This window comes from Panthera onca, chromosome F2 (assembly GCF_046562875.1).
Source record: "Panthera onca isolate mPanOnc1 chromosome F2, mPanOnc1 haplotype 2, whole genome shotgun sequence".
NCBI lineage: Eukaryota > Metazoa > Chordata > Mammalia > Carnivora > Felidae > Panthera > Panthera onca.
Window position 1 is genome coordinate 54,465,889 of NC_138356.1, and position 122,918 is coordinate 54,588,806.

General features: G+C 36.1%; 2 protein-coding genes across 3 annotated transcripts; one reads left to right on the top strand and one right to left on the bottom strand.

Moving 5' to 3' along the window:
* Nucleotides 1-26,313: 26,313 nt before the first annotated feature.
* NUDCD1 (NudC domain containing 1) lies at nt 26,314-101,965 on the bottom strand. The gene is made up of 10 exons (XM_060611162.3): nt 101,675-101,965; nt 88,400-88,554; nt 74,232-74,417; nt 70,479-70,659; nt 66,838-67,020; nt 63,236-63,437; nt 57,578-57,722; nt 52,718-52,843; nt 28,836-28,995; nt 26,314-26,931 (listed from the first exon to the last, which is right to left on the bottom strand). Exons 1-10 carry the CDS (start codon nt 101,790-101,792, stop codon nt 26,639-26,641), a joined length of 1,749 nt encoding a protein of 582 aa, XP_060467145.1. The 5' UTR covers nt 101,793-101,965; the 3' UTR covers nt 26,314-26,638.
* A 116-nt stretch (nt 101,966-102,081) lies between these two features.
* ENY2 (ENY2 transcription and export complex 2 subunit) lies at nt 102,082-112,192 on the top strand. 2 transcript variants are annotated; one of them, XM_060611164.2, is made up of 5 exons: nt 102,082-102,185; nt 103,635-103,711; nt 107,730-107,800; nt 109,138-109,212; nt 111,931-112,192. In XM_060611164.2, exons 2-5 carry the CDS (start codon nt 103,644-103,646, stop codon nt 112,005-112,007), a joined length of 291 nt encoding a protein of 96 aa, XP_060467147.1. In that variant the 5' UTR covers nt 102,082-102,185; nt 103,635-103,643; the 3' UTR covers nt 112,008-112,192. The 2 variants fall into 2 exon arrangements, with proteins under 2 accessions (XP_060467147.1, XP_060467146.1); XM_060611163.2 differs by having other exon boundaries at nt 102,103-102,257.
* Nucleotides 112,193-122,918: the final 10,726 nt, after the last annotated feature.

Consider the following 122,918-nt stretch of genomic DNA (forward strand, 5'->3'; position numbering starts at 1 on the left):
TGTATCACTCCATGAACAAACCCCAGCACATGACAGCCTCTTCTGTCAACAACCTCTCTAAAAATCACATTTGTGAGTTTAGAAGACTGCACTACAGGTTTGATGAAGGCTGTGTCCTGAGGCACAGCCATGTTGCATATCTCATTGCCTTTTAACATCATTTCATTCTCTCCCATCTCCTACCCTTTTCTTTCTCCTTTTTCCCTTTCTCATTAGTAATACTAAGAAAATTAAATCCATTTCCCTGTACATGGAGATTTATTAATCACAATCTGTTGCCTTTACATCTCACTTATTCAACTTCACTTTGAATGTCTTTTTTTTTTTAAATAAAACATGAACAAAACTTTATAACCCATAACAAGGGGATCTGGTGGTATAGTGTCAACATTCATTCATTTGTACATTTTTATTACTAATTTAATGTATACCAGACAATGGTAAAAAATTTCAGTGGTTCCTGTTGTCTGTTAGATCTGTGGTTTTCAACTGTAATTGATTCACCTAGAAACCTGTATTTGTCTTCCAAGATTTTATTTAAAGTTAGTTAACGTGATGTAGTATTGGTTTTTATGGATAGAATTTAGTGATTCTTCACTTACATGTAACACCCAGTGCTCCTCACAAGTGCCCTCCTTAATACCCATCAACCATTCAGCCCATCCCCACCCACCTCCTCCCAGCAATCCTCAGTTTGTTCTCTATAGTTGAGCCTCTTATGGTTTGCCTCCCTTTCTGTTTTTATCTTATTTTTCTTCCCTTCCCCTATGTTCATCTTAGTGAACATATGAGTAACATCATATGTAGTTGTCTTTCTCTGACTTATGTTGCTTAGCATAATATACTCTATTTCTGTCCATGTCATTGCAAATGACAAGATTTCATTCTTTTTGATGACTGAGCGATATTCCATCTTACATACATATCACATCTTATTTATCCATTCATCAGTCAGTGAACATTTGGGTTCTTTCCACAGTTTGGTTATTGTTGATAGTGCAGATAAAGAAGATCAGGGTACATGTGTCCCATCAAAACAGTATTTTTGTAACCTTTGGATAAATACCTAGTAGTGCAATTGCTGGGTGGTGGGGTAGTCCTATTTTTAACTTTTTGAGAAAAACTCCATACTGTTTTCCAGAGGGGCTGCACCAGTTTGCACTCCCACCAACAGTGCAAGAAGATTCCTGTTTCTGCATTCTCACCAACATTTGTTGTTTCCTGAGTTGTTAATTTTAGCCATTCTGACGGGGGTGAGGTGGTATCTCACTGTGGTTTTGATTTGTATTTCCATGATGGTGAGTGATGTTGAGCATTTTTTCATGGTGTCTGTTAGCCATTTGTATGTCTTCTTTGGAGAAATGTCTGTTTATTTCTTCTGCCCATTTCTTAACCAGATTATTTATTTTTGTGGTGTTGAGTTTAATAAGTTATTTATAGATTTTGGACACTAACCCTTATGCAATATGCCATTTGCAAATATCTTCTGTCAGTTGCCTTTTAGAGCTGTTGATTGTCTCCTTCACTGTGGAGAAGTTTTTTATCTTGATGAAGTCCCAGTCATTCATTTTTGCTTTTGTTTCCCTTGCTTCAGGAGATGTGTCTAGTAAGAAGTTTCTCCAACTGAGGTCAGAGAATTTTTGCCTGCTTTCTCCTCTAGGATTTTCATGGTTTCCTGTCTCACCTTTAGGTCTTTCATCCATTTTCAATTTATTTTTGTGCATGGTGTAAGAAAGTTGTCCAGTTTCATTCTTATGCATGTTGGTGTACAGTTTTCCCAATATTTGCTGAGGAGACTGTCTTTTTTCCATTGGATATTCTTTTCTGTTTTGTTGAAGATTAGTTGGCCATACATTTGTGGGTCCAATGCTGGGTTCTCTATTCTATTCCATTGATCTATATGCCTGTTTTTATGCCAGTACCATAGTTTGTAATACAGCTTGAAGTCCAGAATTATAAGGACTCCTACTTTGCTTTTCCTTTTCAACATTACTTTGGCAATTTGGGGTCTTTTCTGGTTTCATACAAATTTTAGAATTATTTGTTCTAGCTCCATGAAAACTGCTGGTGTTTCCAAATGTCTTATTAGGATAACTTCCTAATAAAATTCTCTTTCAAAGTCTGATGGTAGCTAGGATTTTAACATATTGTATAACATTTTCTGCTAATTTCTTTTTAAAAAGTAAAGTTTTGGATATTTGAGGTAATAAATCATACCCAATTTCATATTCTACCTTATTCACCTCACTTTAGACCATAAGCATTTTCCCATGTGAATAAAAGTTCTTCATAATAATATTTAATATCTTCATAGTATTTTATTGTATGAATATATGCTAGTGTACTTACAAAATTATTATTTCCATCTGAGTGAAGGTAAAAGCATAATAATGATATCAATATATAATTGTTTTTAAAATATGATTTTCAATATAATTCTTAGAGAAAATTAAGGAGTACAGTTGCCAAAGCCTCTCTTTAAACCACTTATAATGCTTATGGTAATGTTGAATTTTCTTATTTATTAAAAGTTACATTTCCAACTCAACCCTTATATTTGGTTTTTGATGACAATGAACTGACTGCAGTTTCTAATTTCACATCAGTTTAAAAAGTTAGTATGCTTGCCTTCAGACCTAGGATCAATACTGGTTAACATCAAAGTGAGAACACTTGCTAAGGGACAGATGAGTTGTACTGCTTTCTTTAGCTACCTACAATGAGTCAATTCTTAGGAGTCATCATTCCAGAGTCCTACCAGGAATGCTGTAGAAACCACTAGTTAAATTGCTACAAAGAAGTTCACTCCTTTCAAAAATCTGTCACTGCATCCGACTCTGCAGTGGGCAGATTTGACAAATAGATCAACAGGCTCTCCTGCTTTCTTAATGACTCATGGATGCTGGGTAAATCTGGGGGCTTAGGTGGCTGCTATCTTTGTAAAACATGGTCTTTGGGTAATTAAATAAGTACCTTTAGCCCAGTATTCAACATAGATTGAAATTATTCCTTGAGAACTAAAATACTCAAGGTTAAAATAGGGGGGAGACGGGGAGCCAAAACCTGGAGAAAAGAGAATAAAAAAACTATGCAAGAAGGATTGCTTAATGAAGGTTGTTCAGAAGCAGTTGGATAGTAGTTTTTCTTCTCATCATCCCAAACTTTAATGACCCTGTTAGGCCTCATTAGAATTATCATACGGCTGGGGCTGGCCATTTGTCAGATCACTGGGGAAACCATTAAAAAGCATGCACCTGGAAGAAATTCAAAAACAATGGTATGGAAACCACAATTGAAATTATCTAGACCCACTGCAACAAGCATGGGGTGAAATCATGAATTTCTAAAATCGTAAACCAAATTTTCTCATTGATTAAACATTTTTAATTTATTTTTTGACTTAAATATGTTTAATTACTCACTTTCCCAAAGCCTCTGTATCTGAAGATATTGAATACAGATAACCCCAAGAAAAGTTAACCAAGCAATAAAATAAAAGCAATAATTGAGAAATATAATTATGTCCAAAATTCCATCTGTTTAAAATCCTAGAGACTTGGGACATATATGACAAGAATCACCACCACCACCACCATCATCAAGAAGTATGTGGACAATTCACTACCTGTGCATGTAAAGCAGATTTAAAAAGTGGTTAAGAGCTCCCTAGAGTCCGTACTGCCTTGGTTCAAATCCAGGCTCTGCCACTTACTGCTATATAACTAAGGCAGGTTACTTAAATTCCATGTCCTAGTTTCCTCTTTAGTAGAATAATAGGATTGTTATGAGAAAAGAGTTAATATGTAAAGTACTAGAACAATGGCTGGTACATAGTAGGTGCTATTTACATATTAGCTGTAATATTGTTATTACCTTTAAGAAATAGATTTTTGAAATGCTTGTGGCTCCTATGTACTTTAAGGCAAAGATTCCAACCTGTAATTTAGATGAATGTTTATTTTTTTTTTAAGATTTTTTTTTTTAATGTTTATTTATTTTTGAGACAGAGAGAGACACAGCATGAATGGGGGAGGGGCAGAGAGAGAGGGAGACACAGAATCGGAAGCAGGCTCCAGGCTCTGAGCCATCAGCCCAGAGCCCGACGCGGGGCTCGAACTCACGGACCGCGAGATCGTGACCTGAGCCGAAGTCGGCCGCTTAACCGACTGAGCCACCCAGGCGCCCCTAGATGAATGTTTAAATTTAACATAGTGTTGTTAGTCTATCTTCTATTTCAATATCCCAAGGGGTTTATTTGTTGTTTTTGAAAGAATTTTCTGTCCTTAACTTACAGAAAGTTTTCAAAGAAGTTTAAAAGGTTGGACCTCTAGCACAGGATGTCCCAACTTAAAGACGATGTATTCCTTCTACAACTTGCCCCTAATCCTGAGTGTATGAATCTAAGCAGTCTGGTTGCAGTAGCCAGGTGCTGAATCACTATATCATGATCTATTGCTGCTATTACTAACGTGCAAATATCTAGCCAACTTCATTCCATCTCCCCTCATCCCTGAGACTTTCAGAATCAAGCTTTCTGGTTTTACCAGTTGCCCCTGTGAGATAGTCTACCTTACTTCCATATAACTGCACCCACTTTGCAGCTGCTCTCAGATATAGTGCTTCAGTGTCACGTACTGTGTCTGTCCTTGGAGAATCTCTGGCTTCCAATCTCACTGATTCTCTTTGCTCCTAACACTAGTGCCTACAGCCATGAAGAGAACCTTTCTCCATGCTTCTTAGGCATCAGGAGCTCAGTTCAGGGTTCTTGTCCCTTTTCCTCACTGGTATCCCACCACTAAATCATCTGTCTACACTGCTCTTTACCCTGTTCCAGTAGCAAAGGACAGGTGGAAAACCCTGATAGCTAAGCAGAAATCTGACTAGAAAACAAATGCAATTATTCTTCTTTGATACCTCCAAGCTTTACAAGGAATTCTCAGCATCTCCTTAGGGAGGAAAACTTGTCAGGAATTCTCTCTCTCTCCCTTCTCCAACTGGGAAATTTCTCTCTCCATCTAAGTTCTCTAAAATTACCTAGAGGTAGTAGGAGTATGAATGCTGGTAGTATAGGTTCTGGGAACACTGGCCTCTCAGCAAGCCTTGGTGCCCTCAACAGCTGGTTCCTCAAGGCTACAAGTAACCTGCTTAACAATCTTTATTCTCTTTCTGTGAGCTTAGAAGCCAATTATAGGGGAAAAAACTTATCTAACATCCAATATCATGCTGTTGCAATTATTTCTTATTTATCAGTTGTGTATTCTTTAAGACACTATAAAGCCTTTTGAGGAAACCAGCATATATGGATAATTAGGCACTCTATATAATCTATAATCCTTACAACTCTGTGGGGAATGTATTATTGTCCCCATTTTACAGAGTAGGTATTGGAGAAAAGCCAACTCCCTAAATCATGTTTATTTTACTAAACAAAACTTGAAGATCTGTGTTCACATTTTGATATCTTTGACACTTAGCAAAGTTACTCAAAAACATAGCATATTTTCAAAGTTCATACATGCTGTAGTATGTATGCCTTTTTGTTGCCCAATGATATCCCACTGTATGGATCTATCACATATTTATCCATCCATCCATTTGTTATACTTTTGGCTATTATGAGTAATGCTACTATGAATATTTATGTACTAGTTTTTATTTCTTTTGGGTTTATACCCAGGCTTGGGATTGGTGGGTCCTATGGTAATTCTATGCTTAACCTTTTAAGGAACTGCCAGGCTGTTTTCCTTTTAGCTTTCCATTTTGTTTGCCATTCTTGATTTCTCAGTTGTTTTTCCTCCTATCTGGTTCCAACTGGGTTCCCGAAGTACCAGTAAAATCTATTATACCAACATTAGAGGATACACTTCATACTTTTATTACCTTGTACTTCCATTAAGATATCCTCATTCTTTTTTCCTTTAGCAAGGTATGTATTTGCAGACAGAGAAAAACACTGAAAATATATGTGCTATTGAGTAAAGGACCAGAGAAGAATAACATTTATTTCAGAGTTGTTCATTTCATAATTTCAGTGACTGAATTAACATTACATGCCAAACCATATTTTTCCTGGGGGAAATACACATGGCAGGTAAAAGAGCAATATTTGTTTTAATGTCAAGAATATATTCAGTCTTCTTCAATATTCCCCTGGTACCATTTTTCCAGAAATAAATACCTTTAACGGATATTTTAGCAAGCATTGAAATGAATTTCAAATTAAAAAAAATAATTATAGAAAACATTTAAATGGCTTAAAAATACAATATTCTACAGATTTTTCTCCCATTTAGAGTAAATTTGTAGTGTGGGCACATGGAAAAAATGGCAAAGTCAGAAAATATAGTTTCAGAATTGAAGGATCTCATAAATCTTTTATCTTCCCTCCCTGGTACCAAATAAGTTGTTTTCTAAATTTATTTTCATAAATATACATTTTTGAGGAGAGTAGCAGAACTATTTTGACATGGAAAAAAATTTCCCCTTCTCAAAAGCACTTGTAATTTATTTACATACCCATATTTACTGCTGCTGTTGATAAAAACATAATTTAACTATCATCCATAAACTCAGATGTAAAAATCTAGAATAAAATCTCAATGTGAAGAGCATAGTTACATATTAAAAGAATTTCTCATCTTGGAATCAGGCTTCTTTTGACCAAAAGTCTTAGGCAAAAAGATAACTTATGACTCACATTACCCAAACATCCAAGAATAGATCTAGCTTTATACACTACTAGGTACACTAGATGATATAATCAGGGTCTATTTTCTCTCACACAGCCTCTTAGCTCCATCCCTCTGTTGGTCCCATATTTTGAGACATTCTCAACTTACTATAGTGACAAATTTGGTTCTGTTTATATCGCTTCATTCTCCTATCCAGCAGCATGTCTTTGTGCCAGAAGTTACAGTAAATGCTCATTGTGAATCATTGGTTCTGAATGAATCAGATGTCCTTTTATGAGCCAATCATCATAACCAGTGCATGACAAAGTACTGATTAGTTTAGCTTTAAGTAATGGTGCCAAGAATGGAGCCAGTGACATACAAGCACATGGTTTCAGAAAGAAATTATGGGATAGCTACCAAAATAAAGGGGCATGGATACTGATGCCCAAAATATAGGAAACGTGTACTAAAATGCTATTGCAATACAAGTTATTAATAAAAGAATAGAGTAAAAAACATGATTATACCAATAGAATGACATTTTGATAAAATTCAAAACCTAATCCTTAAAATTTTAATAGCATTATGGACATAATTCATTGATATAAACTGCACATTTATTTTTTTTTAATTTTTTTTTAACGTTTATTTATTTTTGAGACAGAAGAGACAGAGCATGAATGGGGGAGGGGCAGAGACAGAGGGAGACACAGAATCGGAAGCAGGCTCCAGGCTCTGAGCTATCAGCCCAGAGCCCAACGCGGGGCTCGAACTCACTGACCGTGAGATCATGACCTGAGCTGAAGTCGGACGCTTAACCAACTGAGCCACCCAGGCGCCCCTAAACTGCACATTTAAAGCATACTCTTGAATAAAGTTTGACTTACATATTCCCTCATAAAATTATCACAATTAAGACAACACATCTACTACCTCAAAATGTTTCCTTATGACCCTTTATAATCTTCCTTTGACCCCTCCCACTTAGCAACCTCTTATCTGTTTCTTATCAATATAAATTTGTTGGCACTTTATAGAATTTTATACAAATTAAGTAATTTAGTATATACTTTGGCTTGTTTTACTCAGCATAATTATTTTCTGATTCATCCATGTTAATTATATCAATAGTTTATTTTTTATTACCATGTCACAGTCTATTGCATAGATATCTCACAGTGAATTTATTCATCTGTGATGGACATTTGGTTTATTCTCAGGTTTGACTATTACAAATGATTTGGCCATGTATAAGTCTTTGCATGGGAATATACTTTCATTTCTCTTGGGTAAGAGAATGGGTAAGTGAAATGGTTCAACCATGAGGTAGATAATGTTTAACATTCTAGAAAATTGCCTATTTTCCAAAGTGATTTTCCATTTCACAATTCCAGTCAGCAGTGTATGAGAATTCCAGTTACTCCTTGCCAATGCTAGATATGGTCAGTCTTAAATTTGAGGCATTTCAATAGCTATGTAGTCATATCTTATTACGTTTTCATTTTGCAATTTTCTAACAAGTAATAATGTTGAGCATCTTTTCATTTGCATATTTACTACTCCTATATCTCCTTTGACGTGATGTCTGTTTAATACTTTGGCCCATTTAAAAACATTTATTCATTTGATTATTTTTTTTAAGTTTATGTATTTATTTTTGAGAGAGACAGAGCAAGTGGGGGAGAGGCAGATAGAGAGGGAGAGAATCCCAAGCAGGCTCTGTGTCAGCTGACTTGGGGCTCCAACCCACGAAATCGTGAGACCATGGCCTGAGATAAAACCAAGAGTTGGACACTTAACAGACTGAGCCACCCAGGTGCTCCTCATTTGATTATTTTCTTACCGATTTTTGATGAGTTTGAGTGAGTTATTTATAACTTTGGATACTAGTCCTTTATTAGATAAGTGATTTACAAAAGTTTCTCCCAGTCTGTGGCTTGTCTTTCATTCTAAATCTTACAAAGAACATAATTTCTTAAAGTTCAATTAATCAATTTTCTCTTCAATGGATCTTCCTTTTTGGTGTCCTAAGCAAGAAATCTTTGCCTAGCCTCATGTTACAAAGATTTTCTTTTATTTTCTAGAAGTTACAAAGTTAAAATGTAAATTTTAAATCTATGACCCATTTTAATTTTGGTACAAGGCTGTTTCTTATGACCACTATAATAAATTACCACAAAATTGGTGACTTAAAATTATAGAAACATATACTCTCATAGATCTGAGGTCAGAAATTAAAAATCAACATGTCAGGAAGGCCATACTCTCTTTGCATGATCTGGAGGAGAATCCATTATTTGCCTCTTCTAGCTTCTGGTGGCTGTCAGAATACTTACCTTGTGGACATCACTCCAATTTTGGTGTGCATCTTCACATAACCTCTTCTCTGTGTTTATAATCTCCCTCTATCTCTTTCTTATAAAGGCACTGTCATTGGATTTAGGGTCCACCTAGATATCCAGGATAATCTCTCCATGTAAAATCTTTAACATCATCATTTTTTCTTTATATGGTAATATTTATAGGTTTCAGGGATTATTACCTGATATCTTTGGGTAACCATTATTCACTCTAATAAAAAGGTGAAAATAGATATCCAATTGTTCCAACACCAATTTGGGAGATGAAATTATCCTTTCTCCAGTGAATTGCCTTCATATTTTTGTCTAAATTCAATTGATCATGTATGTCCATATATCTACATCTGTACTTGGACTCTCCATTTTATCAATCACTTCATCTGTTTTGATGCCAATACCATGTTGTCCATTGTCTTGATTACTATAGCTTTATAATAAACCTTAAAATCTGGTGGTTTAAGACTTTTTTATTCTTTTTGGTATTCTAGGTCCTTTGTACCATATTTTACCTAAAAAGAAAAAAGCATGTTAGGACTGTTTGATTGATTGAATCAAGTCTATAGATAAACCTGTGGAAACATCTCACCACAACTAACTGTGCTACCGTTTTTACATCAGTTTCTGATTGTTGGTTGGTAGGATATGGAAATAGTTGAGTTTTGTATATTGATATTGTTTCCTGCAACTTTAATAAACTAACAGTTGTAGTAGTTTGTTTTTATTTTGTATTTATTTATAAATTCCAAAGGATTTTCAACACAAATGATCATGTTACATGTGGAGAAAGACAGCTTTACTTCTTTTCAAATCTGGATGTCTTTTATTTTTCTTGCCTGAGTGTACAAATTAGAACCTGGTAGTACAATTTTGAATAGAAGTGGTGAGAGCAGACATTCTTACCCTGTTTCTGATCTTGGTGGGAAGGATAGGGGAGTGCAGCAGTGGGGAAAGCGCTAAGTCTTTCACCATTAAGTATTATGTTACCTGTATCAGGTTGAAGAATTTCCCTTTCATTTCCAGTTTGCTGTAAGTTTTTCACGAGAATGTTAGATTTTATCCAAAACTTTTTAAATACCTACAGATAAGATCTTATGTTTGTTAGTTTTTTTAGTCCATTGATATGGTAAATTTCATTGAGGTGTATTTAAAATCTAAACCAAACTTTCATTGCTCAGATAATCTCTACCTGGCCATAATGTATTATCCTTTTTATATCCTTTACATAATCCTTTAAGTTGCTAAAATTGTGATAAGAATTGTTGCATTCATGTTCATGAAGGATATTAGCATATAGTTTTCTTTTATTGTATTGTCTCTGCTGGGTTTTGGTATCAGGATAATGCTGGATTTTTTAAATAGATGGGGAATATTCCCTCTTTTTCAATTTTCTAAAAGTTTGTGTAGAATTGATATTATTTCTTCAAATACTTGGTAGAATTCACTTGTGGTGCCATCTGGTCTGTGAGTCTTTGTGGGAAGATTCTTAACTATAAGTTTCATTTTAGACATAGATATAAAGCTTCTTGACTCAGCTTTGGTCACTTGTGTCTTTTAAAGAATTTGTCCATGTTTTCTGAATTGTTCCAATTATTGGAATAAAGTTGTTTATAATATTCTCATATTTTTAAATATCTGTAGAATTTGTAGTAATTTCACTTCTCTCATTCCTTTATATTGGTAATTTTTTAATGAAATTTATTGTTAAATTGGTTTCCATACAACACCCAGTGCTCATCCCAACAAGTGCCCTCCTCAGTGCCCATCAACCACTTTCCCCTCCCTCCCACCCCCCATCAACCCTCAGGTTATTCTCAGTTTTTAAGAGTCTCTTATTGTTTGCCTCCTTCCCTCTCTGTAACTTTTTTCCCCCTTACCCTCCCCCATGGTCTTCTGTTAAGTTTCTCAGGATCCACATAAGAGTGAAAACATAGGGTATCTATCTTTCTCTGTATGACTTATTTCACTTAGCATAACACTCTCAAGTTCCACCCAAGTTGCTCAAAAGGCCAGATTTCATTCTTTCTCATTGCCAAGTAGTGTTCCATTGTATATATAAACCACAACTTCCTTATCCATTCATCAGTTGATGGACAGTTAGGCTCTTCCATAATGTGGCTATTGTTGAGAGTGCTGCTATAAACATTGGGGTACAAGTGCCCCTAGGCATCAGCACTCCTGTATCCCTGGGGTAAATTCCTAGCAGTGCTATTGCTGGGTCATAGGGTAGGTCTATTTTTAATTTTTTGAGGAACGTCCACACTGTTTCCCAGCGTGACTGCACCAGTTTGCATTCCCACCAAGAGTGCAAGAGGGTTCCCATTTCTCCACATCTTCTCCAGCATGTATAGTCTCCTGATTTGTTCATTTTAGCCACTCTGACTGGCATGAGGTGATATCTGAGTGTGGTTTTGATTTGTATTTCCCTGATAAGGAGCGACGTTGAACATCTTTTCATGTGCCTGTTGGCCATCCGGATGTCTTCTTTAGAGAAGTGTCTATTCATGTATTCTGCCCATTTCTTCACTGGGTTATTTGTTTTTCAGGTGTGGAGTTTGGTGAGTTCTTTATAGATTTTGGATACTAGCCCTTGTCTGATATGTCATTTGCAAATATCTTTTCCCATTCTGTTGACTGCCTTTTAATTTTGTTGATTTTTTCCTTTGCAGTGCAGAAGCTTTTTATCTTGATGAGGTCCCAATAGTTCATTTTTGCTTTTAATTCCCTTGCCTTTTAAGATGTGTCAAGTAAGAAATTGCTGTGGTTGAGGTCAGAGAGGTTTTCTCCTGCTTTCTTCTCTAAGGTTTTGATGGTTTCCTGTCTCACATTCAGGTCCTTCATTCGTTTTGAGTTTATTTTTGTGAATGGTATAAAAAAGTGGTCTAGTATCATTCTTCTGCATGTTGCTGTCCAGTTCTCCCAGCACCATTTGCTAAAGAGACTGTCTTTTTTCCATTGGATATTCTTTCTTACTTTGTCAAAGATTAGTTGGCTATACTTTTGTTGGTCCAATTCTGGAGTTGGCAAAAATGGAGTCAAGCTTTCACTTGTTGCAGATGACATATTATACATGGAAAACCCAATAGACTCCACCAAAATCTGCTAGAACAGATACATGAATTCAGCAAAGTCGCAGGATACAAAATTAATGTACAGAAATCAGTTCCATTCTTATACACTAATAATGAAGCAACAGAAAGACAAATAAAGAAACTGATCCCATTCACACTTGCACCGAGAAGCATAAAATACCTAGGAATAAACCTAACCAAAGATGTAAAAGATCTGTATGCTGAAAACTATAGAAGGTTTATGAAGGAAACTGAAGAAGATACAAATAAATGGAAAAACATTCCATGCTCATGGATTGGAAGAATAAATATTGTTAAAATGTCAATACTACCCAAAGCAATCTACACATTCAGTGCAATATCAATCAAAATTGCACCAGCATTCTTCTCGAAGCTAGAACAAGCAATCCTAAAATTTGTATGGAACCACAAAAGACCCTGAACAGCCAAAGTAATATTGAAGAAGACCAAAGTGGGAGGCATCACAATCCCAGACTTTAGCCTTTACAAAGCTGTAATCATCAAAACTTTAGCCTTTACAAAGCTGTAATCATCAAGACAGCATGGTACTGGCACAAAAACAGACACATAGACCAATGGAATAGAATATATTGGTAATTTTTCTCCTCCTTTTTTCTTTTCCTGATGAGCTTAGCTGCAGGTTAATTTTATCAATTCTTACTAAGAACCAAGTTTTGGTTTCATTGATTTTCTTGATTCCTATTTCATTGATTTATAATCTAATAATTACTATTTCTTTTTTGCCACTTACTTTGGGTTGAGCTTCCACTTTTTCTAGTTTTTGAACTTGGAAGCTAAGGTCATTGACTTGAGATCTTTCTTCTTTTCTAACAAAAGCATTCAGTGCTACAAATTGCCTTTAAATACTGCTATAACAACATCACAAATTTTAATAGTTCTCATTTATATTCATTTTGAACACTTTCTGATTACTGTTTGATATTTTTTATTTGAATTATTTACAAGTCTGTATGTAATTTCACAGTATTTGGCGATTTTCTAAAGGGCTTTCTGTTACTGATTTCTAATTTAATTCTATTTTGCTCAGAGGACATGTCTTGATACTTGTTGATTTATCGGGATTTGTTTTATGGTCCAGAACACAGTCTATCTTGATAAATATGATGTTTGCACTTAAGAATGTTTATTAAGATTAAGAATATTACTCGGGGCACCTGGGTGGCTCCATTGGTTAAGCATCTGACTTCGGCTCAGGTCATGATCTCGTGGTTTGTGGGTTCAAGCCTCGCGTCAGGCTCTGTGCTGACAGCTCAGAGCCTGGAGCCTGTTTCGGATTCTCCCCATCTCTCGGCCCCTCCCCTGCTCATGCTCTGCCTCTCTCTGTCTCTGAATAATAAATAAATGCTAAAAATTTTTTTTAAATAAAAAAAGAATATTCTGTTGTTGGATAGTATGTTTTTATAAATTTCAATCAAGTCAACTTGGTTGATAGCATAACTTGAATTTTCTATATCCTTGTTGATTTTCTGCCTGCTTATTTTTATCAATGACCAAAAGAAGTGTATTCCAATCTTCACTGTAATTATTGATTTTTTGTTTATTCCTATAGTTTATTAGTCTTTGCTTTGTGTATCTTTAAGCTTTGTTATTAGATACATAAACTTTAAACATTTTTTTATGTCCTCTTGCATAACTGACTCTTGCTATGAAATGGTCTTCTTTATCCTTGGTATAATTCTTTGGTCTGAAATTGATTTTGTGTGATATTATATAGCCACTCCAGATTTATTTTATAGTGATTATTTCACTAAGTATATACGAATACACATGTAATATACATTACATATTATCACATATGTATAATTTATACCAAAATATATTAAAATGGATCCAATTGTACATGTTAAATAAGCATAATATTGTGTACAAACCATACTTCAGTAAGGTTTAAAATTTCCAGTATAATTAACATGGTGTTGTGTTAGTTTTAGATGTACAATAGAGTGATTCAACAGTTCTGTATATTACTCCATGCTCATCATGGTAAGTGTACTGTTAGTTCCCCTCACCTATTTCACCTATCCCCTCACCCACCTCCCCTGCCAACCACCAGTTTTCTGTTTTTAACAGTCTGTTTTTTTGGTCTGTAACTTTTTTTTCTTTGTTCATTTGTTTCTTAAATTCCACATAAGTAAAATCATATATTTGTCTTTTTATGACTGACTGATTTCGCTTAGCATTATACTGTCCAGATCCATCCATTTTCCATCCAGATTTCATTCTTTTTTATGGCTGAGTAATATTCCATTATATATAATGGTGTGTGTGTGTGTGTGTGTGTGGCACACACACCACTTCTTTCTCCATTTATCTATTGATGGACACTTGGGTTGCTTCCATAGTTTGGTATTGTAAATAATGCTACAGTAAACATAGGGGTGCATATATCTTTGAATTAGTGTTTTGGTATTCTTTGGGTAAATACCCGATAATGGGATTACTAGATTATATGGTAACCTGCTTTTAATTTTTTGAGGAACCTCCATACTATTTTCTACAGTGGCTGCACCAGTTTGCATTCTCACCACCAGGGCACAAAGATTCCTTTTATTCTACACCCTGCCAACATTTGCTTCTTGTGTTTTTGATTCTAGTCATTCTGATAGGTGTGAGGTGATACTTTGTTGTGGTTTTGATTTGCATTTTCCTGATGATTAGTGATGTTGAGCATCTTTTCATGTTGGCCATCTGTGTCATCTTTGGAGAAATATCTGTTCATGTCTTCTTATCATTTTTTATTTTTTATTTTTTAAGTTTATTTATTTTGAGAGAGAAAGTGTGAGTGGGGGAGGGGCAGAGAGAGAGGGAGAGAAAGAGAATCCCAAGCAGGCTCCACACTGTTAGTGCAAAGCCCAATGTGGGGCTTGAACTCACAAACCATGAGATCATGACCTGAGCCAAATTCAGATGCTTAACCAACTGAGCCACCCAGTTGCCCCATCTTCCCATTTTTTAATTGGGTTATTGAGAAGTTTTTGGGTTTTTTTTTCAGTTGAGTTGAGTGTTAGTGGAGTTATACATTTTGGATACTAACCTCTTTTTGAACATGTCGTTTGCAAATATCTTCTATTATTGTTTTGTTGATTGTTTCTTTTGATGCATAGAAACTTTTTCTTTTGATGTAGTCCCAACAGTTTATTTTTGTTTTTGTTTCTCTTGCCTCTGGAGGCATAACTAGAAAAATGGTGCTATGGCTGACGTCATTGAAATTACTACCTGTCTCTCTTGTAGGATTTTTATGGTTTCAGGTATCACATTTAGGTCTTTAATGCATTTTGAGTTTATTTTTGTGTACAGTGTAAGAAAGTGGTCCAGTTTCATTCTTTTGCATATAGCTGTCCAGTTTTCCCAACACCATTTATTAAAGAGATTTCTTTCTTTTGTATATTCTTGCCTCCTTTGTCAAAGATTAATTGACCATATAATTGCGGGTTTCATTCTGGGGTCTTTATTCTGTTCTACTGATCTATGCGTCTACTTTTATGCCAGTACTGTATTGCTTTGATTACTGCAGCTTCGTAGTATATCTTGAAATCAGGGATTATGATACCACGTTTTGTTCTTTTTCAAAATTGCTTTGGTTATTCAGGGTCTTTTGTTGTTCTATACAAGTTTTAGTATTATTTATTCTAGTTCTGTGAAAAATGCTGTTGATATTTTGACAGGAATTGCATTAAATGTGTGGATTCCTTTGGTTAGTGTGGACATTTTAACAATATTTGTTCTTCCAATCCACAGGCATGGAATATCTTTCCATTTGTTTGTGTCATCTTTAATTTCTTTCATTGGTATTTTACAGTTTTCAGAGTACAAGTTTTTCACATCTTTAATTAAGTTTATTCCCAAGTATTTTAATATGTGGTGCAATTGTAAAAGGGATTCTTAATTTCTCTTTTGGTTATTTCATTATTAGTGTATATAAATGCCATGAATTCTATATATGGATTTTGTATCCTGCAACATTACTAAATTCGTTTATCAGTTCTAGTAGGTTTTTGATGGAGTCTTTAGGGTTTTCTATATATGTAGTGTCATGTCATCTGCAAATTGTGAAAGTTTTATTTCTACCGTACCCATTTTTATGCCTTTTATTTATTTATTTTTTTTGTTTGATTGCTGTGGCTAGGACTTCTAGTACCATGGTAAATAGAAGTGGTGAGAATGGACATCCTTGTCTTATTCCTGATCTTAAGAGGAAATCTCTCATTTTTTCACCATAGAGCAAAGTGCTAGCTGTGGGTTTTTCTTATATGGCCTTTATTATGTTGAAGTAGGTTCCCTTTAAACCTAGTTTATTGTGGGTTTTTATCATGAATAGATGTTGTACTTTGTTGAATGTGTTTTCTTTATCATTGAAATGATTATGGTTTTTATCCCTTCTCTTTTGATGTGATGTATAACATTGATTGATTTGCAAATATTGAACCACCTTTGCATCCTAGGAATAAATCCCACTTGAGTATGGTGGATTATTATTTTTTTTAATGTTTGTTGGATTTGGTTTGCTAGCATTTTATTGAGTACTTTTGCATCTGTGTTTATCAGAGTTCTCTGCTTTTTTTTTTTTTTTTTTTTTTGTAATATTTTTATCTAGTTTGGGTATCAGGATAATGCTGACCTCACAGAATGAATTTGGAAGCTTTTCTTCCTCTTCTATTTTTTGGGATGGTTTGAGAAAAATAAGTATTAATTCTTTTTTAAATGGTTGGTAGAATTCACCTGTGAATCACTCTGGTCCTAGACTACTGTTTGTTGCCAATTTTTTTTTATTACTACATCAGTTTTATCCCTAATAATCTATTCAAATTTTCTGTTTCTTCCTGATTTGGTAGGTTATAGGTTTCTAAAAATTTATCCATTTCTTTTGGTTGTCCAATTTGTTGGCATATAATATTTCATAGTATTTTCTTATAATTCTTTATTTCTATGATGTCAGTTGTTATTTCTCCTCTTGCATTCTGATTTTGTTTATATGAGATTGGTCTCTCTCAGTGTCTCTCACTCTCTCTTTGAGTCTGACTAAAGTTTTGTCAATTTTGGTGATCTTTCCTAAGAACCAGCTCTTTGTTTTATTAATCTGTTCTATTTTGTTATTGTTTCTGCCATTTATTTTGGCTCTAATCTTTAATATTTCCTTCCTTCTATTGGTTTTGGGTTTTGTTTGTTCTTTTTCTAGCTCCTGTAGGTGTCAGGTTAGGTTGTTTATGTGAAATTTTTCTTGCTTCTTGAGGTAGACCTGTATTACTATAAATTTCCCTCTTAGAACAGCTTTTTCTGCATTCCAAAGATTTTGGACCATGTGTTTTCATTTTCATTTGTTTCCATTTATTTTTTATTTCTTCTTTGAGTTTTTGGTTTCCTCAGTCATTGCTTCATGTTATTTAACTTCAATGTAGTTGTGTTCTTCCCAGATTTTTTCTTGTGGTTGATTTCTAGGTTTATAGGATTGGGTCAGAAAAGATGCATAGTATGACTTTAATCTTTCTTAATCTGTTGAGACTTGTTTTTTGGACCAATGTATAATCCAGTTTGTTCCATGCGCACTTGAAAAGACTGTGTATTCTGCTGTTTTAGGATGGAGTGTTTTGAATGTATCCATTAAATTCATCTGGCCCAATGTGTCATTCAAAGCCCCTATTTTCTTGTTGATTTTGTTTGGATGATCTATTCATGTAGGTGAGGTGTTAAATTCCCCTACTATTATTTTATTACTATCGATTACTTCCTTTATTTTTGTTATTAGCTACTTTATGTACTTGGGTTCTCTCATATTGGTGGCATAAATATTTACACATATATTTGTATATTATATATAATATATATATTTTATATATAGTTATATTTTTTGTTGGATTGTTTCCTTTATGATTATGTAATGTCCTTCCCTGTCTCTTGTTATAATCTTTGTTTTAAAATCTATTTTGTCTGACATAAGTATTGCTACCCCAGCTTTCTTTTCACTTCCATTTGCATGATAAATGCTTTTCCCACCCTCTTCATTTTAGATCTGCTTGTGTCTTTAGGCCTGAAATGAGTCTTTTCATAGGAAGCATATAGATAGATGGGTCTTGCTTTTTTATCCATTCTATCACCCTCTGTCTTTTGATTGGAACATTTAGTTCATTAACATGCAAAGTAATTATTAATAAGTATGTACTTACCACCATTTTGTTACTTGTTTTATGGTTGTTTTTGTAGTTCTTCCATGTTCTAGTTCTTGCTCTTCTCTCTCATGGTTTGCTGGTTTCCTTCAGTGATCTACTTGGATTCCTTTATCTTTATTTTTTGTGTATCTATTACTGGTTTTTGATTTGTGGTTACCATTATGTTTATATATAACATCTCATACACATAGCAGTCTATATGAATTTGATGGTCACTTAAGTTTGAACCATTCTAAAAGCACTAAACTTTTACTCCTCTTCCCCCAGTATGTAGTGTCATACTCTACATCATTTTATTTTGTGAATCCCTTGATGGATTTTTATAGATATACTTAATTTTCCTGCTTTTGTGCTTTCTAATTTTCTTACTCCTGTTTATGGTCTTTCATTTCCAGAGTCCCCTTTAACATTTCTTGTAAGACTGGTTTAGTGGTGATGAATTACTTCCACTTTTGTTTGTCTGAGAAACCTCTCCTATTCTGAATGATAGCCTTGCTGGATAGAGTATTCTTGGTTGCAGGTTTTTTTCTTTCATAACTTGGAATATATCAGGACAATCCCTTCTGGTCTGCAAATTTTCTGTTGAAATATCAGCTGATATAGCCTTATGGGATTTCCCTTGTATGTAACTTTTTTCTTACTGCTTTTAAAATTCTCTCTTTATCACCATTTTTTGCCATTTTAATTACTATGTGTCTTGGCATGGACCTCCCTGGGTTGATTTTATTGGGGGCTTTCTGTGCCTCTAAGATCGAGATTCCTGTTTCCTTCCCCAGATTGTGAAATTTACAGCTATTATTTCTTAAAATAAATTTTCTGCCCTCTTTTCTCTTTCTTCTTCTGGAATCCCTATAATGGGAAAGTTGCTACGCTTAATGGTGTTGTTGAGATCCCTTAATCTCTTTTCATTTTTTATTCTTTTTTCTCTCTCTTGTTCAGCTGGATAGCTTTCTATTACTCTGCACTCCAGGTTGCTGATCCATTCTTTTTTCTCTAGTACTATTTATTGAGTACTTCATCTCTGATTGGTTCTTTTTTAAGCTTTCTATCTCTTTGTTGAGAGTCTCACTGAAGCCCTCCATTCTTTACTCCAGTCCAGAGAATAGCATTGTGACTATTACTTTAAATTCTTTATCAGGTATATTACTTATATCCATTTCATTTAAGTCTCTTGCTGTGCTTTTTTTTTTTCCTGTTCCCTCATTGGGGACATACTCCTCTGTCTTCTTATTTTGCCTAACTCTGGGTCTATTTCTGTGTGTTAGGAAAATCAGCTATGTCTCCTGCTCTTGAAAGTATTGGACTTACAAAGCAGAGGTCTTGGAGTGTCCTGCACTACAATGTTCCCTGTTTACCAGAACCTGGCAGTTCAGGGTTGTCATCCTGTGTTTTGCATGCACCCTACTCTTGTGGCTGAGTTGCATTTGCCTTTAGTCCAGTCAGCTGCAATGGCTCTCTTTGTCTATTGTGGCAGGGTTTGGTTCCTGTGTTAGTGGGCCAGTATGGGACTGCTTTGGGCTTGAGTAGGGTCAGACCAGGCATTTGCCAGAGCTGCAGCAGCACAGAACTGCAGGGTGCTTCCCTGGTGTTGTCCCTGAGAAGTTGTCATTGTTGGGAGAGGCCTGCAGTCCACTGCTGGGACCACAGGAAGGGTGTGTGGTGGTGGTTATCTTCTCCTCTCCCTGAGCAGGAGTCACTTTGTGGTGGTGCTGACCCATCGGGGCTGCTTGCACACTGCCAAGCTTGTGACACATCTTTGGATGGACTCATACCAAAGGTGTTTTGGAGGGGGCAAGTCCATAGGAGAATGCAGGGCTTGGGGCATGCAGTGTTAGGTTGGTGCTGGTTTGCTGTGGGAGGAATCTGAGATGGGGGCAGATCTGCACAAGTATGCAGGTCCAGGGCATACTGTTAGCAAGCTAACTAGAAAGTGTTCAAGCTATGCTCATTCCCACAGGTGTCCATGTATCTAGGCTGTGGGAGGGGGTGGGGAGTGAGAGGAGAGCCCCCCCCCCCCCCCCCGCCAGCTCCTTTGTTCTTGGAGAACTACCCATCAGCATGGGCCTCAAGATTAGCAAACAAATCTCCCTCCTGTACCCCCAGGAGTCTTTCAATTTGCTGTTTCTGTGCTGTATCTAAGTGGGGCTGTTTGTGGTACTGCCTCTTCAAGGGCAGGGACAGTTTCCTGTCACTCTCTGGCTCTCAGAGCTGACCCCATGATTTGTAAAGTTCCAGGTTTTAAGCCTCACTGTAAGAACTTCAAAAGTTAAGCCCCTCTGGTTTTCAAAGTCAAATGTTAGGGTGTTCATCTTTCCTGTGCAGGTCCCCTGTGCCTGAGGTGCCTGGTGCAGGGCCTGCTCCTTTTGCCTTTTGTGCCCATGGTGTCCCTCCTGTGGACAGTTGCCTGAACACTTTGGCTCTGAACCATGTCTCTGACCTTCCTACCCTCTTCAATATGGCCTTTTCTTTACATTTAGCTGTGGACGGTCTGTTCTGCCAGTCTTTGGGTCACTTTCTGGGTTATTTACACTGATGTGGGTTTTATCTAGGTATGTCCATGGAACAAGGTAAGCCTAGGATCCTCCTATGCTACCATCTTCCCCAGAAGTCAAAAAAGTTCACTTTAAAAGCTGATGCAGGGGCACCTGGGTGACTCAGTCAGTTAAGCGTCCAACTTCAGCTCAGGTCATGATCTCACAGTTCGTGAGTCTGAGCACCACGTCAGGCTCTTTGCTGACATCTCAGAGTCTCGAGCCTTCTTCATATTCTGTGTCTCCCTCTCTCTCTGCCCATCCCCACTTGCGCTCTCTCTCAAAAAATGAATAAACATTAAACAATAAATAAAACAAAAGCTCATGCAATGACATGTATGAACATCTGAAATGGTAATAATTATACATTTTGGATATCAATGACACAGTATAGTTTTCTAAAATAAAAATTTTCAATAATTTTTTTAAAGAAAATTGAGTATAGCCCTTAATTATAAATGACATTCAGAGTATGCACATACCTCTTAGACTTTACATCAGTGTGTTGCAAATAGGTTACAGGTCACCTAGATATTTAATCCCTTGGTCCTTAGATAGCCAAGTCACTTCTGGCCAAGAGCACCCCTAGTGTGCCATAAGTATAATTTTCTGTGTGCCATGAAGTGAGGGGAAAAGGCTAGAAATCTACATTGTTTGGACATAGTATGGGGTACATGTAATAGATTTCAAAAATGGTTCCATTTCCTCGCCTTCCTCATATCTAGGTCCTCTGCCATGGAACTTTGCAGGGTACTCCACTCTAACTCTGGGATAAGCTATGTGATCTGCTTTGGCCAGTATGATATGAGAAAATGTGACACAAGCAGAGGCTTGATAAATACTTGTGTAACTGATCTTGCCAGTCACATTCTGACACAGTCATATTGTGTGCCTGGGTTAGTCTGCTGAAGGAAAGGACAGGTGGAACAGAACCTCAAGATGGATGTGGCTGGTAATGGATCCAACACAAGTGACTTCTCTTGGAACATGGCTTGCCTCCTTTTAAACCCAAAACACTTGTTCAAAGAAAAGTCATGGGGTTGGCTGTTTTTATTTCCTTCCCATGGTAGAAACTTAGGAAACAAGGCAACATACAATCTTAACTTTCCTATTTCCTTTGAGGCACTAAGGGATATTTCCCTCTTTAATATATACATTAACGATTCAAAAAATACGTTTTTATGAACAAAGAAAGAGTTCTCACAGGCATTATCTATCCTTTTGGAAAACACACAGATCCTGTTGTAAATTGCCCAGGTGTTAAAATTTAACTGCATCTTTCTCCTATGAGAAAGCGGAAAAGTATTACTTACATACTGGGTGTCAGGGAGTTTTCAGACCCATAAAGAGGGATGTAACTTCAAGCTTTTAATAAACATTGATATATACTATTCTAATGTAAAAATATTACAATTTAGTTACTTCCCTAAGATGGAAATTTAGATTTCTCCAAATTTTTATTAGAAACATCACCACAATGCATATTCTTATATATACTGCGCTGGGCACATGTTGAGTGTCTTCCAGTATTTCTGGGATTATGGAAAATGCACTATTTATTTGAATACGTATTTATAACTGTCCTTTGGTACCCACTGACACTCCCACCAACAGTGTAGGAGAGTTCCCATTTTCCCCCACCTTGGTCAATATGTCATATTCTAAAAATTTACATTTTTTACCAATTTCCCTGATTACTTGGGAGACTGAGCATCTTTTTAAAAGTAAATTGGCTATTAATATCTTTTATCTGCTTCCCTATTTTGCAGTTTATTATGAAAAAATAGTGTTTTGACATTCTAGATTATTCTAGATTTTAACCCTCCTCTATTATGCATCGACAAGTATCTTCTCTCAGTCTGTTTTCTTTTACCACTGTTATAGAATCAGGTCATAAAGAAATTTTACATTTTATAATCCATTAGTTTCTCTCATATTTTTGTTTTCTGGGTCTGAGATTATACACATTTAAGTAAATAAAAAAATATGTCTATTTACGGATCCAATGATATACCAACTTGTTTACCACTTCATAATATATCTTGGTACCTGATTGGTTACCTTTTATCTTCATTGTTTTTGCTCATAATTCCTTCATACTAATTTGAGAGGGGCTATTTTTCATTTATTATTCCAACATTCTAATATTAGGCATAATTTTTACCAGCTAAATTACATTTACTTGTTTGGTAAGACACCCTTAGTACTAAGATGTAATTAAAATATTCTTCCAGTAATCAGCAATGACTAGTACAATACTAGTTGTATTATATTATTTGCCATACATAAACTTACCATTTATCTCTTTAATCACATTTATAAAATGTTAGAAATGCCTGTGCAATGGTGATTTAATCTGTATAGTAATTTCCTTTGTATGCAGAAATCTGACAATTGTATATTACTTGAAAGCATCAGTTTTTACCATTCTTAATTTTTGAATTCCCTTATCCTCTTTCTCCCCTTCCTATTGGCAACACTTCTGCCTAATTCTTGTATGGGTTCCGGATTTGGTCAGACTTCTTTCTTAGAGAAGCACTACTCCACTTACCCCCTCCCACTTTTTTTTCCTCCAAAGAGAAACTTTACCTGGAAAACTCTGTAAGGTAGACTCTTTGTCTCTTTATACTTAGCAATGCATTATCCTCAACATTGGAAACATGAGGTTATGGTATATAGTTGATGCTTACTAAATGTTGAAATAATGAATTTTTTTTTAAAGAATATAGGGTTTTTAAATTTTTTTTAATTTTTGTTTTATTTTTATTTTTTTCAATATATGAAATTTATTGTCAAATTGGTTTCCGTACAACACCCAGTGCTCATCCCAAAAGGTGCCCTCCTCAATACCCATCACCCACCCTCCCCTCCCTCCCACCCCCCATCAACCCTGTTTGTTCTCAGTTTTTAAGAGTCTCTTATGCTTTGGCTCTCTCCCACTCTAACCTCTTTTTTTTTTTCCTTCCCCTCCCCCATGGGTTCCTGTTAAGTTTCTCAGGATCCACGTAAGAGTGAAAACATATGGTATCTGTCTTTCTCTGTATGGCTTATTTCACTTAGCATAACACCTCCAGTTCCATCCACGTTGCTACAAAGGGCCATATTTCATTCTTTCTCATTGCCACGTAGTACTCCATTGTGTATATAAACCACAATTTATCCCTTCATCAGTTGATAGACATTTAGGCTTTTTCCATAATTTGGCTATTGTTGAGAGTGCTGCTATAAACATTGGGGTACAAGTGCCCCTATGCATCAGTACTCCTGTATCCCTTGGGTAAATTCCTAGCAGTGCTACTGCTGGGTCATAGGGTAGATCTATTTTTAATTTTTTTGAGGAACCTCCACACTGTTTTCCAGAGTGGCTGCACCAATTTGCATTCCCACCAACAGTGCAAGAGGGTTCCCATTTCTCCACATCCTCTCCAGCATCTATAGTCTCCTGATTTGTTCATTTTGGCCACTCTGACTGGCGTGAGGTGATATCTAAGTGTGGTTTTGATTTGTATGAAATAATGAATATTGTTAAGGGACTCTTAATATGAAAAGCACATAAAGTACTACTTTATTACTATCATAAATTCCTGCTCATAATTTATGATAAAAATCGACAAAATACGAGGTAGTTGTATTATGCCATAGACTTATAGCATATGCCTTATTATTTTTTTAAATTTTAGTTAACATACAATATTGGTTTCAGTAGAATTCAGTGATTCATCACTTGCATACAATAGTGCTCATCACAAGTGCCCTCCTTAGTACCCATCACTCATCTAGCCCATCTCTCACCTACCTCCCCCTTTCAACCCATAGTTCTCTATCATTAAGAGACTCTTGTGGTGAGCCTTATTTGTGTGTTTATTTTTTAAAGTGTAGAAAATTGTTTCAGTTGATTTATAGGCTTATGGGATTCTTAAAACATTTCGAGAAATCAGAGCTTAGAATCACTGCTCTGGATGTATTACTCTCTTAAGATAGGTCAAGATGCAAAAATCAGGACTACTTATCCTGATAGTTTCCAATTCAACATTATGTTAAAAATCACATGAAGAAAAAAAAATTTATTACTACCTGGAACTTTGTGTGTATATGCATACATACACACATAGCCATATGGTTAACTAAGGAGCACATTAATCTGCATTTTTCTTATATTTCCTAAGAGGGTACTTATGATCCTTGGGGAAAATTTTAAAGATTTAAATCTCCTGTCACATAATAAAGTTTTTAATAATTCACTGTCTCAATACTCTTTTGTGTCATTAAGTTTTACAGCACAGAAAAGTTCTGGAAATACAGTTTTGTGTCTTGTTTTTCTGTGTTCTGACCCTATGATGCTCGAAACCCAGTCCACCTCAATCCTAAATACTAAGAGCACTGTTAGGACTCTGGCTTTCATTACCAGTTCTCTGGACTTCCCCAATTTTTTTATGTAGCATCCCAATACTTCTCTCTAGGAAACTGCATTTTAAGTGTTTAGAACATGCATGTAATCTCCATCTTTTTCCTCCAAAGTAAACACTTTTCCAGGTAAATGCAAACCCCCAAAAATCTAAGGAAATGAAAAACTACAATTCATGACACAATATATTTAATGTATAAACAAGGTTATTTTTTTTTTTTAATGTTTATTTTGAGAGAGAGAGCATGAGCAGGGGAGAGGCAGAGAGAGAGGGAGACACAGAATCTGACGCAGACTCCAGGTTTCAAGCTGTCAGCACAGAGCCCGACGTGGGACTTGACTCAAGAACTGTGAGATCATGACCTGAGCTCAAGTCGGACACTTGACTGAACCATCCGGGTGCCCCAGGGTTATTTTTTTTAACTGTAGAAGTTTAAGGAGAACTACCAAGATAAATCATAATTTGTATGACAGACTATCACATTAATGGCGCCAATGAATTATACCTCCTGCTGTGTTCCTGTGCAGTCCCTCTCACACGGACTCTAGACTTGACCATGTGACTTGCTTTGTTCAATGGAAGAAGAGCAAATGTGATGGAAACACAGGCTTGATAAGCTCTTGTGTGTCAGTCTTGCCCTCTTGCAATGTCTGCTCTATCACAGGAATAAGACAAGTCTAGCCTACTGGAGCCATGCAGAACAGAGACAGCCACATCAGTGAATCATAGATTTTCAAATAGTCTTGTTTTAATGAGTTTTGAGGTGGTTTGTTGTATAACAATGGATAAGAGCCACACTTTATGGAACTTTATCATCTCTCTTTGTCTATCCCTGTTGGAAGAGCAAATGAATAAAAAATAAATGGAAAAAATTTTTGGATAAAAACCCCAAATCTTAGTATTTCAGCAAACTTTAACAATACTGGACCTGCTGTACTTCTGTTCTATTTCCCCCCTCTACCTCAGCTATTCAGTCCACTTAAATGAGTATTTACAAGAACCAACAGTTTAACTGTAATCCAAAAGTTCTATAGGTACAGAAGGAAGAAACTATCAATGAACAAAGAGTATGTGATAAATATTTTTATTTTTAAACACTGAATTGTACATCTTTCATATAAAAGATGAAATTCCAGACTTTTTAAAAAAATCATTCTAATACTTTACATTTTTTACAGAAGTAAATTTTCTCTAAATTTGCAGCTTCATTCCATAGCTTTTATAGAATCATAATCTCTTGAATATACTTCCAATTTCCTTTAAAAAATAAAAAATTCATATAAGATAGTTTATTTAACATAGTAAAACTTAACAGGTTATAGTATAACTACTAAGCTTTCTGGCTACCACTGAATACTTTTCTCAGTACAGAAAAGCTGACATGTTGGGGTGATCAATTCTCTGTATTTACTTTTATTAAAAACAGGTTTTTGGTAGTGAGAACAAATAATCTCTCATTTGTTGCCTGAAAGCCTAAAATAGGATCATTGGTTTCTAGGCTTGCTACTTGCTGCTTAGCAACCTGCCCTACTTGCCGGCCTTCCTTTCTGTTGTAAAGTACAGTGGACATGGGAGTGGGCTGGCGGTAGATGAACACTCGACGAAGGCACTCACACAGGGCTGCATATGAGTAGTTTGGAGCACAAGCAAAAAATTTTTTGTCTCTCTTTGATGCTTGGACGTAGCCTGTTATGAAACAAATAAAAATCCATATATTAAAAAGAAGGAAAATGTGATTACACATTTAGTATTTCCCAGTTTTTATTATAAATTAAAATGCCTCGATAAAATATACACCATAAATATTCAACAGTGTTTGAATTCTGAACCGTTAATGACTACTTACAATTTCTCCCAATTGGTGCCAAAATAGAGCTTTAATTCTTAAGGAACAAAATAGGTAGGGTATTATCTCTTTAAGAAAAACACAATATAGTTCCTTATTTCTGTGAATAATTAGGACACTAAAAATCTAAAAATCAAAAGGACTAAAAACATGTCAAACTGTCTTTAAATGCCAAATAATTAAGCTCATCAATCACAGATGTGGATTACAGAATCTTTTTTATCAAATAAATGGGAAAATATTTATAGGATACCACCATAAAGTTATTTCAGGAGTGTGTTCATAATATAGCCCCCAAGCCTAAAAATGCTAATGTGACAATGCATTCTCTTATTATTTCTATAATGTTAGTGGTATTTTTATACACCAGTGCCCACAGTGTAACAGGATTTTGTTGTACTTCAGCTCCCAGAAGTAGAACCTTGAGATCACTACAAGTTGGAATGAAAATTTAAGCATCTAATTTTAAAAACTTAATTAAAACATCCCTTGAAAACTAATTAAACTCTGTAAAATCTTATTCTTGTCTTTTAAAAAAATTATCTTTACAGGTTAAAAGGGTATTTATGTTCTGAAGTATAAATTAGTATTTTCAGACTGGGACATGGTTACTGAACGTTATAACATGTGGGATAAAAACAGAACACTAACGTAAAGTGATCTCATCAAATAACGAGCAAAGGAACTCTAGGTAGAGCACAGGAAGATCAATATTGGTTTTATCATTAAACAGGGTTTGAAGAGGAAACAGTGAAGAGGATGTAGATACCTGAGTATTTTAGAATTAGCTCTCTGGGCTAACCTTGAGAAAATTAACAATGTATATAATGTCTCGAGACTACATATCAAATGTAATGTTGATTTAACTTAAGCAGAATTCTAAACAGACTTAGGGATACAAATGGAGAATCTAAGCATATAAAAATTATGTGACAGAGATTTCCTTACTGAAAAAAGAAGATTCAGAATTAAAAAAGAGGAATTATATAGAGGCCAGAAATTTTATATTCAAATTTTTCAATAAAACTCTTTATTTCAGGTCATAAAAATCCATTTGGAGTCTGAATTAACCAGCTTAGCAGCCTACATTATTAACTATAAAGGATAATTGACCAATCTCCTCTATAATTAAGGTTGTATTCAGAATATATAATTTTACTTCCTGTTCCCAGTTTAAAATAATCACTCAATAAAGCAGTAACTGTGCCTAATTTATATTAAAAAAACTTCTCCCATACAATACTAATATAGTTTGACATAAAATGAATTATTGCTTAAGTCTACAATTATGTATCTTACCACTTTTCAAGCCCTAGTTTTAAAATGCATTTCCTTTGAGCAATTCTATGATGTTTTTGATGATTACTCTGAAGAAACATGAATACAAGTTCCATGTAGGGTATTGTCAAACCCACTGTTCATATTCTAATACCGCATAGCTTATTTGGAATAAACAAATGACTGATTAGAAGAATCAAGTGGTGAGATAACCATTTTGATTTCTATTCTGTGCTGATCTTCTGTACAAGCATAAAAATAGATTGGTTCTGTCCCAAAAGTACTAACATTCATCAACTATAGTAAAAGCAACCAAATATAGCACAAATCAATCCAAAGGTAATTAAGACAGCTCAAATTAAAAAAAAAAAGAAAAAGAAAAAGAAAAAGAAGAAATGAACTTAAAAAAAAAACGACCCTAATTTCTGACATAATGGAAAATGCTGTCAAAGAGCTTGCTTTATACCTAAAGCATTGAAAGTTGCAATGTGCTCCCACATATCATCTTGTTTGCTGGAGTGTGGTTGCCAGAGTAGGGCATCAACATCATGGCGTAAACAGAAGCAGGGCATTTCTTTAGGATCCACTATGACAGAGAAAAGGTACTGGTTGCTTCCAAGATTCACCTAAAATAGTGACAAAGAATAATTTACTCAACAAATTAATAATGATAATGATGATGCCAATAACTGACACACAGCTCTATATGTCAGCAAGTTTTCTAAACTGTTTATACAGGCAGTTTGATTACCTCTTCAGAAATGCCCCTGGGAGAAATGTGCTACTGTTATATCCATTTTAAAGTTCAGCAAAGTCACTTGCCCAAGGTCAGCCTGGTAATAAGTTGTGGAGCTAAGACTGAACCCAGCATCTATGTTCCTAACCACTACACTATACTGCCTCTTAATTCTTAGTACCCTAGTTTAAAACACAATATAAAACACTCATTTATAGGCAGAATACTTTTTAAACCACAGAATTACAAATATGAAGTTTACAAATGGGAACTTGTAACAATTACTAAGTACAATGATAGCTAAGATTTATGAGCATGTGCTATATATACAAGGCATGTTATAAATATTAATTTCAACAATCAACACGCTTGTTATTATCTGCACTTAAGAGATAAAAGAACATGGAGAGTTTGAGAACTTGTTCTAGGATACAAAGAAAAACCACAAAGCTGAGATTCAAACTCAAATCTGTTTACAAATTATTTAAGTTGATGTACTGTTTAATTTCAGTATCAATGTCAAGAATGTTTATTATGCTAATAATTTTTATTGCAATACTCATGACTAAAGGAATTCATTTTTAATACAAAACCATCGGACTGAGATTTATATTTGAATTCTACCTATAGGAATACTTCTTTTAATGAAAATAGGTTGAAATGATATTCTGTATAGAAATGTTATCATCAGTTAAAAATGCCTAAATACCACACCAACAAAATAACATCAAATGTAGAAAACATGCATAGTACTTGATAAATATTGAATTGCTTTCATGAGTTTCAGGGAAGACTGGAGAATAAAATGTTGGGTTCCAATGAGAGAGACCTGACCTGTATTCAGTAGGAAAAACTGTGAAGTGGCTCTCCAGGAAGAGGATTTATTGGTACAGCTGAGCAGGCATAGGCTCCTGGTCACAGGAGAATTCTGTGACAGAGCAACCCGATTTCTGTTGCCCCAGCAGTGCCTGGGGATAGAACTTTTGTCTTCCTCAGAAGGGGAAGAGGATGGCAGACAGTGTTCACAGACTATACATGTTTTTTATGTAAATACACCTACAACGATGTTTACTGTAGCTTTGTTTATATAACATTGAAACACTTAAAACTGGTACATTTTTCCTAGGGAAAAAAAAATGGGCCCCCTATTCTGACTTAAATATTTCTTCTCTTCCACTCTCACTTACTTTCTACCTATCTCCATTAGAGTCAAAGTATTACATTTTGTTTATTTTTGGGAGAAAGAGTGAGCACGAGTGGGAGGGAGGGGCAGAGAGAGAGGGAGACAGAATCCCTAGCAGGCTCTGCACTGTCAGTGCAGAGTCTGATGTGGGGCTTGAACCCACCAAACTATGAGATTGTGACCTGAGCTGCAATCAAGAGCTGGACCCTCAACCAAAGAAGCCACCCAGGCATCCCAAAATCCCATTAAAATATTTTTCTTTTGTTTATTTTGAGAGTGAGTGAATGGCGGAGAGGGGTGAGGGTCAGTGGGGGGAGAGAGAGAGAACCCCAAGAAGGCTCAACACTGTCAGCATGGAGCCCAACATGGGGCTTGGACCCATGAACCGTGAGATCATGACCTGAGGCGAAACCAATCAAGAATCGGATGCTTAACCAACTGAGCCAGCTAGGCACCCCCACCCCTGCAAAAGCCCATTTTATAGTAATTATTATTATTTATTTTTAATTGAAGCATAGTTGACATATAATACAATATTAATTTTAGGTATATGACATAGTGACCCAACAATCATATACATTACAAAATGCTCACCATGATTAGTTACAAAAGTCACCAAAGTTGTTATAATTTGATTGACTATATTATTCCCTATGCTGTACTTTTGATCCCTGTGTGTACTTCTTAATCCCCTTCACCTATTTTGTCTATCTTCTAACCCCCATTCCCTCTGTCAATCATCAATTCTCTGTATTTAGGAATCTATTGTTGTTTGTTCATTTGTTTTGTTTTTAGAGATTCCATATATAAGTGAGATCATATATTTGTCTGACTTATTTCACTTAGTATAATGCCATCAAAATGCATCTATGTTGTCACAAATGGCAAGATTTCCTTCTTTTTCATGGATAAAAAGTATCCCATTGTATGTATATACATATTTTTAAAATCCATTGATCCATCAATGTACACATATTGTTCTCCTATGTTGGCTCTTGACTATCATAAATAATGCTACCATAAGCATGGGGGTTAGTGCTTTTTGATTTTGTGTTTTTATTTCCTTTGAATAAATACCCAGAAATGGAATAACTGGATTATGTGGTTATTTCTATTTCTAATTTTTTGAGGAGCCTCCATTCTTGCATTTTGCATAATGGTTTCACCAATGTACATTCCAACAAGGAGTGCACAAGCGTTCCCTTTTCTCCACATCCTCACCAACACTTCTTACTTCTTTTTCATACTGGCCATTCTCACTGGTGTGAGGTGATGATTCCCTGTGGTTTTGATTTGCACAGGGCTCTGAGCTGGCAGCACAGAGCCTGCTTGGGGTTCTCCTCCTCTCTCTGTCCCTCCCCCACTTATGCTGTATCTCAAAATAAATCAATACACTTAAAAAATAAAATAAAATGGGCTTTGGGAGAACATGCTGTGGTGGTGATTAAGAACATGGGTTTGGAAGCACATCTGAACTGAAATCCCAGTTGCCATTTACTAGCTTCCTAACTTAAATCTCTTCACCTCTTAAGTTTGAGCTTCCTCTTCTATAAAATGGGATCGTATTCCTAATTCTTAAGTAGTGAAGCTTAAATAAGGTAGTTGGTAAAATAATAGAAAATATGTAAATATTGTGTTCTGCCTCTGGGTCCTGGCACACAGTTCCTGAAACTCTTATAATTTCCTAAGCGATAAGAACACTAGGAACATCTTTTGTTGTAATATTTGATCTTTGATCCAGGTTCCTGACACATAGCTGCTAACCCCTTGGTATTTGACTCTAAGTTATAGGAGTGTCTTTTGTTCTAACGAGATGACTCTTGGTGGGCTCCAGGATGGCTTCAGGATAGGGGGTGTTTGCCAGAAAGACCACACCATGATTAGGAGCTTGGAACTTTCAGCTCCACCTCCTAACTTTTAGGATAGGATCATGACTGATCATGCCTGTGTGATGAAACCTTCACAAAAGTCCCAAAAGTACAGGCTTCATAGAGCTTCTGAGTTGCTGAACACATGGAAGTACTAGGAAGATGGCATATCTGGTGAGGAAATGGAGGTTTTGTGCACCTTCCTCTATAGTTTGCATCATGCATCTCTTTCATCTGGATGTTCATTATTATCCTTTATTGTATTTTTTATAATAAACTGGTCAATGTGCATTTTGTTAACTGTCTTGGCAAACTATAGAGCCCAAGGAGAGGGTTGTTGAAACCCTGATGTATGGCCAGTCACAGGTATAGATGAACCTGGGATTTGGACTGGCAGCTGAAGTGGGAGTTTGGGAGAGTCTTGTGGGAGTAAGGCCTTAGCCTGTGGGATGTGACACTACCTGCAAGTAGATTGTGTAGGATATCCTACTAGTCTCAGAAAACTACTTGATGTGTGGAAAACCCACACATCTGGTATCAGTAATGTTCTGTGTGGTAGCATTGTGAGAGTAAAGGAGAAACACAGGGAATTGTTTTTCCTTATACAGTTGTAGATGCATATCAACCCAATACTTAATGCATAGTAAGAAAAGTGTAAATTTTAGCAATTCATTCTATGTACAGAATGCTTGAATTTGGAATTCAATAATAGGCTTTGGAATTAAAGTTTCAGGTCATTAACTTTTCAGTCTGGCCTCGTAAAAATACTTTGTTTCTGAACAGACAATCTTTTTCTTGATACTCATTTTTAATTTAATTTGGTAATAGCAGTTATTAGAGGTTCTTTAAATGTCTTTGACATTTAATCTTCAAAAGTCTTTATTTGCTAAGTGTTCTACAAAGAAAAAAAAGTATCAATTGACTACTTGAAATGCATTTCAAAATTTTCTCTAGAGAATATTTTACTAATTGTAGTTTTCACTAGTACTTTAAAGATAAATACGATCTTTTCTTTAATAAACATGAAAATAGAAGGAATGTGGAATTGTATTTTATTGGCCAGTTTATGGGTTTAGGATTTTTTTTAAGGCAATAAATTTGGCATTAGCAAAGAATGAGTTTTCCAAATTAGTAAATTGTCTAGTATAAATGAGTTCTTCTCATTTAAGTGCTAAGACTATGTTTCAAGCCTTTTTTAAATGAAATCTTGCTAAAATTTATTATTTGCACATCTTATATAGAACATTCTGAACAGAAAGTAACATTTTATTGATGGTTCAATGTCATCAGGGTAAACATTAATGTATATGTCTATGATAATACCCTTAGAGACATCTGAAGTGAGTAGAGCTCTTTAACACTACACTAAGTAATCTCAGCCTTCTCCATTTTAAAAACGTATTTTCTGGTTATGCGTGGTTTGTTTTTGTTCCTTCCTTCCACTCCTAATAAGCTATTGGGGGCTACTTCTTTTGTCAGCATTTGCCCAAAGCAGCCATCCTTTCCTTCTTTCTTATTTGCTGTCCCATTTTGGTCTTGGATACCAAATTGTGACCTTGGGCTTTGTGGTACCTGTTCCTGACTATCCAGGGAAACTTAGAGCATCTTACTCTTGACTCTTACAGGTAATTTGCCCATGCCAGGTAAATGGATGTTTCACTTTCCCCGTTTTGTCTGCTTCAAATATTTTTGTTTTTCTGCATTTTCTTATGCTGATGCTTTTTTTTCTATAGGATCATACAAAAGTGCACTTGATTTTAAGTGTACTTTTTTAGTTATCACACTTCATTTTCATTTACTTAATTCACTTAGCAAAACTAGTTACTTTAGTTTGTAATCTTAATACTGATTTGTTTTGCTTTTGGGTAAAATTATGTAGTGTGGATTTTTAGAGTTTGCAGGGAACAGAGAAAACCTCTGGAATTATCTTGAGGTGGATGTTTAACATGAACATATGTCAAGATCATAGGGAACAGTGGAAACAATCAGATCTCATGAAGAACTGGGTCATTCTACAAACAAATGCACTGGCAAGTCAGGTCTCAAGGAGAAGTAGAATGTTGTTTAGAAAATAGTACCTAGTTTTGATGAACATGTAATCTACTTATCTCTTGAGAACCAAATGTCCCTTGTTCTGTACTTCACTGTGGTGTCATTGTGATCATATCACCATCTTCTTTCCTTCTGCTACTCATACCTGTATCCACCTCAGTCACTTACTTTCTACCTCCTACCATGGTTTCTACTTACTTTATTCTCTCTGGGTATGTCTTTTGCCCTTCTGTTGGCTGAATAATTGTGTTTATTGTTCATTTTGGCATTTAGACTTCCCAAACAAGATTATTTTGTTGTTTTGGCCAGCCAGCATCCAGTATGGGAAGCACCTGTTCAAGAAAACACTTTAATCTTGGATAAAAGATGGTTGCCTCTGAGATGCCCACCCTTGATTTTTTTTTTTTAGCATAGGTCAGAGGAATGGAGTTTTACAGTACACAATTTGCCTACTTGTGTATATGGAACCTCTTGTGAATACTGAACCATCACTAATTTACTGATTATAAGTTTAAGTTCTAGGCTTTTTAGGCATGTTATTGATAGTAAGCAAAGGAATTCCAGATTCTGCCTAGGATGAAGAAAGCTGGAAATAATGTCACTCCAAATGTAACAAGAAAAGGCTGGGTAATTTGTAGAATCATTACTTTTAAAAAATTCATCAGAGAGCTGAGGTTACAAGGAAACCAACTAGCTTGAAATCTGAGGAAAACCAGGTGTCACCAAGGAGATGGGCTAGGAGAACTGTTCCATCTGAGCATAGAAAGAAGAAAGAACTGCATAATTGAGAAGTCAACTAACAAATTGCCAAAAGCCTAGTGTGTGACAGCAAGTATAGAATTCTTTAGATTTACAGATTTTCTTATGGTCCTTGACCAGTTCCTAGCAAAAAAGACCAGGAGAAAGGGAGCTGCTCTGATGGTGCCGAGTTTTAGGAAGGAAGTGTATTCCTCTGTGGAAAAATCAGAATGTCCTTCTTGGATTTTTTTCTGTAAGTGTCAAAAGTCTTAAACCGCTGGGAGAGAGCATTAAATCTTAGCATCCCAAAGGCTCAGAAGACGACCTGTTGCAGATGAGGCGAAAAAAAATTAAAATTTTTAAAAACACCATCTCTGTGCCTGGAGGAGAAATTAAATCATCCTGGGCCTAGACTATTACAAATTTTCTAGAGGAAGGGCAGTAGCACTAAAAAGTCCCAAACCCTGAAACCCAAGAACACATGGCCCAGGACTGAGGCTGAGCCAAGAGTCTGAACCCCTCATCCATGCAACACCCTCCACCCCCCAATCAGGCTGGGAAGCACCAAGTAAGTGACAACAGCAGTCTACCACTAGAGAAGGAGTAAGAGCATAGAGAGACTCTCTCTGAGAGGCAGATGTACAGTGAAAGCCCAAAGCTTAGGGCAGAATAGCAGAGTTGGGGAAAATCTTCCATCAACTCAGCCTCCACCAGAGTGTAACTTAACACTAGGGGAATTTGAAGTGAGGGATGCACTGAGGGTAACCATAACAACAAAACTCAAGGTTAGATCAGCCTTTTTACAACCCTCCTGTCATAACTACCCACACTAATGACCTAGCAGAAGTATGTCCACTCTCAGGCATAAATACTATTTACCTCAGTCTCTACTGTTCTCACATCCAGTATTCAATCAAAAATTGTAAGGCACAAAAAAACGAAGAAAGTAAAAACATCCCACTGTCAAGAAACAAAGCAGACCAGGTAACCAGATTCAGATGATCTATATTTTGGAACTACAAGACAAGGAACTTAAAATAACTATGGGATTTTAAAAAGTTTAATGGAAGAGATGGGTTATGTACATAAATAAATGCAGAATTAGAGCAGAGAGAAACTGCAAAGGGTGAAAAAAAAATCCTAGAGGAAAAAAACACAGCAAGAGAAAAAGGCTCCAACAAACTCATCAGTATACTCTATGGAAAAAAGAATTAGTGACCTTGAAAATAGGTTATTAAAAATTAGTAGAACCTAAACCAAAGTGGGGGATGGGGCAGGGATTAAAAACAAAAAACTGAGCATCTAAATGCTGTCAGGCAATATTAAACAGTCTAACACACATCTGATTGGAATCCTAGAAGAGATAGGGAACATTCACCAAAATAGACCATATTCTGTCCTATAAAAAACACATTTAAAAAATAAGAATCATAAACACAATGTTCTCTGAGCATAACAGAATTAAATTAGATATTAGTAGGGGCACTTGGGTGGCTCAGTTGCTTAAGCATCTGACTCTTGATTTTCACTCAGGTCACAATCTCTCAGTTCATGAGTTCAAGCCCCACATCAGACTCTGTACTGACAGTGCAGGGCATGCTTGAGATTCTCTTTCCTTCTCTCTCAGCCCTTCCCCACTCACACATGCTCTCTCAAAATAAATACACATTTTAAAAAATTAGACATTAGTAAAAAAGAAAAATTTGGAAAACCCACAAATAACCTGGAAATTAAACAACATGTTTCTGAATAACCCATGAGTCATAGTGGACCTAACAAAGGAGATTAGGAAATTTTGTACTGAATGAAAATGAAGCATAGTACATGTGAGATGCAACTAAAACAATGTTTAGAGGGAATTTTATAGCATTACAGGTTATATTAGAAAAGAAAAAATGTCTCAATAGTTTAAGCTTCCACCTTAAACTAGGAAAAGAAGAGCAAACAAAATCTAAAGGAGATAGGCAGTACAAAATTTATAAAGGCTAAGAGCAGAAATCAGTGAAATTGAAAATAATTAAGAAAAGCAATGAAACCAAAAGCTGGTCCTTTGAGAAGATCAAGGTAAGTCTCTTGCCAGAATAACCCAAGGAAAAAGAAGACAGAAATTACCAATAGCAGGAATAAAAATGTATATAAAGGTCCAAGACACTAAGTTGTAATAATGAAGTAGTATGAGCAACTCTTTCATATATTTGATAATTTACGTTAAATTCCTTGAAAGACAAGCATTACATTTCACTCAAGGAGAAATAGATAACCTCAGTAGTCCTGTATCTGTTAACAGGATTGAATTTATTGTTAAAAACCTTCCAACAAAGAAATCTCCAGACCTAGAATGCTTCACTGGTGTGTTTTACCAAACAAAGAAACAATATCAAACTGTTCCAGGAAACAAAAGAAAGGAACAACTCTCAACTTATTTTATGAGGCCAGCATTACTCTGAGAGCCAAAGATATGACAAGAAAAGAAAAGAGAAACCATTATTCCTGATGAATGTAATGCAAAAAGTCTCAGTAAAATATTAGTAAATCAAATCCAGTAATAAGTAAAAAGGATAATACATCATGACCAAATATAGTGTATCTTGGGAATTCAGGGCTGATTCAGCACTCAAATTATCAATCAGTGAAATTCAGCATTATCAACAGACCGAAGAAAAATACTTTAGCCTCCATTTATGATAAAAATGCTTGGCAAACTAGAAATTAAAGGCAACTGCCTCCCTGAGGAACCTAGAATTAACACTGTACTTTATGGTAAAAGACCAAATGCTCCTCCCCACTAAGACTGCTAACAGGAAAGGGTATTTGCCCTCATTACTCCTAGTCAGTATCATGCTGGAAATCCAAGCTATTGAAGTAAGGCAAGAAAAAGTAGGAAAAAGCATACAATGGAATATTACTCAGCGATCAAAAAGAATTGAAATGTTGCCATCTGCAACAATGTGGATGGAACTGAGTGTATTATGCTAAGTGAAATAAGTCAATCAGAGAAAGACAAATATATGATTTCACTCATATGTGGAATTTAAGAAACAAAACAAATGAACACAGGGGAAGGGAAGAAAAAATAAAAGAGAGGAAGGCAAACTATAAGAGACTCCTAAATACAGAAAACAAATTGAGGTTGCTAGAGGAATACTGAGTAGGGAGGATGGGCTAAATGGGTGATGGGCATTAGGGAAGGCACTTGGGATGAGCACTGGGTGTTGTATGTAAGTGATGGATCACTAAATTTTTCTCCTAATACAATTATTACACTATATGTTAACTAAATTAGATTTAAATAAAATATTGAAAAGCATAAATAATTATCAAGAGATTCTAATACTATCATGAGAAAGTGAAACCAGACTTTTTTAGGTGTTATCCTAAATCACTGTTTATACACAATTCCTTTAGCTACTCTTAGTTTGCAACCTTTGAATAGAATTATAAGCCTATTTTCCTATCATGGCCACTGACCAACTGAGGGATCAAACATCTTTTAGTGACTTTTTTTTTTTTTTTTTTAGTGGCATGATCTACTTACCTATGGGGAATACTAGGCAGGCTGGAATTTATTAAGTGAATATTATACAATCTCTTACTACACAGAGAAGAATTCTAAATTATTTACTTCATCTAAAGGGTATGTTTTGTCTTACGGTACACTATTATTTGCAGTTAGTATCATCAGACTAGTTAATCTTATTTTCAAACTTCCAGAAACTTGGTTTTGAGTATATTTAAAGCATCCAAAGCTTATTTCAAGAATAACTGGTTCACTTTTTATGGGCAGATCTACAAACTACTGAAATATATGCATTATAGGAAAGTATAAAATTGAAAGTGATGGGCATACAGTTAGAATTATAGATAAAATATAATTTATTTGACAATACAATGACAAACAGAATAATGAATTTTGCATTTCTTATTTTTGAAATGGTGCAAGATTTTAGAAATTTGTCTCTAAATTAAATATGCCAGATTAACACAGAGTCAAGTTTTTTTAATAGCTATTCACAAATTTCTCAGGCATAAAATTTTTTAAATGCTTTATGATTTCCATGAAGATCACTCTAAAGTTGCCGTGTTTTTCCCCATTAATGTTGCTCATTTCATTTGTTTAATTTGGGATGACTATAATATTTAAGGCAGAATGTATAGAAGATGCCTAGAATGGTAATAAAGGATATTTGCATTTACTAAGGTCTTTCTAAGTGCCAACCCCTGTGTAGGTGGCTTGAAATATATTTTACTCATTATAATAATTGTGAAATAAGTACTATTATCATCATCATATTTATAGAATAAGATAGGGGCTAAATATCTTACCCAGAGTCATCTCAAAGAACATAAAAGGAAATGAGGTAAGTTCTACAGGAAAGATGTAAATTATTGATGCATCATTTCTTTTTATTAACACTGGAGAAAGTTCTCTTTGAATATGGCATACAGTACAGCATAGCTCGTTTTATTGTGCTTCACAGATGCAGCTTTTTTTGTTTTCACAACGCAAAGTTTGTGGCAACCCTGTGCTGAGCAAGTCTATTGGCGCCATTTTTCCAACAGCATTTGCTCAGTGTCTCTTAGTCACATTTTGGTAATTCTTAACAATATTTCAAACTTTTTTATTATTGCTGTATTTGTTATCGTCATCTGTGATTGGTGATCTTTGATGTTAACTATTGTAATTGTTTTGGGTGCCACAAACCTCACCCATACAAGATGAACTTAATTAATAGGAAGGCATCTTAAAGGCTGAGAAAGGCCAAAAGCTAGGCCTCTTGCCCCAAGCTGTGAATGCAAAGGAAAAGTTCTTGAAGGAAATTAAAAGTGGTACTCAAGTGAACATACCAGTGATAAGAAAGCAAAGCAACCTTAACTGATAGAAAATTTTAGTGGTATGGATAGAAGATGAAACCGGCCTCAGCATTCCCTGAAGCCAAAGCCTAGGGAGACTCTTAACTCTCTGCAATTCTTTGAAGGCTGAGAGAGGTAAAGAAGCTGTAGAAGAAAAGTCTGAAGGTAGCAGAGCTTGGTTCATGAGGTTGTTTCATAGGTACCTTAGTCGTCTGTGTGCTTTCTTTAGAAAAATGTATGTTCAGGTCCTCTGCCCATTTTTTAAAACATTAGTTTTTTGGTGTTGGGTTCTAGGAGCTCTTTATATATTTTGGATATCAATCCCTTATTGGATATAGCATTTACAAATATCTTCTCCAACTCCGTAAGTGACCTTTCATTTCGCTGATGATTTCCTTTGCCATGCAAAAGATTTTTAGTTTGATGTACTCCCAATTGTTTACTTTTGCTATTGTTTCTCTTGCCTGAGGAGACAGATTGAGAAAAATATTGCTAAGGCTGATACATAGCCTTTACTGCCTATGTTTTCTTTTGGGAATTAAATGGCTTCAGATCTTATATTTACATGTTTAATTCATTTTGAGTTTTTTGTGTATGGTGTAAAAAAAAATGGTCTAGTTTCATTCTTTTACAATGTAGTTTTCCCAGCACCATTTATTAATTTTCCCCATTGTATAGAGAATATACATATTCCCTATTTGTCATATAATTTGTCATGTATTAATTGACAAGATCAGCTTGGGTTTATTTCTGGACTCTCTATTCTGTTGTACTAATTTATGTATCTATTTTTGTGCCAGTACCATACTGTTTTTTTTTTTTTTTTTAACTTTTTTTTTATTTTTTATTTTTGAGACAGAGAGAGACAGAGCATGAACGGGGGAGGGGCAGAGAGAGAGGGAGACACAGAATCGGAAGCAGGCTCCAGGCTCCGAGCCATCAGCCCAGAGCCTGATGCGGGGCTCGAACTCACGGATGGCGAGATCGTGACCTGAGCCGAAGTCGGACGCCCAACCGACTGAGCCACCCAGGCGCCCCAGTACCATACTGTTTTGATTACTATGGCTTTGTGTAGTATAGTTTGAAATCTGGGATTGTGACACCTCTAGCTTTGTTCTTTCTCAAGAATACCTTGGCTATTAGTAGTATTTTGTGAATCATACAAGTTTCAGGATTTTTTTGTTCTAGTTCTGTAAGAAAAATGCTATTGGTACTTTGATAGGCATTTCACTGAATATCTAGATTACTTTGAGTATTATGGACATTTTAACAATCTAAATTCTTCCAATCTATAAGCATGGTGTGTATTTCCATTTCTTTGTGTTTTCTTCCATTTCTTTCATCAGTGTTCTATAGTTTTTAGAGTACAGGTCTTTCACCTCTTTACATTTATTCCTAGGTATTTTATTATTTTGGTGACAGTTTTACCTTTTTTTTTTTTAAATTGAAGTACAGTTTAACATCTAATGTTCTATTAGCTTGAGGTGAACAACATAGTGACTTGACAAGTCTTTATGTTATGCTATGTCTACCACAAGTGTGGCTACCACCTGTCACCATACAGTGTTATTACAATACCATGGACTATACTCCTTATACCTGTACCTTCCATCCCCATGATTTATTCTTTTCATAACTAGACCTGTTTCTTCCACTCCCTTTCACCTATTTTGGCCACCCCTCCCCTTTTCACCAGTTTGTTCTCTGTATTTACAGATCTGGTTTTGCTTTTTCCTTATTATATATTATATATTCTACATATAAACGAAATCGTATGGTATGTTTTTCTCTGTCCGACTTACTTCACATATCCTCTACGAATGTCCATCCACATTGTCAAAAAATGGCAAAATTTCATCCTTTTTCTAAGATTTTTTAAGTTTATTTAGAGAAAGAGCAAGCAAAGGAGTGGTGGCAGAGAGAAGAGGAGAGCGAGAATCCCAAGCAGGCTCCACACTGTCAGTGCAGAGCCTGATGCAGGACTTGAATTCATGAACCATGAAATCATGACCTGAGACAAGGTTGGATGCTCAACTGACCCACCTAGGCACCTTTTTAAAATTTTTTTTTTATTTTAGAGAGAGACCACGAGTGGGGAAAGAGGGGAAAAGGGAGAGGAAGAGAATCTTAAGCAGACTACATGTTCAGCACGAAGTTCAATTTCACAATCTTGGAATCATGACCTGAGCCGAAATCAAGAGGTGGACGCTCAACCAACTGAGCCACTCAGGTACCCCCAAGATTTCAAGATTTCACCCTTTTCTATAGCTGAGAAATATTCCTGTGTGTGTGTGTGTGTGTGTTTGTGTATTCACATACCACATCTTCTTTGCCCATTCTTCTATCAATGGACACTTGGGTTGCTTTCATATGTTGGCTATTGTAAAAAATAATGCAATGAACACAGCGGTGCATTTATCTTTTTGAATTAGTGTTTTTGCTTTCTCTGGGTAAATATCAGTAGCGGAATTACTAACTTTTACTTCTTCCTTATCAATTTAGATGACTTTTTCTTTATTTTTCTTGTCTGACTGATGCAGCTAGAATTCTCAGTACTATGCTGAATAAAAGTGGCAAGAGTGGGCATCCTTGTCTTATTCCTGATCTTAAAGGAAAATTTTCAGTTTGAGTATGTTAGCTGTGGCCCTGTCATATATGACATTTACTCTGTTATGTTCCCTCTATACCTAACTTCATTGAAATTTTTTATCATGAATGGATGCTAAATTTTGTCAACGGCTTTTTCTGCATCTATTAAGATGATCTTATCATTTTTATTCTTCATTTTGTTGATATGGTTTATCTCATGTTGACAGATTTGTAGATAATAAGCCATTCTTGCATTTCTGAAATAAATCCCACTTGATCATGGTGAATGATCCTTTTAAGGCATTGTTCAATTTGATTTGCTAATATTTTGTTGAGGATTTTTGCATCTATATTCATCAGAGATAATGGTCTAATTTTCTTTAAGTGTCTTTGCCTGGTTTTGGTATCAGGGTAATGTTAGCCTTATGGAATGAAATTTGTAAACATTCCTTCCTCTTCTATAACTTGGAAGTTTGCGAAGAGTAGGTATTACTTTTTCTTTAAATTTTTGGTAGATTTTATCTTTTGAAGCCATCCATTCCTGGACTTTGGTTTTTTGGGAGTTTTTTGATTGATTAATGATTCAATTTCGCTACTAGTTATTAGTCTGTTCAGATTTTTTTCTTTCTGATTCAATCTTGGAAGATTGTATATTTCTAAGAATTTACCCATTTGCTAGGTTATTCAATTTGTTGGCAAATAATTTTTTGCCATTGTCTCAGTCCTTTCTATTTCTGTGGTGTCAGTTTTAACTTCTCTTTAATTTCTGATTATTTATTTGAGTCCTCTTTTTTTCCCTTGATGATTTTGGCTAAGGTTTATCAATTTTATCTTTTCAAAGAACGAGCTTTTGGTTTCATTGGTCTTTTTTTTATTCTCTATTTTAATTGTTTCTGCTGTATTCTTTATTACTTTCCTTCTACTAACTTTGGGCTTTTTCTTTTTCTTGTTCTTTCAGTTGTAAGGTGAGATTGTTTGATATTTTTCTTGTTTCTTGAGATAGGCCTGTGTCACTATAAACATCTCCCTTAGAACGGCTTTTCCTGCATCCCAAAGATTTTGAACCATTGTGTTTCTATTTTCATTTCACACAAAGTACTTATTAATTCAAAGGGGAAGATGATAACTTGGGAGCAGGGAAACCAGGTGAATACCACCCAATTAAATTTTATGCCATAATAGTATGGAAAATTGCCATGAAGTTCTCCTTCATGTTAGACACTAAAAAGGAAATGCCATTTATGTGGTATTCCTGGCAAAAATGTAGCCAGTCAATCTGATCTTGAGGAAATATTGGAGATAGTCCATAAAAGGTACAAAATAAAGTCAACAACATAAAGACTGGGTAACTGGACGTTCCAAATTAAAGGAAACTAAAGAGACATCACAACTAAGTGCAATAGGTTTCCAAATCAGGGGAAAAAAATTGCTATGAACTATGTTAGACAAAAGTATTATATCAAAGTTAAATTTCCTGACTTGTATTGTGCTTATATAAGAAAATGCCTTCATCTTCAGTGCACATATGAGATATTAGGGATGAAGGGACATGGCATGTGCAACTGTTCCTAAATATTTTAGCAAAACGGAGGTAGAAAAACAAAGAAAAAATAAATGTGACAAAATGTTAATAAGTGCTAAAATCTAAGTGAAGGATATTTTTATGGGTTAAGCTGTATCCTTCCCAAAGTCATATGTCATACAGTTAAGCTGTATCCTTCCCAAAGTCATATCCTTCCCAAAGTCATAGTCAAAGTCCTAACCCCACAGTACCTCAGAATGTGACATATTTGGAGACAGAACCTTTAAAAGGGTAGTTAAACTGAGTCATTAGGGTGCGTCTTAATCCAATATGACTGGTGTTATAAGATATTAGGAAACAAACACATGCAGGGGGAGGACCATGTGAAGACTAAGGAAGACAGCTATCTACAAGCCCAGGAGAGAGGCTTCAGAACAATCAAGAGGCTTCAGAACAATCAAAACACGCTAACACCAAGATCTCTGACTTCTAGCCTCAGAATTGAGAGACTATAAATTTCCATTGTTTAAGTCACCCAGTCTGTGGTACTTTGTTATGGCGGCCATAGTAGCAAAATTGTATAGCTTAAATTTTTTTGCACTATATCAAATTTGACCAAGTATTAGAAATTGATACCCCAGGGAATGTAAGAACGTAAAGGGACCCTGAGACCAAAAAGCTTGAGAACCATAGGCTTAGATACTTTTTATCTAAATAGTATTTCCTTTCTAAATGTATTTCTAAATACATTCTTTCTAAATGTATTTCCTTCTTCTGAACTTCTGATCTCATCCTTAATATCTTTTGGAAAGAATTAGTGTATCAGATACATGCCTTTTGTACTAGCTTTCATAATGACATTAACTTAAAAGAATTATTTCCTCTTTGCAACTCCTCTGCTTCCAGTCTTGATGGCTTTATTTATCTATAAATTGCAAATACTTTTTTCAGCTATTTAAAAACTGATCTTAGAAACTCACTGTAATTTAATTTTTAAAAATATCCTATCACCTTTTGATTGCTCAAGCCTGTTTAATTTGATCACTACAGATTACTACAAACCACATATGTAATTTTGAATTTTCTAGTAGTCACATTAAAAATAAAAACAGGAAAAAGGAGTCTTAGTAATATATTTATTTAACCAAACATATAAAAACTATTATCTCATAAAAATTCATATAAAAGTATTAACGTATTTTATATTTTTTATTCTAAGACTTCAAGATCTGGTTGTGTATTTCACACTCATAGTACATCTCAATTCAGAGAAGCTACGATTTCAAATGCTCAATAACTACTAGGTGGCCAGGGGCTAATATTTTGTATAGTACAGATCTAGAGAGAAGCAAAAATAACTCATCAACTGTATTTGAATTCTGACTTGAGTTTTACTCAAGTGACCACATCTTCTTACTTTCCTTTCTCAAATTTAAAATTTAGTATTTCTCTTTTATTGTGCTGCTGCATATAGTCATTCACTATTTTATTTTCAAAATGCTAAATTCTAACCCTGATTCCCATTTCTTTCAGGGAACTTCTATTTTGAAAAATCTGTCATTTACAATATAGAGTTCTGACCTTTTTCTTACAGTATTGTTTCCTAAAACTATAAGGACATATACTGACCTTTCCATGTACAGCCAAAGTCATGAAAAATGAAATCAAGAGAGAACTTGGAGTAAACACTGCAGAAAGAAGTACAAATTGTTGATAAAGTACTATTTGATTCCTAGAATGGATGTAGCAGTGAACATCTGAAATATTATAGCCTCCTTTGTTTCCTTCTTCCAATGACAAGCCAACTGGTACCCCCCTGGGTATACCAAGAAACTACACATTTGACCAGGTAGACCTTGATTTTGATACAATACACTCACAAGCCAATTCTGCCTTTACAAAGATGTACTTATTAATTCGTTGGAGCTATTCCATTTATACCCATTCCACTTATACACAAACAGCAATGTTTATACATTTTTACTTCAGACAATCTTTGCATATTTATGCAAAATGTCTAATAACAGAAAACTGTAAAAAGAAACTTTGGTCTCTGGTCTCAAAGACCAAACTTTGGTCTCAAATTTAACCCAACTGAGACGAAGACAAGATATTTAGGAGATTCAGTTCAAGATGGCAACATAGAAAGATCCTGAACTCACCTCCTCACATGGACACACTGAATCTATAGCTATGTATGGAACAATCTCCTCTGGGAAAAAACCCATACCAAAGCAGTCAGACATAATCTCACCATAAACTGTACCCCTGTTATGGTCACCTATAATCAGGAGGGAACCTGAAACACTGAGTTACTCCCTGAGGAATGACGGGTTTAACCCCACATCAGGCACCCCACCTTTTGAGACCTGCACTTGAGAGATGAGCCTCCATAACTTCGATGTTTGAAAGCCAAGGGAGCTTGAATTGAGAAACTGTTAGTAAAGGGCCATGGGGCACAGACTCACCAGTCACAGAGGCAGCTGACTGCAAAGTACCCAGATTTTCTGTAAAAGAGGCTCATTTTAACACTCATCTAGAGACACAATGTAATATTCTCAAGGGACAGACACCAGCGGGTGTCATTCTCCATCTGCCTCACTCCAGAGCACTGGTACCTCTCAGAAAGGAGTTGTACCCTCTTCTGGTGCCCCAATTTTTGTGGCTCCCATCCAGGGGAGACCTCTAGGGCACCTGGCTCTGGCAGCTAGTGGGGGTTTATGCCTGCAGGTCCCATAAGCCCGTACAGGACAAAGAGTTAACTGGCTACCATCCCCAAGGCCAAAGTACAGAGGCAAAAAACTGCAGTATCCAGTCTTTCTGTAAAAAAGGCCCATTAGCTTATCTTCACTGCTGCAGACCAAGGGGGCAGGTTTCTCATTAAACACATCTAAGAGCTGGTTATAACTCTCTAGAGACCTCAGAAGGTGGGTGCTATCTTTGCACTCTCCTTCTGCTGTGCTCCAGGGCACAGCATTTCCAGAAGAAAGCTTGCCCACACATCTCACACCCCAGTGCTTAATCTGGTGGTCTCAGTTTTTATGGCTGCTACCCAGTGGATGTCCCCCCTAATTGCCTATCCAGTGGAGCTTTTATTTCCAGGTCCCACCTGACACCAAAAACTGGAGATAAAGTTCTTGGCCAGCTACCACCATAAGGGCATTGCACTAACAGAATGAAACCTAACCCAAGTCTTTCTGTGAAAAAGGCTTATTTGCTTGGCCTGGAACCTCAGCCCCAGGGACGGACTTTTACTTTAATATACAGGGGCTGAGATACTCTTGGAGACGGAGACCAGCGGGCATTATTGCACTATCCCTCTGCATTCTTCCAGAGTGCCAGGATCCCCCGGAAAGATACTTGTACACTTTCTTGGCACCCTGATTTTTATGGCTGCCACCCAGGGGACACCTCTAGTTTACCTGGTTCTGGCAGACAGTGGGACTTCTGGTTATGACTATATATTTTGCATACCTTAAAAGCTGTTGCCTGAGGCTTCCAATCAGTCTGAATGTAGGTGCTGACTGAGATCCTCCCCTTAGGGACACTGACAGGTCTTGGTACACCCCTAAATGCTAGGAGCCACTAAAAGTAAAATAGCCTGCTTGGAATATCAAAAAAGTTTGAGAGAAAACCGAGAGGTAGGGAAGAGCTGAACAATAAGGTTCACTTCCTACAAGAGACCATTCCTTCAAGACCTGGAAAGCTGGCTGTTTTACCTAAGGCAGAGTAACCAATACAGAGTGAGGAAAATGAAGAAACAGGAATATGTTGCAAAGAGGAAAGAACAAGATAAGACCTCAGAAAGAGATCTTAATGAAATGGAGGTAAGTGGTTTGTTTACCCAATGAAGAGATCAAAACAGCAGTCATAAAGATATTCACTAAGCACAGAAGTATGGATAAACAAAGGGAAAACCTGGGGAAGGAAGGGAAGGTTCAGGAAGCCCAGAAGGTTGGGCTCCAGAAAGTTTGAAGTAATATGAGCTCAAAAAGACCTACACCAAGACATGTCATGTTTAAAATGTCAAAAGTTAAAGACAGGGATAGAATCTTGAAAGCAGGAAAAGAAAAACAACTTGTTATGTATAAGGGACCGCCACCACCCCACCACAACTATCAGCAGTTTTTTTCAGCAGAAACTTTGCAGGCCAGAAGGCTGTAGCATGATACAATCAAAGTGCTGAAGGAAAAAACACCTCCAACCAAGAATACTCTACCTGGCAAAGATATCATTCAGAATGGCAGGAGAAACAGTTTTCCAGAGAAGCAAAAGGTGAAGGAATTCATCAGTCCTAGACTGGCCCTATAAGAAATGTCAAGGGACTTCTTTAAGCTGAACAAAAAGGATGCCAAATAGTAACAGAAAACCATATGGAAATATAAACCTCACTGGTAAAGGTAAATGCACAATAACTTTCAAAATCTAATGTGAAGATAGCAAGTTAATCACCTAGAAAGGTAGCATAAAAGTTAAATGACAAACGTTGCAAAAACGCAACTACAGTAATTTATTATGGGATACACAAGATAAAAAAATATAAATTGTGACATCAAAAACGTAAAATGTTTCAGGGAGTAAAAATGTATAGCTTTAAAATGCATTCAGACTTAAGCTGTTATCAACATAAAACAAATGGTTATAAATCTAAGCTTTTAAATATAAACCTCATTGGGGCACCTGGGTGGCTCAGTTGGTTAGGTGTCTGACTCTTGATTTTGGCTCAGGTCATGATCTCACAGTCATGGGACTGAGCCCCATGTCAGGCTCTGTGCTGAGCATACAGCCTCTCTTGGGATTCTCTCTCTGCCCCTCCCCTGCTCGTGCACATGCTCTCTCCCTCTCAAAATAAATAAACTGAGAAAAAAAAAAAAAATGTAAACCTCATGATAACCATTAAGCAAAAACCTACAGTAGATAGATAAAAGATAAAGGAGTTTAAGCATACCACTATAGAAAATCATCAAATCACAAAGGAAGACAGAGAAGGAATAGAAAAACTACAAAACAGCCAGAAAATTAAGTAGCAAAATGGCAATAAGTACACACCTATCTATAATTAATCTGAATGTAAATAGATTAAATTCTCAATACATAGAGTGACTGAAAGAAAAAAATAAGACCCATCTATATGCTGCCTAGAAGAGACTCCCTTCAGAAGTAGACACACAAAGTTGAAAGTGAAGAGACCGCAAAAGATATTCCATTCAGTGGAAACCAAAAGAAAGCTGGGGTAAGCTATACTTACATCAGACAACAGACTTGAAGACAAAGACTGTAATAAGAGGCAAATCATTAAATAATGATAAAAAGGTCACTCTAACAAGAGAATATAACATTTGTAAATATTTACGACACCAACACAGGAACACCTAAATATATAAAGCAAATATATATGTTTGCTTTACTGCAGGTAAACTGCAGGGATGAGGTTTACTGCAGGGATGCAAGGAGGGCTTAATATCTGAAAATTAATGAGATATTCCACATTAACAAAATTAAGAATAAAAATTGTATGATCATGTCAATACATGCAGAAAAAGCATTTGACAAAATTCAACATTTACAAAAACTCTCAAAAAGTGGGTACAGAGGGAATATAACATAATAAAGGCCATATATGACAAGCCCACAGCTAATATCAAACTCAACAGTGAAAAGCTACAAGCTTTTCCTCTAAGATCATCAACAAGAAAAAGATGCCCACTCTTACCACTTTTATTCAACATAGTATTGGAAGTCCTAAGCAGGGCAATTAGGTAGGAAAAAGAAATAAAAAGGCATCCAAATCAGAAAGGAAGAAGTAAAACTGTCACTATTTGCAGATGATGTGACATTATATAGAAAACCCTAAAGACTCTACCAAAAAAATGATTAAAATTAATAAATTCAGTAAAGTTGCAGGATATAAAGGCAATACACAAAATGCTGTTGTGTTTCTATATATCAGTTACATACATACAGTATACATACATACTGCTGGAAAGAGAAATCAACAAAACAATCTCATTAACAATTTCATCAAACAGAATAAAATAGGGATAAATTTAACCAAGAAGGTGAATAACTTCTAAACTGAAAACTGTTAAAACTCCAATGAAAGAAACTGAAGACAAAAATAAATGGGAAGATATTCCACATTTACTTATTGGAAAAAATTGTTAAAATGTCCATATTACCAAAGCAATCTACAGATTCAATAAAACTATCAAAATTCTAAATGGCACTTTTCCAAGAAACAGAACAAAATCCAAAAATTTGTGTGGAACCAGAAAATATCCCAAATAGCCAAAGCAATCTTAAAAAATGTTTCCTAAGTTCAAACTATACTACAAAGCTATAGTAATCAAAACAGTATGGTACTGGTATAAAAATAGACACAGAGTCCTGGGGCACCTGGGTGGCTCAGACAGTTAAGCATATGACTTTTGATTTTGGCTCAGGTCATGATCTCATGGTTTGTGGGATTGAGCCCTGCATAGTACAGAGCCTGCTTCGGATTCTCTCTCTCCCTCTCTCTCTGCCCCTCCCCTGCTCATTCTCCCCCCCCCCCCCAAAATAAGTAAATATTTAAAAAAGTAAAAAATAAGAAATAGACACAGAGTCCAAAGGAACAGAGAGCCCAGAAGTAAACCTATCCATACATGGTCAATTTATGATAAAGGAGCCAAGAATATACAATGGGGAAAGGACAGTCTTTTCAACAAATGGTTTTGGGAAAACTGGATAGCCACATGCAAAAAAAGAAAACTGGACCACTATCTTTACATCATACACAAAAACACACTCAAATGGATTAAAAAGTTGAACATAAGGCCTGAAATTCCTAGAACAAAACAGAGCCCGTGAGCTTCTTGACCTCAGTCTTGGCAATGATATTCTGGAGCAAAAGCAACAGAAGCAAAAGTAACAAGTGGGACTATTTCAAACTAAAAATCTTAACAGCAAAGGAAATGGTCAACAAAATGAAAACGCAACCTATTGAATGGGAAAAAAATATTTGTAAATTATATATCTGGGTAAGGGCTTAACATCCAAAATTTATAAAGAACTCCTGTAACTAAATAGCAAAAAATAATGCAATTAAAAAAAAATGATTAGAGAAACTAAACAGACCTTTTTCCAAAGAAGACCTAAATATGATCAACTTGCACATATATGAAAAGGTGCTCAACAACAGTAAGCATCAAGAAACGTAAATCAGGGGTTCCTGGGTGGCTCAGCTGGTTAAGCGTACAACTCTTGATTTTGGGTCAGGTCATGATTTCATGGTCATGAGACCGACCCCCATGTTGGGCTCCATGATGGGCACGAAACCTGCTTAAGATTCTCTCTCCCTTCCTCTATATCTCATATCTGATGGTGGCTGGGGGATGGATTAAGGGTGTCAAAGGTATAATCTTCCATTTATTATAAATAAGTATAGGGGATTATAATTTATAGCATGATGACTATTAGTTAATACTGTACTTAATATATGAAATTGTTAACAGAGTAGACCTTAAAAGTTCTCATTATATGAGAAGAATTTATAGGTATGTATGGTGAGAAAATTTAACTAGACTTATTATGGTGGTCATCTTGCAATATATACAAACAGCATATCATTGGTGTCATCTTGCAATATATACAAACAGCAAATCATTGGAGTTAAACCAGCAATTAACACTGAACTGTGACTAAACAGTTTGAGTATGTGCAAAATGCTGGAAATGTTTTATCAAACATTGTCTCTAAAAACTATGGTACAATGAGGGATTATATGTACATTTCTTAACTTTCTGATGACAGAACCTACTTATAAGAGAAATCTATCATGCATGCTCTTTAGGAACACATTTTATGAAGAAGTAAGGTCACACAAGTCAGTCAGAAACACCAAAATAAATAAATGAAAAAATTCTTCACAAAAGAAATAGTCAAAGGTAGTATCATGAAATAGTCAACAGTCAACAGCAAAAAAACCAGACTAAAAATCCTGTATCTTGCACACCAATTAGTAAAGATCAAACATAAAAACGAAAGGACAGGTAAAGATGCAGTGAAATAGGTAATAACTGCAAACATTATTAATGAGAATATACAGTGGAAATTGACTTGTCAGAGTCTTAGTCCAGGACTCATTAATTTGACTTCTGTAACTCTATTCGATAAAACCCCTGAATACAGAAATGGCTTTACATAAAGAAAGGATTCTTAAAAAATAGCATATAAATAATGCAATTGGAAAAAATTTACTGAAGATACATACTATAATCTCTAGGACAACCACTACATATACATACACACATGAACACCAACAATAACATTGTATAGTATTACCTAGCTGTTAAACCAGGTGAGAACATAAAGAAATATGTCATAATTTCAAATGAAAAAATGAGGTTATTATAAATTAGTTGTAACCACATATAAAAACCTAAACAGAAAAAAGCTTACCACAAGATATCAAATATGCAACAGTACCAAAATAAGGCAACAGTGTTTCATTAGGGATGGTGATATAAACTGCCACTTCATGAAGTAATGAGTTTTAGATGATAGCCACCCAACCCCAAACACCAAATATTATAAAACAGTCAACAGTAAAAAACAAACCAAAAACAAAAACAGACTAAAAATCCTGTATCTTGCACACCAATTCGTAAAGATCAAACAAAAAGTTCAAGGGTTTTCTTGTCATTTACTTTGCTGTTCAGCTTTGCAATCAAGCCAGGTTTGCAAATTATATGTGTGGCCAGTTAATTATTATCTCCTATAACTTGTACTTATTCATAAATTTTTAGAAATGTGATGATCAAAAACTTACCACATGAGTAGTTTTTAATGTCATGCCATCGAATCTGCATAAACTGGAGCTCTCTTCAAAGAAAATATCACATTCTTCTAACTCTTGAGCATTACAAGGAGGTTTTTCTTTATCTGGATTTGGATTCTTAGACCAGAAAACAAAATAAACAAACCATCAACAATAAGAGAATGGGTTTCTTCATACTTAAAATATCAAGATTACAATAGTAATTAAAAACTAAATTTCAGACCCATGACTGATAAATCCTAATCAACAAAACCCAGAAATGACAGAATGATGAAATCACCACAAAGACATTAAAACAGTTATTACAAAATCAAGGATGTACAGAAAAATACATATATGTTGAGAGAGGTATGGAAGATATATAAAAAGAACCAAACTGAACTGTAAATATGAGAATATAATATCTGAAGTGGAAAGCAAAAAAAGATGGGATTGACAGCTAATTAGACACGGCAGAAGACCTGTGAGCTTGAAACACAGCAAGAGAGTCTATCTAAAATGAAACACAGAGAGGACAAAAAATAAAAACACAACTGCAATGACCTGTGGAACAAATATCAAATGGTCTAACACATGGGTAACTAGAAGAGGGCACGAAGAATGGAAAAACAAAATTGAAGAAATGGTCATTAAATGATGAAAACTCTAACTCTATAAATTGAAGAAGGTCAAAGAAACATCTAAAAAACCCACTGCAAATCACATTATAATGAAATTGCTGCAAACTACTAATAAAGAGAATATCTTAAAAGTAGTGAGGAGAGGAGAAAACACATTATGAACAGAGGAACAAAGATACAAATGACAGCCAACTTCTCATCAGAAACTATGCAAGCCAGAAAACAATGGAGTATAACAGAAGTTCTGAAAGGGGGAAAAATCCTATCGACAATGACTTATATACTTATCAAAAATATTAAAAAAGGACGACAACCTAAGTATTTTTACAGCAAACAAAAGCTGAGAAAATTTACTCAGTAAACCTACACTACAAGAAATGCTAAAGGACACTGTTCAGCCAGGAAAAAAATGACAACAGATGGAAACATGAATCAACATAAAGAAATGTAGAACAGAGGAAATGTGTAATATGTGGGCCAATGTAAGACCCCCCCCCATATTTTAATCTCTTTAAAAAAGAACTGACTGATTAAAGTTGAAATAATAATGTTATTGAGTTTATAACATGTAAAAATAAAATGTCTGATGAGAATAATAGAAAGGATGAAGAAATGGAAATCTATTGTGAAGCTCTTTAGTTACAGTGAAATGATGTAATAATTTTTGAAGAAAGATGGTGATGAGTTAACGATGTACGGTGTAAACTCTAGAACAACCACTAAATACACACTAATACAAAAACAAAGGTGTAGCTAATAATAAGCCAAAAGTAGAGATAAATGTAAGGAACTTTTAATATGTTCCATTGCTTAAATGCAAGAAGCACTCTCTGGCCTTATACCCTCACAGAGTCCAAGGATCACAATGCTGAAGTGATAAATTGCACATATACATGCATTATGAAATTATGTATACACACGTATGTAACAGAACCATAATTCTACAACTGACCAAATGTCCACACACCTCGTTTGCCAAAATGCAGTCATGTTATTGAAAACTTGAGGAAATGACCTGAGAAAATCTCTGAAACTAAATCTCTGGAGTTATAGAAGTGATAGAAGATGAACCTTGTCCATGTCCACCTGGGATTTGGAGCCACCTAGTTTAGTCAGCCTAAATATCAATGGAAACAAGTCTGGTTGCTATGATTGGCTGGGAAGGCAATATCAGCAATTAGCTGGGGCCATTTTTTCAGCGATTCAAAAATATGTATATGTCCAGTAGCATAGAGAAAGCACCCTCTGCACTCCTCCCTCCTTTCCCTTTTCCATTAACTATATGTTAAAGATAAGAGGACAAAAATGAAAAGTTCAGGACTATCAGGGCGCCTGGATGGTTCAGTTAAGTATCCGACTTCGGCTCAGGTCATGATCTCACGGTTTCTGGGTTCAAGCCCTGTATTAGGCTCTGTGCTGAGAGCTCAGAGCCTGGAGCCTGCTTCAGATTCTGTCTCTGTCTCTCTCTCCCCCTCCCCTGCTGTCTCTCAAAAATAAATAAAATGTTCAAAAAAAAAAGTTCAGTACTATCAAGGCAGCCAGAATTTAACAGGACAAGTTTACAGAGAAAGGGGAACAGCAGAGAAGAGAACCCAAGATTCTGCTACTTGTCTTTAGGCATTTACTGATTTTCAAGCTGTGCTGGAAAAGACAAGTGGAAAGAAGGAGGCAAGGGGCTCAAAAGCTGAGTGCTGATATTAATAAAGTACTTGGGAGACAAAATTTAGAGATCAGAGCCCACACCGGAGAAGCCCTGGTAAACATCCTAGACTTTCAGTTGAGATTCATGAAAAGTTCTGCCTTGGAAGAAAGAACAAACAAGGAATAAATATCAGCCACATAAAATACTGAAATACAGCACCAAATCAAATCATCCTTAATGGGATTAAGAAGACAGGCTGAAATTTTGGAGGAGGTAGGTCAAGTAGTGTTTGGAATAAAGTATATAGCATTAAATGCTTTCAACAGAAAAGTAGGTTAAAAAAAATCAATCATCTAAACTTTCACTTTTAAAAATAGAGCAAAATAAATCTAAAGTAAGCAAAAAGGAGAAAATAATCAATGTAATAACAAATGAAACTGGAAACTGAAAAAAAGCCAAAGGAAATAGATGCCCAGTATAATCCTGTATTTATTAAAGAAATTAAATTCATGGTTAAAAACTTCCAAAAAAGAAAACTCCAGTCCAGACAGTTTCACTGGAAAATTCTATATTTAAAGAAATAATGCCAACTCTACACAATCTCTTCCAGAAATAGAACAAGCAGGAAACACTTCCCTTTTCATTTGACATCAGCATTACCCAGATACCAAAACTGAATAACGACAGTAAAAAGAAAAAACAAAGACTACAGACCAATATTCCTCACAAATATAGATGCAAAACTCCTCAATAACATATTAGCAAACCCAAACTGGTAATACCTAAAAGGGATTATACATCATGACCAAGTAAGGTTTACACCACAAATGAAGTGTATTTGACAAAATTCTATATGGCCTTTCATGATAAAAACTCAGTATAATAGAAGAAAATGTCCTCAACATGACAAAAATGATCCATACTTAACAGTGAAATATTCATTTTTCCAAGCTTACAAATAAGGCAAGAATGTCTGCTTTCACTATTCACCATTTCTATTTTACAATGGATTAAAGGTTCTAACCAATGCAGAAAGATAACAAAAAGTATAAAGATTTGAAACACGCAAGACAGCCTTCAGCTGCAGATAACAAGATTCTATGTTTTTCCCAAATACACTGGTGTTCAGACATAAATAACTTACTCATATATACCAATATTCACTTGAAATAATCAAGTTTAAAAGGCAGTTAGCAGCAATAATCTACAATATCATAACAAACCCCACTACTGTAACTATATGATTATATCCCAGAGCCCTATCACAAAAAATACTTGCTGAATGAATGAACATAGGGCAATGCAGTCTGCATGGGCTTGTTTTAACACCAGGGCTAGATCAAAGTTTCACAGTCTTACAAATGCTTTCCAGTGATCCTGAAATTTTTTTTTTCAACATTTTTTACTTTTGAGAGAGTACAAATGGCTGGCGGGGGGGGGGGGGGGCTAAGGATCTGAAGCAGGCTCTGTGGTGACAGCAGTGAGCCTGATGTGGGGCTTGAACTCAAGAACCGTAAGATCATGACCTGAGCCGAAGTAGAACACTCAACTGACTGAGCCACCCAGGTGCCCCCTGAAATTTTTAACTATTGCTGGCAGACATGAAACTTGGTTTCTCCATTTTGGCCATGTTTTCTTTTGACAGAGACATTTACTTTCAATATTCTAATTTCCTTTCTACTTTAGGATATAATTAACCCTATAGTATAAACTACCTCCTAACAGTTTTTTCCTCATCACTCTAACTCCAAATGGCAATAAGTCAGACATTGTACATGTGCTGATATAATTTTTGGTGAATAAACATATAACTGAAATTCTGGTATAATGTTTTATTCAATTAAAAAAATTTTTTTAATGTTTATTTTTGAGACAGAGAAAGAGCACGAGCAGGGGAGAGGAGGAGAGAGGAAGACACAGAATCTGAAGCAGGCTCCAGGCTCTGAGCTGTCAGCACAAAGCCCACACGGGGCTTGAACCCACGAACCATGAGATCATGACCTGAGCTGAAGTTGGACACTTAACCAACTGAGCCACCCAGGCACCCCTGCTTTATTCAAATTTTTAACATTATCTTAAAAGTTATCAGATTGGAACATTTTCAACAAAATGTCACAGTTGAATGAGTAGTGTATTATCACTGTAATCATTACAATGAATTATTTTGTCAATCATAATTAATTGTAGTATATATATACCCCTGTGATATCCTAAGATAACCTAGAAAATTTTACGATGACAAGAAGATTATTGGCATAGGTATACAGTAAAATCCTAATTTTGTCCCTGCCAATATCGGTCTGATTCTTCTAAAGGAGAATATATAATGTATCTATGTGTGTGTATACATATATATAAATATACACATGCACATCCACCTTATACAGCAATCCCACACACACAGATATGTATTCATATAGTGTAAGGAATGAATATTAGAATTTTAACCTACATTCAAACACCAGTCTGTGCCTCATCCGTGTCTCTAACATTAGTAAATGTAAAATAATGTTTGAAAAACATGGCACAACCCTCACATAACATACTTCCGGGCCTTTGGAAAGTCACCCTACTATTACAATTGCTTACCAGTTCTTCAGAGGTCAAATGCATCAAACGTTCAGCTATTGCAGCACACTGGGCTGAGTCTCTTATAAACTCTCCTTGTTTATCACCAACCACTAGCTCTGGCCATGTTAGTCCTTCATTCTTTTTAATCAAGAAAATCTCCAAGCTAGAAATTAAAAGAAGTTACTTGTAACATGCTTAATGTTACATTAACCAACTATACAAATTATATAACCAACACCAACCAGAAGAATCTTCCATTGAATCTACCCACCCTGGTGTCCAGAAGATACCAAAACTTGTGTTCATTTTGGTATTGCATTTGATAGAAAATCTATAATCCAAGGGTAATAATTTATACTTACTAAACAATCAAGAAAGTACCACTGGAAATGGTATGCCACATGACTTGATGAGAAGAGTGATTGGCAAGAGTAAGACCACCTAGAAAATACTGTTGTAGTCCAGGTATGCAGTGTATTACTGAACTTAAGAGACAGAAATGCAGGCACCAAGATTCTGAGATATTTTACTAGGGAATGGTGGTAACGAGGATGGTGGTTGGGGCGGGCACGTGAAATTAACTGACTATAACTAAAGGTACTTCTTTATGCATGAAGCCAATAATTAGCTTCATTTTCCTAAACTAGTAGCCATAATATATATTAATGTAAACATCAGGCAGGTTAGATCAGCACAAATATCAATTCTTAAAATACAGATTTTAATGAATTGAAAAGAAAGTAGAAATTATAAAATAATTAAATTTGGTAACATAAGAAAAAAGTTGTTAATGTGGTCTGTATCAAATGAAAATCTAATTCTGTACGTTTAAGCCACTGAACAAATTCCAAATACACTAAAAGGGGCCTATCACGGAATACTGAGATTAAGGTTTCATGTGGCAGGAAAGAGAATGAGAGCTGAGCCGGGGCAGACCGTGGACATAGGAGCACAGGGAGTTGCCCCACGTGCCTCTTGAATAGGAAGAGAAATTCAAGTAATAAGCTGCTTTAGGCGCAGCCGTTGCTAGAACACAGAGAAAAGTGGGGTGGTGGTAGCTGTCCCATAGGAAAGCAACCCTTCCCACGTGCCACCTTTGGTACACGTGTGCCATACTAACCCATGCCCTGGAACACAACTGCAAGGAAATAATTGCAAGGACACAATAATAACTATAATCATAATTATCAAATAGAACATGCAAACTTATCAATTATTTTTCAAGGCTGTTATTATCTTCACCTCATGAATTAATTACAGCACTTTTAACTTTTTCTGAAACTACTTATTTTGAGACGACGCAAAACATCTTTTCTATGTAATGAGTTCCTATCATTAGCATTAAAAATTACCATCATAATCTATTCTCTAAAAGAGAGCTAATCTTGAAAAGGATGATGATGATGAAGATAATAATCGCAACAGCAACTCATACTTATCTAATGCTTCCCATATGCCAGGTGCTGTCTTAAGCACTTTACATGTTTTAACTCACTGATTGCTCACCACAACCAAATAAAGTAAGTACTATTTTCATCTTCATTTTACAGAGTAAGAAAAGAAAAGCACTTAGAGGTTAAGTAACTTGCCAAGGTCATGAGTTAGTAAAGCAGTGTGGCTCCAAGTCAATGCTCTTCACTACTGCACTATTCTGCCTCTCTGAATAAATACATGTAAATATTAAGGAAATTTTACCATGACCAGAATGTATAAATACTGTTTTAGTCAGCTGCTACCTAAAGAAGTTAAAAACAGTTCACACAATGTCAGTTATAGAGAATTTCTGAACCATCGTTAAGTTTGCACGCCTAATCAATGCAATCCTTTAAGCACAACTGCATTTCTACATTTTAAAATTAAGATCATGTCCTACCATCCAGCCAAAAAGAACATATAACCCCATACATTAATAACCTACAGACTAGTTAACAAATCCTTCCAAAGTGAGAAGGAACATTAACCATTTGAAAATGAGAAATATGAATAATTTAATCAAGCACAGAAAATCATGTTTTTAAACCAATGACCCCACCTACACATCACTGTAATTATCCTTTGTAATGTAAAATAGTAATCAAGTACCTCAAATTTAATGGGAAAACAACACAGGTTTATGCTCATGTATTAAATGCTGAAACTATTTGTGTGAGGTCCAGCTATTCTAAACCTTTGCTAAGTTACTGTTTGATGACCTACTTTAACAGTATGTTATAGCTGCTTTGCCAATTTAGAAATGCTACCCTCAATCTCTCTCATGCACATAAAATATGTTTAAGTAGAATATAAAATGTTTCTTAAAGAACCGTTCACATAACTAAGCTTTTAAAGTATATTAAAAAGTGTAAAGGGAATTAAGGGTACACTTATCATGATGAGCACTGAGTAAAGTATAAAGTTGTTGAATTATTATACTGAACACCTGGAACCAATATAACAGCATATGTTAATTATACTTCAATAAAAAATAAAAATAGGGATGTCTGGGTAGTTCAGTTGAGCGTCTGACTCAAATTCAGCTCAGGTCATGGGATTAAGCCCCATATCAGGCTCTGCACTGAGCGTGGAGCCTGTGCGGGATTCTCCCCTTCTCTCAAAATAAAAAAAAAAAAAAAAAGTTTTTAAATAAAGAGTAATTTTATCAGATTCTGTTACGAACTCAGTGTGTTAGTATGCCAAAGTTCATGAAGAATGAACCAAAAACCATGTGTTTTACTGTGGTAACCTAGCTATAGTCAGACGGTGATTAGTGGACACATTAGATTCCAGGGTACTTCTCATCTGGGTGTACTTTTCCACATCTTCATTATCCAGGTAAATGGATAAACTGTTAACAAAATCAGGTATTTATTCAATTGGTATAACTGAGTATTGGTCAGGACTCTAGAAACCACTTTTATCACCTTGAAAGGTGAGATTGTCGAAAACTATCATGTCCATGAGATTAGACTTTAATCTAGCTCAGATCTTTCACTCTCCCTCTGAAACAGTAATACTTTCCTGAGAATTACAATAAAAATATTTTTGTAAACATTTGCAGGAGTGATTATGAAAAATGTGGAAGGACTGCAGTGATTATTTAAATATACCATGATTAAAACTGGTTAGCAAGAATTATTAGAACAGTTAAAAAAAAATCCATCCAAAAAGAGAGAAAGACAAAGCATCAGATTCATGGAAATCATTATTCTTTTTTTGTTGAATTCACTGAATATTGGATTCTTATTTCAATAATTCTCAAAAAATTATAAACAACATCATTTACTCATGAATCTATTTATCTTCCCACATTAAAAAAGAAAAGTCGCCAAATTTCCCCATCAATAAAACGAATTCAGGATATAAAAGCATATAGCTTCAAATTTTTTGAACTAGATACCTATTTCTCAGACTTCCAATATTTAGACTCAAATCAAAGACTCATATGGGTCCTATATTACAAATTGAAAATTATATTTAAAGTAAAAATAACTAATTTTAACCCACTTCTGACCAAATCTGACCATTTCTTTTTTTTTAATTTTTTTTTTAAACATTTATTTATTTTTGAGACAGAGAGAGACGGAGCATGAATGGGGGAGGTTCAGAGAGAGAGGGAGACACAGAATCTGAAACAGGCTCCAGGCTCTGAGCCATCAGCACAGAGCCTGACGCGGGGCTTGAACTCACGAACCGTGAGATCATGACCTGAGCCAAAGTCGGACGCTTAACCGACTGAGCCACCCAGGCGCCCCCAAATCTGACCATTTCTTAAATTAAGTGCCCAAAACCATCTATTAACCCATCACAGAATGTAATAATTATTAATAATCTATAATGAAAGATTTACAAAGGGGCAAAAAAGTAGGAGCAAAGGGTTATAGTTTTATAAGAAACTTAATTTTTACCTATTTTTCTGCATATTCCTTTCACTGAGGTTTTTACAGACTAAATTCAGATTTGAAGTATAGAATTCATGGAATTTCACAAATGCATATACCCTTATAACCCAAGGAAGCTATTCAATCATCCAGAAAGTTCCCTTGTGTCCCTTTTCTAGTCAGTCCACCTACACCCTAGAGGTAACCACTGTCTTGATTTGTATCACCAGAGATGGTTTTGCCAGTTTGCCAACTTCATATGTTTGGACTCACACTGTATGCACATTTTTTGTCTCTGGCTTCTTTCACTCTGCATGTTTCTGAGATTCATTCATACTGCTGTGTTTATCACACCATTCTCTTGTATCGCAGAGTAGCATTCTATTGTGTACTACTGAGTACTAATATCTAGTAGAATTTCTGGGTTACTAAATGGGTATATATATATGCTTAGCCTAAGAAACTGCTGAACAGTTTGCCAAAGTGACTATCATTTTTCCCTCCCACCAGCAATGTACAAGAGGCTGGTGATCCACATTCTTGTCAACATTTGATACCATAAGCTGTCTAGTTTTAGCCATGCACTGGTGTCTCATCTAGCTTTAATGTGCCTTTCCCTCTATTTTTTCATATGCTTAACTAGCTGTTCAAATATCATCTATCATGATACGTCAATTCAAATCATTTGACCATATTTAAAATTGGGTTATCTTTTAATTATAAATTTCTAACAAGGTTTCTTATATATGGAGAATGCAATTCCTTTGTTTTATATGCATAATGAAAATATTTTTTTCCCAGTCCATGGCCTGGTTCTGTTTTCTTAATGGTTTTTTTTAGAAGAGAAGAAATTCTCAGTTTTGCTGTACTGAAAAGTTCTGTTTGGATAAGTTGACCATATCATCTATTTCTCTTGTGTCCTGAACACACAATTACAAAAAAATGTACACGGCTAACTTACATTAAAAAAATATTCTCTATAATTTTCAAAGAAATATTGACTCCACTTGTAGGAGTCCTCCATATATATTCCTGCACACATGAAATTCTTTTATATACACATGAAAGTTATTCACTGTAGCAAAAGACTGCAGTCAAAATATCGAATAAAGGACCATTTTTTAAAAATGATTGTGGGTGACAAAGTAAAATACCATAAATAGCCATAAAGGAGAATAAAATAAATCATTATATATACATTATAGAAAGTTCTTCAAGATTTGCTATTGAAAGTCAACAAAAGCAAGCTGTAAAACTATGTATAGTTATGTTTTAAAACCTTTTTTGTTCAAAAAACAGACATATATCTGCTTGAAGATGCATAAAATACCTGTAGAAGGAAAACTATGAACAGTGGTTATGGGCATGAGGGGAAGGATGACTGGAGGTCTGGGCTGGAGGGAGTCTTCACACTGTGTACCCTTTCATGTATATTAAAATTTAAAGAATGGGAATGTATTATCTAGTTGGCAAATTGAAGTCAATAAAAAGAGATTTTTTTCTTAAAAAATTTTAGAGTATTAATCAAAACAAATAACCATTTTTATCCATTATTACTGTTACTACTGTCATTATTTTTCCAGAGCTGATAATAAAAACTCTACCATAGAATACAAACTATAACTTTACTAGCATTTTTAATCTTAATGATAATCATGTATTTTGATACAGTAATTCCATTTTTAATCTGTCTTAAGAAAGAATCAGCAATACAGACAGACCTATTGTAGTAGTAGTCAACTTTGGTGTAACCACTGTAGAACGGATAAGAAAAAAAGAAAAAAAAATTTTAAATATAAATACAACTCTATCTGTATACCTATTATCTTTAATCATCCATGTACTGCTGTCTTGATCAATAGATGAATAGAGATTTCCTTCCAAAAACCTCTGACCCTTCAGCACAATGTTGATGTGATCAGGCAAAAACTGTACTTGAATGTCCTCCTTAGAACTGCCTTCTGGAAGTTGTATTGTTACTGTCAAATCATCTTCAGTCTGTTGCCAGTAATACAGAGGTTCTATTGGGAAAAGAAAAATACATTATGTAATAAAAAAGTGGAGACCAGAACACACAAAATGAGACACTGGAGCACACAAAAGAACACCTATCTAAAGGAATCTTAGCATAATTTCTACTGATCTTCTTACAAAACAAAGTAACTATAAACAAACACACACAGATCTTTTGGGGGAATTTTCAGAGTTATAACAACTGCACTTGACATTTCCTCTTCCAGGCTTACCTAATGCTGCAAGACATAAGCACTCATAAAATACTAATGACAGCAATCCTTTATCCCCATTCATTCTCTCCCTGCCTCCCAGTTTCCCCTTTTCTTCCTCCTTTCTCTTCCCTTTACACAGACAGCAGATTCCTACTTCAAAGGAGTAACAAATATGTCATAAACCACTGTCTGAAACTTTCACCATTGCTTTGATTTGCGCTAACAATGTAACTCTGTGATACAGAAGACAACTATTATTTGGTGAGATACATACCCACATAAAAATAAAAGATATATTTATAAATTCTACTCTGCAACTTTGTGCATGAAAGCAATTTCACAGGGAATTCAACGGCTGCCAGTGTATTTTGTCCAAGTTCCCAATAAAAGTATCCTCCCTTCACCTCCTTCTTGATCTCCTTGGCTTCTCTTAGAAAAAGCTTTAAACTCATCATGCTACAGGTTGAAATACCCATAGGATGAAATAAGAAAATAGGGCTTAAATGCAAAAAGAATAAATATTTGCTAAGAAATAAATAATTATTTGCTTAATGATATCCATAAACATTAATCTGTCCACACACTCATCAGAAAGGAATATAACATAGTGGTTAGTAACTAGTACTCCAGAGTTGACTAGTCCTAGGTCTTGAATCTTGGTTCAACCACTTATTAATCTTGGTATGCAACTTTATCTACTACCCTCTTTTTCCTAATCTGTAAAATAAAATAACAAAATATGACATTATCTCACAGAACTGTTAAAATTTAAATGAGTTAATGCATATAAAATATATAATATCAATCCTGTTATTACATATATTATAAACTCTCAGTAAATTCGGGTTATAATTCTTTTCTGAGGGGGGTATCATTCTTTTTATTTTTGTGCTGTTTTGTGTAAAAACTTTGTAAGTACTAGCTATGCTCAAAGATATAATAGTAAGTGTGATGTATCTTCTTAAAGGGTCACTTCTATTTGATGTTAAATAAAATTTAACAAGCATGATACTATAGGAATAAGCATAAAAAATGCATAAATTTTCAGGATAAAATTGTTACTTTGGATTAATTTCTAACTTGCATCATATTCCTTTAAGCAGGCTCTTAGATCTTCTCTGTTATCTCTTTAAAAGTACTTTTAGTATAAATTCACTGAGAAAGTTTGAACTACAGCTTAAAAGATTGATAACTATAAGCTCCTTAAGGCAAGTTACCTGTTTTACTCAATTTTCTGTCCACCACAAAAGTTAACGAGGCAGTTTATATGTAACAATGATTCAGTGGGCAACTTCTGCCAGATATGGAAAGGGGAGGAGTCTGCAAAATCACATGAGCTTCTAGTAAAACTTAAAGTCCATGGAAATAGACTAAATGGAAAGCCAGAATTTTTTAAGCTTCTCTCCACTAAAAGTTATACAAACAACTAAATAATTTTTTCAATTGTTGGTTGCTAAGTGCCTATGTTTTGGAAATTGTTTTAAGTCTTTCTAAGAAAATGCTCTTACTTATATCATTATGACAACACCAAATTGGCAACAGATAATATCAGTCTTCTTGAGGTTTATAGAAAATGAAACCCATATATATTCTCAGATGATTACTTAAAAGAAAGCATGCTATAATTGACAAACTATCCATAATTTTTTAAAAATTACATTTCTCCTTTATAGGTAAAGTGTGTTTATTACAAGGTACACAGAAAAATACAGGGGATTTGAGGTTCACACTAAAAGGGAAGGAAAGACGTTAATGGATTCAGAAGGAAATCAAAATATAATGTGAGATGTCAACAAGAAAAACAACACCTGAACTGATAGTTATGATTTAAACAGATGTTGTATCCCTCCTACGCTACAATCTGTCTTGGAACCACATAGTTTCAGGTACTAGGCAGAATGTTTCCAGAGATTAGGGCATTCTTTCATTTCCTTTGCAATTGCTCACCAAGAGTTCTAAGGGGCATGTGGTCTAGAGATATGAATAGCTGTTTTGGCTAAGCTCTAGAAAAGTTTAACAGTATAATTAAGACAGAGTAGAACTTATTCAGAGAGGGATCTTAGAGATAATCTAACATTAAAATACATCACATGGGAAACCAAGTTGTTAAAAGGCTAAATAAAAGGCCATCAAAGCACAACTCTCTTATTCAAAGGTGCGTATCATTTATGAACCTGTGGAAAATATTTTTAAAATATTTATTACATTAATGTTTTCAAATACTTTTCTTCTTTTTTTGTCTGTTTGTTTATTTATTTTTGAGAGAGAGACAGGCATGAGTGGGGGAGGGCAGAAAGAGAGGGAGACACAGTATCTGAAGCAGGCTCCAGGCTCTGAGCTGTCAGCACAGAGCCTGACATGGGGCTCGAACTCACGCGCCCTGACATCATGACCTGAGCCAAAGTCAGATGCCCAACCAACTGAGCCACCCAGGCATCCCTGTTTTCAAATACTTTTCAAAGAATTTTTTTCTTTAGAAAGTTCTAAATAAATATAGTGAAACTTATTTTTATTTTATATAATTAACAAAAAAGGGACATTCAAAGATTAATATGTATAATTGAAAATATTGCGAAAATCTCAAGTAAAATATACTATTCTCTGGTTGTAAACATCAGAATTATGAATAGAAATGATTACAGGGGGATATTCTCTTGAATGTAAGAGTATTCTTCCTATGTAAATATAAATTTTAAAGACTTTGTTACTGTCTTCATTCTAAAACATTAACTTCATCCGTTTATTCATTTAACATTGGAAAAACTTAACAATTAGGCCCTCAAGAACTTTTTTTTAAAGCTTAGTACTAAAAATTCAGAACACGTACACTAGTATATACCTATAATCAACACAGTTTAGCTTATTTTAAAAGATTAATATATTCAATACTAATATGCTAGCTTCACAAACACCAATAACAAACAGACATTATTTATTCATTTAATAAGTATTTACTAAACATCTCATAAAGCCATAATTTTTTAAAAACATTTTTGGTAATTATGAAATTACTGATTAAAACAATTCACACTATTTAGGTAGCACATTTTACAAAAGACAATTCTGGGAAATACAAAGGAAAATTAAGCCTCTATCTAGTCCTGGTAGAACCCATAACCTAACCAGTAAGACAAACCAGACATAAATGTACATAAACACACATGAGCTCTATGAAGATGAACACTAAAATTACCTTTGATTTTCTCAGACAAGTTCTCATTCTTATTTTCTTCAAGATCTTGACCAACATGTACAAATGTGAAGGACTTGTAGGAGACAATCATCAGACCTTTCCCATCAGGCTCAATAGCGGCATAATGCGGCACTGACTTTCCACGGAGAGTATCACGCTTAATGATTTCATATTTTTTATTGTCTGTAAAAAAAGAAAGTATTTTAGAACAAAAAATTATAAATAAAACACTATATTATAAAATATCCTGAAAATATTTGTATATTAATTTTAATTAAAATTAAGTATTTTTTTTAACATTTATTTATTTTTGAGAGAGAAAGAGAGCACGAGCACGGGAGGGGCAGAGGGCAAAGGAGACAGAATCCCAAGCAGGCTCCAGGCTCTAAGATGTCAGCACAGAACCCAGTGCAGGTGGGGCTTGAATTCAGGGACAGGAAGATCATGACCTGAGCCGAAGCTGGACGTTTAACCGAGCGACCCAGGCGCCCCTAAAATTAAGTATTTTAAGTGTACTATTAAAAGGCATGCTATCAAGAGTCTTTTCATAGGGCTAAAAAAGTTTATAACCTAATTTTCTATAAATTCACCCCTACTTTAAAATACCAGCTCTGATGAAATTTGCTCTAGATTGTGCTTTCCAATGTGGTAGCTACTGGCCATGGTGGCTATTTAACGAAAATTAAGTAAAATTTAAAATTCAATTCCTCAGTCACATTAGTCACATTTCAAATGTTCTACAGCCACACATGGGTAGCTGCTACTGTATTAAATGGCACACACATAAAACATGTCCATTTTGCAGAAATTTCCATTGGATACCAGTGCTGTAGACTTTAAAGTGACTGACTTACCTAAATATCAGCTTCTGAATGATCTACCTTTTCCTTTACTACAGCCTTTCTACTTCCCCAGCAGGTACATGATAGGCATCTGCTCAAAAGAGCCACAAACGAAGGATAAAGTAAAGGTATGGTGTGGACTATTTTTCTGCTCATTCTAGCTACTTAAGGGGGTTTCCTTAAAATGAAACGTTTATGGTAGAAATGATTCAGACCTGTATGCCTAATGAATCAAGCATAAATGATACTTAATTTTTTTTAATTTTTTTAAATATTTATTTATTATTGAGAGACAGAGCATGAGCATGGGAGGGGCAGAGAGAAGGGGAGACACAGAATCTGAAGCAGGCTCCAGGCTCTGAGCTGTCAGCACAGAGCACGACATGGGGCTCAAACTCACAAACCACGAGATCATGACCTGAGCCAAGTCGGACGCTTAACCAACTGAGCCACCCAGGTGCCCCAATACTTATTTTTTAAAAAATGTTTATTTACTTAGAGAGAAAGCATGCATGTATACTCATGGGGGAGGGGCAGAGAGAGAGAGGGAGAAAGAATCTCAAGCAGGCTCCCCGCTGACAGCACAGAGACCAATGCAGGGCTCAAACTTATTAACTATGATATCGTGACCTGAGCTGAAATCAAGAGTAGGACAGTTAACCAACTGAGCCACCCAGGTGCCCCAATACTTGATTTTAAGATATAAAATTTAAGATATGAGATATAAAGAAAAGATATAAAATTAACTGTATCATGAAAATTACTGGTAAAATAACTGAATTTATTCTTGAAAACAGGTTTGGTTTTGTGTGTGCCCTTACCTTTACTTACACTGTTACTCTATTAGAGTGAGCTGTACTACTTTAACAAGCTTCACAATAAGTAGTCAAAAACTGTAACCCAATGTCACATGTTATACATAATGATACAATCTGTTTTAAATATATGTCCTTGTTTTCCTCTAAATCTTCACCTACATTCACCTTCATTTCACACATATTTAAGAAAAGACTTGTAAATTTACGAATGAACTAAAAACTCCTATGCTTCCTGCACAGGTACGTGTAAGGGAAAGAGTCCTACTGGACTCCAAACACCCAGACTTAGATACTACATGGTTTACAGGGTGGCTTTTCCCAACATGTGTGCAACAGAAAATAACATGTGGATTTCAGGTGAACTCCATGGTTAAATGAGCTGGGAAATGCTTGCTCTAATTGTCTTTTTTTTTTTTTTTACTCAACATTTTTAGAATCTTCAACATGTTTAATGTGAAATAGGGCTATTATATGCCCATATTTTCAATTTAACTACAAAACATTGTTTATCAAATGTTCCACTCAACACAGTTTAGAAAAGCACTGCTGTTATATTCATTGAAAAAGAAAAAGGAAAAGAATAACAACTATATAAATAATACTTAAGGGGGTGAAAAGAATGAAACCTTAAGAAATGATATGAGAGATGCTGGGTGGCTCAACTGGTTAAGCGTCTGCCTTTGGTTCAGGTCATGATCTCATGGTTCAGTTTGAGCCCACATCAGGCTCTCTGCTGTCAGCACCCAACCTGCTTCGATCCTTTGTCTCCCTCTCTCTCTCCCCCTCAAAGTTTCTCTCACTCTCTCAAAAACAAACATTAAAAAACAAACAAAAAAAAAAAAAAAACAAAAAAAACACACAGATCCCCCATGCAGCCAAAAATCTGCATATAACTTTTGACTCCCCAAAAACTTAACTACTAATAGCCTACTGTTGATTGGAAGATCTACTGATAACAAAAACAGTCAGTTAACATATACTTTGTATATATATTATACACTGTATTTTTAAAAATAAAGTAAGCTAGAATAAAGAAAGGGTTATTCAAGAACTCATACGGAAGAGAAAATACATTTACAGTAATGTCCTGTATCAAAAAATATCCATGTATACATGGACCTGAACTCTACAGTTTAAACTACACAATTTAAACCTATTGTTCAAGGGTCAACTGTAATTTAAGGCCCGTAAGTTATGTAAGTTAATAAAAACTTAGAAAAAGGGCAGAGAGTCATGGAAACAAGCTCCCTTAGTTTTCAACAATAGTAAGAACTAAGCACTGGTGAAGAACAAGGCCACACCATTAAAGGAATCTTAATTAATACAGTGAAAAATAATTTCTAATGTCCAAGTTAGAAGTCTGATAGTTTCAAACAGCCCAAGAGTCAAGACTTTTCTACAATTTATAATTTACATTTAATTATATATATAATCCTTGTATGTGATACATATACACATTAGAATATATGTGTACAGTCTTGCATATACTGAAATTATACACTTTAAATTCTTTCAAAATTATGTAAGAATGTCTCCTTTTATACAAAAAGGCATAACTGACTGTGGAAGTTATTGTTTCTTTTCTTTTTTTTTTTTAACATTTATTCATTTCTGAAAGGCAGAGAGACAGAGCGCGAATGGGGGGAGGGGCAGAGAGAGAGAGGGAGACACAGAATCGGAAGAAGGCTCCAGGCTCCGAGCTGTCAGCACAGAGCCCGACGCGGGGCTCGAACTCACGGACCGCGAGATCACGACCTGAGCCGAAGTCGGCCGCTTAACCGACTGAGCCACCCAGGCGCCCCGCAAGTTATTGTTTCTATAACAATATATACCTGAGGAGAAATTATCTATAGGAATTCATCCCACTAGATGTGGGGTATTAGAATCACAGCAACAACAGCATTTACAGGAACAGCTTTGCATTTCAAAATCTACTAAATGGCACCAACCCCTGTGGATTCACATTGTAGTTACATTTTACCTTTATTTTTCTTACTGATAGTGACCCACTCCAAAGAAACGTAGAATCCACTTCCTTTCATATCCAATTCTTCTTTCTCTATTCGAAGAAGTAAGGTAGTTATTGAATGTTCTTCAGCGTTCATCAATGAGATACTGTGAATTATGATAAAAGGATTCCCAAGCTCTTCATTAAACATAATCTAAAATAAAAAAAGATTACACACACACACACACACATAAATGTACATATTACAAACACAGCACAGCGGGAATGCACAAAATTCTGACAATATAACAACTAATTGGATGCTATTTATTACAAGGAGTAGAAAAATGCGAAAAGCCTTTAAATAAAGGTTGCAAGTTCAACTAATATTCTTTGAAAAAGAACTTCTGAAAGACACCTATTTATTTCACAGAGAAAACTGGCCAGTACTCTTGGCTTAAAAACAAGGTAAACAATAAGGCATCCAAACAGCATCAAAAGGAGAAAGAGAACTAGAAGTGACCTCCTAGAAAAGAATTACCAAGTTACAGTGCTCTACAGAAGAGAAGCAGGTCTCCCTCGTCTCTTCTCCTATCTCATATAGGATTTATTTTTCCTTTGTTCCTCTTACTTTCTGAATATTGTGCATACTGGTGCACAGGTGTGCGCATGTGCGTGTGTATGTTTTTTTCCTATTGTTTTTGTTTTGGTTTGTTCCTGTTTGTTCCTGGAAGTCTGCAAAGGTCAGAGGCAAAGGAATTGGAGAACATATCACTAAAACTCTTATTTCTCTAAAACAAAAGACCCCATTTACATTTAAAAGTTATAATAAAAAACTTATAATTCAACAAACTCTATTTAAATATATTAAAGTTTCTTTTTAAAGAGCAAGTTTAGGCATCATAGAGACATAAAATCTTAACAAATTCTTTTTTATATCACAAACACATAATCTAAAAGACTACTGTATTTTATTTAAGAGTAAATAACAAATCAAAGATATTTTAAGACTGTCGGCTAAGCAAGATTTTCAAATAAATGAGTTGAAGGAAAACATCCAAATGACAAAAATTAGTTTAAAAAAAAAAACTTTTTCTGGGGGGGGGGGAAATCCTTTTATCTAGAATCTCTTTACTATCTGTTCCTAGTTGAAAGCCTTATAAAGAAAAGTGTGCTTTAATGTCAATTTCCCTAAATGTTTGAGCACCTCTTCTCAAATTATTCAAATAGTAGACCTTTGGAATCCATTCTACAGTCTTCCATAAACAGAAAACAGCAGTAACAACCAAAAATACCTCACATACTCAAAACTGAGATGATAAAGATAGGTTTCAGTTGGTTGACATTGGGAGACAAAAAGGAGGAAGGAAAAATGGTTGAGTTTTGTCAGGTACAAATAGCTAGTTTATTGCTTCCTCCTCTTCTCTATCTCTCATGTGAGTGAAAGGGGTGGAATGAGACCACGGAGTCGATGTCTAAACTTTTATAAATGGTTAGGCTAAAGGCTCCTGTCTCCTTAACGAGCCTAGCAACTCAAACGTGGTACTGCTGATACACAGCAACCCATCATACTAGAGGTAACACATCTGTAAAGCAGGCAGTCTTCCTATCTCCCTTTGTTTCTCTTCCTACACTTCAGTCATCACTGCCCTTACTTGGCCCCCGTATGCTCTACTGTGCCCCCTAACCACTCGCACCTTTAGCCTCCTCTGTTACACTAATTTCCCCACAGTCTCAAAACTCTCCTAAGTTGCTTCTCTTAAAGTGACCAGTACTCCACAGTATCCCTCCCACCTCAGTGAAAGCCCAAGTCCAAACCCTATCCCATTCCCCCTCTTCCCAGACCCCAGTTAAAACTATTACTCACTGCAAACATCTCAGAGTGTGCTTATTTCATTACACCAGTGTATACTAAAGAGGGCATGAAGTAGATTTAAATTTATGATTTAAAAAATATTACTAATTACTAATATTACTAATATGCACCATGGGGATGTACACAGCAGAAACCAAATAAATTATAAACCCATATGAATTTCCTTCTGGCAGAGTATGTGGTGCTATTTTTAAGCTGAAGGTGAGTTCGGTCAGTGTGTCTCTTCCTGATCAAAACCAACTGAATCCACAGCTTGATAATAATAAGTTCTCATTCATATCTCTCCTGCCCATCACTTTCCTTCCAAGTGTTTCAGGTAGCTATGCTATATACCACACTGCCTCAGTAGAAAGAAAGAAAGAAAAAAAGAAAGAAAGAAAAAGAAAGAAAGAAAGAAAGAAAGAAAAGAAGGAAAAAGGAAGGAAGGAAGGAAGGAAGGAAGGAAGGAAGGAAGGAAGGAAGGGGAAAAAAAGAAAAAAAAAATTATCACTGGAGGCCAAAGCAGAAAATGTCACAATGTCCAATTAATATCTGAATCTGCCACTACAAAGGCCTGCAAAGGTCCCCTCTAAACAGGGTATCGTTGTTCTGGTTATTTATCATGTTTTTTGTTTAGTTTTTTGAATTACTACAATTTGGTAGTATACCATTTAATATAACTTAGGAAGGTAAGCCATTTGGTTCTAAGGCCTTCTTGGTTTTTCTCAAATAATTAAAGCCTGATCTTTGTAGGTATCTGATCTGATAAAAATCTTTTATAAGATATAAATATATTTATTAAGTTCATGTTTGTTTACCTGGAACTAAAGGCCACCTGCTGAGATTTAGAAAGAAGTATCACAATATACTTATTAGTATAACTCTGTGTCATTCTTTCCCACCTTCAAAAACTGTGGCTCTGGAGAAAGTAATTCCTTACTTACTAAAATCCTAATTTGCCCCTTAGATTTAAAAATGTTACATTGTTGGGGCGCCTGGGTGGCTCGGTCGGTTAAGTGTCCAGCTTCGACTCAGGTCATTATTTCACGGTTCGTGAGTTCGAGCCCTATGTTGGGCTCTGTGCTGACAGCTCAGAGCCTGAAGCCTGCTTCAGACTCATGCTCTGTCTCACTACCTCTCAAAAAAATAATTTTTTAAAATATTACATTGCTTTAAGAAAACTGAAATAGGGGCACCTAGGTGGCTCAGTAGGCTGAGCGTCTTGACTTCAGCTCAAGTCATGATCTCATAGTTCGTGAGTCTGAGCCCTGCCTGCTTCAGATCCTCTGTCCCCCCGCCCCCTCTCTGCCCCTACCCCACTGGTGCGGGCACGCAAGTGCAGACTCTCTCTCAAAAATAAACAAACAAAAGAAAAAAAAAAGGAAAACAAATAAAAATAGTATCTTAGAGACTGGCACATTACTATATGCGTATCACAGTGTATTTTTCTAAATGGGGAATACTCTGGTCAACTCAACTCACTGACCAATGGCAACTTACCAGACAGCAAGCAGAGTGGTTATGCAGAAGTGTGCTGGGCTTATAAAGATATCAGCAAATATAACATGAGTAAAGGAGAAAAGATATTCCAGTGTAATTTTTGGCTATCTCTTCTTCAAGAAGGAGGCAATACCAATGCTTAGGGTACTGCTTTACACACATATAAAGCACTCAACATGCGATGAAAATATGAATGCAATTCTTGACAACTTGCAACAACCCCTGACCAAACCAGAAATGGTTAACGTATCAGTTGTGTAAAAGGTACATACTATATAATTAAAAATTTCCAAAACATGATATATTATAAAAACAAAGAGATCACATATAAGCTATGCCCAGAAAGTGTTATTTCAAAATCACTAAGGTCTATATTATATATACTTTCCAGACTTTGCATAAGTCTTAAAAATATATAACAAAAACCGCACCTCCCATTTCTCAGAAGCACTATTTCCACGTTCACCTGTACCAATGAGATACAATCGTCCAGTTCCATCTGACAAGGTAACCCAGGTAGAAGATGTGAAATGGATAGATGCACAAAGGCGATTGTCGTATGTTGTCAAATCTGTGGGAAGTCGAAACACCTCTCGTGGTTTTCCTAAAGCAGTATCCTAAAAAGAAGCCCAACATTATTAATGAATCCTTCCTCCCCTTCATCCCTATACACAGAATAAATATCTGCAGTGTAGTGGTTAGTCTCTTAAGAGAAGGTGCCTAGAGGATGAGCTGTACTAGCGACTCTCTTCTAACTAATAAAATATGACTGAAGTGACGGTATGTGACTTCTCAAACTTGGTCATAGTTTCTATCACATCTTCTATCTTGCTCTCTTGGACCCACATGGAGAGGGCATAAAGGCTCCTGACAATAACCAGCACACAATGAGCTGTTTTGGGAGTATATCCTTCAGCCCTAGTTGAGCCTTGAGATCACGGCTCTCCAGGCTGACATCTTGGCTTACAACGTCATAAGAAACCTTCACAGGAACCACCTAGCTACGCCACTCTGATTTCTGACCTACAGAAACTGAGTGAGATGACAAATGTTTTTTATTTCAAGTCACTACATGTTGAAGTAAGATACTACACAGCAACAGACAACTAATACATTGTAGTAATCCGGTCTTCATTCTTCTCTTTTTTTTAATTAAGTTTATTTATTTATTTTTGAGAGAGAGAGTTAAGTGCAGGGTGGAAAGAGAGGGAGACAGAGAATCCCAAGCAGGCTCCACACTATCAGTGCAGAGCTCCACATGGGGTTCAAACTCAGGAACCATGATTATGACCTGAGCTGAAATCAAGAATCAGACTGAGCACCCAGGTGTCCCTCTTCATTCTTAAGTTTAGAGTTAACGATCAGTATTTTTAACTAACTGGAAATACTACATCATGTTCTAAATGCCTCCCTAGACATCAGCCTAGACATTTAGACTATTAACAACTTAGGTTATTGTTAACATATTTTTACTGTTATCTATATCCTTACCATTTAAAGCTGTAAGATGGCTCCATCATTAAAATGTTTTACAAGAAAATATATAAAAAGGTCTACATTTCTGGGGCACCTAAGTGGCTCAGCTGGTTAAGCATCCAACTCTTGACTTTGGTTCTGGTCGTGATATCTCAGTTTGAGTTCAGGCCTTGCATGGGGCTCTGCACTGACAGCGCAGAGCCTCCCTGGGATTCTCTCTCTCCCTCTCTCTCTGCCCCTCCCTTGCTGGCGCTCTCTCCCTCTCTCTAAAAATAAGTAAATAAACTTAAAAAAAAACCAAAAGGTCTACACTTCAGGAAACAGACTTCACCTTATACATCAAAATGTACTCAGCTCAATAATTTGTTGTTGGTGGTGGTGGTATAGCTTTAGTTTTCAGTTAACAGATTTTCCTACAGGCCCAAAATAATTCTTGATTCATGTATTTCATTTTCTGTTCCTATAATTACTTAGATCTGTGTATATATTAACAAAATTTAAGTAAACCATACAAAATGTTGTTACTAGCCACAAGTTTTGTAGTGACCCACTGTCTTTTTCTAAAGCATCCAGTTTAGTTTTCTTTGAAATGGCACCTTCCCTTCTTTTTGTATTCATATTTTACTGATTTACACAATACTGATTAAATAATGAAAATACAATGACAAGCACAGCCGGCAGAAGGATTTTAGAATGACCAAATCTGAGTATTAGTGATGTAAAACTTCACTAGCAGAAACAGAATTGTTATTAGCATAGAAGTACTGAGTGGCCTACTAGCAGTAAACATTAAGCTTACTTTGGGCTTCAATCAGTATATTAAATAGAAGAAATAGAGAATACCAGTTACTCCAGTCACTCAGTTAAATGGAGTCAATAAAGAGATATTTTACTGCAGGTTGATGCCTACGTAGGCATTTAGAACATCATGCGGTATTTCCATTTAGTGAGAAAAAAATGGAGTGGTCAACAAATACTAGAGATTTTCTGGAAAAAAATTACTCTCCCCGACAGCATGCACAAATTCCACATTCCAGATAAATTAAAAATATAAATGTTTTAAAGAAAAAGTAAAGTAACTTTGTTAGAAGATTAATCATATTTTAATCTCAGGGTGGAGAAAGTCTTCCTGTGAAAAATAACAGACATGTAGGAGACAGGGAGAAAAATATTTGCCACAAAAATAACACAGGACTAGTATCGATAGCATATAAACAGCTTTAACAACTCAACCAGAAATACATTATCACTCAAAATGTTTAACTGGAAAAAGAATATGAGTAGGAAAACTAAGGTTAAAAAAAATTAAGCAGAAAAAAAATCACCTAATACAAGCCCAATCCTATAATCCTTTCTAACATCCTCTTACTGAAACACTATGTGGTTCTCCATGGTGTGGATTCTCTTCTATTGTAAAACGTCATAAATACGTGTTCAACTACAGATGAGTACCTGGCATCTCTGTCTGGAGAGCATTGGTGAAGGAATGGAAGGAATGGTTAATTGTAAAATTCCATCCTTTGGAATACCAAACAACTGTTAAATACACTGAAGTGGATTTAAAAAGATCTCCAAAATAGTAACTGGAAAAAAAGGATGCAGAATATATACAGTAAGAATCCATTTATGTTTAAGGAACTAAATGTTGTGGTATGACAGCACAGAATAAGGTGTATACAGACACACGCTAGTCTGTTAGAAAGGAAAAAAAGATCTTTACACAGAACTTAAGCCTGTTAAATCACTATTCTTCACTTCATACAGAATCATGAAGGTTGTTTTAAACCACTTTTATTTTTTTTTAATGCTTATTTATTTTTGAAAAAGAGAGAGAAAATGAGGGGGGAAGGGGTAGAAAGAGAGGAGAAAAGAGGATCCAAAGCAGGCTCCCGGCTGACAGGACAGAGGCCAATGCAGGGCTTGAACTCATGAAAAGCAAGATCGTGACCAGAGCAGAAGTCAGACGCTTAACCAACTGAACCCCCCTAAACCAATTTCTTTTAAATGTAAGGTTACAGATAACTGAGATTGCTGGAAGTCTAATCATCAGATAAATGATTTCATATCCAATATAATGACTAAGACATTCAAATATATAAATATAAAGCTAAAATAAATTAAAATACAAAAGAAAACACAGTATCTCTCTTACATTAGTTAAATGATAGTTTAAGTGAAAGCAATCTGAATGTTCCTAATTTTTGAAATCTAAGTCTCAAAGGGTACATCTAATTTTAAATGGACTGTATGCAATAAAAATATTTTCTTCTGTAAATCTTAGAGTATTAAATTATTTCTGAATAACTTCCATTGACAGTTTTACAAAGTGTCCTCATAATAATGCTTTATGATACTGGCATCTATAATGTTTTAGTCCCACCCAATCATTTTCTTCTTCCAGACCAAAAAAAAAAAAAAAAAAAGGTTTATTTAACTATATTCAAACCTATTGAAAATAATTCTGCAGTAACATTTCACAGCTGAATTGCAGAAGAATTAAAATTTCATTGATGAATGGAACATTTACTAAATGACTACATGTACAAGTGTTAAATAAGTGCTTTGACTTTTTGCCATCTCATTCAACTATTACAAAATCTTACGAAATTGAAATCATTATGCACACTTTAAGAGAAAAAGAGCTCTGTTCAAAAATATTAAATAATTTGCCTAGAATTCCACTGGTAAGAAAATGGCAGGGCTAAGATTCAAATCCTGGTTGACCCCAGTCCAAAAATTGTCTCTCCTGTATTCCACACTTTCTTGAGAAGAAACCACTATCCAAGTTTTTCTAAACAAATGATACCTCAGATCTCACTGCAATTTCTGGAATACTCCCCCCCCCCCCCCCACACACACAAGAACAAAGCAAAACAAAACAAAAAACAAACAAAACATTATGAATGCAACTACCATATTCAGTTTTTCTTCAGGCTAACACATTATATAAAATTTTTAATTAAATTCCTGGGTAAATAAAACGTAATACAAAAATTATAAGGTCAATATAGTGTATATAAATGACACAGTAAATCATATATGAACTGTATTTAAGAAATGGATGTATTTAAGAAAAACATCTCTAAACAGGACTTTGAGGGCCTCTTAGTTAACAGCTAAGAAGATGAGGTTTGAATTGACGAGGCATTTTTCTAACACACATACGTTTACAGAAAGCACTACCCAAGTTCAAGGCAAAATGATCAAGCAAAATTAAGCAAGGAAGCCATTTACTAGTATTATTACACACGGACATTTAAAATTTTGCCCTTTTATAAGGAAGTGATCTTTTCTGGAGAAAGGCTTTCATCACTAATAACTGTTAAGCTTATTTGAAAGAAAAACAAAACATCCTTTTTCCTTTTCCCTTTCTCTTTTTTATGTTAAAGCTTAAAAAAATGATGTTTCATTAAGTGGAATTTGAATGAATAATGTCTCTATATAAAACAAAACTTTTAATAATTCATGAAGAACATATAGTTCAACCTTACTCTTCCCTTTTTATTTTTGTCTTTAACCGGGTAAATAAGTGGCTCCCTATTAATAAATGCAATTGTAGAAAATAAGGTAAAATGCAGGTTTAGAGATGCTAATCTGGAGACACTGGCAGGCACCTCAGCTAGACTAACAAGCAGTGAAGGCAGGCATGTCATTAAGTCCATGACAAAGAAAGCCTCACAAATGCTGGTTTCATATGGAATCCACTAACTCTCCTCCCATTCTAAGTGCAATTTAAAGACGCACTATGAGATTACACACTTCTTTAAGATAAACAAAGTAGTTTTTCAGAAAAATGGAAACATAAAGACTGAATGAATTCTCTAAATATTAAGAAACAAAACACATTATTTAAAAAGAGGTCCTAATACCTAACAAAATGACAACATAAGAATTAAATTTTAAGAACTTTTTTTTTTTTTTTTTTTTGCTTTCTTAAAGGCATTTTCGACTTCTTAAAAGCACTCTTCCACCCAACTGGCATTTCTATAAAATTGAGGACTGTAAACACACAAATCACACTGACTTGGAAGTAGAACGCCTCTATAAACCTGTGTGTTGGGAACTGCTGCCATCTGCTGACTCCTGACGACATCTCAAGGTCAGACACGTGGATTTCCTTTTAGCGCAGATTTAACAAAGGGGAGGTGGGAGTTATTTATAAACCAGGCACAGCAAAAGAACCTCTCAGGGTTTTGTGCATGTGTGCCTTTGACTCAAAAAAACAAAACAAAACAAAACAAAAAACAACGACAGAAACAAAAACACAAAAATCAGACAGAAAAATGGGTATCAGAACAACTTTTCTGCTTAAAAATAAAAAAAAAAAAGCAAATGTGTAGCCAGTGGCTAACACTCTCCACCTTTCTCCAACACATAACTTCAAACAGCAAGTCAATTTCTTGCTACTGATCTGAAAAATAAGCACGGTATTCTTCTACACCACAGTTGCAGAGTTTTTCAAAACTTGGTCACTGATGGGACTCCTGGGTGGCTCAGTTGGTTAACCATCTGACTCAGCCTAGGTCATGATCTCTCCATTCCCGAGTTCGAGTCCCGTGTCGGGGTCTGTGCTGACAGCTCAGAGCCTGGAGCCTGTTTCGGATTCTGTGTATCCCTCTTTCTCTGCCCCTCCACTACTCACGCTCTGTCTCTGTCTCTCTCTCAAAAGTAAATAAACATTTAAAAAAAAATGTGGTCACTGGACCACAGTCATTTAACATACCTGATAAAATGCAGATTCTCAGACCATGACCAACCTAACATACTGAATCAGAATCTTGAAGAACCATAAACTTAAATTAGCCTTTCTTTTTATCAATTACTCCAAGTGATTCTGATGTGCATTACATACACTTTGAAAACCAAAGACAAAAACTGAACTAAGCAAAAAAAACTAAAACAATCCCAGACATGGGTCTTTAAAAATAAAATAATAAAAATATCCTTCTAAAGTTTGATTAAGGAAAAAGAAAGAACAGAGAAAGGAAAAACAGAAGATAATCTTAAGAGCATGAACATGCAAATTTATAGCAACAAATCTGAAAACTTAAAAAGAAATGAATGATCTTCTCTAACAAAAAAATATATTACAAAATTACCCGGAAAACAGAGTTTGACTAAACCAATTACCATAGAATAAATTGGATAGGTAATTGGAAGACTAACACTGAAAAGGACAAAGGGATAGAAGACAGGTCCAAAAAGGATCTTTATTTAACATATAAGGAATAGATCATTCCAATCTTAAATTGTTCTAGCTCCAGAAAGCTCTCCTTTAGGCCAGCAAAACTTTAATGAAATTCTGACATATTCACCAAAAAAAAAATTAAAGAAACCACTATAATTTGTGAAAGTACAAATATTTGAAAAATAAAATATCAGAAAATAGAAGCCAATATTGTATGAAAAGAATATATTCTTACCAAAAAAGGTTTATCCCAGGAAATTAAGCAATTTAATAAATGTATCAATTTAATTCACTACATTGATAATTAACGAAAAGCATATAATCATTAACAGTAAGTGGGTGCTGAAAAGCATTTGATAAAATACAGCGGAACAGAAACCGAAGGAAGCAACTTTAAAAAAATGAAGGGGCACGTGGGTGGTTCAATCTGTTAAGTGTCTGACTTTGGCTCAGGTCATGATCTCATGGTTTGTGGATTCAAGCCCCACATAGGGCTCTGTGCTGACAGCTCAGAGCCTGGAGCTGCTTCCGATTCTATGTCTCCCTCTCTCTCTGTCCCACCCCCACTCATGCTCTGTTTCTCTCTGTCTCTCAAAAATAAATAAGTGTTAAATAAACAAACATTTAAAAAAATAAAATAAAATAATAAAGGCTATTTATCAAAACCAACAGTATTTTCTTAAGTGAATTTAAAAGCCATTATAATTAAAATCAAGAGCTAAACAAGGATACCTGCAACCCCCATTATTATTCAACATTGTTCAGAGGTTCTATCTTGTAACAGCAATAAGACAAAAATGGAATAGCAGGGGAATGTTATTTCCATGTTCAAAAACATTAGAAAAGGAGAGAGAAAACTGTTTCTTGTTGCTGACGATATAATTGTACCTTTTGAAAACCTAAATGGGAGTAAGTAAAAATTACTAAATTATCAAATAAGGTGGCTGTTATTTCAATGTTTATACAATAAGCATCTAAAAAATAGCAAAACTTTATTAACAATGGGCTGAAACCTCAAAATTCTTAAGAATAAATTTAATAAAATGAGCATAAAGTCAAAGGAAAACTATAAAACTCTTACTTAAGGACATAAAAGCATACCTAAATAAATTGAAAGACATACCATGTTCTGGGGTGGAAAAAAAAATCATAAAAATACCATTTCTCTCCAAAACAATATAAATTCCCCACTGCAGGAAAAAACTGGAGATTTCTCTAATTTTAACTAGACTGACTCTGGCCACCAGGCCCAGCTAAACATAGGGGTAAAGAACTCTACTGAAAGAAAAGAGGGGAATGAGTTAGATCCCCACATATTAAAAGATGGTACCACAAACTTTTTCCTTTTGCTTGCATCTCAGAAAACAGGATCATGCCTTATACCCCTCAGACAAGAACCTAGAGGACTCCTCTCTGGGGACAACTCTCCAGCCCAGGAGATAAACCTGCAAAAACTAAAATTTGGAGCCAGGGATCCTCAAACATAGTGTCACCTCACCAGCTGAAAAAAAAAAGGTATACGGTAGGTCTTTTCCATACAAGATCTAATACATTACAAGATCTAATAAATTAATATTAGAGTGTGTATTATACACCTTTTCTTTCTTTTTTTTTTTAAATGTTTATTTATTTTTGAGAGAGAGAGAGAGAGACAGAGTGTGAGCAGAGGAGGGGCAGAGAGAGAGGGAGACCGAATCTGGAGCAGGCTCCAGGCTCTGAGCTGTCAGCACAGAGACTAATGCGGGGCTCAAACTCACAAACTGTGAGATCATGACCCGAGCCGAAGTCAGACACTTGACCGACTGAGCCACCAGGCGCCCCTATTATACTGAATAATTCAAGGACCTTAGCTAAACAGAGAATGCATATGAAGTGCTCAAAGAGTTCAAGGATGAGATGATAAATGAGAACTATGAAAGAAAGCAACTTCTTGAAAGGAAACTTTCAAGCCCTGTGTTCTAAATTATGATACCTTATTGCTTGTCAATAAAAATTAAAAACAAAAACTTCCTAATTTTATCAGGATGCTAAACAAACTTAAATATACATTATACATATGGAAAGGTGTATACTTTTTTGAACAAAAGAGATTGTTATTTCAATGTCAAGTTCAAACTGGGGAAGCAAGAGAAAGAAATTCAGTTGACCCTTGGACAATGAAGGTTTGAGCTGCAACAGTTCACTTATAAGTGAATGTTTTACAATTCAGTACTGTAAACCTATTTTTTCTCTTATGATTTTCTCAGTAACATTTTCTTTTCTCTAGCTTACTTTATTGTAGGAATACAGTATACAATACATACAACATATAAAATATGTGTTAATCAAGATTTCTGGTCAACAGTATGCTATTAGTTAAGTTTTGGGGGAGTCAAAACTAGTACTTTTCTATTGCACAGTGGAGGAGGGGTTTAATGCTCAGATTCCCAGTGTTGTTCAGGGTCAACTGTAGTTCATATTCTGCTGTGAATTAATAAACTGGAAGAGACTATTTTGTATGATGCAGAATTCCCAGTGCCTATGACAATGTGTAACATATAGCCGGTATTCAATAAATATGTTGAAGATTCAGTGAATAGTACAAATCAGACTATGTGACTGAGTTAGGCTCTGGAAGTCAATATTCTTAGGTAATTTACAGATATTAGATTTGTCTTCCTAAAAAAACAAAACACAACAGAATCTAAAAAATATAAAAGCCCTTAAAGTTAAAAGACACAATAAAATACAAGTTATGCATATGTAGAGTATGGGCATGTATAATCATGTATAGGTAATAATACACTGCACATGTATGTCAGGCATTTGGCTCATATGTACAGACTATCCTAGTACATAGTGTATATAGAGTGTGTATGTATACAGTGTTTTTATTTTTAATGAGCCTATAAGTAGAGAAACTAAACTAAATAAGGAATTGTAACTAGTTATTCTAATATGTCCACAGAAGCTAGCAAATAGGTCAGGAAAAGGGATCAAAGACATATTAGTCTTTGTCCAGATTCCATGTCAAATAAGCACTCTTATTAAAATTACAGTATTTGAGGGGTTCCTGGTGGCTCAGTTGGTTGAGTATCCAACTTCTGCTCAGGTCATGATCTCACAGTTCCTGGGTTTGAGTCCCACATTGGGCTCTGTGCTGACAGCTCAGAGCCTGAAGCCTACTTTGGATTCTCTCTCTCTTTCTCTTTCTCTCTCGCTCTCTCTCTCTCTCACTCACTCTCACTCTCTCTCTGCCCCTCCCCCACTTGTGCGCATGTGCACTTTCTCTCAAAAGTAAATAAACACCAAAAAAATTTTTTTAATAAAATTTTTTTAATTTACAGTATTTGATTTCCTTTGAAAACTTTCCAATGGGAGAAGAAAACTATATTGACCAGTCCACACTGCTTATAGGATTTCAAATGCTACCATTAAACTTTCTTTCCACATTTCCAATCAATCTTGTGATTTAAATTGGAAATTAGTATCCCAAATCACAGTTATCAACAAGTAAACTGATAAAACCAAGCTTCTGGCCCAAAACTGTGACCCTACCATATCCTCTCCCAGCCAAGCATAGTACAAAAATGAATCAAAGAATCAATTATCTTTTTAATATTTCTCTTGGCTTAACACATGACTGTTCCTCCCTCCCTTCACACCCTGGCTTCTGCTCACCTTGCCATCCTCATCTCCAACCAAAGCCTGCATACATACTATTTTGGTCCTTCCATACATACACTGTGTTTTAGCAAACCAATCTAGAGTGCCTGTAGTGCACACATGTGCCTGTGGAAGTTTGCTGAATGTGCCTTTTAAGTCATGTGCAGACACAGCTGCCTCAATCTGCATGGCAAATTAACTGATCCTTCAAAATTCTGTCAAAGTGACAACTCCTCTGAAACTTCTTGGAACACTTCATCTCTCAACATTTATCATTTCCTCCTCTGTACTAGGTCTGCATCTTATCCCTACTTCCACTGTTACATGTTATCAATTTATTTGTGTATGTGGCTACTAAGCATAATAGCATTCAATAAATGTTTGCTGAGGAATATATATAAAGTATATATTTGTAACATATAATAGATATTTATACGTATAATAAAAATATATAACTAAGTATATATAATATAGAAGTAAATATTTATTATTCAGTAAAGTTATTTATCTCAATAAACCAGACTCATACCTGAACCCAGAGAAGAAATAAGAAGAGGAAGATCCTATCAAGAATGAAAAGACAACTACAAAGGATAAGAACAAGCTTTAAACAGTTGTTGTTATTTCAACAAACATACTGACCAAATCTTCTGCTTGATGGCAGGATTATAGAAAAATAAGAAAAACCCAGGGCCTAGACCAAGGGTTGGCAAACTATAGTCAATGAGCTTGGAATGCAGTCACATTCATTCATTTACATATCGTCTAACGCTGTTCTCACACTACCACACCAAAACCGAGCAGTTGTGACATAAGACTGTCTAACCTACAAACTGTACAATATTTATTATTTGGCCCTATGCAGAAAAAGTCTTGCAAACCTCTGGCCTAGAAGGAATTAAAAGTCCACATAGATCTGAGAGCCAATGGTTTGAATATTCCCAGAGGAGCAAAGTGAGGATGTCAGGGAAAGCTTAATAGAAGAGATGGTTTGCTAGGTCTTAAGTAAAGACCGGGAAGCAACCTGGCAAGAACTAAGAAAAAATGTTCCAGGTAGAGTTAATCACATGAAAAATGAGCAGAGGACAACAGGATACAGGGCATGTCTCAGTAACTGCAAGAGTTGGTATTGCTAGAGACTAGTGTACAAAATGGCAAAACACAAGGTTGGAGAGAAGAGCACAATAAACTGTATATACCAATGAGGAGTTTGTATTTTAAAAATAGATCACTTTGTGTTTACACTTGCTAAAAAAAATAAAAAACAGACATACAGAAAAAACAAACTACCTCTGGAAGGACACACCGGACTCTAATAAAAAGAATTTACAAGAAAACACAAATAAATGGAAAGATATTCCATTCTCATGGATTGGAAGAATCAATATTGTTAAAATGTCTATACTACCCAAAGCAATCTACAGATTCAACGCAATCCCAATTAAAACTCCAATGGCATTTTTCACAGAAATACAACAATCCTCAAATTTGTATGGAACTACAAAAGACCTCAAAAAACTAAAGCAATCTTGAGAAAGAAGGAACAAAGCTGGAGGCATCATGCTTCCTGATTTCAAAATACTTTACAAAGCTACAATCATCAAAACAGTATGGAAGTGGAGGTCAATGAGACAGAACAGAGTCCAGCAATAAAATCACACATATATGATCAATTAATTTACAATGAAAGAGCCAAGAGTATACATTAGGGAAAAGACAGCCTTTTCAATAAATGGTCTTCAAAAAACCGGACAGCCACATGCAAAAGAATGAAACTGGACCCCTATATCATACACAAAAATAAACTGGATTAAAGACTTGAATGTAACCTGAAGCCATAAAACTCCCAAAAGAGAACATAAGTGGTAAACTCCTTGACATTGGTCTTAGCAACGATTTTTTGAATCTGACACCAAAAGCAAAGGCAACAAAAACAAAAATAAATGAGTGGAACTACATCAAACTAAACAGCTTCTGCAAAGCAAAGGAAATGATCAACAAAATGAAAAGTCAACCTAGGGAATGAGAGAAAATATTTGCAAATCATAGGGTATCAAAATATATAAAGAACTTATACAATAGCAACCCACCCTCCCCCCCAAAAAAAATCCACAAAAAATCTGATTAAAAAATGGGAGTGGTGCCTGGGTGGCTCAGTCGGGTAAGCGTCCAACTCTGGATTTCAGCTCAGGTCATGATCTCCCAGTTTGTGAGTTTGAACCCCGCATCAGGCTCTGCGTTGACAGCACAGAGTCTGCTTTGGATTCTCTCTCTGCCCCTCCCCTGCTCTGCTCTCTCTCAAAATAAATAAATAAACATGCTTAAAAAATGGGCAGAGCATCTGAGCATTTTTCCAAAGAAGACCTAGAGACAACCAACAACTATATGAAAACTTGCTTGATATCACTCATCATCAGAGAAATGCAGATCAAAACCACAATGAGATTACCACTGCATACCTACCAGAATGGTTATTATCAAAAAGACAAGAAGTAACAAGTGTTGGAAAAGATGTGGAGAAAAGGAAATTCTCATGTACTGCTGGTGGGAATGTAAACTGGTGCAGCCACTATGGAAAACAGTATGAAGGTTTCTCAAAAAGTAAAAATAGAACTACCCTATGACCCAGTGATTCCACTTCTGGATATTTATCCCAAGAAAATAAAAACACTAACTTGAAAAGATACATGTATCCTTATGTTCACTGCAGCATTATTTACAATAGTCAAAAAACAAACAAAAAACCTAAGTGTCCATCAATAGATGAATGGGTAAAGGAAATGTGTCATTATATAAAAAGTGGAATATTTTATTTAGCCATAAAAAGGAATGAAACTTGCCCTTGGCGACAATATGGACGGTCCTTAAGGGCATCTTGCTAAGTGACATAAATCAGAAAAGACAAATAACCTATTAATCTTACATGTGGAATAAAAAAAAATTCAATCCATGATTCTGTAGATGCAATGTAGAGGTGTGCTAGAAAGAGCAGAGAGCAGTTAGGAAGCTATTATCATTCTACTGACCGTTTAAAGCAAATACATTAACAATCTATTGTGGAATTTACAACATATGAAGTAAAATATAGGACAAAAATAGCTTGAAGGGTAAAAGGGAAATAGAAGGAATTACTACCATAAAGTTTTAGTGTTAGAGGCAGACTATTACCATTTAAGGATGAATACTACAATCTCTACATTAACCATTAAAAAAAAAATAATAGTACAAACAGGTTTAGATAAAAAGCCAAGAGAAAATTAAATGGAATTTTAAGAAAATTTGACTAATTCTAAAACAGGTAGGAACAAAGGGATAAAGAACAAAGAACAGATGGGACAAACTGAAAAGACAGGAAAATGGTAACATAAACCCAACCATATCAGTAATTACATTAAATATAAATGTCCTAAGCCCTTCATTTAAAGGACAGATTGTCATGCTAGATACAAAACAAGACCCAACTATATGTTGTTTATAAGAGACACATTTTAAAAATAACAACACTGTCATGTTAGGATGGTTGAGTGGTCTAAGGCATCAGACTAAAAACAACAACACTGATAAAGTGAAAGAAAAAAGACAGAAAAAGATGAATACTACTAATAAAAAAAGCTATCACACTATATTAATATTGGAAGATTTCAAGACAAACAAAAATCATTCCCAGAGTCTAGAGATAAAAAGGGCATTTCATAATGCTAAAAGGACAAATCCATAGCAGACAAAATGTTTGTGCCTCAATTAGCATGATTAAAAATACATAAAGCAAGAATTAAAAGAAAAAATAAACAAATTCACTGTCATAGTCAGAGTTAATACTTCACATTAGAAAAAGCAGACATGAACAGTTACATTAATATTGATTTATAAAATCCATTAGAATTGTTGCTCATTGGTGGGTGTGGAGGGGAATAATAAGTGATAAGAACAAAGGGAAAAATTAAAATTGAATTAAACAGAACAGAGCTTTATATAGATTAACAATAGGATTCCATAGATTAAAGATATGTGTACCTCAATTCTCTGGATATCAGATTTTTTTTTTTTTATATTTGTTTATTTTTGAGAGACAGAGAGAGACAGTGCTAGCAAGGGAGGGGCAAAAGAGAGAGAGAGAGAGAGAGAGAGAGAGACAGAATCAGAAGCAGGCTCCAGGCTCTGAGCTGACCTGAGCCAAAGTTGGACGCTTAACCAACTGAGCCACCCAGGTGCCCCTGGACATCAGATTAAAAATGAAAATTAAGAATCAGATTTATTGGAAAATCCTCTTATTACAGGTATTTTTCTTACCAGCATCACTGTTAAATTCATAACTCTTCCAAGGTTATCAATGTAGTAGACGCTGTCTTGATACCATGAATCACTGTGTAGGTAATTATACATTCCAAAAGCATGCATGTGTTCCAGTGTATATTGATCATCTCGAAGTTTTACTTCTGCCACAGCTGAAATACAAGAAGAATAAACATAAATACAGGTTTCACTTTTGATTATTTCTTTCTGCAGAATGCTCACAAGGTGAAGAAATCACAGAATGCTAATCACAAAGGCTTTAAGAACAAATTCACTATATTATTTATTCTAAAACAATTTTTAGACACCCACTAGGCACTGTGTGTAGAGGATAAACAATGAATCAAACTGGCATGATCCCTGACAGTGGCCATAAGAGATAGGGTTTTTCATGCCATAACATCTTTTCTTTTAGGCACCTCTTCCTTATAATTATGAATAAAAAGAATGGGGAAATTCTAAAATTGGAGGATTTCCTGTCTCTGGGGCAAATATTAAGTCCATTTTATGTAGAGTTTTTATAGTTTTTAAAATGCTTTCACCTCTATATTTCTATATCTCATTTCTTTCATCTCTATATCTCATTAATTTTTTTTTACCACACATTAAGAAATAGAGAATGTTTTCATTATTTTGTTTCATAATTATGGAAATAAATGTAAGAACAAATGGTGATTTCTCCAATGTTTTATCAAATTTTTCCCAAGAGTACAGAACAAAATATTCTACCTGGACTAGAAACGAGGCTTCCTGAAGAACAGTGTTTTGCACTGGGCATTAAGCAATTTCCATAACTTTATTTTACTTTTCTCCACCTTTATTGTGATATAATTGGCATATTACACTGTGTAAGTTTAAAGTGTATAACATAATATACTTTATATACGAACATATTGTGAAATGATTAGCATAGTAAGTTTACTTAACACATCATCCGTCACCTAGTTATTTTTTTCTTGTGATGAGAACTTTTAAGATCCACTCTCTTTACTATTTCCATAATTTTATTCGGCTAAATGTAATCTCACTCTACCTTCCTTCACATGCAGATAGGAACCCTTACCACTCAGGGCTGCCCATGACGTAGAATTAATTTCTGCTCTGACAGAAAATATAAAAGTAAACTATGCTGGGCCAATACCTTACCTTAATATAAAACTCAACTTACTGTATTCTAATTTCAAGTGTTTTCTTTTTTTTTCCATAATGTTCATCTGTTCCTACTTCTATCACCTGCTTTGAGGCCTGGCCGACTTATATTTATTCTCTGATTCATTCAGCAATAATTCAATAGGCACCAATGACACAATGATGAGCAAAGAGCACAGAATCTACCTCTTCAGCACTCATGATTCAGTAAGGAAATGGACATTAGTCAAATAATTCATAAGTAAATATATAATGAAACTGCAATAAATGTTTGGAAGAAAAAGTTACTGGGTACCATAACACTGGGCACTGATCTGTGGAGGAGGCGAATTAATGAAAGCTTTCAGAAATATGACCCACGCTAGAAAGGATATAAGGTAAAGTTAACTTATGAAGAAATATATCTACACACACACACACACACACACACACACACACACACCCCTACTTATCATAGGCAGAAGGAAAAGCAGACAAAAGCAGGAGGAAAAATTTGTGTTCAAAGAAACAAAAGATGGCTAACTACAAAGCACCATGGAGAACTGTACAAGAAAAGGCTACAGATAAACAGCTAGGGAACTAGGAAGGAATTGGATCATGAAAGACCTTGTCTTTATCGGTAAACTTAATGTAATTCATTTAAGAGTTTTTAAGCAGAAGAGTAAAGTTCAGATTCAAATTTATAAAAGATTACTTATAAGTACAATATGTAACACAGACGAAAGCAAAGCAAGGTAAAATCCACTGTGAATATTAATAAAGGGAAATCTCACTAGAAGTACAGAAAGAAGGGAGGCCAGAAGGGGGAACCCCCACCACTCAACATCAGTTACAGGAAGAACTGGCAATTGCAGACCACAACAGAAGAATATTCAATAGAAGAATCTTCAATTACAGGCCCCAACAGGGAAAAGATATACACTGCATCTCCTACAAGAAGCGGGACTACTCCTGTAACATAGCTAATGAGAAATCAACATTACCCTGTAGTTTTGCTGTTCTCCAATGACTTTCTTTTATTCAAAACAATTCTTCCCAACTTCCTCCTCCTTCTCCATAAAATAACATTCTTCTCCTTTGTTTGCTGGACTTGCCGATGGTTTTGCCAAAGTTTGCGTGTCCCGAATTACAATTCTCTAATAATCCCAAATAAACCCATTCTGCTGATAAAATAACTTGGGTTTTTTTCTTCAATTTTTTTTAAAGTTTATTTATTTTTGAGACAGAGACAGAGCATGAGTGGGGGAAGGGAAGAGAGAGAGAGGGAGACACAGAATCTGAAGCAGGTTCCAGGCTCTGAGCTGTCAGCTTAGAGCTCAACACGGGGCTCGAACTTAAAAACTGAGAGTTCATGACCTGAGAGGAAGTCGGATGCTTAACTGACCAAACCACCAGGTGCCCCGGGTGTTTTATTTTCAAGGTTTATGCCATAAAATCATTATAAATTTAGTTATGGATTTGATGAAGGTTGAGGAAATTGCTATTATATGATTCAAGGAAGTATTTATTTTATAAGGAACAGTTAGAAGTACATATTCCACTGATTAGGAGGGAAACAATCACCAATTCTTGGTTTTCTAGCACCACTGTGTGGATGAAACTCAATACTGCAAGAAATGTACATGGTAAAATAATGGCCCAAAGCAATAATACTAGACAATGACACGACAAATACATTTACTTCATATTTGTGCCAAAGCCCCCGGGCAATCCCAAACAAGAGGCTTCTTAGCCCTCTGCCTTATTACAACCTCTCATCTGTGAACATAAGGATCTGGAAAACTATTATTAGATGACTATGATATAGTCTAAGTCTTTTGTTGTTGCATTCTGACAAGATAATTTATGTAAGTTATTTGGACACAGAAATGAGGATTGGGCATATTACATACTTAATAGTTTGTAAAAGCTGTTAGTATATAGAAAAAAGCTGCATCTCTGGCCTCAAATGAGAAAGGTGAAGTTATCATTGCATTTTTCATGTCAACCACCTTGAGTTTATAAAAGGAGAGGCAGAGTAATTGAAAGGCAAAAGCAGTGGAAAGCCTCCCAAGAAAGGATGGGGAAAGCAAGGAGTATTAAATCTCTGCTGGGTTCGTGGAAATAGTGGAAGGGGAACCTCTTTAACAGAAGGCTAAGAGGCCAGAGTAGTAAAAATTTTATTATTTATTATTATCTTGCATTAGAAATAAAAGAGCTTTGCTAAAAATTCCTTCTCTTTCAGTCTTTTAAAAAGAACTTAGGGCCTGACGAGAAGAAAATTTCCCTTAATCTTTACCTAAATTTCTTTTTTTTTATGTTTTTATTTTATTTTTGAGACACACAGTGAGAGCGGGGGAGGGGCAGAGAGAGAGGGACAGAGTCTGAAGCAGGCTCCAGGATCTGAGCTGTCAGCATAGAGCCCAACGTGGGGCTTGAACTCACAGACTGCGAGATCATGACCTGAGCCAAAGTCAGGCACCCAATCGACTGAGCCACCCAGGGGCCCCATCTTTACCTAAATTTCTTACAAAACCTGTATGAAACCTCAAAAACCTGTATTTCTCATTCATAAATTATGTACTGAATATCTACTATGTGTACTGTGCTTGGCAGTGGATATAACACTAGTAAGTATAAAACAGACATGATCCTTGTAATGGCGTTAACAATGGTTACAATTACTGCTTCTTGTCCTTTCAAAATACACTACTACATTGAACCACGTGAAATTGCCAATATTCAACTCTTTTGACCCAATTAAATATGATTCATTCTAATACCGATAGAAGCAAAGTATAGTACTTTTAAAAAAGCAGGGGTAAAGGCAAAGAACATTAAATGTTAACTTACGGAGGTCACTTCTTAGATTATTTATCTTTTAATCATACCCAATGAATTAAGTCTTCTGGCCAAGTTACTTACTGAGTTTGCTATTTGTGTATAAAAAAAGATAAAAATGCAAAAAAAAAAAAAAACAAAAAAAAAAAACAAGAGTACAGTAGCCCCCCAGCCCACTCCCCTTATCTGCAAGGCATACGTCCTAAGATCCCCAGTGGATGCTTAAAATCAGATACTGATCCCTATATATATTGTTTTTTCCTATACATACATACGAATAATAAAGTTTAATTTGTAAATTAGGCCTAGTCAGAAATTAATAACTAATAATAAAATAAAGCAATTGTAACAATATACTATCATAAAAGCTACATGAATGTGGTCTCTCTCTCAAAATATCTTATTGTACTGTACTCACCCTTCTTCTTGTGATGACTTGAGATGATAACATGCCTGTATGATCAGATGAAGTGATGTGAATGACACAGGCACTGTGATATAGTGTTAGGCTACTGCTGATCTTCTGACAGTATGTCAGAAGGAGGATCGTCTCTGCTTCTACACTGCAGTTGACATGGGTAACTGAAACTGTAGAGAGCAAAACTAAAACTGTAACTACTGTGCAAGTCTGTATCATGAATTCTGAAGCAAGATTTATGGAACACAGCACAAATAGAATTCAGAGCATTGTTCCCACTAACCTATTTTATACAATGTTTCTGCAAAAATTAACACAGTCATCTACCACTCTTCCCCATATTTTCCACCCTAAGAGCAGATATCAATTTTACAGTAAACTCTACATAAATCCAATGGTGACATAGCTCTTTTCTTCCTTTAGTCCAACTATAGCCTAAATCTTCACCGGCTTCTATTCTCCCTCCCCTGAAGAAATAGCCCATAGATCATTAGAAAAGGCATGAGCTTTGGAGTCTGATTTGCCAGTGTCAAGTGGCTTTATTAAGTTACTAGCCTTTCCACCCCATCTCCTCATCTGTAATGAAAATCAATAATACTTGTCCTATGAAATTAGTAACAAGCTTAACTTTAAACATGTAAATGGTATTCTAAACAAATACCATACTTTTTATATGGTACATATGAAGAAAGAAAAGTGTGATTTTCCTATTTCTCTTCTGCTGTCCAAGGTTAATTCTCACATGGTTGCTTATTATTCCATTCTCTTCTACCTCTTCTAGAATTAGAGAGAAGTTTTGGGCACTCACACAAGGCTCAGAACTGTGACTGTTACCAACAGGTAGAATGGAGAAAACACCTAATTCACGGGATAATGGGTAGAATACACAGAAAAGTACTGTCTCAGTAGTGGGGAATAATTAGCCCTTGACTGAGCATTGCTCCAGACCAGTGTAACAAATCATTAAAAAGACTAAATGAGGGGCGCCTGGGTGGCTCAGTCGGTTAAGCCTCCGACTTCAGCTCAGGTCACGATCTTGCGGTCCGTGAGTTCGAGCCCCGCGTTGGGCTCTGGGCTGATGGCTCAGAGCCTGGAGCCTGCTTCCGATTCTGTGTCTCCCTCTCTCTCTGCCCCTCCCCCATTCATGCTCTGTCTCTCTCTGTCTCAAAAATAAATAAAACCTTAAAAAAAAAAATTAAAAAAAAAAGACTAAATGAAATTAATGTTTCCAGTAACTCAACTGTAACCCAGAATCAAGTTCAAGAAGATTTAGAAGAATATAAATCTATTCTCCAGCCAACAAGGTAAAATTCACAATTTCTAGTGTCCAAATGTTACTCGGCAAAGAGGAAAAAAAAAAAAAAAAAAAACCACAATGAAGAGAATAATCAATCAACAGAAGCTCAACATAACTGATACATAAGTTATAATTAGCAGAATAGAACACTGAGTTATTATATTAAAGTACATTCCATTGTCCAAAACAACAAAGACAAAAAAGATGTAAAATGTACATTCCATACATTAAAAACAGACGTGAAAAATGTAAAAGATGAAAACTACAACATCTATGATGAAAAATACACATGATGGGAATAACAACAAATCAGACACTGCAAAACAACAGTGAAGCTAAAGGCATGAAAATATAAATTATCCAAAATAAAGTAGAGGAAAAAAAAGAATGCAAAAAACACACAAAAATCAAGAGCACTGATAACCTGGGGTCAATTTCCAGCAATCTAAAAATGGGCAACTGGGGGTGTGTGGGTGGCTTAGTCGGTTAAATGTCTGACTCTCAATCTCAGCTCAGTCAGGATGTCACAGTCCATGGGATCAAGCCCTGTGTCAGGCTCTGTGCTGTTAGCCCAGAGCTTGCTTGAGATTCTCTCTCCCCCCTCTATGCCCCTTCTCTGTGTTCTCTCTCTCTCTCTCTCTCAAAAATAAATTTCAAAAAAATAAAAATAAAAGATACAAATGGGCAACTGGATTCCTTAAAATAAAGAAGAGGAAGAAAAAAAAAATAATGGCTGGACATTTTACAAACTTGAAAACTATAAACCCACAGATCTAGACAGACCAACAAACTCAAAAGCACAACATTCATGAAGAAAAAAAACCACAGCAAGGTAACGTAATCAAACTGCTCAAAAGCAATGCAAAAGAGAAAAAACACATGTCATGTATAAAAGAATAAAGATGGGAAAACACCGGCTTTCTCATCAGAACCAATAAAAGCTAGAAGAGAGTGGGGCAACATCTTTAAAGTACATTTGACTTTTGAATGACACGGGTAAGGGACACTGACCCTAGCACCTCGAAAATCCACATATAACTTTTTGACTCCCTGTAAACTTAACTACTAATAGCCTTCTGTTGACCAGAAATCTTACCAATAGCACAGTTAACACATATTCTGTATATGCAGTATATACTGTGGTCTTAAAATAAACTAGAAAAAACAAAATACTATTAAGAAAATCATAAGGAAAACACAGTTACAGTCCTCCACTATATTTACTGAAAAAAGTCCACATATAAATGGGCCTGCATATTTCAAACCTACATTATTCAAGGGTCAAATGTACTGAAAGAAGAAAAGGTATAAACCTAGAATCCTACATATGGCAAAAATGTCTTTTGAAAATACAAATTCAATAGCATAAAGGCCAGGAGGAAAGAAACAGAAGTATACTATTTTAGGGTCTTATATTATGAGCAAAGTGCAACATCATTTGAACATACCATGCAGTAAATTAAAGATGTATTATATTGGGGCACCTGGATGGCTTAGTCAGTTAAGCATCTGACTCTTGGTTTCCACTCAGGTGCTGATCTCATGACTCATGAGTTTGAGCCCCACATTGGGCTCTGCACTGGCAGCACAGAGCCTGCTTGAGACTCTCTGTCTCTCCTTCTCTTTGCTCCTCCCTGACTTGCATTCTATCTCTCAAAAATAAATAAACATTAAAAAAAATCTTTAAAGATGTATACCATTAACTCTAAAGCAACTAGTAAAATACAAAGAGCGATAGCTAGTAAACCAAGAAATGTGATAACAATGAATTCTTAAGAAAATACTCAACCCAGGGGCGCCTGGGTGGCTCAGTCAGTTAAGTGTCTGACTTGGGCTCAGCTCATGATCTCACAGCTGGTGAGTTCAAGCCCTGCGTCCAGCTCTGTGCTGACAGCTCAGAACCTGGAGCCTGCTTCTGATTCTGTGTGTGTGTCTCTCTCTCTGCACCTCTCCTGCTTGTGTTCTGTCTCTCTCTCTCAAAAAGAAATAAACATTTAAAAAATTTTAGAAAAGAAAAAAAAAGAAAATACTCAACCCAAAAGAAGGAAGAAAAATGGAAATGGACAAAAGGAAAAAAGAAAAGGAAAATTCCATTTTCCCAGAGTAGATAATACAAACAGAACACCACTAGCAAGATGAAAGATCAAACTAAAAAAAAATCAATAATCACATCAAATATAAACAGCATAATGAAAAGGTAGAGATTGTCAGGCTGAATAAAGAAACAAGACTCAACTATTTCTGCCAGTAAGAAATACATGTTAGATACTAAAACACAAAAGGTTAAAAGTTAAAAGGTGGAAACAAATACACACATTATGGTAATATTTAGCAAAAGAGCTGGAGTGAGGACATAATAATCAATAGTGTTTATGCAACATAACAGAGCTTCAAAATATATGAAGTAAAAATGAACAGAACTGCAAGAAAAAAGAAAAATCTACAATCGTAGTCAGAGATTTCAATATCCTTCTCTTACGCAGGCACGAGGTAAAAGTAATTATGCTGAGTAAAAGAAACAAGACAAAAAAGAATACATACTGTGTAATTCCATGTATATAAAACTCTAGAAAATGCACACTAATTTATAGCAACAGAGAACTAGCAGCAGTTGCTTAGGGACTGAAGGGGTATGTGGAGGAACAGAGTGCTAGTAACAGAAGGGCACAGGAAGTGCCCATTTTAAGTAGAGGAAGATCTGTATAAAATAGATGCCTAGAGGGGTGTCTGGGTGGTCAGTCGGTTAAGCATCCGACTCTTGGTTTCAGCTCAGGTCATGATCTCACCGTTTCATGAGTTCAAGTCCCAAGTTGCGCTCTGTGCTGGCATCACAGAGCTTGCTTGGGATTCTCTCTCTCCCTCCCCCCACTCATGCTCTCTGTCAAATAAATAAATAAACTTTATAAAACTTTTTGCTTGTTCTTTAGCATAGAAAAACACAAACTGGAACGCCTGGGTGGCTCAGTCACTTAAGTGCCTGACTCTTGATCTCAGCTCAGGCCATGATCTCATGGGTTCATTTCATCAAGCCTGCGTTTGGCTCTGTGCTGACAGCATGGAGCCTGCTTGCGATTCTCTCTCTCCCTCTCTTTCTCTCTCTCTCTCTCTCTCTCTCTGCCCCTCCCCTGCTCATGCTCTCTCTCTCTTTCAAAATAAATAAAATTTGGGGAGAAAAAGAAAAACACAAACTGACAGTTGTACTGTTTATATAGCAAAGGGAACTTTAGAACAATTTGCTAGTATTATTTAAAATAAGAGAATAAAAATAAGCCAGTACTAAAACTCCTCAAGATGAGAGCACATCTTCAACCTCAGATTCTAAATGCAAAGCTTCACACACCATCCACTAATGTTTTTGCTGAAATAATGTAAACTCCTTGGGTAGTATAAAAGAAATCAAGTTGCCAAGAGGAGCTCCTCAATCATACCTCACCATCTCCAGAAATGACAATTTTTAAACAAACTAATCTCGGGACACCTGGGTGGCTCAGTTGGTTAAGCGTCCGACTCATCATTTTGGCTCAGGTTTGATGCTCAAGGTTTCATGGGTTTGAGCCCCACGCAGGCTCTGTGCTGACAGTGCAGAGCCTGCTTGGGATTCTCTGCCTCTCTCTCTCTCTCTCTCTCGTTCTCTCTCTCTCTCTCTCTGTGCCCCTCCCCAACTCACGCTATCTCTGTCCCTCTCAAAATAAATAAACTTAAAAAGATAAAAGAATTAACCTCTTCATCATCATTCTCAGGTAGTAATTTTTTATTTTTAAATATTTATTCATTTTTTTTTGAGAGAGACACAGATACAGAGCATAAGTGGGGCAGGAGCAGAGAAACAGGGAGACACAGATTCTGAAGCAGGCTCCAGGCTCTGAGCTGTCAGCACAGAGCCCGATGTGGGGCTCGAATCCACAAACCATGAGATCATGACCTGAGCAGAAGTTGGATGTTTAACACACTGAGCCATGCAGGTACCCCACCAGGTAGTAATTCTTAATGCAAGCCCCTCACATAAACTATGGCAAAAGCCTCCAAACTGGTCTCCCTGTCTCTATTCCTCCAATCTCCCAAATTCGGCTGCCACAGATCCTCTTTTTTTTTTTTTAAACATTTTATTATATTTTTTGAGAAAGAGAGAGAGACACAGCACAAGCAGGAAAGGAGCAGACAGAGAGGGAGACACAGAATCAGAAGCAGGCTCCAGGCTCTGAGCTGTCAGCAGAGCCCGACACGAGGCTAGAACCCACGAACCACGCAATCATGACCTGAGCCAAAGTCAGATGCTTAACTGACTGAGCAACCCAGGAGCCCCCAGCCTCCACAGATGCTAAGAGTAAACCACTCAATCTCTAAATCTATCTGCTTTCTACTCTTAAAACCCTAAATGGCAGCTCATCACCACCTCCAATTGTGCATCCTAAACACAGATTCCAATACCAAAAATGGTGAAAAAAGGAAAAAACAATGACAACTTAGGAACTCGTTAATAAAGTTAATGTATTCAATTTAGAGGACTATTGTGAGAGTTTGCTTCCTGTTTTTTTGATGTTCAAATATCCTTTTACTTATGAAAGAATGGGTGAGGACATCACCGTGTTTAAGAAACATCTCCACTTTGGGGCGCCTGGGTGGCTCAGTCGGTTGAGCGCCGACTTCGGCTCAGGTCACGATCTCGCGGTTCGTGAGTTCGAGCCCCGCATCGGGCCCCTGTGCTGACAGCTCAGAGCCCGGAGCCTGTTTCAATTCTGTGTCTCCCTCTCTCTGACCCTCCCCCTTTCATGCTCTGTCTCTCCCTGTCTCAAAAATAAATAAACATTAAAAAAAAAAAAATTTAAAAAAAAAAAAAAAAAAAAAAAAAGAAACATCTCCACTTAGGATGTATTATGCTAAGCTAAACAAGTCAGTCAGAGGAAGACAAATACCACACCATTTCACTCATATGTGGAATTTAAGAAACAAAACAGATAACATGGGAAGAGGGGGGAAAAGAGGGGGGCAAACCATAAGAGATTTTTAACTATAGAGAACAAACTAAGGGTTGATTGGGGTGGGGGGGGTGGATGGGAAGGATGGGCTAGATGGATGATGGGTATTGAGGAGGGCACTTGTGATGAACACTGGGTGACATGTAAGTGATGAATCACTAAATTCTACTCCTGAAACCAATATTACACTAGAATTTAAATAAACACTTGAAACAAACAAAAGAAACATCTCCACTTAACAAGTTAAAAAGTTGGCAAATCTTTGACAGCTGAACTTTATTTTTATCTATTTTTTTTTTTAATCTTCATTTTTGGGAGAGAGAGAGAGAGACAGAGTGTGAGCAGGGGAGGAGCAGAAAGAGAGGGAGACACAGAATCCGAAGCAGGCTCCAGGCCCTGAGCTGTCAGCACAGAGCCTGACGTGGGGCCCAAACTCAGGTACCGTGAGATCATGACCTGAGCTGAAGTTGGACGCTCAACCGACTGAGCCACCCAGACGCCCCCGAACTTTATTTTTAATTGTAAAAGCCCATGAAAAGAAATACTGACTTAGACACACCAGAGGTGTAAAGTCCACAAAACAAACAGTGCCCTCATCTATCTTTCTAATTCATCTCTCATTCCCCAGATTTTTTCCTCCAGCAATACAGGACTGCAGCAGTGTCCTACACAAAACCCAATTACTCTTTCCCTTTTTTACTCACGCTTTCTCAGGAATGGAGTCACCTCAATAACAACTTCTTTTCCTCACTCATTCAATTTATTGAGTACCTATAATCTTAAGCGTTAGGGATACAGTAGTGAAGAAAAGAGAAACATTATCTTCATGGAGTCACAGTCTAGTGGAGGAAAAAGATATCAAATAAATATAGCATTAAAAACTATGATAATACTGCTTTACAGAGAATGGAATGAAGGAGAATGAAATGGCAGGAAAGCTAGTCAATAAGCTACTATAGTTAAGGTAAAAAAATAACTGATTTGGACAAGGGTGGAGGCAAGAAGTCAAATCTTGAGCTGACTGTACTTGCTGACAGACTGAACAAGGGGATAAAAGAAATACTTCATAACTCCAATATAAGCAATTATGTAGACTTGCACTAATAGTTCCAATTTTTTATGCCTCTCTGTCTTTACTATGAGTTTGCTATACTGACTTTAAGGTTGATGATATGACTTGTTTTGACCAATGGGACAAGAGCAAACTTTTTCCTGGCAGCAGCTTATAAAAGTGCCTGTGCACTGCTGGTTTTCTCTTGGAGTAAAAAGCCTGCTAAAGAATGAGACCACATGGAGAAAACCTAACTAAGTAGAAGCCATCTGAAATAATCCTATACCAATCTATAGCCAGAGAACCCCCAAACATATGAGGAAGCCCAGCCAAGAGCAGAGCGACAAAGCAGATGCATAACTGAACAAAAATGCAGGAATAAGCCCAAGCCACGACTAGAAGAACCACCTACCTAACTTACAGACCTGTGAGCAACAATAACTGCTTACTCTTTTGAGCACTGAATTTTGGGTGGCCTTTTCATGCATAAATTAAACATGATGGTACCATTTACTGACACAGGGTGGGAGAAGGAAAGGAAGGGAATGAAAAGAAAAACCAAGCTCATTTTATCTTACCTGAGTCAACTCTTACCTATTCTTAAAAACTCACCTTAGATATCAACTTCTCCAGGAAGCTTTCCCAGATCTTGAGGCTGGTTTGGAAAGATACTTAAGTACTAACATTGTGTTCTGTACATAGCCAGATCACTGCCTTATCAGACTGCTCTAAACTTATCTGTTTATATTTTTCTTCCCAAGTACCCAACTGCACTTTTATATTACAGACTGTACCTCATTTATCTTGATAATATCAGCAGGTAACATAAAACAAGGTCTTGGTAGAGGTTTCTGAATTTTATAAATCAATTAATAAACACTTATCTGATAAAATTTATTAAGTCTAGATCAGTATTTCTCAAAGTGTGATGCACTCAACACGCATCAGAATCAGTAGAGGTGTGTTAAAAATGCAAATCTCTGGGCCCTTTATCTTTAACGAAAATACCATTCATTACCTTCTAAGAACAAGGATGAATATTTTGGTCAGCCTCAAATACACACAAATAGAAGTGTAGGTACTAAATCAACGTTTCCTCAAAATTTCCTAGAGATATTCTCTAAGATAGTGTCCTTAAACTGACAGCACCTATGCAACTGAAAATGCTCTGAATTGCAATGGCGTTTCTTTCTAAGAAATGAATCTCCGCCATCTGGGAGGTCCTCCAAAGTGTGGCTTCTCAACGCACACGGTTACCGAGGATGCTAGAGAGCGAAAGCGGGGCCCAGGCCGGGAAGGACAAGCGCCCAGAGGCCAGGCAGCAGTTGCGTGACGGACCCTGGAACTCGGGCCGAGCCAGGCGAAGGAGACTCCCACTGGGTTCTGGGATGGGCTTCCCTCTCCAGAGGCGGCCATCCCCGGTCCACGCTAGCCCGACGGGATATACGGAAGGTCCCGGTCGCCTTGCTTGCCCAAGACAGAAAGGAAGAAAATGAGGAAAGGGTCCGGCCGCCAGCAGCCGAAAGTGGGGAGAGTGCCGGGGGTCGCCGCCGCCTCCCACCTGCGTCAAGCTCCAGCTGGTAACAGGGCAGCGGCTCGAGGGAGAGCTTGTAACCCTCGAAGCGGGGATCCAACAGAGGTCTCTTCACGCGCAGAGAGCAATTAGCAGCCACCTCCATAGCCTTCCTAGGTCGCAGCGTGAGAATTAATAAAGCTCTTGTTGAAAGGTCCGCGCTTCGCTCGTAGCACCGAGGCTCGCAGGCGGCGTGGTTCCCATCCCAGAAAACACTGCGGTGTGGGGCGCCGTCTGGGAAATGTAGTGTCCATGCGAAAGTTGACTCTGTTGCATGCCGGGCTATGTAGTCTTTCGGAGACTTAACGCCCGCGCGACTGCAGGGTATGGACTTTCTTACCCAGAGGGCTGAGCTACCAGGAGGCGGCCCGCGCTGGTTAAATTCTCACATTTATAGGCAGGGTGGCGAGACCCCGCCCCGGAAATGCGTGTTTTAGCTTTCTGTGTGCTTAGGTGCCCGAGCTACTGAGGGTCTAAGTCCGGGCAGCCGAAGAGTGTGGTAGGTAACGGTCGTCAGCGCAAGGGTCATTTCGTCGCTGGGAAGGGACGGCCCTCGCCCGCGGTGATGGTGGTGAGCTATGCCCGTGGTCCTCAGGGCCGGGACCCGGGCCCAGCCCAGGCTCCTTTCGATGTGCTGTCTTTCGTTAGCTTCCCCGACCCGCGCTCGCGGGCCTGTAGGGCTCTCCGACAGGGCGTGCAACCGGAGTTGGCCTGAAGCCAGTCCACGCTTTGTTTTCTGGCTCCTCCCCTCCCGCCTCTCCCGCTGTCTCCGCCCTATTCTATTTTCCCAAAGAATGTCTGAACTGGGAGGGATTCCCCTAGCGCCCTTGTTTTACCAGTGAGAAAACTGAGGCCTTTAAGAATTGACTTGTCCAAGGTCACTATCCGTATTTTAGGGGCCAAGGCGAGATCAAGTTCAATATTCTAGGAATGGTACCGACTAGACCTTAGAGTTATTTTGAAAATGTTAGCCTCCAACGACATAAGCAAACATTACTAAGTCCTTTCTCAACCCCTCCTTTTTCCTGTTCCACTCAAAAAAAATTTTTTTTCCCAACTCAAAACTCATTGCCAGCCTGAGTTTTCACATAGGCGAAGATGGGAGACAACAAAAGTAGTCCCGAGTTAGTGACAGATTAAGTGCAGTAATGTTACTGTATTCCAAGTTTTTACATTCTAACCTTCTTCTACCTTTTTTTTTTTTTAAATGAAAGTTGAGAATTTTCTGTGTTGGGAATTAGTTCGAGATTTGTTTTCAGTTCTGATGAAGAGCATACACAAACACATACTTGGAGCTACTTTGAGAGTTGTGTTTCTGGGTGCATCCTAGTGAAAAGTAAAGCACTTAGAACCTAATCTGGAAATTTTATTTTTCACCAACAGTACTTGATCTTTTATTGGTATTTAGGTTATATGGCTTCCCAGAAATTTTGAATGCAGTTAAAGTGCAGAAATTATTAGCAGTCAGTTATGATGTGCTGTTAAAGTGTTTGGGGGCTTCTCGGGTCAGAGTACCTGAGTTCAAATCCTGCCTTCACCACTTTCTATCTTTGTGCCTCAGTTTTCTCAATTGTAAAATACAGATTATGTTAATAATTCATACATAAAAAAATAAGTTTTGGGAATTAAATGAGGTTAAAAAAAAAAGCCCCAATGTGTTAACCCAGTACTGGGCACATAAGTGTTTCATAAATGTGACAATAATTATTATTATCTAAGGACTCATTAATAAAGGGTATCTGGGGGAAGAAAATTGTGAGTTAATCAGTATGACTTATTGGGATGCAGTAAACGATATTAAGAGTAATGACATTGTTAACACAATGTTGAAATCTATCACTCCTTCAGTTGATAGAATGTTAAATGTTAAATGGGATGCTTACCTAGAGGATTTAGAAGAAAATACTTTGTGGGTGTTCTGTATCTGAAAATACATGTTGATGTTCAGGTTAGCAAGATGAACAAAGATGCGCAGATGAGAGCAGCGATTAACCAAAAGTTGATAGAAACTGGAGAAAGAGAACGGTAAGCAATGGATTGTGTAATAAATTACATTTAACATCTTTAAGTTACAGTTATTTTAATGTAAGAATCTAATATCAAGGAACAAACTGATGTCAATGGAAGGAATTACAGAAAATTGAGATTATCAAAAGTTTCAATTCCTAACATCCATAAAAAATAGGTCTGTTCAGTATTGCATGACTTAAACGAAAATGAGTTCTCTAAAAAGATGAACAAGAAATGACTGTCAAAGAATGTATCATCTAACAGAGAAGAAAATATACCCAGGTTACTGCAGTTTTTAATAGGGAGATAATATGATAGAACCAGTTTCAGTTACCAAACTATTAATCTCAGAGCAGCTGTGCTGTTCTTACTCTCTGAGACATTCTTCTTCCCTGATCTTTAATTCTAGCTCATCTTTCAGGTCTTAATTTAAATATCATCTCTTACAGGAATCCCTTAAGTCCAAGATGCCTTGTTCTATCCTAGCATTTAATCACATTGTATTATAACCACCTGCTTTGCTTATTTGTGTCCTGCAGTATACTCTCAGTTCCTTGACAGTAGAACTACCATTGTATCCCCAGCATTATGCCTAGCACATAACTGACCAGGTAAATATTTGAAGAATGAACAGGTGTAGAAGTACTAAGCAGAGGCTCAGGAATCAAGAAAGGCTTCCAGAAGTAGGGTGAAAGATTGCATAAGAGAAATATATTTAAGGAAGAGGAGAGATCTTTCAACTGTACTTGGGGGTTAAAGTAATCAGTTAGAGTAGTATAAGAGGTATTTCAGTTCTGGGAGAAAGATTAGCAGTTCTTCCAGCCAGTAAAGCAGAGAAGACATTCAAGGAACATGGAACAGAATGTGCAAAGTCACAGAGATTTGTTACAACATAATAATGTTCTGAGGAACTGTAAAATTAAAGCTGGCAGGTAAAGTATGAAAGTGATGTTGCTGGAACAGTAGACAGGAGGAGTAGATTTGGTATAAGTCAGAATTCTTTCATTTGTAAATGGTAGAAACTGAACTCAAAAACTTGCTTAATCAGTGGAAATATATAAGCTCATCTAACTAAAAAGTCAAGAGCTTGAAATTACTTCAGGCTCCACTGGGTCCAAGCACTCAAAAATTGTTACCAAGAATATGTTTTTCTTTTTCTTTCTCAGCTCTCTTTTCCTCTGTGTTGGCTTTATTCTTAAACAGACTACCCACAAGGTGGCAGAGATCAGCAGTTCAGGATTCACATCCCTCTGGCTCAGACTACCTTTCTCCTAGTAGTTCCAGCAAAGTACCTGGCTTGATTACCATCTTACTTAGGTACATAGGCCAGTTATGATCAGCCTTGCCTGGGTCTCATTTCCATTGCTGGAACCCTGCACAGATTTATTACACTGAGAGTGGTGTCAAAGAAAGGGCAGGAGGGGCGCCTGGGTGGCCCAGTCGGTTAAGCGTCCAACTTCAGCCAGGTCACGATCTCGCAGTCTGTGAGTTCGAGCCCCGCGTCAGGCTCTGGGCTGATGGCTCAGAGCCTGGAGCCTGCTTCCGATTCTGTGTCTCCCTCTCTCTCTGCCCCTCCCCCATTCATGCTCTGTCTCTCTCTATCTCAAAAATAAATAAATAAACGTTAAAAAAAAAAAAAAAAAAAGAAAGGGCAGGAAAATGGGTGATGGGTTTGCAAAAACATCTGACTTTATCCTTGGGTGGGGGGAGAAGTTAAAAGATTCTAAGAAAGGGGATGACTACATCACATTTGCTCTTTAGGAATACTATTCTGGCAATGTGAGGATAGCCTTAAAGGGCTAGAGATACATTATAGAAGAATGTGTTAGCAGGTTATATCAGGTTAAAAATGAAAAACAGCAAAAATGGAAACAAGAACTTAAAAATTTTTAAAGTAAAATCAGCAGTCCTCAATATGAGAAATGAGGAAGAAGACATCCAGAATGGTGCCTTGGGGAACTGAGACGATAGTATTGGCAGTAATGTGTAAAGGGGATTATTTATTATTATCTGTCTCTTCATTCGTGCAGCTTAAAGTTACTGAGTTTCTAGCATATGCTATGTCCTGTTAAGGTGCTGGTGATACAGTAGTGAACAAAATAAAGTCTGGAGCTTACATTCTAATGGGAGGAGACAGACACTACATCTGTTTTATGTAAATGGTGGTAAGTTCTAGAGGAAAAATAAAGCAGAGAATAATGGGTTGTGTATTCGAGACAAAAAAATAAAGAAGGCTTCACTGGTAAGAAAGCAGAAGGATATGAGTGAATGGGGAGGACTTTCGAGAGCCAAGGATCTAAGACAGGAGCTTGCCTGGTTTTTTGAGGAGCACATAGAATTTCATCAGCCTGAGTAAATTGAGTGAGAGGAAGAAGAGAGACCTGGGGAGGGGGAAGATCATGGACGGTTATTTAGGCTAGTTAGGTTAGTAAGCCTAACAAAAACTTGGAATTTTAGTCTAAGTAAATTGGGAAGCACTGGGCCATTTTGAGCAGAAGAAGGAGAGCGAAGTATATGAGCAAAGGAGTAGGGGGACAAGTTTAGGGGCATTGGTAGTGGGCCAGTCCAAGAGAAGAAGATGGCTTGGACTAGGGGAGTAATGGCAAAGATGGTAAAGAAAACATCTGGATTGTAGGTGTATATTTAAAACTGGAACCAGTAGGAATTGCTCCTGTGGATTATACGTATAGTGTTAACAGAGTTGAGTGAAAGATGCTCCTAGGTTTTCTAGCCTGAGGAACTTCAGGGTAAGCGTCCAACTTCAGCTCAGGTTAAGCCTGAGGAACTTCCGTTAAGCGTCCAACTTCAGCTCAGGTCATGATCTCACGGCTTGGCTCGGCGGTGTGAGCCCTGCTTTGGGCTCTGTGCTGACAGCTCAAGCCTGGAGCCTGCTTCTGAGTGTGTGTCTCTGCCCCTCCACTGCTCAAGTGTGCATGCTCTTGCTCTCGCTCTCTCTCTCTCTCAAGTATAAATAAACAAAAAAAAAAAAAAAAAGGAAGACCTAATTAAATACCAAGATGGAACTGTCACATAGGGGATGTCTAGGAATATTGAAAGAGAAATGGTTTAGTTTGGGACATGACGTGTTGAAGCTGAGACATGATTTAGGTTAAAGACTGAAGACTTGTAAGAGTGGGTATGGCAAAAGGATAGGAAATATTTTATTATACCCATGATGCAGTTAGTTGTAATACACACCATTATTTTTTTTAACCTGTAGGGAAAAAGAAAATTCTGCCAATTAAATTATGACAGGCATGGGGCGCCTGGGTGGCTCAGTCGGTTAAGCGTCCGACTTCGGCTCAGGTCATGATCTCGCGGTCCCTGAGTTCAAGCCCCGCGTCGGGCTCTGTGCTGACAGCTCAGAGCCTGGAGCCTGTTTCGGATTCTGTGTCTCCCTTTCTCTCTGACCCTCCCCCGTTCATGCTCTGTCTCTCTCTGTCTCAAAAATAAATAAACATTAAAAAAAATTTTTTTAATTATGACAGGCATACCAATTACTGAATTATTAGAATGTGGGGGAAAAACAGGCTTAGAATCAATGAAATACCATACTTAGTATATAGTTTGGAAGCTTGTTGGAAAAAAATGAGGGGAAAGTTTTTGAGGTTAGAAATATGGGGAAGCAAGAGAGCTAAAGGAGAAGAGTTTGTAGTCAAAGAATAGATTTTGAAGATTTTGAGGTGCACCTGCTTCGAGTTCAACTAAAACCATCTAGAAATTGTACAAGACTCACAGTATTCCTGTTGGTGGAGAGGAATAGAAAGTGTATGAGAAGGCCAGAGAGTAGAGTTTCTTGAGAAGTACTTCTCCCTCATCCACTTCATTTAACTTTATAATGATGAAAATGAGGTCCAGAGTCTAAATTATTTGCATAAGATCAAAAAATTAGTAATAGAACCAAGATTAGGCCACAATTAAAGTTTTTGTGTTTAGAAGGCAGGGAATTTTTAATTGAACGTTTGAACTTTTGCTTCAAACATCCTATTGTGCATTGTTGTAGTTTAATATGAAAATATTTCTTTTTCAACAGCCTCAAAGAGTTGCTGAGAGCTAAATTAATTGAATGTGGCTGGAAGGACCAGTTGAAGGCACACTGTAAAGGTAATCAGTTTCATTTACAAGATAAACTAATTCCATTGTTCTTGTTGGTTTGGAGTTCACTAGAAAAATTATAGGCAGTATTTTAAGATCTGTTGAGTGCCGAGCATAATTTGAAACATACGGAAAATTGAATCTTGTAGTAATGATTTCCTCCTTTTGTCTCCTTTTGGTAGATGTATTTCCTGAATCTTTAGAAATTTTCTTTGTATTTTTTGTAACCAAGTGAGGCAAGATTTTCTCTCTCATCAGAGTATGGAATCCAGCCTTTTTCAGTGTCCCTACTCAAAGTGAAACATTAATTATTCCTATGTTTTAACTTTATAACAAATTGAACACTATCATTGGCAGACTTTATAGGAATTACATCTCTGGCTTTAACAATATTATTTTTTGAAGAATTTACCTACAAAAATCCTAGATAATTACACTAATTTTTTAAAATGTGGGGTGGAAGCTTGTTAAGTTACTGGGTGTTGATGAGGATACCACTAGATAAATTATGCATGTCAAGAAGATGAGCCTCCTTTTCTGGCTCAGCTTTGGTATAATGCAATTCTGGATATTTTCAATGAACTCCCATTATATTGCAATTGTTTCTACAATTAATGATAATAGAAACTATTTATATCATTAATCCTAAGAAGGCAATGTGGTGAGTTAGTAAAGGCATAGACTTTGAGGTCATACAGACCTTCACTGGAAGAGAATACAGCTGGACTTCAGCTCATGTTTGGATGAGTATTTAATCTTTAAGCCTCAGTAGGCTCACTTGTGAAGTGGAAAAATGCCTGGCCCATTAGATTGTTGTGAATATTAAATGCTGCAAAACACCCAGCACATAGCGTTCCAATAATGTTAACTCCTTTCCCTCTTCTTCTTTTGGCCTAGCCTAGAGAAGAGAAATGAACAAAAGAGTTGTTCTATAGTTTAATTTAGGGATATGAAATTACAAGTTAGACTCAAATAATAGCTTTTACCTCCCTCCATACGTTCAGGAACTGCTATTATAGTGAAATAAGATCTGTACAGTTCTAAGTTTCCAGCTTTTTACACATTTTAGATTTGACTTTACAGTTTGAATTCATTCTGTTATATTTGTTAAGTTACAAGTGATTTAGCTGAGAGATGAATAGGTTTTTAAGATTTTGATCTGGTGAATACTTAATGTGTTTAGGGTTGAACTAAATCTTCAGTAGAAAAGAAAACAAGAAGTGTCCTCTTTTTTTTTAAAGACCAGTCTGCACTCTAAAAACATGATCTTAACCCTTCCTCTATGAAAATCTTTCTTACAGATAATGATTTTAAATGATATGATTTGTTTTTTGCTTTTGCATAAGAGGTAATTAAAGAAAAAGGACTAGAACACGTTACTGTTGATGACTTGGTGGCTGAAATCACACCAAAAGGCAGAGGTAAGGAATACAAATTTTGTGGATGGAAACGTGTGAAGACATTTTTTTTCTCTCTTGCTGGTTCAGTTTTTCTTTCTTTTTACAGGGAAAAATACCCTTTCTAAAATTATTTGGGTACTTGAACTTTCCTCAATGGGAAAGATAATTGGTACCTGCCTCTCTAGCATAGTCTTGAGTAATAAATATGATGAGAAGTATAAAATGTTTTTGCACTCTAAAACAGTATAGAAACATAAGTTCATAATGGTTGTTAAGACAGATAGTTTTTAAAATATGGGATTTTGTAGGGTCAAGTATTACCTGAAGCTAGGATTCATAAGTTTTATTAGATATGGCCCGATTTCAGTAATCCAAAGTTTTACTCTAGCCCCACAGTCAATGCTCTGCTGTTGTTTTTTCTTTTTAAAAATAAGTAAAGTTCTGGGGCACCTGGGTGACTCAGTGAGTTGAGCATCCAACTCCTAATTTCAGTTCAGGTCATGATCTCACTGTTGTGGGCTCCGTGCTGAGCATGGAGCCTGCTTTGGATTCTCTCTCTCCCTCTCTCTGCCCTCCCTCACTTAACGCTGTCTCTCTCTCAAAAAAAAAAAAATAAACATTTAAAAAAGAAAAGTTCTGTCTTATTAACTGTCTAATTAAGAATTGGGCAGCTTCAAAACTTCATATTCAGGGTAACCTGTATTTAAAATTCACACTACAAACATCTTTATTTCCTTTCAGAAGGCAAAGGAAGGAGAGGAAATATATTAACATTGGTGATATGTAATAAATACTGAGTTAGGAGTTACATTGTTACCTCAGATGCAGCTATGTTATTTTCATTTATTTTGAGAAAGGGGTTTTTCTGGTCATTTTAAGTGTAAGCAGATAAATTAGATGATTCATTATCTGTTTTCTCACATAGAAATAGTGAAAAGAATTTAAGTGTGAAAAGTAAATGAGTTTGAAAATTATTGCTAGAGAATACTAATTCTCTGAACTATCTGCTGGGAAAGAGCTACAGAATCCCATCGTCCTTTCCAGCCATCTGTAGGCCTGTTCACAGCTAAAAAAACATGACTTTTTCATCAAGCATGTCTCAGGGAAAAGAAAAACAAAACAAGAAACAGTATGTATTGTTCTCCCCACGAATTTACATTTTAAAATCATTTTCTCCAATTTCTTTTTCTATTTTCTGTCTGTAATTTATGTTTAATCTATTAACATTTAGGAGCTGGTTATACAGGATGGAAATTTCCTTTGCTTCTCTTTCAACACTTGTATCCTGGACATTTCAATCCCGTATAACTCCACTGCTGGAAAATGAACAAATACAGAACAGAGAAGTCAAAATAAATCCTTTCTTTTATGTTCTTAGTCTTCTTTTATAACAGAAATATTTATTTTCTTTTTTTAAGATACAGTAGAATTGACTTTTTCTTAGTGTGCAGTGCTATGAATTTTATACACATGTGTAGATTCACGTAACTACCACCCCCTATCCCTCAAGCTATCCTTTTATGGTCACACCTTATCCCTAACTCCAAGGCAACTAGACTGATCTAGTCTCCATCACCATAATTTTTATTAAAGTATGTTTAATGTACCTACTGATCCCATTTCTAGTGATCTTAATTATGTAGCCTTTATTTCTCAGAGGCTTAAATTAAACAATTTGTCAAGGGGAATAGGTGTCTTATTTAACTTGCATACTTATTTATGGAATTCACTATACAAACGTTGAACTGTACCTGAAGTTTTTAGTTTCCTTTAGATACAAGCAAGTAGCATTAGAAGTTCTGGTTCATTCCCGATTGTCCTTATTTATTAGTAGCCACAAAAGGAAAACTGATAGTGTAGATTCGTGTATTGACATTTAATAGTAATGAAAATTTCAAAGAGCAGGGCTTTTTTGTTTTTCATTTTTAGTTTGATACTCTGAATAGATAATAGTCACATGGTTCAACATTGAAAAAGTAAAAATACCATAAATGTAACCCCTGTCACAGTTTTTGCATCTTTGCTGAGTCAGAGAGTATGTGCACTTACTTCTACAGTATTGCCAAATTAGCTGCCCAAAAATGCGGTACCAATTTATATTCCCCACCAGCTAATACAAGAGCACCAGTTTTCCCTCAATCTTGCCAGCACAGGATACTACCGACCTTTGGTTTTTAGCCAATATGATTGGTAAAACATGGTATCTGAATGTGGTTTTAATTTACATTTCAACTATGAGGCTAAACCCCTTCTGTGTTCAAGAACTGTGTTCCTCCTTTTCTTTATCTCTTTTGCTTGTTTTTCTTTTAGTCTGATCTTTTTCTTATCAATTTGGAGAAATTATATAGTAGAGAGGTCAGCCCAATTCTGTAAGTGTTTTCCCACTTTTGTCTTTTGCCTTTGTTTATGGTGATTTTGACCAACTTCTTGAATTGTCACTGTTGCATTTAAACCAAATTTATTAACCTGCTGTACCTCTGTATTTAAAAAAAGCCTTTTCCACTCCTAGTTTAAAGAATTTTCTTATGTTTTCTCATCGGTGTGCAGTATAGTTAGGTATTGGACAGTTCACTCAGATAATGAATTGCAAATATACTTTTTCAGGTATCTTTACCTATTTCTTTATTGAAGCATGTGGGTTATTCATGAAATTATTAGTTCAGAATAAGATATCAAATATCAAATTGACATATATTAATTGGAATCTTCTTACTCTTATATTTTATTTTTATATTTCAGCCCTGGTACCTGACAGTGTAAAGAAGGAGCTCCTACAAAGAATAAGAACATTCCTTGCTCAGCATGCCAGCCTTTAAGATTGAATTAGATTGTGTCGTTTTGTGGTTTTATTTCTGAAAGTAAAACTTGCCATAAATTAGGAATCAATTTCCCAAAATAAAATCCTTTTTTGTATGATGGTATACAGTTTTCAGTAATGATGTATACATTGTATTGATTTTTTTCCCTAAATGTGTTATTTTAATAAATATCTCATGAATGAGTTTGAAGTTTCCTTGGATTTGCGAATAAAAGGGACTTTATTAATAATTTGCCAGATTTGTTGAAAAAGTCAGCAATTAATACAGTTTAAATGTTAAGTATGTGCATATATCTGTGCTAACAACCGAAGAGAAGTAAGCAGGCTCTTCTATTGTCTGGATGTGGTGTATTCCTCTTTTGAATCTCTATGATATTTTATAATACATGTCCCATCTTGTACTACAGATGTCTAATTTCTGATTTGTTATAAATGCTGAGGGTTGGGACTGGGTCTTAATCATCTTTATGTGCCTTCCTTATTCCTCAAAGAATTTACCATCCTATTGGAAGAGAGAACATTTGCAAACTGGCTTCATACCACGCTCCTCTCACATACTCTACTCATCTGAACTTTGAGAGCAGAAGCTCTAAATTGCATCCCCACATACTAAGGTCAAGAAAGAACTTGCTGGGAAATAATCTCCACCTGTAGCTTTACTCTGACATCAAGATTGCCAAATCCAATGGACTCTTACCTATTCTTAATGTGACCTCTGCTGGAATGAGAATGTTGACCATCCTGCCACTTGGAACTTTCTTCCCACTCCTCACATTGTGTTTTCCTACACTGGAAGTTCCTTCTGTTTATTGTGGATACCTTTTGCTGTATGGGACTTTAAATAATGGTGTGTTTTAGTGCTCCCTCCTGGGCCCTCTGCTTGACTAATGATACACTTTTCCTGGGCAAATCCCAGGACACTTGGGTTGGACTGTGGCTTCAAATATAAACTTGGTGATAAATGGTAAATTGTATCTCCAAACCAGACTTCAACCCAGCCTCCAGACCCGAATACCTAACTGCTGTGGATCAGCTTTCTTGGATGTTCCATAAACACCTTAACCTGACCACATCTAAGACAGTGACTTCTTTTCCTCCAATAACTGCCCTTAACTGTGTTCCTTATCTCTGTGAGTGGTACCTCCCAGATCTACAGATTAAAATACTAATTCAGAAGGTAAGAGGTATGGCACAAGATTTCTCTATTTCAGACAGGTTCTCAGTCAAGGTTTGTGCTGCTGAGGGAGGACACTGTGTAGCAAGGTTGTAAATTGTCCACTTCCTGCCCTCTTGACTGCCTTAGGTCAGACTGATAATTGCAGTAGGCTCCAATTTTAGTTGTCCATGCCTCCTCCAATGACTCTTCCACAGGATTACCTAAGTGATCTTACTAAAAGTCAAGCCTCATCATTTTTTTCTGCTTGAAATTTCTCAGCGGCTCTTAGTTTACAGAGTAAAATTCAAGCTTGACCATAGCACGTAGGTCTGACATTTACTTATTTCTAGTCGCTCTAAAGAGTCCCCAAAAGAATAAAATTACTTCATCCCTCAATAATTTTGAAAATCCATCAACTTAGCCATTTTACTTTCATTCCTACCTGACCTTCAAAATTCAGCTTGAGTTGTTGCTAAAACATTCTAACGTTCCTTTGCTTTCAATTCCCCACCCCTTTTTTTCTATAAGAAGCACCTGTGCATAATTTCTCTTCACCACAGTGGTTCCTGAAATTTACATATATCTCCTGGAGGAAAGGAAACATTTTTTGACTTTGAGTGATATTTGTGGATAGATGGACAAGGAAATGAACATTTATAGGAGCACAAAAAAAGATAATACAATTGGGTATAGTTGAGAAAAGACTTCATGTTAATTTTTGGTTCACTGTCCCAGAGGTATAATTTTAACTTTCCAATGAACTTGTATTTTAGGTGTAGTCTGAACCAGCTGGACCTAATTATGTAAAGTGACCTCTCTCTCTCTCCCTCACACACAATCAAAACCTACGCAAGAGAGTTTTTGTTTCATCTCTTACAAAGCAATGATCTAAAGTAATGATAGTTATGTTCATTTTTCTGTTGCCCCTTATCAAAAAGGAAACAAATGGTACATCAAAAGTGTTAAAAACAATTCTTATTTCATAGTACTGTGTATGAAAACAAACCAAAAATTGCTCATGAAGATATTTAGTAGCTCAAAAGGAAAATGAAAACAAAATACTTTGAAATGGAACAACAAAAAGCTGAATTGAAAATACTTTATAGCAATCAAAAGTACCAAAGAGCATAGTTTTAAAATCATAGTGCCCAAAACTTCCCACCTCTACCCCACCACCTCTAGGTTTCTTTGACATCTCAGAAATGTCTTGTTTGCATCCAGCATCATTGATACCTTTGAAACTAACTTCTTGACTCACATCATTGGTTTATGTAAATTAGGAATACATCGTTTAAAGATCTTGCACCCTTCCATTCCCAATGTCAGGAATTCGATAGGAGATTACTGTTACGGGGCTGAACTGGGTGAGTGAAATACTAATTAAGATTACTATAAGCTTCTCCTGGATAGGATTAAAGAAGACCAGACTAAATTATTTATGTAATCACTTTGCTTTGGCATTAAGAGTGTATCATTTGGTTGAGCAGAGCCAAGCTCAAGATGATGCTGGAGATTGGTAATTAGATATGGGACTTTTCATAACTTGATAAAAGGCTCCATCTAACTCAAGAGAATTGTGACAGCTGCTCAGTAGCTGATGTTGGAAATGATCCAGTGTGTGTGTGTGTGTGTGTGTGTGTGTGTGTGTGTGTGTGTGGTGTGAACCCTTCTTGTAAATGGCTATCTCATGTTACTCAGCGACTTCATAAAACCCTTCATATTATCATTAGAAACCACACAAAAGTCATTGGATGAATCCACCAAGAAAACCAACAGGTGCAGTCAGGCAATTCAAGTTCTAGTTTCATCTCTGACACTGAATTATCAGGTAAGACTGACTCTTCTGCCTCAGTTTTTTCATCTGCATAATAGGTCTGATATTATCCAGCAAGAGTTAAAATAATTACAAAGTTGTTAGTACTATGAATAAAATAGTCATAAAAGCAATATGGATTTGAGTTACTCCTAGGAAAAACTCTAGAAATCTGTAATTATTTACCATGTGTTTTCTGGATTTATACAGATATATGAATTACAATGTATGTGGAAAATAGCTGCTTTTATTTTTTCAGGAATTTCTATATACTATTAATTACCATGATAATACCTATAAAAATGAAGATAACAAACATGCCTTTGGTTGTAATAGATTAAATTGCACTCTAATAGTACTTAGGGAGGGTTGAAATTATCTGTAGTCAGTTTTACCCTCATTCTACTATTAACCCCTGTATGACACAGACTGTATACCATTTATCTTTTGATCCTAAGTGCCTAACAGAATAAATTCTTGATAAGTTCTTTTAAAGATATGAATAATAAACGCAACAGAGAATGAAATTTGGCATGTGCCTATTTATTCCAGACTTCAACTTGTGCTGTTCTGTTGTCAGCCACCAGAGGGCACTTGAAGCCCGTAGTTTGGTTCCATCCGGGGCTCTCCCTAACTCCAGTGTGTTCTCTTGACAGGCCTAATTTCAATTCGGGCCAGCCAGATTTTTCAAGATGAAAGTGCTATTGAATTAAAACTTAATGTGAGGACCTCAGAATGTGGTTCTGGTATAAATTAAAATGAAGCTACAGTGAGATGCGTTGCTTTACTGGTATCATTTTCTGAAGTCAATCCAGTGTTTCAGACAGCAAGTTGGATTTAAATAGCATATGCCATGACTGAAATAGTTCTGTTTCAGCTATTTTATCAAAAAAAGAAGGACAGTAAATTCTTAATAAAAAGTGAAAGAAAATCTCCAGTGTCTTATTTCCCTGTCATTGTGGTCCTCTCTCATAGAGTCCTTTTAGACGGGAATAATACTCATATCTTCCTTTTTCATACTATGTTAGTGTTTAAAAAAGGAAAGTATAAGTAGAACATTATATAGTGCCAAAACCCTGTAGACACTCAATGAATGTTGGCTTATGATGATGATGGTAAAGAATGCCAGTTAATGAAGGCAGATAGATTCTGTACTTGGGGTTCAATGTCGCTCATAAAATAACGTTGAGTACAGGAACTGGTGCCAGTACTTAGGGCATTCATAAATGCTCTGGCATAAATGCTCATAAATGTTCTGATCACCAGAACTGAGTGATAATAAATGGCTTTCAGTTACTGCAAACCTTCCGAATCCAAAATTATCTGTTGAGGGCACATCTTTAAGAATTTATCCTTTCTAGGTGGCTATTTACATCCAAATTGGGTTTTGACAAAATAAGAGGCATAATGTCAAGTAATGAAAATAGAGACGTCCATCAAGCCCCAGCCCTTCCGATGTGCAGGCGATTTGGGTAGCATATATATTGTGTCATTTGAGGAGCGTTCAGTTTGGCTAATATAGCATGTGAGTGGTACTCTGGTTCTCTTCTCCGAAGTATCATTGATGTGCTTGGTGATTTCATTAGTCACTTACAAAGTTCTACATGACGGTTGCCTATCATCCACATGATTCCTTTCTGCTAGGGATGCTGAAAATATAAAAAAGCAGGAGAATCACAGAGCTCCTCTTAGCAGGTATAACATAAAGTCAAAGTTATAGGAAAGGACTTTACAAGTCCTTATGTATAATACATGCTGTACTTCTAGCAATGGGGCTCATGAAACAGTTTTGTGTATGGGATCTATCTCCCAGATTTTGTCTCATGCATAAACATTTTTGGCAGACCTAGGTACTGAAAAACACAGATGTATTCACTGATCAGCTGCTTTTCCTATGTTCCTGACCCAGTTCTTTCACAATATGGAAACTTTGTAGAAACCTCCAGTTAACCAACTATCCTTTTATTATTATCCTCACTCCCTTCATGGTCTCGTTCCCTCCTTTTACCCATTGATGGTAAAAGTTGATGGTTTATCATTAGAACTCCTTTACAATTAACTTTAACTTCTCTCACCCTTTTTCCCCCCAATCACACACAGTCCTGCTTAAATGTAACTACCCTGAGAGCTTACTCCCTCCACGTATCTTATCCCCTGAACTTTGTGTTGAAGAAAATTACACAACATTCTGATAAGTCCTATTCTAAAATAACAACTACAACATTCTGAAGTTGGCCTAGGCTAGTCAAAAATGTTAATGTCATGAAAGAATGAAAGGCTATAAAAATTGAAAAGGGAAAAAAGCAGGGTGCCTGCGTGGCTCAGTCAGTTAAGCATCTGGTCATGATCTCACGGTTAGTGGGTTCAAGCCCCACTATGGGCTCTGCTGACAGCTTGGAGCCTGGAGCCTGCTTCCGATTCTGTGTCTCCCGCTCTCTGTTCTTCCCCCAGCTGAGCTCAGTCTTGGTCTCTCAAAAATAAATAAAATGTTTAAAAAAAAAAGGGGGGGGGAGCGGAGAAGGAAAGAAATGAAGATCAAGAATTGTTTTATGTTTTAAAAAAAGAATAGATATTTGCATTTAAAAAATTTTTTTAAACAAAGTTTATTTTTATTCATTTTGAGAGAGAGAGAGGGAAAGAAAGAGAATCCCAAGCAGGCTCTGCACTGTCAGCACAGAGTCCAATCGATGCAGGGCTCAAACGGTCAAACCATGAGATCATGACCTGAACTGAAACCAAAGGTCGGATACTTAACCAACTGATCCACCCAGGTGCCCCCTAGAGAGATATTTGTCTTTAAAGCGATGTGACAGTCTTATTAAACAAAATTATAAAGAATATTATTAGGACACTTGGTAATTTTTAAACATGGGCTATAATATCAGTATTTTAAATTTCCTGAATGTTACATTTGTATTAGGAGGAATGACTTTGTCCCATGTTGTAGTATTTAGGGATGAAGTGTTACATCATAACAAACTTTCAAAGGGTTCAACAACAAAAACAAAAGTATATATACTTAATATGGAGAGAATGATAGACACTGTTAATCTAAGAGAAGGATATACTTATCACAAACAGCCTTGAAATTTTTCAAAATAATATTTTTAAAAGAAATAATGGTCACAATTCTCAAATGAACACTTTTCGCTGCCCCCAAAATTCTACCATACTTCCCTAGCCTACACTTCCCACTCCCCCAAATGCCTGTTTCACACTCCTCTCCCACAGTAACAACACTACTTCCTGCTTTACCAACAAACAGCAGCAATCAGACAAAAACCCAGCATCATCATATCACCAAATCTGTCAGCCTTCCTGAATCTGAATCCACTTTCCCCACTTTCCTCCACTTGTGCTCTGGATCCCAGCACTCTCTCTTTCTTGATAATTTATTTCCTGAGGTTACTCCTCTCCAAAATTTTCCAACAGAAGTTTCTCCCTCTATTTCATCAACGCTTACAGCAGAAATTTGGCCTGGTAACTTGCATCTTTTACAAAAAACCATGTCTTGGTCACAAATCTCCCTCAAGGAACAGCCTCATTTCTTTGCTCACATTCAAAGCAAGGAAGACTTCTTAAAGAGATTTTTTTGTTGTTTAATATTGAGAGAGAGAGAAAAAGAGAATGTGAGAGGGGAAGGGACACAGAGAGAATCCTGAGCAGGCTCGGTGCAGGGCTCGAACCCACAAACTGTGAGATCATTACCTGAGCTGAAATTAGGAGCTGAATGTTTAACCAGCTGAACTACCCAGGCACTACTGTAGGAAGGCTTCTTAATTGAGTTGTCTATACCTCCACTTACTTCCCACTCACTCACTCAATTTGGGGTTATGGAAATTGTCATTTCACTGAAGCTATTCATGTCAAGGTCAAGAGAAACATCTACCTTAATAACCTCTTAGCAATAATGGTAACAGATGACCACTCTCCTTGTTAGACACATTCCTCTCTTCTTTCCCATGTTGCAAAACTCTCCTACTTTTCTCTTAACTCATGGCTGCTGTCTCTCAGTCTTTGCTAACTTCTCAAACCCCAATTATATGGCCTAAGTTCTTCTCTGTCTCAGGGTCCTTACTGCTTTGTGTTATTTTGGCACTCAAGTGAAGCCTATCAATTCTTTCTCATAATAATATATTAAAATGCACAAAATAAAATTCTTAGAGTTACACAGGAAACTATATTAAAGTATAATTATAAATATCTTTCAAAATAAATGCACAATATTCATCTTTATTAACACAAAAATAATGCCTTATTCAAATATAATTCAAATATAATTCAAAAATAATGCATTTCAAATATAGGTAGGCTTAAAATCACATCTTATTTTTAAAATACCAATTTAAAGGTTATTTATTTCTTAGCTTTTATAAGAACATTAAGTTATGAGGTGGTGTTTAACCAAGCATATATATTACATATGATATTTATATGATATATTGGACATTCCATCAATTTCAAATTTTTGTTTTAATGGTTATAAGTACTGAAAATATTGATTACTTAAGAGACATTTTTTCCTTTTTTTTTTGCAAATGGAATGAAAGCTTCTTCAGCTCACTTTGCAAAGCCAGGAAATCTTGTCTCAAAGAACACCAGGATTCTTTTTGAGTTACATTTCAACTATAATAAGATTTGGTCCTAAGATCAAAGATCACAGGCTAGGACAATATCTTCAATAGAGTTTATTGAAAAGAAAAGGATTATGGATCTCTGGTTCAGCTTTAGTATTATCAAGATAAAAGTAACTTCTGAAAGAATCAATAGTTTCCCATTGTCCCTAGATTTCTCTTTTTGAAGAAACTGACAGCCATCTGAGGACGAAGCACCTTCTCTAACATTTCAAGGTTTGGAGGGTGTCAGCCTTGCTTCTGGTTGCCTTGCTTCCTGATCAGTTGCTAATCCTAGTCACCTTATGATTTTTTTTTTAAGTAGAAGGCACAATAGTCTTGAAATGAAAGTTTTATCTCATTCATATGGTTAAAAATAACTGCCAGGGGAGCCAACTCATGGATAAATCATTTTTTTTCAAAGTGTTCCAAATGTGGAGTGTTTTGGCTTTTAGAGAAATTAAAGCCAATGGTCTTTAATTCAGATAAGCATTTAAGTCTTGTTCTCTGGGAATGCCAATGAACTATTTGGAAAAGGTGTCCTTCTTAGTCTGATCCTCTCTCTTGACCAATTTTTATTTTTTTATTTTTTGTTAACGTTTTATTTATTTTTGAGACAGGGAGAGACAGAGCATGAACAGGGGAGGGTCAGAGAGAGGGAGACACAGAATCTGAAACAGGCTCCAGGCTCTGAGCTGTCAGTACAGAGCCCAACGCGGGGCTCGAACTCATGGACCGCGAGATCATGACCTGAGCCGAAGTCAGCCACTTAACTGACTGAGCCACCCAGGTGCCCCATCTCTTGACCAATTCTTAAATGCAGTTAATTATTCAGAGTAATTATCAGAGGATAGTGTTGATAACTTTTACAGTTGTTGGCAAAGGATTTTAGGAATAGTCTTAATTCTTAGTGCATGTCTATGTTAAAAAACAAAAAGTGATGACATCACGAGGTTCTTCCTTTCCCATTAAGGTAAGAATATTGGATATATTACCAAGTATCGCTGCAATCAGGAAGGAAAATAATGCTTTTTTTTTTTCCAATTGAAGTTTTGTTTGGAGAAATAATGTTTACAAAAAACAGAGCCATAAAACTTTTCACAACTTCAAACCTGTCAACAACCTTGCCCATTTCCAAAAGAGACTCACAGAATAAGAATTCTTCCAGCCACATACTCAAGGGGAACAGGGAGGCTGTCAATTTCTCCATTTCTTCTTTCAAGATGTTAAGATATTTTTATAATTCTACCCTGAATGAGAACATTTGACATGAGAACCTCTCCTAGATTTCTGCTGGTTTGGGAGCTTCTGGGTAAAACCTGAAACTAGCCCCTGTACATGGAGGGCACTTAGAGACGGAAGAAAGAAGCAGGCCACTTCAGACAGAAGTTTTAATAAGCGGGGAACTTACATATGAGGCTTGCCTTGGGCAGCAGAAAAACAAGCTGATTTCTGCACTACCTGCCATAATCTTAAAAGTTCACATAGAGATCTTAACTTGGTTCAGTGATATATTACACAGTCCAGATGGTCTCAACAGTAACTCACTCTCTCAAGGCTGCGTTCCTGAAAATAGTTCCCACTGTTGGAAATGGTGGGCAGAGTGTGCATTCCAAGCCTCTGATTGCCTGGGTTTAAATTGTGGGTCAACTGGTGGTCACATCCCCTCTACCCACCTACTCCAACAATTTCCTCTGTTCCAGTCCAAAAACCAACTTGAACATTTTCAGTGAATATGGCTGAACCAGAGTCTCTCCAATTTTATAGGATGTTAGAAACAAGAATTTTGTTAAATGGAAATTCCAAATTTCAGAAGTATCCTAGCTTTCATCTTGAGATTTTCTTGCATGAAAAAAAATAATCCCTCTTAAGAATTTTTACAAATAAAAACTCTGGTGGCATGATCCATGAAAGAACTAATCAATAAACATGACTTCATTCAAAATTTAAATTTCTGCTCTCCAAAAGGCACTGTCAAAAATTGAAAAGACAAACTACAGACTGGGAAAAAATATTTGCCAAAGGTTTATCTGATTAAGGACTGTTATCCAAAATATAACAAAGAATTTCTTAAACTCAACAAGAAAACAAAAAAACAAAACATGGGCCAGAGACCCCACCAAAGAAGATCTACAAATAGCAACTAAGCATGTGACAAGATGATCCACATCATATATCATCAGGGACATGCAAATTAAAACAATAAAGAGATGCCATTATACACTTATTAGAGTGGCCAAAACCCAGAACGCATTGAATGCTGAGGAAGATGTACAACAGGAACCCTCCTCATTCTATTCCTGGTAGGAATGCAAAATGGTACAGCCACTTTGGAAGACAGTTTGATGTTTTTTTACAAAACTTACTGTACTCTAAACCATGCAATCCAGCAATCACACTCTTTGGTATTCACCCAAACGAGATGAAAATATCTACATAAAATATCTACATAAAATCTACATAAAAACCTGCACATGGATATTTATAGCAACTTTATTCATAACTGCCCAAACTTGGAAGCAACCAAGTTGTCCTTCAGTAGGTGGGATGGATAAATAACCTGTGGTACATCTAGACAATGGAATATTATTCAGCACTAAAAAGAAATGAGCTATTTAGTTCATTAAAACTTAAAGGCATACTACTAAGTGAAACTTAAATGCATACTACTAAGTGAAAGAAACCAATCTGAAACCCAAAGAATACAAGGTCAAGAGTGAACCCTAAATTACAGACTTTGGGTGATAATGTATCAGTGTAGGTATATCACTTGTAACAAACGTACCACTTTGGTGGGGGATGTTGACAATGGGGGAGTCTCTGCATATGTGATGGCAGGAGGTATATGGGAAATCTTCATACCTTTTGCTCTACTTTGTGAAACTAAAGGGCTCTAAAAAATAATCTGTTAAAAAACAACTACACTGTAGCCTTTGTGTCCCTTACATGAGGTAATAAATACACAACTAATACACTAGCATCTGAGATGGGAAGAGTATACTTATGTTGTTATGGGTCCAATAATTCCTTTAAGTAGTGATGAGCATAAATGATGTTTCAAGATACCTCCAACAATTGTAATATTATAGAAGAATATCTATGATTTCCAGTGATATCACAGACACCAACGACACTACTGTGGTTTGCTGTCTACGTTAATAATTGAAGGGAATGCAAAATAAAGCTGTAATATTTTTCCCCATCAAAGTTCACAGCTATCTGCCCTCTGAGATCTTAGCCACTCTTGTGGCTTCCAATTCCATCTATGTGCTGCTGAATAAGTCCCAGGTTTTATTTGTTTACTTAACTAGGCATTTACACTTGGTC

Coding starts and splice junctions, on each gene's coding strand:
- ENY2 (XM_060611163.2), top strand. Junction 107,801..109,137: donor GTTGAAGGCACACTGTAAAG/GTAATCAGTTTC, acceptor CTTTTGCATAAG/AGGTAATTAAAGAAAAAGGA. Junction 109,213..111,930: donor AATCACACCAAAAGGCAGAG/GTAAGGAATACA, acceptor TTTATATTTCAG/CCCTGGTACCTGACAGTGTA.
- NUDCD1 (XM_060611162.3), bottom strand. CDS start 101,792: ATGGAGGTGGCTGCTAATTGCTCTCTGCGCGTGAAGAGACCTCTGTTG. Junction 70,660..74,231: donor GTGCTTCTGAGAAATGGGAG/GTGCGGTTTTTG, acceptor TTTTTATTTTAG/ATTATGTTTAATGAAGAGCT. Junction 28,996..52,717: donor CATTAAAAACTACTCATGTG/GTAAGTTTTTGA, acceptor TCACTATTTTAG/GTGAATCTTGGAAGCAACCA.